General features: G+C 45.4%; 4 protein-coding genes across 5 annotated transcripts; all 4 read right to left on the bottom strand.

Moving 5' to 3' along the window:
- Positions 1–4131: 4131 nt before the first annotated feature.
- RHEBL1 (RHEB like 1) lies at positions 4132–21929 on the bottom strand. Its single transcript, XM_066618128.1, has 8 exons — positions 21869–21929; positions 15817–15888; positions 11969–12036; positions 10817–10899; positions 9973–10029; positions 8677–8724; positions 4640–4724; positions 4132–4221 (listed from the first exon to the last, which is right to left on the bottom strand). The coding sequence occupies exons 1-8, from the start codon at positions 21918–21920 to the stop codon at positions 4132–4134; spliced, it is 555 nt and encodes a 184-aa protein (XP_066474225.1). The 5' UTR covers positions 21921–21929.
- A 13792-nt stretch (positions 21930–35721) lies between these two features.
- Positions 35722–58889, bottom strand: DHH (desert hedgehog signaling molecule). Its single transcript, XM_066612848.1, has 3 exons — positions 58584–58889; positions 37233–37494; positions 35722–36392 (listed from the first exon to the last, which is right to left on the bottom strand). Exons 1-3 carry the CDS (start codon positions 58887–58889, stop codon positions 35722–35724), a joined length of 1239 nt encoding a protein of 412 aa, XP_066468945.1.
- Positions 58890–60173: 1284 nt separating this feature from the next.
- Positions 60174–103704, bottom strand: LMBR1L (limb development membrane protein 1 like). Of its 2 annotated transcripts, XM_066614131.1 has the most exons (17): positions 103373–103704; positions 87690–87774; positions 79678–79714; positions 78675–78814; positions 77900–78003; positions 77678–77804; positions 75156–75224; positions 73461–73525; positions 71742–71817; positions 71460–71543; positions 68984–69060; positions 67862–67939; positions 64962–65035; positions 64497–64587; positions 63816–63882; positions 62745–62906; positions 60174–62384 (listed from the first exon to the last, which is right to left on the bottom strand). In XM_066614131.1, the coding sequence occupies exons 1-17, from the start codon at positions 103442–103444 to the stop codon at positions 62326–62328; spliced, it is 1467 nt and encodes a 488-aa protein (XP_066470228.1). In that variant the 5' UTR covers positions 103445–103704; the 3' UTR covers positions 60174–62325. The 2 variants fall into 2 exon arrangements, with proteins under 2 accessions (XP_066470228.1, XP_066470227.1); XM_066614130.1 differs by lacking the exons at positions 60174–62384; positions 62745–62906; positions 63816–63882 and adding an exon at positions 63913–63979 and having other exon boundaries at positions 103373–103540.
- An 8793-nt stretch (positions 103705–112497) lies between these two features.
- Positions 112498–120204, bottom strand: TUBA1B (tubulin alpha 1b). Its single transcript, XM_066615168.1, has 4 exons — positions 120065–120204; positions 116926–117148; positions 116689–116837; positions 112498–113686 (listed from the first exon to the last, which is right to left on the bottom strand). The coding sequence occupies exons 1-4, from the start codon at positions 120065–120067 to the stop codon at positions 112706–112708; spliced, it is 1356 nt and encodes a 451-aa protein (XP_066471265.1). The 5' UTR covers positions 120068–120204; the 3' UTR covers positions 112498–112705.
- Positions 120205–125553: the final 5349 nt, after the last annotated feature.

Here is a 125553-nt window from a genome sequence, read left to right as displayed (position 1 = left end):
CACATAACAAGGCAGACAACTGCTTATCCCCTACCTTGTCTGTCAGAAGTCCCAGTTGTGCCATGCCTGGCTTTCTCCAGAGATCATAATACTGTAATGTTATAGAATATGGCAATTAATGTAGAAAGGCTCTACCAATAGCAAATTTCTTGTATTTCTAGTCCTCATGGTTGTGGAGGGAAGGTTGAAATCCCTCATACAATTTGCACAACTGACGAAATCCAAATGCCTTTGTAGAGTATATTACAATAGACAGCCCTCAATCATTCCGTTACACACCTTTGAGTTCCTGCCTCTGAACCTCTACTAGTTCACACTCGTGCTCATATATACCAGTATACCAGCCATCACTACAACAGGCATATGGCAGGGAGTTCTAATGTAGATCACTATCAGTGAGGGCTGGGCCACTCAGGGGCAGAATAGTTTTGCCATCGACAGGGGCCTCACATGCAATACTTTCCTTTTACCCAGGGAATGAAAGTCCCTCATTCACCTACAGGTTGGAGAGGAGTGAATCAGTGGGGTGGGAGTCTAAACGATCCCTGCCACCAGCTGTTAAGGATTCGACCAGGCCTTATTTGCAGAGCCTAGCCACAGCTTCTCTTTTGGTCACTCCGGACTATGACAGAAGTCAAAATGGTGTGCAGAGACCTGCAGCCAACATTTTGGCCAATAAAAATCCATGGATACAAACACTACCACCCAACCTCTACTCTCATACACCCCGCTTCATGCCCATCTTAGCTCCATACTTGTCCTTAATGAAGGACAAGTAGTTCTCCCCTTCACAATACCCCTTCAGAGAAAGAAGTGTGTGAGCCAGATACCCCATGACGGTACTCAGGCGTGGAGTTTATTCACATGATTTCTATCACATACACAAGCAGCCAAGAGAGAAATTGAATGAACTGGACTTCTACATGAGGAGGCATTGTTGGGTAGAAGGCACTAGACCACACATCCTTAGAGAGAAAGTTGGAGGGTGGGGATCGGCCCCCACTGAAAGTGAACCAGGGCTCCCACTTCCACCTACTGCTTCCCTCTCTGTGGCACCCACCTCCCACCCTACAAGTGCACCATTAGCAAGTCTTTGTTGCTGTATGCACCATACAATACAAAATTAATCTCAATGCTCCTCTCCCAGGCAAACAGAGAAACAAAAACATTGAATTCTGCATACTTCTTCTAGCCTCCTTGACATGTGACTCATTAAGAGAATTTGCTGATTAACTTCATTTGAACAATTTATTGCAACAAGATTTGAGACACCTCAACACAGAAGCCTAGAGCAGTCTTCCTGCTAGAACCAACAGCAGGCATGCAACCTACTACTTTTCCATTCAGCCTAGTGGATGGTTTGCAGCAGAGGACAATACAGTCATTTGTAGAGATTTTGCTTAGCCACCTCCTTTCAGGGGGTGAAAGCCAGCAGCAGCAGTATCTTTAGAAGAAAGGGATGCAAGAGGTCTCAGCCCCACTTCAGAAGCAGATGGGGGAGAAAGTGATGTGGGTAAAGTTGCCTGTATCTCACACTCCCAGCTAGCAACAGGAGACACACTTGTTTCTCAGTGAAAAGAACTACAGGATAGTGTATCCAGGGTTCCTAGACCAACATCTGGACAAGGAATCAGCAGCATGGAATTGTACAGAGCAATCACGTACTGAAACAAACATCAGGTCCCTGGTAAACCCAGCTACAGCAGTAAGGAATTAAGGTCTCCAACAGTGCAATCCTATACATGCTTACTTGGAAGTAAGTCCCACTAAGTTCAATGGGGTTTACTCCCAGGTAAGTGTGCATAGGATAGCAAAAGTAAGTTTTGTTGCCAGCATTGGGAAATAAGACCAAGACCAACAGGTTAGAGCACCAGGTTAATTCACTGTGAGAAACTCGTTAGCTAAGCAGTAAACGACTACCCAAAGGCTATGTTCAACACATACTTTCATTAGCCAAGCTTTGTCTTATAAGGGGGTTATTCACATCAGTAACATTCCAGGCAATGCTTGGTAACCTTTTGAGCCCCCTTCAATGAAGTCAGGCTCTGCGAAAAGCTGCCAAGAAGGAGCAGAAGTAGTTCTAGTGGCTCTGGACAAGCCAAGGCATCTAAAAAGCACCAGGATGGAAGAATAATTCCCTCTCAAGCTTTCTTCTGACTGATCCCAGAACAAGCAGTCAGCATTCAAAACAATCCTCCACATTTGGACTTGGAAGACAGCCCTGCATGATTTCAGATTTTGTGCTGGTAGCCCAAGATTTAAAGCCCATCAGAACAATCTTGACTGGAGACTTTGGGCAGGAAAGCAGGACTGGGTCAGCTCCCCAAGAGTTTTGGCTCATCTACCACAAACACTGCAATAACTAAGGAGATTGTGCTGGAATCACAGTTGTTCCTTCAGGGGCACACAAACAGCTCTCCCTCTGTCTTCGGGCCACAGCTTGTTAGGCTTCCACCAAAACCACTCCTGAGGTGTGTGGGGTCCTGCATTGTCTGGAGCAATTGCGCCAAGCTGGGTGTGTGGATGCACACAATGGCTCACATTCTGTTGTGCCAAGAGCTCTCCATATAACCCACTGGATCCCAGCCAGTATGACATCAAAAGGCACAGGAGTGCAATTACAGTATATGCCACTTATGCTCAGATAAGAACCACCATCACGGGGAGGACAGCTGCCTTCTTAGAAGTCCTGGAACCTGTTTCAGAGCCTCATTTGAAAAAAAAAAAAGTAATACTAGTATGTGACAATGTGAAGAGTGTCTCTGTCACTCAAAGCAAACAGGAAGCAGGTTCAGGCTGCAGAGAAGCTAGCAGAGGCCATTTACCAAAACACAAAAGTTCTAACCCCACATATTTAGCATTGAAGGAAGGGGCTTCATTTCACACAGTAGGACAAACAAAAGTTTATACTGAATGATCTTGTCTGCATTTCTTCTTCACTTCAGCATGATCCTGCAGTACAACTAGATTTCATGGAAAGGCACGTCTGCATCCAGTAAACCCTCTTCTTTTTCCAACTGGGCATTCTCAGTCAATTCATACTGTAATCCCAAAGCACAAGCCTGTCAATGAAGAGCTTTCCTATCCAGTAGCAAAATCTGAGGTGACCATGAGTATTACTTTTCACAAACAATGCCATATACCTTCTATCAGCATTAACACCAGCTCTGTCCAACAGAGCTTTAGGTCATTCAGTTTCTGTGTTGCTTCCAAGGTCTTCTGAAAGAGCCGGACGTTGTGAGGCGGGCATTGAAAACACTTCAAATTTAGATAGCACCCTGTTTTTAAAAATTATCATTCTGTTTTGCTATGCTAGGTTGGTTCTTTGTTAGATGCAGTACCATCTGAAGAGCGGTCACGATATACTGGTGTTTACCAGATTAAAATTTCTCTTTAGCTGGTTCCCAAACAAGAACTGTGCTTTCAGTTGAATACAAGGACATTTACTAGATTGCTAACTAAAGTGACAGTGCCTACTTTTTGCTGGATTATTTCAACAGGATACAAAGTGGAAAGAAGAGGAAGTGTGTTACAGTGGAAGTCAGACAAATCCACCTTTGAATCTGGTTTGCAGCCTGAAATTTCAACCCCAAAAATAAGGCAATAAGTTCCAAGAGGCACCACTGAAAACCAACATCACATCTAGGATCACGGTCAGCTGCCTCCAAAGGAAATCCACAGATCACAGAACTAGCCTTCAATGGATCCCAGAGAGAAACTTTACATTCAGCTGCCTCTTTGTTACACCAAGTAGTGACCGGACACATGTATAAACTTGTGCGTATCTGGATTATACTTGAATATAAATATACAGAAGAGTCCTTCCTGTCAAAAACATAAATAAATCAAGTTGTGCCCCCACCCTCCTGGTTCTGTAAACATTTGGCAATACATATATATACAGACACAGATTGCTTCCAGCAAACTAATGTGCAAAACATGGCAGCCGCCTTATACAGGGGGCAAACAATGAGGTATGTCATGTGTGGGGGTTACCCGTAAGCTAATTCAGAGCAGCTGCACAGGGTTCTAGGTGACTGCATCAATACCTGGCCTGAGTTGGTCTCCATATCCTGACACCCCACCCCCCTTCCACACCAGCAGAGTGGTTTCAGGTGGAGAAAAGAGATGTCACATCAGGATGCAGCTGCGCTGTTCACCATATGAGTTGTCAACACGGTCTATTTCCTCAATAACCTTCATGAAGATACCTTGAGTCATCTGAGAGACAGAGGAGAAAAGTGTCAAATTACACAGGGAGGAGGGGTGTGCAGGATGGTGGTCACAGCTGCCTTATCTGATAAAGAAGAGACAGGAGAATCCCTCTGCGCTTCTCCACAAGGAAATACTTAGGCTTATGTCTACACCCAACCATCATACTTACTTATAAAAAGCACAGTAAGTAATTTAACAAAAATAGGGACAACCTGTCCTTTCCCAAATGTTGGAACACGAAGTACCTTACAAGTGCTCTATACTCCAAAAGTGATGCCAATGCAATCTACACATTCCCGTTAAATTAAACCTTTGACAAATCCACAGGGAAGAGAATGGATTTCTGTCAACATTAGCACAGAATGACACTTGCTCCACCACTCTCTTTTCCTCTTATTCCAGAAGCGGAAACAGAATGTCAGACCTGGTTTTCTTTTGCAGAGGATTCCAAGAAGACAGCACCCCAAGACTCAGCGAGCTTCTTGCCCTCCTCAGTCTTCACCTGACGCCTAGAGACACACAACAGGAGAAAAAATTGGAAAGTAAAGAAGGAGAAATGGCAAGCCAGTTTTTACTGGGAGTTATTTGTGAGCCACTGTGAGGGTTTGGTACAAGCTGAATGGCAGGACAAAAATAAACACACACAAGTCAGACAGTGCTTAGGATACTCCATGTGCAAAAAAAGCTGCAATTAAAAAAAAGCCCAAGGTTTGTATCCTAGCCTCAACTTACTCAAATGGAAAGCACTTCCACCCAGGGCCAGCCCATCCATGAGGCCAACTGAAGCGGTCGTCTCAGGCATCAGATTGGTCAAGGGCACCCATCTCTGTCTGCCTATTTGCCTGCATTGCTCCTCTTTCCTCTTCCATTCCCAGAATTGAAAGGAAAAGGAAGAAAGCAAGGAAGAAAAAATGTGGAGGGGTGGAGAATGCAAAGTGAAAACACTGGAGAATGGGGGAGGGAGCAGATAATGGCACATTATCAGGTAAAAGGAATGGCATGCCACCTCAGGCATCAGGAGCTCTTGGGCTGGCCCTGCTTACACCTGTGCAGGGTGGGGGAAAATAAATTTTGCAGATTCCCCCCTCCTTCAGTAGTGCCCAGGGGTCTCCAGATCTCCAAAAATAGTTTTCTGGGTTCTACAAGAGGCTACTATGAGACAGAAGGGATATTCTCTCACTTAGGTTAGGATAAAACCACACAAATCCTGCAAATGATAGAAAAAATGTTAGATATTCACAAGTTCATTTCATAAATACTGCTTACTCAGGTTGCAATATTTTGACATGTTGACAAGGATGTAGAGTGACAGAGTCTGGAAGCACAGTGTGGTCACAAAGTTCCTGTTCATGCAATTGCGGAATTGAAGCCATTTAATCCCGCATAGTGGCTTTGTGGCCATTTGTACAGAATGGCTTCCTGTAGAATGCAGAAGTTTCTCCTTATTCCCCTCTCTGACCAAAGCACTTTTTATGTTTCTAATCTTGCAGCTAATATTGTTCATGCTTCCAAAAATGTTCTTTCCTATCATGAGGACTTGAAGACCATAATTACTACTACTACTAACAGGTTTTTTTCAGGGGAAAAAACTCAAGAGTTGATTCAGTATTGATATTATACATTTCAGGAACACACAAACCTGGTCATGGGACAGCAATAAAATGTACTGGCACTTACAACAGTGGCCTATTCAAGACAAAATTCTACTTTGGAATGCTAGGAATTTGGCCAGATCAGAGCCCAACTGGAAGGTAGAGACTGGACACACAATATGCTATTCATGCTTAGTGGAACGACCCAAGCCTTCTGCAAAAGCAAGTCAAATTTATGAAAATGCATGGAAACAACCTTCCCCGTATAGCATCAAGGATCACACACAATTCTTCAATAAAGAGATGCCTCACTTCATTAGACACAACGGAACAGTGTTTGTTCAGACATTGTTCTAAGCTAGTGGTTTTCGACTAGTATGCCGTGAGGCAGCCTCAGGTGTGCCACGGGGTCAGAGGAGGTAGGCAGCAGCCGCAGGCGAAGAAATGGCTGCTTTTACCCTCATGTGGCAGGCGATAAAGGAGCAGCCCAGCAGCAGCTGCTTTGCATCTCCTGCTGCTGAGCAAGAGGAAGGCTGTAACCTTACCTGGAAGTAAACCCAGTTGACTATTATGGGGCTTACTTCTGAGTAGACACACCGAGGATTGGGTATTGTCTGCCCTGCGTGCTGATTGGGCAGTGAGAGAAGCCTGGAGGAGGTCTGGGCAGACTGAGTAAGAAGGAGGGAGCCGGGGCAGGCAAGCAGGTAGGAAGCCAGCAAGTCTGCTGAGGCCACCGGCCTGGCTGAGGGTCCATGAAAGTTCCTTCTCCTTGCCACAGTTGCCTGCAGCTTCCCAAATTGACCCTCCCTACCTTGCCTCTGCCTTTCAGAGGAGGGGCGTTGGGCCACAATCCTATCCACACTTTCCCGGAAGTAAGTCCCATTGACTATAATGGAACTTACTTCTGAGTAGACAGGGCTCGGCTCTCAGGATCCTCTCCTAGCCCCACTTTCCTGGGAGTAAGCCCCATTGACAATAATGGGACTTACTTCTGAGTAGACATGCCTAGGATTGGGCTTTTGGTCACACTTAATTTTTTTCTGAAATACAGGAGCAGGCAATTGGCAGTGGGGGGGAAAGAATGTGAGGCAAGTGATTCTGGACCTTTGGAAGGTGAGGAGGAGCGAGGGGAGGGACAGTAGGAGAGGTGCTAACTGCAATTATGAGATGGGAGGATGGGTGGGGGAGAGGAGGAGAGAGAAGTGTCAATTACCTGCTCCTGTATTTGAGAAAAAAAGAGTGCAACCAAAAGCCCAATCCTAGGCATGTCTACTCAGAAGTAGGTCCCACAGGCACATTCCCCCCATTGACTGCAATCCTAACCACACTTTCCTGAGAGTAAGCCCCATTGAACAAAATAGGACTTACTTCTGAGTAGACCTGGTTAGGATTGTGCCCTTTGTCATGTAATGATTTAATTACGTGATTAATTTAATTAATTAAATTAAAATTAAATTTATGAAAATTAAATGATTAATTAATGTAATTAATTAATGTAATGATTTAATTTGTCATGTAATGATTTAATTTTAATGTCTCAAAAAAGACATAGTGGAAATGGAAAAGGTGCAAAAGAGAGCGACTAAGATGATTATGGGGCTGGGGCACCTTGGCATTTGGGCCTCTTCAGCCTAGAAAAGAGATGCCTGAGGGGGGATATGATTGAGACATACAAAATTATGCAGGGGATGGACAGAGTGGATAGGGAGATGCTCTTTACACTCTCACATAATACCAGAACCAGGGGACATCCACTAAAATTGAGTGTTGGGCAGGTTAGGACAGACAAAAGAAAATATTTCTTTACTCAGCGTGTGGTTAGTCTGTGGAACTCCTTGCCACAGGATGTGGTGATGGCGTCTAGCCTGGACGCCTTTAAAAGGGGATTGGACAAGTTTCTGGAGGAAAAATCCATTACAGGTTACAAACCATGATGTGTATGCGCAACCTCCTGATTTTAGAAATGGGTTAAGTCAGAATGCCAGATGTAGGGGAGGGCACCAGGATGAGGTCTCTTGTTATCTGGTGTGCTCCCTGGGGCATTTGGTGGGCCGCTGTGAGATACAGGAAGCTGGACTAGATGGGCCTATGGCCTGATCCAGTGGGGCTGTTCTTATGTTCTTAATTGTATGAATTATATTAATTAAAAATTAATTGTAATGTAATAATTCAATGTAAGTTAAAAACTGGGAGTGTGCCAGGATAATTTTAGTGGCTTGACAGTGTGCCATGATCTGAAAAAGGTTGAAAATGGTTGTTCTAAGCCAGGGGTGTCCAAAGTTTTTGGCAGGAAGGCCACATTGTCTCTCTGACACTGTGTCAGGGGCCGGGGGGGGGGAAGAATTAATTTACATTTAAAATTTGAATAAATTTACATAAGTTTTCATAAATGAATATATTAAAGATGAACTTATATGAATGAGTGAAGGTCTTGCAATAGCTCAAGGCCTATAAAAGGCCTTGCACAAAGCAAAGCTAGCCTTTCCTTTGCTGCCACTACTGCATCACAGACATGAAACAACAAGCAGTGGAAGGAGCCCTTATCCCACAGCTCACGTGAGAGGTCAAAAGTCGCCCTCATGCTGAGAGCAGTTGCGTCGGGCCAGTGTGGGCTCCAACAAATCTCCGGAGGGCCAGAGGTTCATTGGAGACTGGGGGCTCCCTGAGGGCCACATTGAGAGGCCTCAAGGGCCGCAAGTGGCCCCAGGGCCAGGGTTTGGGCACCCCTGTTCTAAGCAGTCAAACTTTGATGAGAACTACCCCAATACAGCTTGGGTTACATATATTGTTTTAAAGAGAATGAAGCAGTCCAGTCCTGCCCTTACATTCAATCTACAATTTCTCAGGCACCAGACAACAAGGTTCTTACCTTTCCAATGAGAGATCAGCTTTATTGCCAACAAGCACCACAGGCATCCTGCCAAGACAGAAAAGGAAATTGTCAAGCATGGTTTCCTGTGCACTAAGTAAAGGTCTCATCCCATTTCACTCACTATATCACAACAGACAGACTCAATAGGTTGCCATCTCCTGACAGACAGATAACTCCTGTTTATGAACCAGCAAGGCAAGAACTATAGCAAATCTCCTGAAGGATCTGAATGTCTGATGGGAGCTGCTCCGTCCCAGCACACTGTTTCGCAACACAACCCTGTTTGCATCCAAGAGACTCAAGGAGCAAGTCAGTTTTAAAAATGACATCCATCTGGAAGCGGCACCCTCATGCTGCTCTGCCCTGCCAAATGAATGGAGGCTAGTTACGGACACTCCACAGCAGAGCAAATGCACTCTACGTGTGCTCAGAGGTACTTCGTCCTTCACATGTTCTGGAGATGGGCACAACCACTGCAAAGAGGTCTTGGGGCTAAGCCACAGTTTCAGGGTTTAGAAATATTTCTCTTATTACTCCGGTTCAGTCTGTGTGCAAAATCTCTCCAAGCCCCAAGGTTCTTAAAAACCACAAATACAGCTGACATCTAGGTCAAAAGGCTGCAATTCTACTTGCAAATACACCAGCACCCTTTCTAAGAAAAGCAGGGACAGGGGCGGGTCTGCCTCAAAATTTCTCTTTACAACCACAGGTTTAGAAGCAAAGATGTACAAGATGTACCAGAATTTTCCACATAATCCTTGCAGGATCCAGAAGAGGGCAACTTACTAGGGCTAGCTATTGCTGGAGTGGTATAAGTAGAACAGGACCCCAGCATGAAGTTGAAATTTTAATTGTGATCACTGTCATAAAGGTAAGAGAGCAGGGACTAGGTATCTATGCCAGCTGCCAGCAAGCTATTAACTGCTCATTTTGTCAATTAGGTGCTTAAAATAACTGTATCACCACAATCCAGGTGAGAGTTGAAGGATATTTAAACAAAGTTAATTGCCACCAACCATTAACTGCTTGGGAAAGAGTCATCACTTAACATGTTGCCACCTCAATGACCATCCTATAGACAACACTGTCCATTTCAAAATCCATTCTTAGGAGAGTTCCATTCACAATCTGCGATAGGGTGAACTAATGAATGTTTTCAGACTTTTTGCAGGTGCCTCGCCACCCCCAACACACACATCCTTTTTAACACAAGTTTTTATTTTCATTCTTGAATTAACATCTTCCCCTAAAACTATGCTCTTTACTGCCTCACCCCACCAAATTCTTGTTTACCTTGTCTTCCCTCTGCTTTCATGCAGCTTGCTGTGTAAAGACTTCACCACCTGAAAACTGCAAAACACAAGAGGAGGAATGGAAGGGTGATCCCCTCAGTAAAGATGGTTATTAAGGCTCTTCGACTCACTTGAGAAAGGTGTTCATGATGAGCTTCACAGCAGAATATCACTGACTTGGGTGAAGGGGAGAAAGCCCAAGAGGGTTATTCTGCCCCCACCACACTATTAATCTAGTACAGTGAAGCTGTAGCATAAAGGCTATAACAGAAAAGATGGCAAAAATCAGAATGCTCTTGTTTAGAACAGAAAATGAGATATGGAAGATTCTGTGGCATTTGGGAATGGCTTGAAAGAAGAGGGCGGAAAATGATACACAGGGCTGAAGTCGATAGGCAGATCTGGAACCTTGATCTGACTTGAGCAATTATGGGGAAAGCTTCCCAAACGCATTTGTATGGATTTGCACACAAATAGAAAGCTGGTGTAACACAGCAGCTGAGAGACTGTGCTACTAACCAGAAAAGCCCTTGGTGTAAATGTTGCTTCTTGCATAAACCCACTGTGGCTTTGGGCAAGCCACTCCCTTATTGTCAGTGGGTTCCCCCTCCATTTGCAACTCAGGGGACAATAGTACAGGGTCGGGAAGGATAACAAGATAATACACATTAAATGCTGGAAAGCACAATACAAAGGCGAAGCATTATTATTACCATCAGCAATCTCAAGAGGACAGCAATTTCTACCCACAAACATCTCAGAGGGTTCAGAGTAAGGCGTTCACCAGCCAACAAGCCTCACTGCCCTGTGTGGCATCAAAACACACCAGACTGAGGATTCCTTACCTCTTTAGAGAACTGACAGAATACACAAGCACATAGCCATGGATGCCAATGATAAAAGAGTGAGGCAAGATAGTATATTCATCCTGGTGAAAAACAAGAGGGTCACACTAGTTAGATGCATTCTCGTATTACAGGACAACCTGATGCAGGAACTGGTCCCTGCCAATCCGCAAACATGTATGCAGTTCAGGAGAGCCCATGTAGTCTAGTGGCTATTATGGGACCAGGATATGGGAGCTCCAGGTTAATTTCCCCACTCAGCCATGAAGTTCCCTGCATGATCTTAGGCTAGCCGGCACCTCTCAGCCTCATCTATCACACAGGATTTTTGTAAGGGTAAAAGGGCAAACAGTGGGAAACAATGCATGCTAGATTGAGCTCCCTGGAAGGGAGTCTTAGAAATGCACTTGAATGAATGAATGATGGGCAGAGAACGTTTTAAAAAAAGGTTCTTCATTCAGTGGGATGGCAGAAAATGTTCACTCTCGGTGCTTCAGAAAGTGAAACTCAGTTAGAACTGCTGCCCAAACAATGAACCTTTGGCAACATTCAACAGGGCTGATAAGCCTTAGAAAAACTCTCCCACTTTTCTGGCTTTTATGGTCATGCTCCACCCCAAAAGTAACTGCATTTAGATGCAAGCTATTTATCCCACAGACCACAAGAGGGAGAAGCAGAACTCCAATTGCAGTGGTCCCCAAACTGTGTGCTGCAGCATCTGAGCGTACCATGGTAGACTCACAAGGACTCCGTGGCAAGTCCCTGGAGGCATCTTCATACCTGCTGTACCCTGTGCCACCATCTTGAATTGTACAAGATTGCGTGATTCAATATGGCAGCGCCTGGGATAGCTGGGTGCCACTATCTTGAATCGCATGATTCACAATGGCAATGCATGGGCACTACCAACTTGAACTGCACAAGATCATGCAAGGTGGTGGCACCTGGGTGAGATGGGCGCTGCCATCTTGAATTGTGGGAGTTCTCATGAGATCTCACATGGTTCAAGATGGTGCACCCAGGACAGCTGGGCAATGGCACCACAGTAAGAGTGCTCTGTGACTGCAGCGTGCTGTGACTGCAATTAAGTGTGGAAACCACAGACTATTGGAAGATGAAATATTCCAGAAAAACAAAGACATTCTCTCTTACCTGCCCTGCAGTGTCCACCAGCTGCAGGTGGAATTCATCTTTCCCTACCACCACCATTTTGTTGTACGCTGAAGAGGAGAGAAAAAGGTAATGTTTCTTAGATCCTACTGTACCACTCCCCAAACTCACCCACATAATGGGCTATGACCCAACATTCTGTACTTAAGCCACTTTCATCCCTCTCTGGGCCCTGCCCTGCCACCACACAAGGAATCCGGTCCTTCCTTTAGCTTGGCACCAATTCCCCTCCTCCTACAACCAAATCTTGCTCAGCCTCCGAAAGAGAAGTAAGAGCACAGGAATTGTGGCAGCAGCATTCTTAAATCTTTCTAGAGCAGTGTTTCTCAAACTGTGAGTCAGGACCCACTAGGTGGGCTGTGAGCCAATTTCAGGTGGGTCCCCATTCATTTCAATATTTTATTTTTATATATTAGACTTGATGCTACCATAGTACGTAACTGCATTTGGGAAAATGTTACGGACCCATACTTTTAACAAGTTACTATACATATTTTTTCTACAATGATAGTAAATGGGACTTACACCTGGATAAGTGGGTAGGATTGCAGCCTAGGATTGTCAAAAAATTTTCCTGCTTGATGTCATCACTTCTGGTCTTGACATCACTTCTGGTGGGTCTTGATAAATTCTCATTCTAAAAAGTGGGTCCTGGTGCTAAATGTGTGAGAACCACTGTTCTAGAGGGATTTACTACTCAAAAAGATTATTAGAAAAACTCTCATCCAGTAGAGGAATTCAAGAAATTGCATATGAGTATGCCAGGGCGGGGCGAGGGGCACATGTTGTTTGCTTCTTTGTTGTGGCTTTTTAACCACACAGCTCCAGCTGCACATGATCATCAGAATGCTTTTTAAACTAGGGAGGGCAGGAGCACCCAGGACAGAGATTTAGAAAGCAGGCTGGCAGCTGGAGTAGAGGAACAACAGTTTAAATAGGAAGAACCACAAAAAAACCCAGGTGCAAATATAAATGACATAGGGAGGACAGCTATTTTGTTTTTTAAATGTCAGTCCCAGGTAAATTAGTTTTTCCCATAGCAGTTACAAGAGACAGACTGCAAACCAGCTCAGTAGATTCTCATGTGGCTCGGTGGCTGCTTACAAGGCAGGCAATGCAGCAAGCCATAGTAAGTTCTCAATACAAAAACCAACAGGGCAAAATCTAGCATGTGCAACCTCAGTCCCACAATGTAGAACTGCATTCAACATCTGCTGCCATGTTAGCTGCCTTTTGGTAAATGTTCTGGGCAGAGAAATCGTAATCACCACATTGGGCAATCAGGAGCCAACTTATCTGTCCTCACCCAAACAGGCAGCCCAATCTACTGGCAAACCTGCCCGAAGATAACACAAAATGTTTCTCTGCATTAAGTGGATGTGAAAGGCAGCCCCCTGCAAAAACAGGAAGGGACTGTTATGATGAGGGAGGGTCTGCGGCAAGGCAGGAAACGAGTACGGAGGTGCTACCAAACCTTTCTGCTTTCAGTTAAAATAAACCCCACAAGCTTGTAACTGGAGAATCCACATCTCACTCAAGACATGAGCCAGAGATACTTAATTTTAACCTCAGTTGAAGCTTAACAGCAGATTTTAGGATAAGATCTCCGCAGTTTATACTAGAGCTAAGGGCCTATATTGATGGCCAACATCTTCCTTTCCCTTCCTTAACTTCTCTTGAAGAACAGAATCAGAGAGTCAAATCTGACTCAAATTTCAATCTTTAATATGGCTGTTCACATTTAAACAAGACTGAAAGTGCTTAGCTCACAAACATTTTTTCAGCAATCTCACACAAAGACAGAGATTATATGCCCAACTCAGTAGTTGGCACCTGGAAAGCCATGAGCCAAATCCAACCTGCAGACAAAGGATTTTCTGGGGCCAGATGATCAGTATTGCTTTCTCCCACTCAGTTATCAGCCTGCAAACCTACATATGCTTCTTATCACCATTTCTCTTTTTCTTTCCATTTATACTATCACCATACCCATAGTCTTTCCCAGGAAGGATAGAGGACTGAAAGGAATGCATGTTTCTTTATCACTGGTTATGCAACCATCCCATTAACTTTCCCACTGCTCTCAGCTGGCACAATATAGTGAGGAATTGGAGGGAATGAGAGGGGAGAGAGCGCCTTCCTACACCATATGAACCATTCTGGGATTGCCCAGAACATTTTAAAGTGAAAGATTTTCTGGAAGGCTTTCCAATGTCCAACTTAAAAAGAGTATGATCAGATTTAGCATGTTTAGTTCACTACATTTAGTAACTAAATATTTAGCCTCGATTTAGTAACTAAATATAGTCAAATAGCTAAACTAAAGAAGAACTCTGTGTTAATTTTGTTTCCCAATAGCCACAAGTATTGGAACAGAAACATAAAATGGAGGAAAAATGAAACCAAGTGTGATTTAAATGTGGTATTCAAGTCAATTCAATGCTTTTGCAATATTTACAGCTACCAACTCTCTTCCTTCATCAAGAGATTTCACTATAATGATGCCACACAGCAAGTCCCACCCCAACCCCCATTAGGCTTTATGATCACTAGAGTTACCAAAAAACTAATAAATCTTATACAAACACTTTCAATTTATCCAGCTCACTAAAATAATTAAGAACCTGTTAAGTATGGGTTGTGGTTTTCAGTTCATTTGAAGTCTGGGGAAAAAAAATCTAAATTTTAACTTTGGTTTGGATTTGACTTGCAAAGCAATCTGATGATTAGAGATTATATGTATTTGTGGCTTTATTTTAATCCTTATTTACAAACCAATAAAACATGTATTCTTTCGCCACCCACTTCCTCACATGAACAATATTAATTACAACTTTGAAAATGCATACATTTTGGCACTAAAACTCACTGTTAATGCATTTTATGAAACAATGAATCTTCAGAAACAGAAAATTTTCCATGGAAAAATAAAGCACTGAAAAATTTTCCAGCTCACATCCCAGTATAGGTGAAACAGTACACATGAACAGGATGTACTGGGTGAAAGTTGCTATGTTTCCCTCAGCAATCATATTATTGGCCAATCAAGCTGCCAGTCATATAAAGAGAGTAATGAATCTGACCTCTCATACTCTCTCCCACCAACCATCTCACTACAATAGCGTTCAGAATACAAATGCTGCAATCCCTTGCACACTTACTCCCAAGTAAATGAGTGCAGGTGGAACAGGCTGTAAGCTTTCTTCAATAATTTCTGAACTCTTACCAGTATACATAATTATTTCCCTATGCTAGAAAACATTCTAGCATATGACCTTCTGGTTTTCATTATTTTAAGTCATCTTGGGGGGGGGGGGGGGAGACTAAATAAATTCACCATCAGAGGTCCTCCAGAAAGCATGTTCAGACATTAATGGAACAATATTAACATCATAATGAGGGCTCGAACTGTATGAGTGGAGAAACATAGGAAGCTGGCTTATCATCAGTCCATCCAACTCAGTATTATCTATACTGACTGGCAGCAATTCCCCTGGGTTTCCAGTGTTTCCCAATCCGATGTAGAGATGCCAGACTGAACCTGGGACATTCTGCACACAAAACACTGCTCTGTGACTGAGCTACGGTCCCTCCTCTAACAGCATGACGGAGTGTTCATGGAAAGACACCATCATATTCCGATACCTTTTAGCTATACTAGCCAAGTCAGCTTTTTAGGGCACAGAATTTCTGTTATATTGCCCTGTATCCAGGCCAACCAACATGCATTGATGATACAGTTCTGCCAGTGGGGAATACCTCTCTTTCACTTTTTGCCACTAATAAGCCTTGGCCCAGAAACACCCAGGAAAAATTTACACAACACTTACTACTTTCCACTGTAGGGTCGTAACACTCCAGAAATTCCCCATCAATGAACTGGTGAGCAAGAGATGTTTTACCTGAAGAAAAAAAACACAAAAAGAAAGCCCAGTTGGAGGTAATGCAGATCTCTTGGCAGTCAACAAGCAAGGCATTCATTCTCTCTCTCTCACACACACACACACACACCCCACTTAAGCAGGTGCCCTTCATTTTCAATAAAAGCAAAACTTGCACAGACTTCTACTTTTGGGTCTGGTTGGGCCTGGAAGCCATCAGAATCCTAAAACTTGAGTGCTGGGGCAAGAAGCAAAAATTATTGGGTGGGTGAGGCTTCTGTATTTAACTGCCTCCCCTAAACCACAACTCTTGTGATTACTCAAACAGGTGAAGATTTCCAAAATATCAGGAGGAACAACAGGGAGGGCTGAGGATAGCTTTGAAACTGTTCCATATTTGGCAAAATAATCTATTGCAACGCTGAGTTTTTATCATGAGTTTAACACTGAGTTTTGAGTTTTTATCATGTTGACGTATCTCCAACAGGAAGGGAAACATTAAATTAACATTGTCTGCATGGAAATGCACAAACATTCAACGGTCTGAGTTTCTGCTATGAACTGAGTGAAATGCGTGCATCTCTAGGGGGAAACATTTTAGCATTACTGTACTGAGAAGTGTCTCAAACCACACCTATTGCATTTAATGTCCTTTTGGTCCCCCTGCTTACATTTTTATCTCTCTAGATATGTATGTGAGCGCGTGCATGCATATATTTTTCAACAGAGAATAACACTTAATGTATCAGATGAAATGAATTCTAATCCATAAGAGCTCATGCTAACCTAGTTACTCTTTAAGACACTGTTTTTGTTACAAAACTAAATTTAGTCCTCAGTCATTAATTTTGTGTTTTATTTTTAATTTTATCAAATTGGTTACAATAATGAAAATACATCATGAAATATGTCATGCCAAAAATAAATCCATACAACCCAGTTTTAGACTTGTGACGTTGCTGTCTTTTTTCTTTTCAAAAGCTTCAGTCTCTTCAATGTACCTGTACACAATGTGGCAAGCCCTGCAATACCAATCCAATAAAACTGGGGGTACTCTCTTTGTGCAATGGCAGGCAGGCAAGCAAGCAATATTTTAATCACCATTACCAAGTTCAGTACTGTTTGCAAATCATTGTTATCCATTGATGACTGAGAAAGCAAAGGATTGTTACAGTTAGATAAGCAGTTTCCTGAACTATATTTAATATTTAAGAGATTTACAACCTGGCTTCATTCTCACAAGACCCAAAGCAGCTCACAACATTTTTTTTTTAATAAAACAGTAAAAACACCACACACAATTACATAATAAAAACAGTCTAAAGGAGAGAAACCCCTTAAACTAAATATATCCATAACAATCTTGACAAAAAAAGGAAAAATGCTTCAAACAGTACTGAAGGAGAGAAGGGAGGAGGCACAGTAAACATCCCAAGGGAGCAAATTTCATGAGGAGGAGGCTGTCATCAAGAAGGCTTTCTGGCTCCTACATATCTTCTCCAGTTTCATTTCAGACAACTGAAGGAGATACAGGACCCCTCCCCAAGAATCTCAGACACAAGCAGATTCATAGTAACATGGTCCCAAGCTGTTGAGGGCTTTTCAAAGTCATAACCAGGAATGCATCCAGAAACAAACTCTATGGGGCCAGCGCAATGGGGCATAACATGCTTGCACTATCTTTCCCCATCAACAATTCCACATTTTGAATCAGTTGAAGCTTTCATATGGTCTCCAGAAGCATCTCCAAATAGCATACAATAAGGCACAGGTGGCCAAAACCATGTCTAACTAAGTCAACAATGGATACCAGTGGAATACCAGTCAAAGCCAAGCAAAGGCCTCTAGGGCACAACCAACAGCTGGGTATTCATGTACAAAGCTGAGTCCAGAAGCATCCCCAAACTGCAAGCCTGAACTTTTAAGGGGAGTGCAACCCCTTTCAGAGCAGGCAAACATACCAGAAGACTTCTCGACAGGGGTGGCCTCTATCTTGCCTGGATTTAATCTCAGCTTGTTTGCCCACAATCCTCCAGCACTATTTTCTGTGATTGGCTCTCCAGAAAGAACCAGAGTCATCACAATGCAGTGCCCCAACATTCACTGCACAGAAAGAAAACCAATGGAACCAAACACCACTGAAAAGTCCAGAAGAACCAATAGGAACCCAATTCCCTGTACAGTTACTGACCCAGACAACCCACTAGAATGACCAATCATTTCATTCCCCAAACCATGTCAAAAGCCAGATTGAAAAGGGTCTAGAAAGATAATCAAGGAATCGCTAGAGTTGAATCACCACCATGTTCTGGAAGGTGAGAGACTGAAAAGCAATCATCCGATATGGTGACGCCCAGGAAGGACTTTTTTCAGGAGAGCACACTACCACAACCTTAAGGCAAGACAGCCTTGCCATAAGGCAAGATGTCCCCCACCAATAATGAATGTATCACCCTCCCTAACTACCCAGCCAGTCATTCCCCCCCCCCATATTTTATAAGCCAAGATGGGCAAGGATTGAGAATGTAGGTGGTCAACCTTATGATCTTGAGCACTTCCTCAGGGTGAAAAGAATCTATTAGCACTGGACAATGGCAAACTACCAGTGTGAAGTCCAAGTTGTGCCAGAAACAAAAAATGATTTCTGCAAAGCACTACAATTTGGTCACAGTAGGCCTCACCCAGAGAGGATGGTTTAACAATCACCTGGGCTTTCAGGTTCCCCCCTCAAGTTATATCATATCATCTTAGCCACACTTCACTTGTTAGCATCCTTTTATTTTCATCATGAGATAAGCTATATACTATCCAATAAGTCAAGCTATTCCCCCTTTTTATGATTTTCTGATACAGAGTAGCTTTGTTGGGCATTCTCAATTCTTCAGCCATCACGCAAATGAACTTGGGCTTGATTTCATGAAGTGATGAAATCTAACACTTGAAGTTTTTCCAGCCTTACTTACTTTGTATTCTGATATCTTTGGCTAAATTACCTGTGAAATGAGCAAGTAGTAAGCTTTTATTCTTCATCATGACCATCTTTCTGGTAGGCCATTGGTACAAAGAAAAGGTGTAACATATTAAAAGAAACAAAGTCAATGGAAATGAGTCGTCAGCCAATCAGAGAACATTTCCAGAGACATAATAGCTACATGGCTGAACAACCTCCTTAACCTGGTTGCCATAAACATACTAGCACTACAGTACAGAAGCAGCAAAAAAGCACATCACTGTCACCAAGCAGGCATACAATTAAGGATGGCTACATCTATACAGTCTGAACATGGAGCGTTTTGTTTTGCAGTAAGCCACACCAGCAGAAGAGAGCCCTGCTGTGGCCCAGGACACTCTTGGACCTGTTCAAACAAGGCACAGATGGTTGAATGAGGAGAATCAACAGCCACAGTGTACACATCATACTCCTTCTCATCAGGGTCCATAACCTCTAGAGCTGCATTAACTCTTTCAGCCACAGAAAGAATTTTGCAGTCGTCTTAAAAGAGATTCTCATGCAAAGGAACAACAGGATTAATCAGTCACATAATCCTACCCCACCAAAGGGGTGGCTGTAGCCTTGATCTAAGGAAACAAGCCATTTTACCATCCAGCCTCCCACATTGACCTCTGGTCATTTCCTCCCACTGCAAGCAGATTAATAGAAAACAGACCCCAAGTGACTTCTTGAATTGGTGTTGAGCAGGGAATTGTGTATGTGCAAATAGCTCCCCTGGCAAAGGTCAGACAATCGATGCGCACCAGCTACAAGTTTTCCCGACTCATGTGCCACTAAAAGCTGGGTTGGAAGAGCAAGAGATCCATCTCTGGCCCACAAGCAATAGGAACTTAGGACCAAATCCTATCCAACTTTCCAGCCCTGGTGTAGCCATGCCAATGGGGTGTGCAGCAGTGGCGTCGCTAGGGGGGTGCGGACCGCACCGGGTGACACACACAGGGGGGTGAAACGCTAAAATCACGGTAGTTAGGAGTAATACCATCATGTTATATACCGTTGGATGCGGAATTTCCAGAGGAATGCAATGCAAAAAAACCAGAGTGAAATATCTCATTTCTATCAAAACTTATGGCCAAAAAACTGGAGAACAAAAAATGCATGGATCCCTATGGAAAGTGAAAGTGAGCCGTATCGTGTGTTTACTCATGAGTAGGTGAACGTGCCTTAGACCTTTGGGAAGAACAGGCTGAGAGGAACCCAACAACACCAGAATGGTCCTGATCCAAATAATGCAGCCCCCAAAAACACCTGAGAAGGAAGTCCCTCCCTCCAAGCAGATGAATGTATTGAGCCCTATGGAAAGTGAAACTAAGCCTCAGTCAAGTTTACTCACAAGTAAGCAAACGTGCCTTGGCTTGTGTGGAAGATCAGGTGAAGGAGAATGCTACCAGAATGGTCCTGATCCTATGCACCTGCAGCTAAGCAAGTGCTCCAGAAGACAGCCTCCCCCCACCCACTAAAAAGGATCAAAACAGGCTTCAGCTGATAAGGTGAACCTTTCTGATACTTGCAAAGCCAGGTGGATCCTGACAGTGATCTGGTTTAAACAGAAGTTCTTAAATTGAACTGGGTACTGGGCAGGGCTGAAAACCTTACTGGTTTTGGAGGGGGGTGTTACTGCAGGCAGGCCACAGAGGAAATTCACTTGGATGACCAGGCTGGTTTCTGCTTATTTAATTATTTTTTAGTTTTATTGTCATTCTAAAAAGTGGGTCCCAGTGCTAAAAGTTTGGGAACTGCTGCAATAAGGTGTAAGTTGACATCCTGGGTGTGTGTGTGTGTGTGTGTGTGTGTGTGTGTGTGTGTGTGACACCACTAGTGACCAAAATCACTAAAATCATAATATGGAAGAATAATACCATCATGTTATATGTCAGTCAATGCATAATTTCATGCAGAATGTGTTCCATCTTTGTTCCATCAAAAGGTACAGCCAAAAAACCAGTGGGGGCAGAGCGATGGTACATCACCACGCCCACCACCTGGGGCATTGCCCCGCCCACTGCATTGGGGGTGACGCACTGGCATCCCGCACCGGGTGACAGGAACCCTAGAGACGCCACTGGTGTGCAGTGCATCTTGTGGTGGGAGGGTAGTTTTGGAGGCCTCCATAAGGTAAGGGAACATTTGTTCCCTTGCCAAGGGGCTTCATGGCAGCTACACTGGGGCTGGAAAGAGGGATAGGATTGGGTCCTCAATGGGTTGACTTTTGGGACAAGCACATGTGCTACTTGCACACCATCAATGCTGACCCAGGCAAGTTCCCCTCCCCCACATGCACCAAAATAAGGTCTGCTTCTCAGAGCAAGGGGGAAGCCTGCCAAAGCACTCAGAGATTGGTAGCGATCACTCTCGGTGAGGGGGCCGTGGAAGCAGCAAAGTCTCCGCCCGAGGCTGCGCAGGCTTCAAGCCCAGGGCCAGGAAAAGCCCCCATCTCAGAGCAGCAACGCCAGCCATGGGCCACTCGCAGTCAAGGGGCACCAATTCCTTCCCCCAGCAGAAGGAAGGCTATCGGCAGGGCAGCCCCTCCACACGCAGAAGTTTCCTACAGCCCTCGCCACACCAGCGCACCCAGAGAGAGAGAGCAGGCGCGCCTCTCGCCCGAAGCGCCCACCCAGGGAGGCGCCCACCGTAGCCACCTCCCACGCCCGGGCTGCTCAGGACCCCCTTGCAAAGCCACCTCCCTCGTGCACGCCCCGTGCAATGCAACCGCCCCCTCCGCGACCTTGCTTTCCCGCGTGCCCGAGGCCAGCTCGCCGCCTGCACCCGCGCCCCCCTTTGCTGCCAGCGCTGCTCCTCCTCCTCGCCACCCAGCCCCAGCTCCGCACGGAGACGGAGGACAGGCAGAGCCACCCCTCCCCATCTGTCCTCGCCAAGCCCGCTCAGCGCACGCAGCCCGGGCTGCCTCGCGGGTGGCAAGCGCTCCCCCCTCCGCAGCGCCCTTCGCCACGTGCCCCCGCAGCCTGCACCCCTCGCCCCAGCACTCACCTACGGAGCGATAGCCCAGGATCACGACCTTGCGGTAGCGCACCAGCGGCATGGCACGGGTGCAGGGGGGAGCCGCAGGGCGGGCCGAGCGCTAAAGAGCCCGCCGGAGTAAAGCCGCGGGCGCCGCAACTACAAACGTCCCACGTGACCACAACACTGGCCTGCAGCCGCGGCTCCTCATTGGCCCAGCCGGGCGAGGCGCGTGCGCGCTCCGCATTCCCGGCTTCCATTCATGAAAACTGAGAAGGCTGGGAGTGAATGGCGTGCGGGCTTCCTAACACAAGCGCAGCCCGGCGCGCGGCACGCGGCCGTCGTCCCCGCCCTCGGAATGTGCTGCTGCCAGCCCCGCGCGGGGGCTTCCTTCTCGCTTCATCGCGTGTGTCGGTGCAGGCGCAGTGCGCGTTCAGTCCCGCGGGGGGAACGCGAGGGGACTTCCAGCCCGCAGAAGTAAGCCCTACTGTGTGCAGTGGAAGTTGGGCTGCAGTCCTGAGCACACTTACCTGGGAGTAAGCCCCATTGAACACAGTGAGACTTACTTCTGAGTAGACACACCCGAGTGGGCTCTTAGGCTGCAATCTTAGCTTCATTTACCCGGGAGTAAGCCCCATTGTCTATAAATGAGACTTGCTTCTGAGTAGACATGCATAGGCTTGAGCTCTTAGCCCGAAATCTTAGCCGTATGTACCCGGGAGTAAGCCCTATCGACTATAAAGATACTTACTTCTGAGTAGACATGCATAGGATTGGGCTCTTAGGCTAGCCATATTTACCCGGGAGTAAGCCCCATTGATTTACTTCCAAGTAGATATGCCTAGGATTGGGGTTCTCTGGACTAAGTGTACCTGCGACGGCATCTTAGGTTCTGAGAAGAAAAGATCAGATGCTTCCAAGATGAAAACAGGAACAGGGTCATATAACATTCCTATTCTAGTAAATCACATCAGGGGTTACTACTCATGTTACTCGAATTCTCACTTGCGGAGCTTTGCTGCAAATATAGGCCATCTGGAGAAAATGTACACACACAAATAGTGTCAAATTTATTTTGCTATAATGAGAGGTGTTTGTTTCCGGTGATTAAGATCAGATCACTGCAGATGGTGTACACAGAAGCAGTTGCTTGATCCAATTAATTAATTGGGAAATGAATTAGACCAAGTGCTCAAGAGTCAAAATGGTCCCCATTGGTGTCTGTACACAGATGAGATTGTGGACTGAGGGCCCCATCATATCCATTTTTTCAGTGCTGGCGCAGTGGGGTGTGCACTGCATCCTGTGGTGGAGGGGCAGTCACTGGGGCCTTCTTAGGGCCCAATTCTATCCAATTTTCCAGTGCCAGTGCTGCCATGCCAGTGGGGCATGCACTGCATCTTGTGATGGGGCAGCAGTCACAGAAATCCCCTTAAGGTATGGGAACATTTGTTCCCTTATCTTGGGGCTGCATTGCAGCTACACAGATGCTGGAAAATTGGATAGGATTGGGCCCTTAAGGTATGGGAACATGTGTTCCCTTACCATGGGGCTGCAGCATTGTGGCTACTACACCAGAGCTGGAAAGTTGAATAGGATTGGGCCATAAGGCTGCAATCCTATGCTCACTTTCCTGGGAGTGAGCCCTATTGACTACAATGGGACTTACTTCTGAGTAAACATGCATCGGATTGGGCTGTCAGGGATCTGCAAACATGCACCCTGTTTCTCACATCTTTTCAATTGCTTCCTTTGGATATTTGAGTGTTGCAGGTGTTTTACAATGGATTATGTATGAAATGTTCATTAAATGTGTGCACTTTTTTTTAAAATGTCCAGTACAACAAAAAGTCTGAAATATATTGGTTATATTAAGGTGCCTTAGGACCCAATCCTGTCCAACTTTCCAGCACTGAAGCAGCCATGCCAAGCGGGCTTTTGCTGCATCCTTCAATGTGGGGAGGGATCATGGAGGTCTCCACAAGAAAAGGGAACATTTGTTCCCTTACCTTGGAGCAGCTTTGTGGCTACATCAGTGTTGGAAGGTTGGATAGGAGTGGGCCCTTAGGCTGCAATCCTAGCCACACTTACCTGGGAGTAAGCCTCATTGAGTATAATGGAATTTACTTCTGAGTAAACATACCTAGGCTTGGACACTTAACCAATTTATTTCAGTAGAGGCAGGCATGAGTACAATTTAACAAGTGCAGCTTTTCACAGCATGGGCATTCAGTGATGTGGGAAAGCATCACCTGTTGAATTTTTCTCATGTAGCTTTTAAGGTAACAGAGAACTGCCAGGAAAAAAAAATTGCAATACTACTTTAAAATAACATTTTTCAGTCATGCAGTTTTCATATCTGGAACGGTGAAGGAAATATGTGAGTGTGGGCTGTTATTCTCAAGCTTCTCTCCCATACATTTTCACTACTACACATTACACTGAATTTTACTAAGACAAAATAGTTTGTAGTTGTGGATTACCTTTTGGTGTTTTATTGCATTATGCTTGCCACTGTCAGGGTCTGATACCTGATACTTGTACAAACATGAAAGAATAGTTTGAAATCCACTTACTTTTGCCAAAGGACATTAATCTTGTACTGACACTTTGGATCCATTTGATTCATTTAACTGACTACTACTAATTTATATTTTATTTTATTTACAAATTTATATCCTGCTTTATCTCCCAAGTGAGCATTCAATGTGGCTTCCAAGTGGGTATTCAAAGATGCTTTAGATCTTTTGAAAAGGCCAATTCTGGCTGGACAAGGCTTCCACAAAGATTGTAGCTTGATTTTGTGTAGGTAAATTGCAGAGATGGTCTCAGACAGTGTTTCTCATCCAGTGGTACGGGCACCACCAGTGGTACTAGAGGTGGTGTCTGATGGTACTTGTGGGACACCTGGACTCCTGCCATCCGGCAGTATGACCAGGAATCTGACACAAGAAACAGTAGTAGGAGGCTTGGCTTGGCGGGCAGAGCTCCAAAGCATGCTTTTCTGTGCTTGAAAAAGCCCTCCTGTCCACCTTGTGCCTCTTACTGGTGTTTGTCATGTCGCTTCTGTCCTCCCAACCCAGAAGTAACTGGTGATGATGGGCCCAATACTATCCAACTTTCCAGCTCTGGTGCAGCTGCAATGAGGCCCCGAGGTAAGGGAACAAATGTTCCCATACCTTGAAGAGGTCTCTGTGACTGCCTCCCCGCCGCAGGATGCAGCATAGGTCCAATTGGCACAGTTGTACCAGCATTGGAAAACTGGATAGGACTGGGCCCAATGTCACTGAGAGTTACTTCGAACAGATGGACCATGTGAAGTGGTAAGGCGAAGGACAAATGTTGAGAAATGATGGTCTAAGACATCTAAAAAGGAGAAAATTCAAGTGGCTCCCACACTGTGAAAATTGCATTATGAACTATTTCCTGCCCTTTAAAAGTACAGGTCCAGCCTATTTATACACAGATTTTTTATACATGGATTTGACTCAACATGAATGGCCCCTGCAAATGAGAAGGAATGTGGATCCCTGGAGAGGGGAAAAATGTACCCCTTTAAAATCAGTTTTAAAAACTGAACAGTTCTTTACAGTAGCCTCCTTAATGGGGGGGGGGGCAGCTGGCTGACAATCCATCAGTCCTTCTCTCTCCACCCCTCCCTTCTCCCTGAGCATGTGAAAGAAAGATACTTCACATTGCTGAAGGGAGGGAAGTGAAGCCTTTCTAAGCACTTTGAGAGAGACTGATTGTTGGATCTTAATGACTCTTATCTTACATCACAAAGGTCAGTAAGGTTGTTTTTATATCACTGGAGCAAATAAACTGCTTTTTTAAATTGATTTGCTATAGTGCCTCTTTTTGTCATCCACTGAATGCCTGGAATGGAACCCAAGCGAATAATGAGGCTCAACCTGTATGCCCAAATCTGCTGCCTGCCCGCCACCTTCCCCTCCCTAATGGTAGGGCCAGCCCTGATAAATCATGACTCATGCTTTGCTTCTGGATCTTTCCACAGGATCAAACGAAACATGTTTCCAGCCACATTTTATCTTTTGTTAATTACTCCCATAGTTGAGCTCCAGTAGCACAATATCCCCCACAATGGAATAAATGAGGTTTGCTGCAGGGGATAACTGCTGCTGCTGCCCACCCTCCCTGACATGCCTTTTCAATGAGACAGGAAAGGTTCAAGCCCACAACCTCCAGAGAATGAAAACAAACACCAGATTAAATGTGCATGAAAGTGGGGTGGGTGGGGATCACTCTTGTTGCTCTTTCCATTTTTAGGCTCTCAGTGAGTGCTCAGGCCTTGTAGCAGAATTACGTACTTCCTTAAAAGCCTACCATATGACTCAGGTAGGAGGTGGGGGGGAGGAGCTGTGTTGTTTGCCACTAATAATGTTGAAACAACTGCATTTTCTCCCATGTACACAATATTGAGCTTTGGCTGCAGTGGGAATTATGTCCGCTTTATTGACTCAGGGCCCAATCCTATTCAGCTTTCCAGCACTGATACAGCCATGCCAACAGGGCATGCTGGGGGGGGGGGGGAGTCATGAAGATCTTCTCAAGGTAAGGAACCATTTGTTCCCTTACATCTGGGAGGAATTGCAGCTGCATCAACACTGGAACATTGGATAGGATTGGGGCCTCAGTTGATCAGATTTTAAAACTGACCAACAGTAAAGCTATCCAAATTAATTAGGAATATTTTTTTTAAAAAATGATCATTTTTAATAACCTTACAACTGTACAGCAGATGACTAAAAAGACTACTTTTTGCTTCCAAACTACTTTTTTACCTCATAAAATTCTTAACTATTGCACAGCTCCTGCACAATTTGTGCATATTTAATCAATTGTTTATTGGCTAAAATTAAAATAGTTAATTATCATTATTTATTTATCAACTTTTTACTATTAATTTCCCACCTCTTCTCCAAAGAACTTTGGGTGAATGACAGCCTACTGAAATTGTAGTATATTCCCACAAACAAAATGCAATCTCAAGAGGAAGATGGAGAACAAAAGAGAAATAGAACTGCATTTGGTGCACACAAAATAGTTAATCGTGGAAAGGCCCTCTTGCAACTCTGGAATGTCCAAGAATACAAGAGAGATTTTTCATCATGGTTTTTGTATGCCAATCCAAATTCTGTGAAGCCAGATTTTCCTTTTGTTTACTTGGACTTTTGCTGGACTTAATGATGCTATTGTCAATATATTTTAAGTCACAGTTGCAAATGTAATAGGTTATCATTCTTAATTTTTTTTTTGTAAATTTCTTAACAAATTTGTTAATAAGTCATTAAAGTTTAATCACAAGTCACTGCCCAGAAACTATTTCCATGCATTATTTTACTGGGACACCAGAGGGCAGCAGACACCATATAGCAAACAGCAGGTCTTTCCTGCCTTCCACTCTATTCCAAGTCAATTCAGGAACTTTAGCGTCAGTAGCCACAATTCAGAGAGTGCTAACCATCTTTGAATCCTCCTATTAATTTTGGTGGAAGAGAGTTAAATATATGCTTTACTATCCTGTGAATATAAATGGAACCTAATGCCACTTAATTTCAAGTCCTGTGATTGCAGTTTGATTCCCTTTGAACCATAGGGCTTACATGATCTAGTGGTACTGAGACTTTGGAGTGAGTGACATGCACCCTGGCCACTGCAGCCTCTGCCTCTTCTCTCTGAGGTTCTCAGAGTTTATCCTTACCCCCAACATCGCAACGTCAAAACTTAACAAAAATTAAAATCCTTTGTATTGGTAATGTGACAGTAGATACAAACAATACTGTATAGGGTTATCACTGCACAAGATAGAATACACTGTATTTACTTCAGTACCCAAACTCCCATATCATGAAAAATGCACTATCTAATAATATTAATTATTTAAATGCCTCTAAAGTGCATAAAGTCTTTAAACCCAGAGTTGCCTTTGCTGTGTTCCAGTTAGGCTGCATGAATGAGGCTGCAATCCAACCACACTTTCCTGAGAAAGCCCCATTGAACAAAAAAAGGACTTACTTCTGAGTAGACCTGGTTAGGATTGTGCCCTGAGTTACCAGGGAGGGTTTGGAGTTCCTCACTCCCTCCCTAGCCCCTTGTGGACCAGGCGACAAAGTGCTAACTTAGCAAAGTGCATAAAAGGGAACCAACCCTCTGTTTGTGGCCCTGGTCTTGTCATTTCATTTTATTGTTATTCTGGCTTTCTTCTATGAAACTCTAAGCAAAGTATATGAGGTCCCCAGGTCATCTCCTATCCAGGTACTGAGCAGATCAGATCTACTTAGCTTCAGCAAGGTGGTGGCATCATGTGCCTTCAACCTAGGGTTGCCAACCCTTCAGGATTGTCTTGGAGTCTCCAGGAATCAGCATCAATCTCCAGGTGACTCCTGAAGCAATTTTAACAGGGCTTTCTTGGCTTTATGATACCACCACATTTTGGGGGGGGGGAGGGGGAAGCTCCAGGATACAATGGAGGACTGATGGCCTACACTCCATTGTATAGAAGAAGGGATTTTGGCAGGTGTAGCTTTTTAAACCCTTCCATGTTGAGCTACACCTGCCTAAATTCCCTCTTGTAAAGAGTGGTTAAAGTGGTTACACTCTGTCCTTCATTGTATCTGGTCACCCTGTTCAGGAAGAGCTCATTCAGAGGCAACCCTTCTTCTAACCATGCCCTGGGAATGTTTAACTTTGCTGCCTGATCTTATATATGTTTACTCAGCAGTAAGTCCCACTATGTTTAATGGAACTTACTCCCAAGTAAGTGTGCCTAGGATTTTGACCTTGAGCTACTTGACCCCTGGTTGAGTTGAAGACAAAAGTGAGCACTGGCATCCAAACCAAAGACTGAAGTGAAGGTGATTGCATACATTACCAAACCATGTGTGCATCATAGCACAGCATGAACATCATAGCACAGTAGAGGGAATATCAGCATTTTGGGGCCTGAAAGATTAGTACATTAGTACTGTTCATCAGTACAAATACAAGTATCCCTGCCTCCCTCTGCAGATACTCCCCGAAGAGGGAGGCGGGGAGACACACAATCCTATCTTTGAGCCCAATCACTTCACTTAATGCATTCTTTAATCCCAATTATTAGTCAGGCCCATTAAGGGCACAATCCTATCCAATTTTCCAGTAAGCCGCAGGTGCAGGTGCAGCTGCAATGCAGCCCCAAGGTAAAGGAACAAATGTTCCCATACCTTAAGGAGACCTGTGTGACTGCTGTCCCACCATAAGATGCAGTGCATGCCCCATTGGCACAGCTGCACTGGCACTGGAAAATTGGATAGGACTGGGCTCTTAATCATTTCCATGGGCTTAAATTTATCTGTGTTGATTTGTTTTTTGCATAATGACTCAATTTTTTTTTGTTTCTAAATTATGTCTGGGGAGGCTCCAACAATTGTTGGCATGAACTTGCTACATGAAGGAAACTAGTGAAATTAAGATGAGTTGATGCTGGAAAGTGACTTCAATTCAAATGAATTCATATACGGATGAATGGAATTTAATCTCTGCATTTCATGTGCATTGGAGAAAAATCTTGGTTTATTTTCTTCCTCCCCCTCTCCACTTGATTAATCCATAAGTACCCTTTGACTTTTCCTACACTTTCCTCCTGAGCACTCTAGGAGATAGCTATATAGGAGACCAGATAAGGGGCTGGAAGTACCACTCCACTGCAGTGATTATTTTGGAAGAGAAGCAGGCCATATAAGCAGGAGAGTGGTCAGTGATTTAGGCTGCAGGTGAAGTGATGACTAGTCCCCACCCCATACCCAATCTAATCTCATATCCTGTGTACTGGCAACTCCTAAACCCTTCCAGGCAATACAAAGGAAGCCAAGCCAGCTGCATCATAATCACCACCCCCCACGCTATGCTCCAAAGGCTCTAGGCTGGATAAAGCCATTTCCCTCCCACCTCTCTCTTTGCAGACAGTGCTGTGGGTGCAACATTCTCCAAATAAATGACGCCCTTTCAAAGTTATGGCTTATTCAATATTTTGATGTGATAGAGACTCTCTGAAGGCTTGTTGCCCACCCATCTCTATAAGCTGATGGACTTGAACCATCTGCAATATTTTCCTGCTAGTGAATGTGTCCTGATTTGATGAAATATAGCACACATCTGACCTGTGATAATAAGCATAATGATGCTCACCCAGCTGGGAATCCATTTAGCTCTGTGGTGCATCACATTAAAAAATGGTCCCCAGCTGACTCAATGGTAATCCTTCCGTTTATAATGCAGGAGAAAATGTATCCAAATGGTCTCATATTAATCCCAAAACTTTGCTGTCTCTGTGATCATGTTGGGAAATATCCCACCTAGGGCCATCCCTGGCCCATACAGTGATTTTGTTCACATTACAATAGAAAAAAATCATCTCTGTGTGCACTATAAAAGGCACCCCTTTGTACCACCCCACTCTCGCCCCCACTGCCATCCACCTTGCATTGGTGGGTGGAATTCTCCCCAGGACTCAGCGACATGGCTGCCAGTGACTATGTTGGCAGCCTCATCATGCTTGCTGGCTGAAGTGATGTTCCACTGGCTTCTTTCTCCTTCTGGGAGGAACATGCGCAACCTACAGACCCATATGGAGTGGCCCTGATCCCACTCTTGTCATATTTGTTGCCCAGTTCCCAATGATGCTGTTGTGTGTAGTACAATCTGTGTACTCTAGGATCATGCAAATACGAGAGCTATTGTTTTTAATACATTGATCCAGGAGAATGTAGTCTAGACTACCTATCCAAAGTGTGAAGACTTCTCCTTCAAGTCTTAGACCTAGTTCTCACTGACGTTGTTAACTGTGTGTGGGCTGTACCATTTTAGAGAGGAGTAGAGCGCTCTGGGCTCATGTGATGAAATGGCTCTCTACACAACAAATTAGTTCCACATAGATAACTCAGTGTGTCAGGGAAAAGAGCTCTAGATGTCTCCTTGACATGCTTGTTCTTTATGTGTAGTGAATGTTCTTGTACGCTGGACTGGTGTAAGTCCTCCTGGCACCTGAGGCAGTGCCCCAAATCCTGCCCCTCTTACCTCTTATTATGCCAGCCTCTGCTCCTCCTACTTCCTGGATGGTAGCATCACACATGCTTCATCTACAGAGGCCACAGGTTCAATCCCTGGTCCAGGTAGAACTGGGAAAACACTTGAGTCGAAACCCTGAAGAACCATTGCAGTCAGTGCAGGCAAAACAGATCTCAGTGGTTTGGCTCAGTAGAAGGCAGCTTCATACATTCTCAAGCACAAACCACACAAGCAGAAATCCACTGTCTCTGTGGTGATGGGCATTTTTCACAGGCTAATTGCACTTTGGTATGGATCTCAGAAAGTTTGTGGACCACAGGAAAAATAGGACATTTCTCAGTGACTCCTGAAGTCTCCTTTGGCGAACCCACTCCTATGTATGTTTTTTTTGCTAGATATAATCTGAAGCCAAACCATTTCATGCAGGTTGATTTCAAAGTTTTCTGAGTTACCTTCCTGGATCTTGGAGTTGTAACAGAGATATGGTAGGTGACACAACTACCCAGTGGTTCTTTGATCAGTGCTTTGTTTATGTAGACATCTTACAAAAATTAATAATAAACAGAACAATGAAGTGCAGCACTGGAGTTTGTTTTGAAACCACACACATCTTTTCCTGGAAATCCTACCCAGTTTCCAACCTTATAAAGTCCTGCAAGCACCCATATCTCTTCTGGCACCACTCCACAGGCACCTGCTAAAGAAGGCACAAAAATGCCTCTTCCCCCAATTGTGTCACCAACCGCGCATGGATGGTGTGCAAGAGCATGAGGAGATGGAAATGGGGCCAGACAGAGCAAGAGAGGACATAGAGTCAGCCAGACTTCCCACCCACACACCCCAGTGTAAACAGTTGCCTCTCTCAGCTCCCAGCTCTCTCCTGACCTTCATTATACAAATGCCAGAAGCAGGAATGCGAAACAGGATCAGGAGGGTATGAAATGGTGGCACAAAGTCAAACATTCCCGCGGGAGGTGCTGGGGCACCCTCCCAGGCGTGACTGGAAGTGCCAACACGGCAGACTGGCATGCTGCAGAGAGAATCAGGGCCAGGATAAGAGTAGCTACATTCTAATCTAGACCGCAAATACAATGCCCGATCTAGCCCACCATCATCATCATCTACCTTAAAGGGCAGCTTCAGCACTCCAGCATTCTGGGCAGGGGGAGTTCTCGGTTCTTCTACCCAGAATCTTTTTTCCAGCAGAAGATAGCAAGCTTCGAACCTGAAACCCTCTGAATGTGTGCCTGAGCTCCAGCCCCACCCCTAATACTATTTCATTATCAGAGCAAGCATGGAGGGCACAATATAAGGGGCTCAGGCACATCCAGGTGTGACTTGTGAAAGCAAAACAGATCTATCACATGCAAATATGCACAGTACAAAGTCACAATCCTACTTACACTCTTGTGGCCACATGGAGCTCCATGGCTCCTCATGGAGCTTTTGCATATGCAGATAGATTCAAAGTATTCTCAGTGAGAAGAGTGGATTTGTGTATCCCAGAGGGATGTGCATGCAGGTTGGATGGCTTCATTGAAATTAATAGGGCAACTAATTTTGGGTACACTTTAAAGATCTCACATCCATCCATAGGAAATAATTAATTAGCATAGCACAAAATCCCAACATGTCCAGATGTGAACAGTGCATGTCTCTTAGCTTATCCAGATGTGCAACATGGAAGACTCTGGCCCAAAATAATTAGACATGGAAGTCCAAGGCCAAGGCAGATATTGAAGCCACTCAGCTGGTTCATCCCAAAACACGTGTTGCTATCAGTTGTCCGTCTGCCCTTTCCTGAATATCCAATTTAGACCCCTTCCCTTCATGAAACACATCATGCAATTGGAGTCAAACATTTTCTTTAGTTAACACACAAAATACTATTCTAAAAAGAAGTTAAAAACAGCTCTTACAAAAATAATCTACCCTTCCTGTTGCTATCCATGGCAAAACACCAAATTAATTCCACCTCGAGACAAGAGGTGGTAACAGCCCACAATTAAATTACTACTTATAAATAGAAAAATAAAACTCTGAAGCGACAGCTAAGAGTTAATTCTGTTACAGCAGATTTCATAGGAGAGTGGTGTAGATTTTAGGTTTTATCAGGAAGTGCGAAGATGGCCACATCTGATCTTCAATGGAGACAGAGAAATTGTATTTATTCCCTTTACATCCCAACTTTTGTCCATCATGGAACTCAAGGAAGTGCACATGGGAGTCCCAGGCACTCATTCATCCAGGCACTGGCTGTAGACCTAGACCATCTTAGCATCATAAAATGACTGTGTTCTGTGATCTCAGATGGTGCTTAATCAAGGTCAAGGTGGCAGAATAGGACAAGAATGCAGGTGTCCCAAGAAGACCATCCAGACCTTTTGGCCTACACAGCAGTCTCTTCCTTGCTAGAGACTGGACTCTACTCTTGTGCCTCTCCTTCTCTTCCTATTGAATCCAGTGTTATGACTCAGATACATAAAGGATGCCAAGTTAAAGTGACCCTGTGCATACTTTGTTTCAAAGCATACTTGTTTCTGATAGGGCCCTCAGGTTTATTTGCTTAGTCCCTCATGGGAGACCCACCCACTGCCCGCCCACCCACTAAAGCATGGGCAGCCAACTCAAGCCCTCCGTTCTTTTCCATGCAACTTTCTAAATACTAAAATGCTCTTCCAAAGCTTGGGAAAGAACACAGAATGGAAGTGTTTTTTTTCCTTCTCTCCCAGCCACCTTTATTGTTTGAATCAACTCATTCTAATTTCTGCTTCAACCCCTAGCTGTCCCACTGCCGTACCCCTCCCCTATTCATTCTGTTAGGCCAGTGGTTCTCAAACTTTTCCAGCCCGAGGCTCCCCTGATCTTTGTGGCCATTGGCCACGGCTCCCCATTACGTCACCTCACCTCAACTCAGTTACTCCCAAAATGGGGATGAAGGTGTTATAATTATACACTAGAAACAAAAAAAACAGCTGCCAGCACTCTGAGGCTGCAATCCTAACCACACTTACCGGAGAGTAAGCCCCATTAGGGGCTTACTTACTTCTGAGTAGACCTGGTTAGGCTTGTGCCCTGAGTTTGTTAGCAGCACACCTGGAGGGTTTTCGAAAGGGAGGGGGGAAGAAGTGATGAATTTGCAGGAGGGGAAGACTTTGTTTTGTGTGTACCTGCTAATTGCAAACTGATGCAAACTGAGACCCAGAGACTGTTTGGCTGCAATCCTAACCTCACTTTCCTGGGAGTAAGTTCCACTGAACACAACAGGACTTACTTCTGAGTAGACCTAGCTAGGCTTGTGCCTTTTGTTTTACAACAGCAGCCAACATTTAGCAGCCAACAACAGTTAACCCCTGCTAACTGGTAAGAGGCATTTTTTCAAGTGGGTGCTCCTCTTTTATTTAGCAGGGGGAGAGTAACTGGCCCACCTCCCCCCAGCAGTGTCTTTTCTAGTGGCTGTCTGCTGGTGTTGCATCTTTTCAGATTGTGAGCCCTTTTGGGACAGGGAGCCATAAGTTATTTTATTTTTTTCTGTAAACCACTTTGGGAACTTTTTGTTGAAAAGCAGTATATAAATACTGTTAATAATAACAACATGGGAAGTACCCCCCCCCCCAGGAGGCAGGGGGTGGCTGAAAAGGAATGGGTATTTTTATTTTTTAATCAATTTTTGGAGACAAAGCCATCAATAGTGGCCTTTTTCTCTTTTTTGTAGGGGGAGGAAAAAGAGAAAAGTGAGGATCCTTGGTTAAGCTGACACAGACCCCAAGCCTAGGTAGGTCTACTTAGAAGTAAGTCCCATTTGAGTCAATGGGGCTTACTCCCAGGAAAGTGTGGACAGGATTGCAGCCACACCCAGCTAGATTACAGCTCACCCCAAAGTGAGGGGGCTGCTCACACACATACACCCCAACATGGAGATGCCACCCCTATTCCCCCCAGGTAAGATGGAGGAATGCAGGCTGGGGCATTTGGACACTAAGAGCAGGCTGGGCTCCCCAAGCAGAGGACTTACTCTTCCCTCCCAGTTGGAAGCCTGCCAGGAGAGCACCCTGTGCTGATGAGATGCAGCACCTCTGCTGATGCCCAGCCAGCCTTCTCTGCCACCATGTTTCATACACCCTCCCCACCTCACACTGCCCCACTCACCTCCTTCACAGCTGAAGAAAAGCAGCAAGCAGGGAGGTGGCAGGTGCAGCAGAGCAGCTACTCTACTCCTACTAGGTCCTGCAGCTACTGCCACCTCTCTCCTAAAGATGCCTCACGATGCCCCTGGCAGCTAGCCACGCCTCCCTAGGGAGCTGGGACGCACAGATTGAATACCTCAGTGTTAGGCTGATGTAAGGGGAGAACAGCTATACTGAACACCCATGTCAAACAGAGCTCAGAGCAATGATAGGAAATGGGCAAAACACATCCCACCATCTATAAATTGGAGGGTGGATTTCCTGACCTCCTGTTCCTCTTCCACCATAGCACAGAGTATGTCTCCAAGCTCTGTCAACACAGCTATAGAAAGCAGTGTGTGTTCCATAGGCAGCCTATAGCAGGAAATTCTATGTCAGTTGACCAAACCACGCAATTCAACTCCTGCACAAATAGGCCACGCACCCTACTTCCACTGTTCCCCTGAAATGTGCCCTCTTTCAGCTGCACATGCTCATGTTTTAAAGAAGAGCACATTGTTCCCATCAGCAGCCATTATCATTACCATTATCCAGCCAAGGGCAACAAGGTGTGAGACTCAGCTGGTATCTGACACCCCATCTTTATCTTATGGCCTGGTAAGTGACATAAGTTTACCACACACATTTAAACTAGAGTCTCTGTGGGTGAAGGGTGTCCTGTCCCAGCATGCCGGATGCCAGCTGATAAAGAAATTGTGAATACCAGTGCACACCTGTATCTTGGGAGCTGCAGTTTCCAGCCTCAAAAGGGAACAGCGATAGGAGGCCATGGACAAGCCGTAGTGGGGCAAAGGCATGATGGGCCCAGCGGTGGCTCTCAAACACAGCGTAGCAGGAAGCAAGCACTCCGTTGACTAGAAGAGTGCCATGTGAAGTCAATGGGGCATACACCCCAATGCCCTCTTGCTGCCAAACACGGACTACCCGGGCAGGGTGCAACCAGGGCTCACCCACCAGGTGTGCCAGCACAGAGTCCCCCATGCGCACCTGGCTGGCAAACACTGGGGAGAAGTCAGCTGTGCTGTTGGCTGGGTCCCGTGCAGCAAAGATCAGGTGTGAGGGAGTGAGGAGTAGCCGGCAGACTGGGCTGTCTGTCTCGATGGCCACAAAGGTGGTCTGTCGATGCTGGTCTCGGTCGAGGAAGAGCAAAACCTCGCTAGGCGTCACCTGCCCACTCTGATCCACGGTGAGCACATAATCCCCGCGACGAAGCTCTGAAAGTCCTTTCGTTTTGCCACTCTGCAAAGTCACCGTTGCCTCACCTGGGAAACAGCCACCAGCACGAATAGCCACGGAGTTATCTAGGAGAGCAGAACAAGGGTGTCATTAGAAGTGCAGCCTTTGGCCTGCCTGTTTGAATCCATTCTCCATTCTCTGTCTCTAGCGAATAAGAGCAGAAATGTCCCAACTCTCTGTTCTTTGCCATGTTTTGATGACTGAGTCACAAATGGGATACAGGCATCTGTTCCATGCCAGACCTGCCACCGGACAATCCCAAACCACCTCCTACGGTACCACTGTGGTGGAGTCAGACTGTTTCCACCTCAGCAGCAGATGGAAGCAACTTCCCCTTTCCAGTGCCATCTTGGTGGCATGCCTCTGCTCCTTATTATTTGGGTAGGTGACAGACAACGGCCTTCCTTAAGCAGAGGGGAGGCCAATGGGGCCAAGGGCGAGCTGAGGGTGGTAAAGGAAGAAAGAAAAAGACAGGCTCTGTGCTTCAGAGCTCACTGTGGCCTAGGCAGGGGGTGAGGGGGACAGAGAACTTGTTGGGGATTCCACAAAACAGTGGTTTAGTAGAATGAAAGCCCACCTTGTCCCAGGTCCAAAACACAGAAGGACTGCTGCATCATTTGAATGGTTTGCCTCAGGGAGCCAGATGTCAACATTTGAAACTGTTCTTGTTCCATATAGCAGTATTATTGTTATTAAGAATATTTATACACCACTTTTCACAGGAGTAGTTCACAAAGTGGATTACATCATAAAATAAATCAATAAATGGTTGCAATCATGATATGCAGAACCTTCCTCCTCCCACAGGGCCAAAAAGTTCTAACGTCTCATTGACCTTAGCCCATTAGTCTTTTCCGCCTTTTCCATCCCTGAAAACACAAGCGTGACTGCCCCCTCCTGTTTACCTGCTTTCACAGACACATGGATGTGTGCCTTGGACTCATAGTAGACCCAGTCAAAGCCAGCCTCCACTGCCAGGCGGGCCAGCATGCCATATTTCTCCCGGTCACGGTCCGAGGTTGTGATGTCCAGTGCCCGCCCCTCATAGTGCAGAGAGTCAGGCAGGTGGTGCCCGTCCTCATCCCAGCCCTCTGTCACTCGCAGCTGGACACCAGGCCACATGTTCATCACTGCAATGGCCAAGGAGTTCACTCTGTCCCTGCAGCGCTGTAGGGAGCAAAGATCGAGGAGGCATTAAAATACAGGCTGCCTAGTGATGGAGCTTCTGAAAGAGACTAGGAAAAGAGAAGCACACTACACCAGTGCTCCAGCAACCCTACTGGCTTCCTATAGTCTTCCGGATGGGGCTAGTCCAAGTTTATGTCTTCCCTTAGGCAAATTAATATATTGAGAGCCCGAGCCTATGCATGTCTACTCAGAGGTAAGTCAATGGGTCTTACTCCCAGATAAGTATGGATAGGATTGCAGCTGAGCTATATAATACGAATTCTGAGCAATATAATATAAACTGAACAAAAATTCTATGATCAAGTTGATTGGGATATTGTTCTGCCACTTTTAACACCTGTATGCTCCTGGGCAGCTGATAGAAGTAAGAGAATGGTGTGGCTTATGTTCCCCTGGAATGCAGGAAATACTGGATCACCCAGGAAGCTCTGCACACCTTTGCCAAAAGTGCAGGTAGCCTCTCTTCAAGGCAGGCATTTTTGACATCCCAGTTTGCCAAAACTGGGATGCCCAGTTTGGCATCCCAGTTTGGTTGCCTAGTTTGCCATTATGGTTCCAGGAACAATGTAGGGTTTGGTCCAAAGGTCCTTTAACAGCTGTAATTTCTTTCCCCCTGATATCCCATTGCTGGAACGAGTTCAAGCTATTTTGCACTCCAAGCAGCTGAACTGCACAGTTTGAGAGGCATGATGTGAAATCCTCCGTAAATGTTGTGAAGGACTGACTGGGAGCCTTCAAAACTGCCATCCCTTGGTCCAGAGCAGAGCCTGCTTGTTTTGATGGATTCTTGGTATCACAGTAGGAATCAAAGTCTTTTTCTGGCAGGGTGAGGTGTGGGGCTAAATACAGGTCTCCTGATGACAGGATTGGGAACTTCTTGTTGTGGCTGGGATGGCAATCTTTCCTTCCCTGTCTGGCCCTTGCTTTGTAAAAAAGGTTGATAGATACTGTGAGTACCTCCTGGAAGCAGAACTGTGGATGGAAGGAGGCACGGATTGAGTTCCATGATTGTTGCCCATTGACTGGTGCCCCTACGATGCCAACACCCATTTAGGGAAGGCATCCCAGTGCACAATATTATGACTGGTGGGTGGGCACAGAGTTGCCAGGAACATCGGGGGAGTGACAGTGTTCCTATATTATCTTGTTTCCACTGGTATTGTTTTGCTTTCTACTGTGCTGCCGCGAGTGTATGGAATTGAGTATTATGGCGGCATAATACAGGCAAAGAGATAGCTTAGCAGCCACCACATAAGTGGAGCTCAAGGTTAAGATTACAGCATTAGACTCTATCAGAGGTGCCACAGACTTGGACATTCAGGCTTGCTTTTGCTGAGAGAGATTAAGCCCCGTGTGTGCCAATTAAAATAAATGAGATGCAAAAGAATGTTCAAAATACAGTACTCTCGTGTATTTCAATGTATTGTTAGTTGTGGTTGGGCCAGTAGGAAGTTTAAAATAAATAAATACTGTACTGGTAAGCAAACTACTGGTCAGTTCGGCAGCAGCCCTTTTGTTCTCATTTCAAACTCTCGCATTCACATTTATTTTAAATTTAATTATCAGCACCATCATGTTAGTAGCAGCCTGGTAAGGGGGAAATGGAACACCGAGAATGTTAATGTCAAGAAGGAAAAAGGTAGATGCAGAACGTTTTAAACACTCAGAGTTTTTATTGCTCCCTTAAAGTATTCATTTATTTTCTCAGAAATATTTTGCCTTTTTAAGAACAGCTTTATTCTTGTCCTCCACCCACCCATTTGTTGCCTGATCTATTTATAAAAACAACCAAGAAAGCAAAAAAATTTTTTTAAGCAGGGCTGGGGGGAGGGGTTGATCTTGGCCCTTGGAAATTAACTATTAACTCTTTGGGATTTGCCCACCTCCCACATTGGAGCAGCCATGTGTAAAAAGCACAGACTGTTGGTTACCAACTGCCCTGAGAAAAACACATTCAGATTCATTACCTGGCTTTTAATTAACCTGTTCTAGGCTCTGCAGGGCAAGGGTGGGCAGAAAGCAAGATTCTTCAATTAATATCCTGCTCTTTGTTTGTTCCCCCAGTAAGATGCTCCTACCCACTACTTCATGTGGCACCCCCTGCTGGGCTACATTTAAGCAAGAACTCTCTGTTTTTGCCACCATTCCTGATTAGACTCTAATGCCTGTTTCCTTAAGGTCAGGAATCACCCCTGCTTCTGTCCTACTGTCCAATTGGTCCTCTAGTTTAGTGTTTCAACAGCATCAATTGCAGGGAATCTGGGCAGAGCTAGGGGTAATAAGCCAGGGATGTTTGCCTTGTATTTTCATTGCCAGGTTCTGTTCTGAAGATGAAATAATTGTGTTGAGCTCTCTATGCCTTCCTTTATTCATGTGTATATTTAACAATATACACCTGCCAAATTTATGCAGACCAGAGAATTTAATGTTTCATGGTGCTGATTTCATGTGACTTTCTGGCAGGCTAACTTTGTTATATCTCTAGTTGGGAGGACACATACCATTGAATATGTCACAAACAGAAAACATCCCTAGGCTACTTCACACACTGTATGTCAGGTTCTCACTTGCAACATCTTAGTTCTACATTTGAGGGAGAAAAAAACATGAGCTTGCAAACATGCCTATCAGAGTTGCCAGGAAGCTGTGATTGGCTGCAATTTCTGGCTGAGAATTCTTCCAGTGGCACAGTTGGGTTTGCCCTGGGCATCCGTGGTCTTTCACAAGCTTTCATCAGTTTTGTCATTTGTATATCACACAACACAGAGACAAAAACTCCCACAACTTAAACACAGTCATGTCTCTTTGAATAAAGATATTTCTCAAAGCGTGGTGATAAAGCCAGTTTTTGGGAGTGAAGCTGGTTACAGAGAGATCCCTCCCTCGGCATAAAAATTATGCCTGGAGTGACATTATAACAAGCAGAAGCCCAAGAATATATGAGACAGAGTGTTTTTTTTAAACAAAGAACTGAAAACACAATTGTGATTTTCTCATGATACAAAATCAGAGCAGTCTGAAACAAGCGTCAAAGCCTAGATTAAGCTTTCAAGGAAGGATAAGAACTGTGTCAGCCAGAACTTTTACTTTCCTTCAAGGTAACAGACTGTTACATTCAGCTAGCTTATTTCTTCTTTCCCTTTCTATAAGTTATCAGCAGCTGAGACAAGGTCGGTCAATTCTGCTGTATAAAAACATCAGCTTGGCACATTAACTTTATTAGGTTCCTGAAGTCTCTACAGCATTCCATTCTTGAGTAAGATGCTTGAGCATATGATGGAAACACATCTCCAGAGATGCCTGCATAAAATTATCTTGGCCTGTTTCAGTTCAGCTTTTGATCTGGTTTTGGAACTGAAGCAGCTTTGGTCACTCTAATGATTTGTTGATCTCTCAGTGGTATTTGATACCATCAGTCATTGCATCCTTCTGAACTATCTGGCTGGGGTGGGTATCAGTGGTACAGCTTTGTGGTAGCTCTGAGTCCTTCTGGAAGGTGGGTTTCAGGAACTGGTGCTGGAAGTCCCCTGCTCTACATTGTGTCCTTTGATGTGTGGCATCATCTTCCATCTTGCCTCCTATGCTGCTTAACATCTGGATGAAACCACTGGAGGAGTTCATTTGCAGGCATTGGTCTGAGGTGTTATCAATATGCAGAGCTCTCCTGGCCAAGGAACTTATTGATTTGGCAACAGTGGATTTACATGCTCTGGCTGAGATTGCACCCTTCTTGAAAGAGCAGGTTTGCTGCTTGGGTATACTTCCAGACCCAGCATTGCTCCTGAATGTCCATGGCTATGGGTACTTTTATGTACCCATGACTATGATTATGAGTATGACCACACTTTGGTGGGTATGCCAGTTACACTTGTTTCTGTCTCAGGCAGACTTGTTTATGATTAATTCATGTAGTCAGTCACCTCTTGTTTGGATTACTACAACATATTTTGTATGAGGTTGCCCTTGAAGACCCTTCAGAAGCTTCAATTAGTTCAGAGTGCATCTGTGAAAATATTAATGGTGCTAAGATACCATGATCATGTAATGCCTTTGTTGATCAAGCTGCAGCGCTTGCCAGTTTACTTCAAGGTGCAATTCAAGGCTCTGGTTTTGCCCTTTAAAACCCTAAGCAGGTACTGAAGGACCTCTGTCCCCACCACCTCTATCCTTGGCCCAACATCCTCTGGGGAGGCACTCTTGCATGTTCCCGTTACCTCCCAAGCACAACTGATGGGGATGAACAGTAGGGCCTTCTCAGTGGTGGCTTCCTCCCTACTCAACATGGAAGGTTCATTGTGGTCCTTCGAGCCTACATTTTTGGAAGAGAGTCAAAACATGTTTATTCCAACAGGCCTTCTCCAATTACTTTTGATAATAGGGTTTTTACTGCTGCTTTTCCTTGTTCCAGTTTGCTTGATATGTTAATTGTCTGAGTTGCGTGTGTTTTTTAAATTCACACTGTTAACTTCCTTGACTCTTCAGACATAAAGCAGGATAGAAATATTTTAAAAATAAATTAATGAGAAGCTCTCTCTCTCACATGCATATTACCAAAACTTCTGAACAAATGCCATGATCACCAATTAGAGAACCAGGAGGTGGGGTTGGGAAGCCCAGGGTGGGGGTGGGTGGGGAAATGGAATTCAATTTTTAAAAGGGGGGGAACATAGTCTTTATAGTGAAAGAAACATGCTAGAAGCCTGAAGAGGAATGCAAGACACTTCCCATCAGCTCCTGGGCCTGAGGACAATAGCTGTTTTCCAGGCCCAGAATTACTTAACTCGGCGAGAATTCAAACTTCTCGGATAATAACAGCAAAATCATCAACTTTGCTACAAAGAACTCTTTCAGCAGCTCCACGCTCCCTGTACTGGTGTCAATGAAGGGGGGAAAGGCCACTGTAGGACGTGTCATATACAGGACCTTGCTGGGCTGACTGATCCTCCCTCCTACTACTCCCACTGGGGGTTTCAGTACCCAGCTAGCAGAGCTGAGCCAGCTGGATAGCAAGCAGAAGGCAGAGCCAAGTGGCTGATTTCACCTACTGACTGCAAAGTAGAGCAAAGGAGCACAAGGGCTTGCTGGAAGACCATTTAATGATCAATGATTCCTTCAATTGCTCCATGCATTGGCCTCATCAAGGAAAAGGCAGACTGGCAGATGGAAGCATGTAAATATAAATTGGATTGACTCCTCTATGCCAACAGATATTCCACACACTTCCCCCCCCCCCACACACACACACGTCATTTTATATAAACACCCAATAACTTTCTCCCACATTGCTATTTTCTGACTAATGAATGCAAAGGCATTGGGGTAACTACAAGTAAAAAGCACTTCACAGTGTAAAAAAATGTATATACTCTGTGTGTTTGCGGGTTAAAATAAAAGTGTTTAACAATTAAATTGCTTTCAAATGTATTGAGTGACATTAAATATACTTGGGTAGGGTGTGTGTGTGTGCGCGCGCCTGTGTGCACGCGCTGTTTTGTACTGGTTTACTTGTCGGCAACCTTCAGTCTCGAAAGACTATGGTATCGCGCTCTGGATGGTGGTTCTGGCACAGCGTCTAGTGTGGCTGAAAAGGCCGATTCGGGAGCGACAATCCCTTCCACACCGGGAGCAAGTGCAGTCTGTCCCTGGTCTGTCTCCCTGGCTATGGGCCTTCCTTCTTTGCCTCTTTGCCTCAGACTGTTGGCCAAGTGTCTCTTCAAACTGGGAAAGGCCATGCTGCACAGCCTGCCTCCAAGCGGGCCACTCAGAGGCCAGGGTTTCCCACCTCTTGAGGTCCATTCCTAAGGCCTTCAGATCCCTCTTGCAGATGTCCTTGTATCGCAGCTGTGGTCTACCTGTAGGGCGCTTTCCTTGCACGAGTTCTCCATAGAGGAGATCCTTTCGGATCTGGCCATCATCCATTCTCATGACATGACCGAGCCAACGCAGGCGTCTCTGTTTCAGCAGTGCATACATGCTAGGGATTCCAGCACATTCCAGGACTGTGTTGTTTGGAACTTTGTCCTGCCAGGTGATGCCGAGAATGCGTCGGAGGCAGCGCATGTGGAAAGCGTTCAGTTTCCTCTCCTGTTGTAAGCAAAGAGTCCATGACTCGCTGCAGTACAGAAGTGTACTCAGGACGCAAGCTCTGTAGACCTGGATCTTGGTATTTTCCGTCAGCTTCTAGTTGGACCAGACTCTCTTTGTGAGTCTGGAAAACGTGGTAGTTGCTTTACCGATGCGTTTGTTTAGCTCGGTATCGAGAGAAAGAGTGTCGGAGATCGTTGAGCCAAGGTACACAAAGTCATGGACAACCTCCAGTTCATGCGCAAAGATTGTAATGCAGGGAGGTGAGTCCACATCCTGAACCATGACCTGTGTTTTCTTAAGGCTGACTGTCAATCCAAAATCTTGGCAGGCCTTGCTAAAACGATCCATGAGCTGCTGGAGATCTTTGGCAGAGTGGGTAGTGATAGCTGCATCGTCGGCAAAGAGGAAGTCACGCAGACATTTCAGCTGGACTTTGGACTTTGCTCTCAGTCTAGAGAGGTTGAAGAGCTTTCTGTCTGATCTGGTCCAGAGATAGATGCCTTCTGTTGCAGTTCCAAAGGCATGCTTCAGCAGGACAGCGAAGAAAATCCCAAACAAAGTTGGTGCAAGAACACAGCCCTGCTTCACGCTGCTTCGGATGTCAAACGGGTCTGATGTGGAGCCATCAAAGACAATAGTGCCCTTCATGTCCTTGTGGAAGGATCTGATGATGCTGAGGAGCCTGGGTGGACATCCGATCTTCGGGAGGATCTTGAAGAGGCCATCCCTGCTGACCATGTCGAAAGCCTTCGTGAGATCTATGAAGGCTATAAAGAGTGACTGTTGTTCCCTGCATTTCTCCTGCAGTTGTCTAAGGGAGAATACCATATCAGTGGTGGACCTGTTGGCTCGGAATCCGTACTGCGATTCTGGATAAACACTCTCTGCAAGTACCTGGAGCCTCTTTAGTGCAACTCGGGCAAACAACTTTCCTACAACGCTAAGGAGAGAGATGCCATGGTAGTTGTTGCAGTCACCCCTGTCGCCTTTGTTCTTGTACAGCGTGATGATGTTTGCATCCCTCATGTCTTGAGGTACTCCACCTTCTCTCCAGCAGAGACAGAGGATTTCATGCAGCTCAGTGACGATGATCTCTTTGCAGCACTTTAGGACTTCAGCAGGGATGCTGTCTTTTCCAGGTGCCTTGCCAAAGGCAAGGGAGTCCAGGGCCATGTGAAGTTCTTCTAGGGTTGGTTCACTGTCAAGCTCTTCCAGCACAGGCAGGCACTCAATGTTGTTCAGTGCTTCTTCGGTGACTACATTTTCTCTGGAATATAGCTCAGAGTAGTGCTGCACCCAGCGTTCCATCTGCTGCGTCCGATCCTGGATGACCTCGCCTGTGGCAGACTTCAGAGGGGCAATTTTCTTCTGTGTTGGACCTAGGGCCTGCTTGATACCGTCATACATCCCCTTGATGTTGCCCGTGTCAGCTGCTATCTGTATCTGGGAGCAGAGCTGGGGCCAGTAGTCGTTAGCACATCTCCTGGCAATCTGCTGGACTTTGCTGCGAGCACCTCGGAGGACCTGCAGGTTGCGCTCACTGGGACAGGCCTTGTATGCTGCTTAAGCTCTCCTCTTTTCCTCAGTGACTAGTGTCAACTCCTCAGAGTGGGCTTCAAACCAGTCTGCCGTCTTGTTGGTCTTCTTGGCAGGAGTTTTCTGTTGCCTGGTGCAGAGTTGTCGATCCGCTTGTCGGTTTTCACCCTAAACCCCACGCACCCCGTGAGGTTAATGGACCATAGCGAGGCAGCACCTTACTGGCTGGGGACTGCCCAGCTTAAGGCGGGCGGTAGCTGCCCAATGAGAGGCAATTATTTCTCCCACTGTAGGAAGCAGCCCCTGGCGTCACACTCTATGCCAATCGAGCAAAGACTTATAACCAGTAAACTGCTGCTTCCCGTGTTGTGCCGACGCCATATGGCAAAGTTGGAGTGTCCTCTCCAGTGCGCAAGGCCTGGGTCAAGTGGGCATGGAGGATAGGCTGTTACCCATGTAGCAAATCCCCCCTCTCCACATCGCTGAAATGGTCCAATGGAAAGGCAGAAGCCAATAGGGTTGGTTCCAGTGGTGTCACAGGAGTTGCCAGAACGTGACTGTGTTCAGCCATGAACTGCCTCAGGGACTCCGGCTCCGGATTTTGCCTCGAGGTTGACTCCCGAAGCCTTTTCCATAACTGGATGTAGCCAGTTTTTTTTACTGGTTTACACTGCCTCCCAAAAATAACATAATGTTCCCCATTGAAAAATGTCTACCCATATGCTTGCCCAGGCCCATACCAGAATGCATCTACTTTGGAGGTAGATAAGTGTTAAAATGATACACAGTTAAGTCACAGAGGTGGGAATTTCCTTTTTATTTAATATTTAAATAGAAAACTGACCACATGTTTTCCCCTACATCCTTGCACATAAAAGGAAAAGAAGCTTAAACACAATCTGAAGCAGAGAGGGAACTTGAAGTACCCCGGGGGTTTGGGCACATGCAGCATGCCCCCCTCTCCCCAGTCCTTGGGCTTGGGTGTAAGAAATGGTCTGTTGTGATAATTTTTGCTTGGTCTGAATGATCCTCCTTCAGGAAAGACATTTTCTACCTGCCTCTTTGAAATAGCCCTGTCTCCTCCCATTGCAGAGATGATGCTTGATTTATCTGAACAGGCCAAGATGGGCATGGGAAATGGAGCGGAAGAGGAATTTTAAAGATTTCAGTCCTGTCTCACTTTGGTGGAGACAGAGAGCTCCAAATCTTATGGCAGAAGAGGAAGTGTGGTTATTTATTACCTATTTTTTTAACAAACATTTAAGTAGCAGTGTAAGGTTGCCTTAAAATCATCATGTCAGAAGGGCAACATTGATAAAAGTGGCTAGAGAACCTGGATCAGACAGACACAAAAAAAATCAGTTGACTCTTCAGAGACAAGATAGTGATCACAAGGGAAATACTGTCTTTGTTCCAGACCTTCTAGATTTGCATCCTAATACCACCACAAAATTGGTGCTTGTGCTCTTTCTCAAACACTGTTCCTGCTCTTTGTCTCTTTCCCCTTTAATTCCCTGCCCCCTTTTCTCCTTCTGTTTTATTTTTCTTCTCTCTCTCTCTCTTTTCTAGAATTGGTTCACAATTCACTATAGTTTGACGTTTGCGGTAGTTGGGACAATAGAATGTTTGTTCTGGGTGGGATGGGAGTTAAACACTGTTCATATTAAACTAAAATCAAAAACTAATAGAAGTTTGAATTAAAAAATACCATAAACATAGCAATGTAGGCTGAAGCCTATGAAAAGAGAGGAAATGAGAACATAGGATGGACCAGAGACATTTGCAATACCTTCAGCCATTATACTCTACAAGGACTAAGGGGAGATTTTCAGCTAAGATCCCTTTTTCCACCTGAAACTCTACTAGAAAATAAGGCAGCTAGAAGAAGGCAACTATTTTTCCTACTGCAACTGTCCTGCAAATTTGAAAAATAAAAACCCACAACGATTCTTATCAAGTATTCTGGGCCCAAAATTTTGGGAGGGACACATTAAACCCTAAGTGAGAAGAGATCTGTAAGTCTGTTTATGTTTTTTCTTTATGTAACATCCTCCGGGAGTCACAATATAAGCTGACTTGGTGCTGATATAATTACACCTGCAAGACTAAATAAAATGTGTAAAACAAATATTGGTAACTGTTGGAAGTATCAGCATGGCCACGCAGGATGTTTGGTGGAGTCGTCCATTTGCAAATGCTACTAGGAATAAAGGTATTACAAGAATAACTGGACATAGATTACTATGTCTTACTACACTATTGTTGCCATTAAAATTATCCCAAGGGGGGCAGTACCTGCAGCGCTGGATCTGCATGTAGCTACCAGTACTGGAGTAACCCTACATATCTATGTTAAAATTATTTAACTCTTCCTACACTGTTAAACAGGACCAGCCCATTCACGAGGCTGGCCAAGGCAATCATGTCAGGCAGCAGTGCCCTCCTCCATTGGCCCGCCCACTCACTTCCAGGGCTCCTCCTCCTTGAATTGGAAGAAGAGAGGGCTGGAGCAGGAGCAGAAGTGTGGGGCAAGGGGAGAACACCACTCTGCTCCACCCCCCCTTCCTTTTCCAGTCAAGGAGCAGGAGGAGCAGAGGCTACTGCACAGGTAAGGAGAGGCAGCACCTGGCCTGCTGCCTCACCTGTCCTTGCTCACCTGTCAGCTGCTCTTGGACCTGTCCAAAGTTATTGGGGTGAAGCATCTGAGTTGAAAATCTGACAAGGAACATTTGCATGGCAGCAGAAACAGTTTGAATCCTCTGCTAGAAACTTTCTTCTAGCAGTTTGAATCCTAAACAGTTTGAATCCTAAACAGTTTGAATCCTCTGCTAGAAACTTTCTTCTAACAAAGTTACAATAAAACAGCTCCTTAAAGTCCTAGTACTTGCTGAGATGAACTGTGATGGAAAAAAAATCAGTGGGATATCTAATTCTATCAGCTAGAATATATCCAATTTAAGGGGAAAATCAGACACCACAAGGGCCAAATTGGAACTTGCCTTTGAAACTTGTGCTTGAGATTCTGCACAACTTGTTTTCAACCAAATGGAGCTGGGGAAGAGGGCCTGAATTCAACAAGAGGGTTTAACCTTTTCCCCATACCATTTTCCTGATGAAAACTCCCCATCCATTTCTCTTTAATGAAAGTAGTAGCTTCAGGGGGCAGTTTTCATTGGGGAAAATGGCTTGGGGGAAAAAGGTTTAACATCCCCTCCCCAAAAAGACACACCTGTGGCCCTGTATTTATTATTATTATTATTAATTTTATTTTTACCCCCAGAGGGACTCAAGGCGGCTTACCAACAAGGTTAAAACAAATTAAAATCATAATTTAAAAACAGATAAAAACATAACGACATATCATAAAAACAGCAGTCAGATAAAGTAGTCAGGTAAAAAAGCATTGCGCAGCAAATTATAAAAGAATCAGGCCTGTAACCAGATGTTAAAAAAGATATTAAAAGATGTTAAAAAGGCCAGGAACTCAGAAGGCTTGTCTAAGCAGAAGGGTCTTCAGGCCTCGCCAAAAAGTTTCAAGAGAGGGAGCAGTTCTTAAGTCAAGGGGAAAGGAATTCCATAGCCATTACTGAGAAGGCCCTATTTTTTGCCGCCGCCCCACATACCTCCCTAGGTGGTGGCGCTTGTAAGCCTTCTCTGATGACCTAAGAGGACGAGCTGGATTGTAAGAGAGTAGGTAATCTCTAAGATACCCTGGCCCAGAGCAGTACAGGACTTTAAAGGTCAATACCAGCACCTGAATTGGGCCCAGAAACGAATGGGCAGCCAGTGCAGCTGCTGGAGAAGCGGACTGACAGAGTCAAACCACCTACCTCCAGTAACTACACAGGCCGCCGCATTCTGCACTAGTTGCAGTTTCCGAACCATCTTCAAGGGCAGCCCCACATAGAGCGCATTACAATAATCTAGCCTCGATGTCACCGTGGCATGGATCACCGTGTCCAGGTCTGCACAATCCAAAGTACGGCCGCAGCTGACACACCAGCCGAAGCTGAGCGAAGGCCCCCCTAGCCACAGCCGCCACCTGGAAATCCAGGAGCAGCTGCGAGTCCAGGTGGACCCCCAAGCTGCGGGCCTGCTCCTTCAGGGGGAGTGCAACCCCATTCAGTGCAAGCCGATAACTCCAGCACCTGCATTGAGGATTTCCAAACCAGGAGAGAGAACTGAATTTATCAGGATTTAATTTCAGCTTGTTAGCCCCCATCCAGATCCTCACTGCTTCCAGACAGCGCTCCAGGCCCTCAACCGCCACCCTGGAGTCTGGAGGAAAGGAGAGATAGAGCTGGGTTTCATCAGCATAATGATGGCACCCCACTCCAATCCTCGGATGACCTCTCCCAGTGGTTTCATGTAGATGTTAAATAGCATGGGAGACAGAATTGAACCCTATGGCACCCCGCACCTCAAGGGCCAGGGTGTCAAATAGGTATCCCCCAGCACCACCATCTGGGACCAATCCTCCAAGTAGGAGCGGAACCACCGCAAAACAGTGCCTCCAACTCCCAACTCGGCCAGTTGGCCCAGAAGGGTACGATGGTCGATGGTATTGAAAGCCACTGAGAGGTCCAGCAGGACCAACAGAGATGCACTCCCCCTGTCCAGTCCTCAGTGTAGGTCATCCACCAAGGCGACCAAGGCAGTTTCCGTCCCAAAGCCCGGCCTGAAACTAGATTGAAAAGGATCCAGATAATCCGCTTCATTCAAGACCCTCTGGAGTTAAGACGCCACCACCCGCTCAATTACCTTGCCCAGAAACGGGATGTTGGAGACTAGCCGGTAGTTGTCTAACACAGTGGAATCCAGGGAGGGCTTCTTCAGGAGGGGGCAAATCACAGCCTGTTTCAAAGCACATGGCAACGTCCCCTCCATCAAGGAAGAGTTGACCACCCTCCCTGTCCACTCAGCCAGTCCACCCCGGGCAGCTCTTATCAGCCAAGCTGGGCAAGGGTCAAGCAGGCAGGCAGATGGCCTCACACTCCAAAGGAGTCTGTCCACATCCTCAGGCTGTACAAGCTGAAAAGAATCCCACAACACAAGAAAAGCAGTTGCCAAGGGGACATCGTCAGACATTGTCAATGTGGCATCCAAGTTGTGACGAATACGATTGATTTTATCTGCAAAATGTTGTACAAACACGTCACATCAGCTGACCATGTGTTCCTCCTGGTCTGGAGGGGCCTGATGGAGGAGGCCCCGCACCACACGGAACAGCTCTGCCGGACGGTTGTCAGCAGATGCAACGGTAGCAGAGAAGAAAGATCTCTTTGCTGCTACCACCACCATGGAATAGGCTCTGTAATGAGCTCTCCTCCATGTCCAATCGGATTCATCACAAGTTTTCTGCCACCGTCGCTCTAGACACCTGCCCTGCCGCTTCATCATTCGCAGCTCCTCAGTGAACCAAGGGCCACTCCAAGTCTGCGACATGGCAGAGGTCGCTCCAGAGTAATCTCATCCGCTGCCCTGGTCATTTCCCATTCCAGAGGTCAACCAGGGCCTCAGATGAGATGCCAGTCTTGGCAGTGGGGAAATCCCCCCAGAGCCCTCAGGAAACCTTCAGGATCCATTAGCCTCCATGGGCGGACCATAGAATGCGGTCCCCCGCCTCTGCGGAGATAAGCTGCAACAAGCCTAAACCTTACCAGGAAGTGATCTGTCCATGACAACGGAATGAGCTTAACCTCCTCTACATCCAGATCACTGCCCCCATGCCCAGCTGTAAACACCAGGTCCAGCACGTGTTCTGCAGTACGTGTTGGGGCCAAGATCTTCTGGGACAGGCCCATGTACCAAATCTCACTCACACACACACACACACACACACACACACACACCCCTCATGGTTGCCCTTGGCTGGCAAGAGGATGTGGAGAATCTCAAGCATAGGATTCAAAAACATGTTGAAATGTTGCATATAGTTTGATCCTTACTCAGACATTTGTGTTATTATTATTCACATTTTTATACCGCCCTTCCTCCAAGGAGTTCAGGGCTCCTTGTACACAGTTCAGTGTACACAGCCACTCCCCTCTTTTTGTCTTCACAACCACCCTGTGAGGTAGGTGAGGCTGAGAGAAAGTGACTGGCCCAAGGTCACCCAGGAAGCTTCATGGCTGAGGGGGGATTTGAACCTGGATCTTCCAGGTCTATCTCCCAAACCACTACACCACCCTGGCTCTCAAGATGCAACACTGGAAAACATGTGGCTTTGTGACTGCTTTCCTTTCCTGAATTAAAACAGATGGACCCATAACAACCTGTTGCCACTGTGGGCTGGTAAATATGATCAAGAGGATCTCTATTCCCCTCTATACTAAACATCACAAGGATGTTTGATGTTCAACATTGTGCACATCTGCAGAATCCTGCCCTGAGCATGCCTTATATACATGAAACACAAGCACTTTTGATGGCAGCTACAATACACGAGAGATGGGTTTCTCTGAAGATAATTTGAGCAGGTGACTTGTGCAGGCCATAAATGCCAGCACAGCCTATGAAAGTTCCTCCTCCAATATTATACACCGTTCTGAATACGTCCATGCATTTGGCTGGTAATGTTTCTGCAGAGTTCATGTTAATGGCAAAAGGGGTACCAAAACCACTAGTAATCAATGGTATATCTGGTTCTATTCCCTTACCACCAATGGTATACAAACAAGCCTCACCTGCACAGCCATGTTCTGAGGAAGGTTAATGAGTAATTTTTCAGTGGCTCAGTCTTCCAGTGTAGAAGGAGAGATGCAATCCCAGACTTTACCCATCTTAAAGCCCAATCCTATCAAATACCCTCCGCCAGTGCACCCACGCCACTCAAGCATGTGCTGCATTCTGTGGGGTGACAGTCCTGGAGGTCTCCTCCAGATAAAGTAACATTTGTTCCCTTGCCCAAGGGTAAACTTCCACCACCTCACAGGTGGTGGACTACTTGGCCAAGTGCCAGTGATTTAGCTGGCACAAGTTCAAGTGGACCTGGAAAGGCAGATTGAGGCTGGGAAGAGGGATAGGACATCAGTGGCATCACTGCTGCTGCTACCACCCCCTTCCCTTTTGGACTGATGCACCTTCCTCCCCACCCTCTGTCTTCCACCCACCCCCTGCTTCTCCCCCCTCCCCTCCCCCGCACTGTCTTACCAGTGCTAGGGCATGTGGACAGACAGATGGCACGTCGCTACAGCCGACTGCCACTTGCGGTAGCGGCCCAGCAGCACAAAATGGCATGTCACATTTTGCAACAGCCATACTTATGCTTCTGAATCACCAGTTCTGGCAGCAGAAGGCCCTCACAGGATTGGCCTGTTAATCACAGAGACTGAGATTTCCTTAGAGCTTTTTCCATTGTACAAAGCAGTACTTACCTCATTGGCCCAGTGGGAGTATATTAGGGTAAGAGATTATCTTGCCCCAAATAAGCTTCATGAAGTCATGTCAAGAGGGCCTAACTCCAAACTCTAATCCATATGCTCTCTGCTCTGATCACAAGAGGTCTCTGATATGTGTTTTCAACATAAACACCAGAGAGGACTGAAAATGCCCTTGATCGAAACTCATTGGCACAAAGTCAGGACCATTTGCACATCAGTCTACTTCAAATTCAAATTGCAATGTACTATATCCCTAGGTATCTGTACTCAGAAGTAAGTTCCACGGTGTTCAGGACTGCAGCCTTAGAGAGGAGATGCATCACAAAATTAATAGATTCTGATGACTCAAGCAAGTGAGCCGTGATATAGGTAGTGTTAAATAATCCAAACACAGTTTAAAAACAAACAAAAAAACCTAGAGAAGTAGCCTGCGTGGGAGAACTGGAGGCCAGAAGTGAGACCAAAGCAGGAAGATCCATTCTGAAATGTTGTCGGTTCTTGAAAGAGGGAGCCTCTATGATTGTAAAAATCCCCTTGAGGGATTTAGAAACGCCTGTCTTTGTAAACCGCCTTGAATAAAGTCAGAGGAGTAATCCAATGACCAGAAAGGCAGTATATAAATACCTAGTTATTATTATTCTGTAGGAGATTTCACCCAGAGAACTATTCCTTCCTGACCCCAAATATGATTACTAATCAGCTCCTGAGCATGAACAAAATGCACCCACGGAATCACCCAAAGGACTATATGTACTGGGACAAAAGGCCCACATCAGCCAGCTTCCTGTCTGGTATCTATGACAGTCTCTGATGTCCCAGAGGAGCCAGGAAACCTTCCTGCAATTCTTCTCTTTGTTCTCTGTACACCCCCATAGTTATTCAAAACTAAATGCCTCCTACCCTCACCACTCTGCCTTCAGATGGCACATTGTGACTCAGCAGCAGGAAACTGGAATGAAGTCAGCTTTCTGCCCACAAGAGGCAAAATGTCATTGTCCCAAACGAGAAAGTCTCTTCCCTCCCTGTTGCCCTTTTTCTCCAATGCACTGTCATAGAAGGGCAATTGTACACATCAGTAGGAAAGAGGCAGGATCCTATCACCTTTGCAGTGACTTCTCCTGGTGCTGGGAGTTATTCTTCCCAACATGGCAAGCAATTATAGGCACAAATCTATATCAGATATCCACAGGACATAGATATGACCCTTTCACAAGGTCACATCAGTTGATATATTGCAGGGGTGTCCAAAGGTTTTGGCAGGAGGGCCACATCATCTCTCTGACACTGCGTGGGGGGCCGGGGAAAAAAAGAATTAATTTACATTTAAAATTTGAATACATTTACATAAGTTTACATAAATGAATATATTAAAGATTAACGTATATGAATGAATGAAGGTCTTGCAATAGCTCAAGGCCTATAAAAGGCCTTGCACAAAGCAAGGCTGGCCTTTCCTTTGCTGCCGCTACTGCATCACAGACATGAAACAGCAAGCAGTGGAGGAAGCCCTCATCCCACAGCTCACGCAAAGAGGTCAAACAATTGCCTTCATGCTGAGAGCAGTTGTGTTGGGCCAGAGGCTCACTGGAGACTGGAGGCTCCCTGAGGGCCACATTGAGAGGCCATGAGGGCTGCATGTGGCCCCAGGGCGGGGGTTTGGGCACCCCTGATATAATGGTACAAACCCAACCATGGCTGATCACTGCACCCCTTACCCAGGAAAAGGGCTGGAACTTTCAACATGATTTCCCCTGTGTTCCCTATTTTGTAGGCTATACTAGTGTAGGAAATACTCATCACTGCAATATAAAACCTGGTGGCAGTGGCTGGCAGAAAATAGCCTCCCTCAGCCACTGGAGATGCAGGGATTGAATCTGGGACCTTCTGTATGCAAAGCAGGTGCTCCATCACTTTGACACATCCCCTTTTCTAAGGGGGCTTCAGCCATCCTTTTCCATACATGCTTTTTATTTTAAGTGAGGACAATTGTTCTCAACTAGGAATATACAATCTAAGTGAATCCATTTGCAGCCCTCCTTTTACTGCTTCCAAATACTACAAGCCTGTGTGAGACCCACCAAGATAAAACTAACCCACCAGCCTGCCAAGTGCTTGACAACCCCCATTTTTTCCATGATAGGTATGCAATAAAAATGTGTTAGGCTTGTGATGGTAGGCTGTGTTAAGCTTCATGGGCAACATGTTGTGCAGGTCTGTGCTATCCTGATCAGGCAAGGATCATTACATTCTGCACTCTCTCTCACACACACAGGTTTGCTTGCTTGTTTAGGGTAGGGGAACCTAGACCTCTTCTTTTGCTTGCAGTGAAAACATAAGTAGAGAAAAGAAACTAAACTCTTCTAGCTCCTCGTCACCACATCTCTATATTTATATATATATATTTCCAGTTTGGGAGATCCTTTGGAATCAGGATAAAAAGAAACTTTTTGTATACAACTCTGAGCTAGCCAGGGACTCATGGGGGGGGGGGAGACAACAGTGAACAAGCTGTTTGAATCATCATGTTTAAGACACTAGGACAACAATTCCCAAATTGTGGGTTTGTGGTTCACCAGTGGATCACAACCCAATTTTTGGTGGCTCACAAAACTGACTGGTAGATTAAGCTATGTGGATCAAAGGTTAAATAACCTGCTACTTGTGGGGAGCACTGCTGCCCAATCACCATTATAGCCACAGAGGCTTGAGCGGCTGATAAAGGGAAACTTTTTTTAGGTGGGTCCTGATGCTAAAAGACCCATTGCACTAGTATGGCTTCCCTTCATCAACTTTGTTCTGCAGGAACAGCTCGGCTGAACTGAGTCCTGCACCGTTTCTCAACTTAGTAACTAACAGCACAATCCTATGCAGGTCGACTCAGAAGTACAGTAAATTGTACTGAGTCCAAAGGAACTTGCTTCCTCATATGTATAAGATTTCAGCCTAACTAGATTTCTCCAGAAAGCCCACAAGATTGGCACAAAAGTATTAGCTCGCTCTTGCTGTTGCTCTCCCAACAACTAGTATTCAGAGGTATACTTCCACTGCAGCTGGAGGCTCCATTTAGCTAGCATGACAAATAGCCATTGCTAGACCTCTCCTCCTCCACAATTTTCTCTAATCCCGTAGTTCTCACACATTTAGCACCAGGACCCACTTTTTAGAATGAGAATGTCAGGATCCACCGGAAGTGATGCCATGACCTGAAGTGACATCATCAAGCAGGAACATTTTTCACAATCCTAGGCTGCAATCCTACCCACACTTACCCAGGAGTAAGTCCCATTTACTATCATTGTTAAAAGCATGTACATGTTAAAAGTACAGATGTGTGACATTTCCCCAAATGCAGTCACATGCTATGGTAGCATCAAGTCTAATATATTGAAAATAAAAGATTGAAATGAATGGCGACTCACCTGAAATTGGTCTGCAACCCACAGTTTGAGAAACACTGCTCTAAACTCCTTTTAAAGCTATCTTAGCCAGTGGCTGTTACTATGTCCTGAGGCAGTGAATTCTGTCAGTTCATTTTGTTTTCTACATTGGTATTACCTATGAAATTGGGAACTGTGTGACAGAAAGTGAAGGATTTATACTGAAAGTGGTATGGCTGAAAACAACTAGCTGCCAAGGCAACACTGGGACAGACCCAGACAGCCAGTATTCTTGGCGTTTCTGCCTCAATTTTTCTGCAGTAGAAATGTGGAGATAAATTTTAGAATCCTAAGAGCTTAAAGAATTTCTCTGTAGGGATGCCATCCTTGCAAATTTTAGAAGGTAGCATTTATATAGGTGGTAATCTAGGTTGAGTCCTGTGCCACACCTCTCCACTGACCTTCCCTGAGAGAGGCACTCACATGTAGCAAAGTTCTGCCTATGTTGAGAAGTCAAAGGCAGACTTGAAATATTTATGAAGATAATTGGATTTCTTTCCACCTGAGTTCCTTTGAGGCACCAAATAGAAATAGTTATTGAGATGGACGCACACCTAATGAAAATGCTTTGGGGGTGCCTCAAATTTGAGCCTTTGGGTGAATTAATAATAATAATGTCGATCAGCACAGCTGAGGGTAGCTTAGTTACTGGGGTTCATACTCTTGCTTTACTGTAGCACCGTTTTTCCCTCAAATTCCAAGTTCAGCCACCTAAACTTACTCTGCTTTCTGGGCTACTCAACTAGTTGCCATCTGCTGGTAAGTGCGCAGAGATGCTCACAGTGAACTATGTGACACAGCATGCTGCCAAGCTCAAGGACCTGTGGATAATTCAATGGTAGCATTAGAAAATGATTTATCTGACCTATCCTAATATATCGACACATGAGGGATCTTCATTTAACGCAAACCTGAATGGGATGGGGATTTTCAACTCATTAATGTAAGTGATTATGATTTTGTAGAAAAGTCATCTAAAAATATGATAAATAAATATGCAAGACATCACAAAGTCAAAGAGAAAAAGTAGGAAGAAAAGTTTTAAGGTATGGTGGCAGTCAGGACATATTTCATAACTAGGATATGTGGACTACTTCACAAAGAATAGACCAGGATCATCAAAATTGCGTTTGGTTAACATGTCATTTTCCCAAGGCCACGTCTGGCCTCAATTTGGAGATAGGCAAATCAATTGCTTTTCTCAGCCTGCATCAGTAGCTAATGCATCCCAGTACCTATCATGACCCCTCCCAGCAGCCATAAAAGTGCACCAGGGGCTTGTAGCAGTTTCAGTTAACTTCTGCCAGGGCTGGTTGAGATCCTGGAGGCTGAGGGGCACTCATGATTGGCTTTCAGCACACCCACCCAAGGGTAAGCCACTGTTCAGGGCCCACACTTATCAGAGGACACCGCTATCAGTACTGGTAGCAGTGATCAAACTCAATGCACCCTCAAAGTGGGTGGTGTTGCCAAGATGACTTAGTGCAGTAAGAGTAATTATAAAGTCACTTTGGACTAGTATATGGCATTGCTTGCAACAAGTAATGTGCTCCTTAAGAGGACGACTGGCCCGCCAACCCATGTTCTTGTGACCAGATATACACTCATACAGCCCTTATTGTATTTTCAGACATGAAACCATGAAGCACCTTTGAGCCATTCAGGCTTTGTGCCATATATGATTTTCTGCAGGACAGAAAATAGGAGACATTGAAGCAATCAAATGTAGGTAGTGTAGGTTTTATGCCTGTATATACTGGCATATGGAGCTATTATTTTATTACTATTAGCAAAACCATGAGCATGAAACCATTCACTCCTTGAAGATGAAAGATGGGATTAGATCTGTCCTCATACAGTGGGGAAATGGTGGCATTTTAGATTACACCCAGACTATCAACCCCCACAGCTTCTGTCTAGGACAGCACACAGTACATGTACCTAACTCTTCACCGAAAGGACCCTGTGGTACAGGGATCACAGGATCTTGTACCACAGGATCCTAAAAGATCATGCGGTACAGGGGAAATTCTGTAGGTAGAGTTCATGGCTAACTAATGATCTCAGACCCATTTAGCTGGCTTGCTGGTGCCCGTAAGCCAGGCCTACCTCCCTTCTCTTTTTTCAAGGATCCTGCATACAATAAAAGCCTAGACAAACTTCCCTGCATTGCAGCCCTGAACCAAGAAAGTTAGCTGTTGGCAGGGCATAGCTCTCCCCTGCCTCTGTGCCCAACAAAGGGATCTCTCTGGATGATATACTGCAGAACTACAGATCCACAGTGCCGTGCTTGTCCCATACCACAATACATTCCCAAGTGAAAGGCAACATGCAAGGCTAACTGGCCACTAGCTACAGCCACATTGTATTTGAGCACAAGTCCTGAAGGAATTCCTGCAAATGAAAATTGGGAGTGCCCAGTGATTCATATTTGAAGAGGTACTAAGGTCCAGCTTCATAGGATGCCACTTCACTTAGTCTCTCCCAAACCTCAGTGGTACTGGGGCTCTGATTAAATAATAATGAAGTCTTTATTACCCACTTCAGATGACCCAGGGCTTCAAATAAACCATAGGTGAGCACGCAGGGACTCTGGGCTCTCCCCCTGCCCACAAGTGGCACCCACCTCAGTCATCAAGCGGTCTGCACCTGTATCCTCTTCATCCTTAAAGATGATGTCAGGGTTGTAATTGGGCACCAGGTCTTTGAAGTGTCCGGAGAGGCGGCTGATTTTGCCCTCCGCTTTCCCGCTGGCACCCAAGGTCTGCTCTGCAATGTTGGGCACAAACTGTTTGTACTGCAGTGGCGTCAGGTTCTTGCGGGAGTACTGCTTCCGCCCCACAGGTCCCCTGCCCGGGCCGCAGCCTTGAGCAGGGGGCAGGAGGCAGCTGGCCAAGGAAAGTCCAAGCAAGACACACCTCTGCCAGGCCATTGCGGCAAGTGTGTGAGCCTCTGTCAGTCGCCAGGCGTTTGGTCAGCTGGGGTGGGCATCGTCAGGGCAAGGTTGAGCCAGGTTGGGGTGCTTGGGGATGCCTCTGCAGCCCCACACATTCAGCTGGCGGCAGCAGTCCCGTGTGCCCCAGCATGTGGTTCTCTCCCTGCCGCCCTAGAGAACGACTCTGGCTCCTCCCAGTGCCAGCAGGCAGTGCCCCTTGGAACGGAGCATCCCACCTACCAGCACCTTCCGGAGACCAACCCAACTCCTCCGGTGCCCTTTCGTGCCCAGAGCCACCGCAGCGCCCCAGTGCCAACCTGCGCCCCGCACTGCAACTGCAGAGAGCGCCCTCCCTCCTTTCCCCCCGACTGCAGGCACGGGGTGGCTGGCCTGGGGCAGCCCAGCCGGCTTCCTCCCGCTGCCCGACTCCGCCTTCAAGACCGGCCCCCATGAGGAGCGGTGGCAGCCACATCCCTTCGGGGGCCGCCCTCGCACGGAGCGCCCCCGGGCCCCTGCGAACTCCGGAGGGGGTGACAGGCAGCGCCTCCGACCCCGCGCCCTCCGCCGCCGCCTCTGGCCCGCGAATCCCCCACCCCCACTCCGAACGCGCGCGTGCCGCCGCGCTCCTTCCCTTCGCTGCCTGTCCCAGGGGCGCCCTCTGGGGGGCAGGCCCAGTCACTGCAGGCTGGACCGGAATCTTGCCTGCCAGGTCTGGTTTGGAGAGGGCAAGGGCCCAATCCTCTCCAACTTGCCAGCGCTGGTGCAGCTGTGCCACTGGGGCATGCGCTGCATCCTCTGGCAGGAGAGCAAGCACAGAGGCCTCCTCCACCTCAGGGAATGTTTGTTTGCTTGGGGCTGCATTGCTGCGGCACTGGCACTGAAAAGTTGGGCAGGATTGGGCCCTGCCAGCCGTTGGAGTAGTGCTGATGCAGAAGCCACACACACCTGTTTTTATGAGCCTTGACCTCCCCTCACCCAACCACAGAACACACAAACACACACTGCACTCTTGATGGTAGGTATCATGTTGCACGTTGGGGTTTGAGGCATGTCCCAGCTCTTGACAAGTTGAAGAGCACTGGGCTATTCTCATTAAGAGAATAGTGAGACTCAAAAGGCGATTTAAACTTCACATATGAAAATGCTCGGAGTCACCACCACACTTGAAGACATAAGCATAGCTGGAAAGTCTTTTACCCTGTATGGCAGAACATAATCTTTCTCCCAAACTCGCATTTAAAAAAAAAAAAAAAGGACACACAACTTCCATTCAGTGGGAACAAGAAAAAACAAAAACCAGGCAAATTTATTGCTTAAATGGCTAGTAGCCTCATGAACAATACAGTACTGAGATCAGACATTAACTACGTGCAAACAAAAAATGAGACAAGCAGGGGTCAGTGATCTCCAGTTAGGATGAACCCTACTGGGTCGTGACCTACAATGCTGCATGATGTTCCTGCAATCAAGTCATTCATCCACACACAGCTCCCCCCTGGTCAGTGCTCAGTTCTGTTGAGGATACAGGACTTTCCTATTCAGCCCTCTTCAGCACCAGCTGTGAAATGAACAGAGATGGCGAGTGCCACATCATACAGAGGGCTCAGCACATTGCAGTTCTACAGATTATACACAAGGGGCACTCTGGGAGAGCTGTAGGCTTGAAGCAAAGTTTTGCTTGCACTGCAAACATTAGACAGACAGTTGTGGCCTTGCCAACCCTGTCAGTGCCTCCCCCCCACACACACACACACAGTGGGAAAAACATAAAATGGAAGCAACTGCTCCCATAAGGCAGTCAGACCATGGGTACTCAGACACACTCTTGCTTCTGTAAGGAATGACCTCCCCCCAACTGTGCTAGCCAATTTGATACCTGGTCCTACCTCCTCAGCCAAACTTGGATATTTTCCCATGTAAGCGCCTCCATCAGAATTTATACAAGGAATTAAAATTTCCTCCAGTTCACACTTGTTCAGCACTGGGGGCTGAAAATCCAGACAAGGTGGAGAGGACATCTCAGCTGCCAAGGACCAAGAGATGTTCAAGGGAAGCATTCACAATAGGTTCAGAGACATGGGACTTTGATGCAGACAGTGGTAGATGAGTCCATGTTTGAGGGGAGAAGGCAGGAAAGGGTGAAATTATCAAAGGATTGTGAATATTTAAAAGTGGGCTGTTCCTTCCTCACATTCTTCCATATAAAAGCTTTCTTGCATGCTTCATTCATTCAACTTCTCATAAAACTCAATATTAAACCAATTCAATACCAGATCTTCCCTACACAATAAGGGAGTTTCTCCTATGGCTGGGAGTCTCTAGAGCTACACAAACAAGCTGCAAAGTTCTCCACTGTGGAAAATTTGCTCCCAGAAGGCAAGCGTGGGTCAGAGTAAAGCACAAGGATTGTATCAACATTTCAGCCAATCCCTGCTTCAGAGAACCCCACACTCTCACAACAAATGCAAGTATTAAAGGGGGGACAGCAAGTTCTCCATTGCCCACTGGAGAAGGTACTCTCACCGGCTGCTTTTTTTCCAGTAACCATATTCAAAACTTGCCAAGAAGAGACCAAATCGATGTGCCCACTTTACTTCTGATGCCCATAACTTGGGAAAGGAAGGGCACATATATATGACGGAAAGTTTTAAACACCACTAAAAACCAGACACAAAATTTCAAAAAAATCTCACACACACACACACACACACACACACACAGAGCTGCAGAATGGGAAGACAGGGATATATGGCCCAATAGTGCCAGCTTATATTGCACTTTAGTGAGGTATGTAAACATGGAATAGAGTTCAAACTACTACACAGAACTGGCTCAGAATTCAAGGAGACGTTGCCCACCTGGTCTGGCCCAAACAATCTAATGTGACAGGCCACTGGAGAGGGGACATGAGGTTTAAGACAACTTTAAATGTAAACAGAGGGAGCAAAAGCAATTATGCGTGTGGGACACTGGATACTCCCCCCTCCCACCAGCAGTGCCCCAGCTTTGCTTTGCTCCCTTATAATGTCCCAGGGCTACAGCCAAATCTCTCCAGTACAGTCTGGAGCTTTTCTCCACTGTCTATTCCTTCTGCTTTAGTTCTCCAGTCAAAATGTGGATGCCAAGGTGCTCCTTCTGCTGACGGGGAGACACAGAGAAAAACGCAAGATGTTCATAGTGGTTTCAGCCCATCATCTCCTCCTGCTCTCAGGGGCAAGAGGAAGAAGCAGGGAGGACCCAAGTCACCAATGGCTCCAGCTTCCCATTCTTCAGGGCTGTTGAGCTGCTGGTCTAAGGCAGCTCTTTGCCCCTCTGCTACAACAGGATGGCTTAGAGTACCACACAATCATGATGTCAAGGTCAGGATGCCCCAGCAGCAGGTTATAGGCAAGGTTGCCTTTGTCAAGCTTTATCCAGGCACCAAATACTAAGTCTAGCTGAGCTTGCTTGGCTGGTGAGACCGTGTCACTGGTAGAGGCAGCTTGTGAAGGCCTGGGATGGGGGGGGGGGGGAGAAAGCAGAAAAAATATGGATTAAAGACCATTCAAAGGCTTGCAGTTTCTCATTTTGCCATCCAGACAAAAAAGCAGCCCAGTTCAACAAGAGCATGGTCAGAAAGGGAAACTCCACATCCAAGATAACCATTAAAGGCAGAAAGGTTTTCCAGGTTGTGAACTGGCAACTCTAAATGGATAGGACCCAGAAAAGGACCCATCAAACACACACTCTCTCTAAAGAGTTAGCAAATGGCCCTAAATGCCTCAGGGAATGTTCCCTTCACTGCAGGCCAGTCCATAATAGCCCTCTGCCAGGAACAGGAGAACTGGAGGAAAAAGAGACACCAGTACTTACCAAAGGCCCTGATGAGTTCAGCTTGTACAGCCCAGGTGAATTTCTTCACCAGGCAAAGAGTAGTGAGGCCAGCAAAGAGCATGTTGTAGAGAATGACAATGTAGAAGTTTCCCAGCCAGTTAAATCTCCCAAAGTCACCCAGCAAATCAAACCTTGTGAACCCTGATGGAGAGACAGAATAAAGAGGCTCACCATGAGTTGCACTTGTATCTGGGACCCCAACCCACAATTTTGCTAGATCTGTGCATCATCACAATTTCAACAGTTTGCTCTCCTGCCACAGGCTTTGCCAAAAACATGCAGTGTACAGATTCATTATTTGAGAAAATGAATCTGGGAGGTAGGTCATTTCACATGAAGCGGTTTTCCAGACAGCACTTTCCTGCCAGTTAAATTCTATGAAATGCTTGTGTTGGCTCCCACTATCTCTTATCATATGTTGGCATGACTCCATATAAATAGCACTTCCATATCCCAACTACAAGTGATGCCCTGAAAAAGGACAGAGCCTTGTAATGGTACACTGTGTCCCAAAATGTTGAAGGAAAGATGCTACAAAACAGACCTCAAGCCACATGGGCATCACTTGTCTGCCCTATACCAGCTCCTGACAGCTGTGCTGCTGTCTATCCCTTCCATGTTCAACACTTTATTCATCAGAATCAAGCTGCAGACAAGTTGTAACCATTTTTGCTGTCACTTCCTTAAAATGCAAGTTTCTAGTCCTCCTCACTCCAGGGATAATTAATGGCACAGGTCAATGTCTAGAAAAATCTTAGAAGCCAAAAATGGAGGCTGCAAAAGATTTCCAGATGGCAGAGATTCATTGCCGTACCATCCCTTGCCCCTCACATGACCAGTGGAAATGGATTTATGCAAAGCAAGTAAACATTTGCAAATATGCTTCAGCTGTACAATTTACAGAGAATTCAAGTTTTGTTAGTGCAGAACTTTGATTTCTATGAATGAGCACACAATCATGGCTAAAGGTCAGGTTTCCACTGTGCTGCTGAAGCCCTTTCTCTCTACTTATGCAGGTCCCAGAAGGACTTGGTGAAGAAAAAGACTCACCCAAGGTACGAGACAAAACAGGAAGTGCTGAGCTCAACACCAACAGAGAGACGCAGTTCCCGATTATCTGCAGGAAAGTACAACTTGAAAAGGAGCAGCTCACTTGCATGTGTCTGGTTGTCCCCCACACACCTTTATACCACACTGTATACCTGATCCTCCTCCTAAAACCCATCAGAAGGGGAGAAGTGTCCAACATCAAAAATTAGAGGATGATCAACAGGGGCAACATCAACCCTTAAAGGTCACTAGATTCAGTATAATCGCTCCTGGGAGGCAGGAGAATTCAGATTTTTAGAAAGAGTTACTAGCACCATCAACCTTCATTGTGTCATGCGTTTCTTCCCGAATAGGATTTATTTGGCCTCTTGCCCCCCTCTCTTCAGTTCCCAAACCCATATAGATCTACTTCTTCTACAACTCTGCCCACCAACACCACACAGCCCCCTGATCCCTAAATTCTGTACATGGTTTCCACCACCAGCCCCAGCCCAGGTACCTTCCTTCTAGATCCGAAGCTTCTAAATTGTTAACGTCCTGTAACTCATCCTTCCTCTTTCAAGATGACTATGACAAGGTTCTCTCTTTCTAGCTTTCCATGACATTATGGTAACTCAGTCAATAGCTAGGGTCACCATTAGGAGCAGCCAATTCTAAAATGTACATAATACAAATATATACCTTGGTCATGGCTGTGTCATGCTGCTCAGGCAGTAGTTTGGTGAATAGTGGAGAGCTGTAGAACCCCACAACGGAGGAAATCATTAGGTAACTAAGTCAGTAGAACATTAAGGAAGAACAGTAGAGGAGGATTCAGCAGCTGAGCAGTAGAGTCCCTACAAAAATGCAATTCGTGAAGAAAAACTAGTACAAGACCACTTCTTTTGGTCTTCACAGAAGTAAGGCTCAGAATCGAAATGCACCCAGTATAACCAGGTCAGGAGCCTCAGGGCAGACAAGGCCTTCCCACCACAGCTTGGTGAAGCTGAACTAAGAACACCAGAGGAGATTAACACTTAGAAATTTAAACTACTTGGCTTGGGAGCAGTCCAAAGAAAACACATGCAGGATCCGAGGGGGAAGCAGGGGAGACAATATTCCTTCTGCAGTGGTGGAGCTGTCAAAACATGGCAGTGCAAAGGATACAATATGAGAATCACCTGCATGGCTGCCCCAAAGGAGCCAAAGACTGAAAAAGAAACTTTTCCCAGTGGTGCATCCTAAGAAGAGAAAAAGGAAAAAAAAAACCATTATTAGTTTAGTTGGGGAGAGAAGCAAAGGACAGGACATGAAATACATCCCCTAGTCTTTTGAATTTTTCTTGTTTTCAGTTACGCTCTCTGGCCTACAGCAAGCCATGTGTGCGCGCACTATGTCCACAGTTGCAGCTAACAAGCATAAATTTGGTTCTGGATACAAAGTTTAGTGCATTTATGTAAAAAGCATACAAGTTTGTAGAGTAAGGGTTCAATCCTAACCCACTGTGCACAGACCCAAGGGCAATGCAGCTTCAAGGTAAGGGAATAAACATTCCCTTACTTTAAGAATGTAAGAACATAAGACCAGCCCCACTGGATGAGGCCATAGGCCCATCTAGTCCAGCTTCCTGTATCTCACAGCAGCTCACCAAATGCCCCAGGGAGCACACCAGATAGCAAGAGACCTGCATCCTGGTGCCCTCCCTTGCATCTGGCATTCTGACATAGCCCATTTCTAAAATCAGGAGGTTGCACATACACATCATGGCTTGTAACCCGTAATGGATTTTTCCTCCAGAAACTTGTCCAATCCCCTTTTAAAGGCATCCAGGCCAGATGCCGTCACCACATCCTGTGGCAAGGAGTTTCACAGACCAACCACATGCTGAGTAAAGAAATATTTTCTTTTGTCTGTCCTAACCCTCCCAACACTCAATTTTAGTGGATGTCCCCTGGTTCTGGTGTTATGTGAAAGTGTAAAGAGCATCTCTCTATCCACTTTATACTTTGAGGAGGCCTTTGTGAGTGCCACCCAACTGCAGGATGAAGCACAGGTCCCATTGGCACAGCTATGCCAGTGCGGGAAAGTCAGTTAGGATTTGGGCCTAAGTCTACAAAGGAAGACTTTAAAGTGTGTGCTAAATGCATACAGAAATCCCAAGAACAAAAGCAAAGAAGGATTTCTAGAAATCAAGAGCAGGACTTGAGTGTCTGCTTAGCTCTCTTTGCCCTCTCCACAACCAAAAGCAGACGTGCTAATTAAGCAAATTTGCATTATTTTACACGGGCTGAAGAAGTCTGAGGGTATTTTTATGCAGAGACAGAACAGGAAATGTATCAGAGTACCTGAAGGAGTGCCTTTCCCCATATGGATCTACACATACCCCAAAGGGGGGTCTTTTGCCATCCTATGTTTGTCCAAGGCACAGAAGGGCCTTCTCAATGGTAGCCTCCTCTCTATGGAGCTCATTACTTTGAGAGGTTTATTGTGCCCCCTCCCTCTTTTGGTTCATCACTCTCTGAACACTTATCTATTCACTCAGGCTTTTCCAGATTATGTTTAGTTTTTTGTTTTGCTCTCACTCCCCTATCGTATTGCTTTTATTTTGTTTAATGGTTGCTTTTAATACTTTATAGCAGTGGTACTCACACATTTAGCACCAGGACCCACTTTTTAGAACGAGAATCTGTCAGAACTCACCGGAAGTGATGTCATGACCGAAAGTGACATCATTAAGCAGGAAAAATTTTTTAACAATCCTAGGCTACAATCCTACCCACACTTACCCAGCAATAAGTCCCGTTTACTACCATTGTTAAAAGAATATACACAGTAGCTTGTTTAAAGTGGTTGGCTGCTTTAGATGGGACTCGTTAGCGTGGGAAGGCAGCTCAATTGAGAGAAGGAAAATGCTGATCCCAAACCTCCACTGCCTTGTGGCTACATCCAGTTATGGAAAAGGCTTCAGGAGTCAACCTTGAGGCAAAATCCAGAGCTGGAGACCCTGAGGCACTTCATGGCTGAACACAGTCACGTTCTGGCAACTCCTGTGACACCGCTAGAACCAACCGTATTGGCTTCTGCCTTTCCACTGGACCATTTCAGCGACGTGGAGAAGGGAGATTTGCTGCATGGGTAACAGCCTATCCTCCATACCTACTTTACCCAGGCTTCGCGCACTGGAGAGGACACTGTTCCAGAACCACCATTCAGAGCGCTATACCAAAGTCTTCCAAGACTGAAGGATGCCAACAACTTGTTTAAAGTACAGGCCTGTAACATTTCCCCAAATGCAGTCACATACCATGTGTAATATATTATACCAAGTGTAATATATTAAAAATAAAATACTGAAATGAATTGGGACCCACCTGAAATTGGCTTGCAACCCACCTAGTGGGTCCTGACCCACAGTTTGAGAAACACTGCTTTATAGTATATTTTAAAATATATTTGTTGTCTTGAGTCTCTTTGAAGAAGCAGTGGCAGGATATAAACCTTTTAAAATAAAAATACAGGCACACACACACCCGTATCTGTGGGGGATGCATTCCTGACCCCCTCCCCCACAGATACCAGATATGGGGAAACCCTATCTCTGTGACACCCTGAGCCCATTACCTTTGTTTAAAGTCATGCAAAGGATTGTGAATCTTGCTTTAACCAGATGCTATAAAAACCAAAAGGATATAGCAAGTTTCCAAGTCTAGTTGCAGGCTGCCTGCCAGCTTATCATGCAATACTAGCATCTGGTTAAACTAAGATACTTAATCCTTCGCATATCTGTAAACAACATAAGCAAGGTAGTGGGTGCAGAGAACTGCACATACTGGATCCGCTGGTACCAGTGACACCTGTATACACAAGCAAGGGAGAGACCTGCCTATACTATGAATGCTAATGGTTTCTTGACTCTTTGCTTTTATCTAAAACTGGAAAAAGTACCAGAGAGAATAAACTACCCAAGAGGGTCACACAAGAAACCAGAGCAAAGACGACAGCTTGGCTGGCAAAAGCATTAATGGAAATGTGGTTCAAGATATGATAGAAGCTCCCTCTTCTCTAACCTGGATTCCTCGTGGCATTGCAGCATCATCCAACAGCAACTCCAAGACATGGAAACAGACTACAAGAACAGAGATACCCTAAAAAAACCCATGAGAGGAGAAGAAAGAAAGATCAGTACACTGTCCTGGCTTTGATAAACAGCTCACGCCTATGTGAAGGAGCCAAGCTGCTTGTTTCAATTACATCCTGCCGCAGTGGTTCTCAGATTGGTGGATTGCGACCCACCAGTTTGTGCAAAGCTTCCCCCGTCCCTTCAAGGGGCAGGGGAAGGGGGAGGTAGCGACACAATCCCCAGGACTGCATCACTAAGGGGGGCACTTTTACTTACTGTGGGCTTGGACAAGCAGCAGGAGGTGCAGGGAGCCCAGCGTAGCACTCTGCAGGGCACCCCGACTGCAGGGCACCCCAACGCCTGGAATGCTGAGAAACAGTGCGCACAAACCACCTTCTGACAGCAATGCAAAACTGGAAGTGGTTTCTGAATGCCGTTTCTCAACATTCCAAGCCTTGGGGAGCCCTGCAGAGTGCTGCGCTGGGTTCCCTGCAACTCCTGCTGCTTGCCCAAGTCCACAGTGAATAAAAACACCCCGGTCACCCCCCCCCCTTAGTGGCACAATCCTGGAGATCACGTTGCTGCCCTCGCTCCTCCCTTGCAAAGACTGACTTAGGGAGTAGATCTCCCTAAACGTTTGAGAACCACTGCCCTAGGGGTTACTGCATTTCTGGGGAGCCCTGGAAAGCTTATGAGGGGCTCCTAAATGAGAAGCTCAGTAAGTGACAGCTTGCTCACCGCTACTGATCTGCAGTGCGCAGCCACAAGAGAATGCTGGGTACATTCTAAGTTGCATCTACAGTTTATGCAAAATGGCAAAAACATGCCCTAAATTTGGTCAATGCCAAGCATGATTTAGGAGAGTACTCCAAAACCCTATGGAAATGTACAAGTAGGCAGAGAGATTCATATAAGAGAGGGATCCTTTGAACACAAGAATATTAAGCCAACATTCCTTTTCTTGACTTTGGGAAGCTATGATTTAGTCTGAAACTTATGCCGAAGTAGAAGTGCAATGAGAACCCCCACTCTCTTGGAGATCTCCTCCTCTTTCAGCCCCAACATTTACCGTCAGAGAGAGTAGAGACAGCATGGCCAGTGGGTAGCCCAGGTTCCTTTGCCAAGCAGAGGCTTTGCGACGTTTTTCTGTCAAGAAGAACACACATGCATGTCGTAAACAAAGGGGGGTTTGGGGTGCTTAGGGTTCTTGGTTTTCAAACACTAAAGCCCTCAAGGCCCCTCTGCTCAGTAGTACTGCCACCACCAGGCACAAACATATCAGCAATAAAGTAATAAAGCTAGCTGACTCTCTCTATTAATACCTATCTCTCACCTGGGTCAGTTACTCTTGTAGATCTCTTAGCTCCAGGGCTACCTATGAGGCCAGGTGCCCATGATGGACAGTGGAGCTCACACACGTGCAGGATGTTGCACCCAAAACTCTGTTCAAGAAGGATGCCCCACACCCCCTGGGCACTCATTATTATACTTCTTATGCTAATAGTACTGAAGTGACTTCATACTTATTAGCTGTCCAATCAGAACCCTTGAGGAACAGAACCTTCTCGAAGTTGACCTGGTTGCTAACCCCTCATAGTTCTTACCCCTCCCAACTCGAGATCCACAGCTGCACTCAATCACCCTTGATAAGGCACCTCTCTGTCTGCAAAGGGGCTAAACATTCCAATGGGTTGTAATTCTTGTTATCTGTCCTTTCTGGCCAGCAAAGGAGAGACAACAATGAGTTGTCCTTTTGTTTATTTACTCACATTCCTGCAGCTAGGAACTGCTAACAACTTCTCAGTTACACAGTTTGGTTCAGGCTTCTACTGCCAACCTCGGCCTAACATGCACTTATTCATGACAATGCATGAAGACGCAGGAAACAGAGAGTGGGTGTCAATGGACAATTTTCACAATGGAGAGAGGTGTAAAGCAGTGTGCCCCAAGGATCTATCCGGGGACCGGTGTTCTTCAACCTCTTCATAAATGACCTGGAGACAGGGTTGAGCAGTGAGGTGGCTACGTTTGCAGACGACAGCAAACTTTTCTGAGTTGTGAAGACCAGAAGCGATTGTGAGGAGCTCCAGAAGGATCTCCCCAAACTAGCAGAATGGGCAGCAAAATGGCAGATGCGTTTCAACGCAAGTGTAAAGTCATGCACATGGGGGCAAAAAATCAAACCTCACATATAAGGCTAATGGGTTCTGAGCTGTCTGTGACAGATCAGGAGAGAGATCTTGGGGTGGTGGTGGACAGCTTGACAAAAGTGTCAACCCAATGTGCGGGGGCAGTGAAGAAGGCCAATTCTATGTTTGGGATCATTAGAAAAAGTATTGAGAACAAAACAGCTAATATTATAATGCCGTTGTACAGATCTATGGTAAGGCCACACATGGAGTACTGTGTCCAGTTCTGGTCGCCACATCTCAAAAAGGACATAGTGGATATGGAAAGGGTGCAAAAGAGAGCGACTAAAATGATTACTGGACTGCAGCACCTTCCTTATGAGGAAAGGCTACGGCATTAGGCACCTCTTTTCTAGGTTGAAGAGGCCCAGAGGGGGGACACGACTGAGACGTACAAAATTATGCATGGGAAGGATAGAGAGGTGCTCTTTGCACTCTCACATAACACCAGAACCAGGGGACATCCACTAAAATTGAGTGTTGGGAGAGTTAGGACAGGCAAAAGAAAATATTTCTTTACTCAGCTTGTGGTTGGTCTGTGGAAATCCCTGCCACAGGATGTGGTGACGGCATCTGGCCTGGATGCCTTTAAAAGGGGATTGGACAAGTTTCTGGAGGAAAAATCCATTACGGGTTACAAGCCATGATGTGTATGTGCAACCTCCTGATTTTAGAAATGGGCTATGTCAGAATGCCAGGTGACAGGGAGGGCACCAGGATGCAGGTCTCTTGTTATCTGGTGTGCTTCCTGGGGCATTTGGTGGGCCGCTGTGAGATACAGGAAGCTGGACAAGATGGGTCTATGGCCTCATCCAGTGGGGCTGTTCTTATGTTCTTATATTCTTAAAGTAAGGGAATGTTTATTCCCTTACCTTGGAGCTGCATTGCCCTTGGGTCTGTGCAAAGTGGGACTGTTCTTAAGTATTTAATAATACTGCTTTTCAACAAAAAGTTCACAAAGCAGATTACAGACTAAGGGCCCAATCCTATCCAAATTTTCAGCACTGGTACATGTGCAATGCAGCCCTGAGGTAAGGGAACAAATGTTTCCTCCCCTTGAGGAGGCTTCTGTGACTGCCTCCCCAGCAAAGGATGCAGCACACGCCCTATTGGCATAGCTGCACCGACACTGGAAAACTGGATAGGATTGGGCCTTCAATCAAATAACTAAATGGCTCCCTATCCCAAGAAGGCTCACAATCTAAAAAGATGCAGAAGAACATCAGTAAACAGCCACTAGAAAAGACACTGTGCTGGGGTGAGAGGGATAGTTACTCTCCTCCTGCTAAATATAAGAGGAATATACATGGAATACACCAGGAGATAATTGTTCCCAATTCCACTCTTTATTCTTACCCAGTGTTATCCTGTGTGTGTGAATTGCTAGATATTGTTGTCTGAGCACCTCCACATCCAAGTTGAGCCAGCAAGAGGTTTTCCCTGTGAGATGTAGAGGCAAACACATAAGTAAACCCATTTGCTACATGAATGGTTAGAAAATAGCCACTGCGCCCACCTCCAGCAGCCTTTCACTTTCAAGCCACTCCAGAGTGGCCAGCTTAATCCCATAACAAACCCAGGCACAGGAGTTGGTGGCCAAGCTCACCCAGTTCTGTCTAGCTCCAGTGAGGTGCTTACCAGAGCTGATCTTGCGAGAAATGGCAGCTTCCTCAAATCCTGTGCAGTTTAATTGCTCATCTAAATCCTCCAGCAGCTGCAGAGAGAAGAAAACACGGGGCACTCAAGAACTGCCACTTCTCCCCCAAATAAACTACTTGCTTTTTCCCTTTCAAGGAAGTTATTCCAACAGGAACTGTTGGATGAACATGGGGCTTTCTCTACTCTTATAAAAGTCCAAATGAGACTTTATGGTCAGAACTATTAGGGTCCTTATCGGAAGCAACTGAGCAAGAACTTTACTCACAGGGAGGATCAGCATATTCTCCCATTACTTAGGAACCACATGCCACTAAGTTGGCAGAGGACACAGAATTCAGCAACCAGACAATCTTGGCTTTCAAACCAAGGAGACAGCCAATTCCTAGCACTTAAGGCTTTGGAAATAAAGCTGAAAGTGGAGTAGATAATTTCTAGTACAACTTCCAAAGGCCGGATTAAATGCCGCTGCACATTATCCAATGCTAGGTGAATCCTCTGCCTGATGTCTTTGAGTTTTGCTTTATTATTTGTTTACTAGTTTTATAATGGATGAATAGCATTGCTTGTTTCATCTCTACTTTGCTAAACTGCAATTCCCCAAGTTCCATATGGATCATGAAATTGCATTTTTTCCCCCAAAAGGGACACAAAAACCTTTACTCTCCTTATATGCAAAGCAACACCTAAGCCTATGACTCCCTTCAGTTCATTCTTGTAGCAGAAAGCCATGGTTTCCCATTATGTCTGAACCCAACATCTGTGTTCCCCCCCCAAATGATCTGAAAATTTGAATCCATTCACGTAACACAGCTGTTAGTCAAAAGGAAAAGGGATTCTGCATAGTACTGAAATTCTACTCCTTAGTGATGAACTACTGCTCAATTTCCTCCTCTCCCTATTGTAGCTTCAAGTACTCCACCAGATGCAGCTCATGTGTTTTCAAGCTTAGTTCCACAATCACAAGAGCTAGAAGTCTGCCTTTATTATCAAACTCAATATTCTGGAATGATGAATCCGCATGCTAGGTTAAACGTTTTCACATTTGCAAATCCATTTGATTGCAGTCCATTTGATGCAATGCCATTTGGTGGCAACCCATTTGATGAGCAACCCACACATCTATAACCAGGTTTATAACCAGATTTGGTTATAACTCAGAAGTTTATAACCCTTCTGCCCCTGTGGCTGCTAGAGCTTTACTAAATATGGCAGCATTAAGGAGATGCAGGAAACACAATACATCTGCTATAAGTCTCATGCGCTGCATTGGATGTTCAGAGCTGTCCTGGACGGTGTTGCTGCAGTCCTCCTCTATTAACTTTCTACAATACAGCAACTTTGCTGAAGCTAAGCAGGTCTGACCTTGATTGGTGCCTGGATGGGAGATTGCTGGGGAACCCCATGTACACCATCTTGAGTTCCATTATGAAGACTGGGCATAAAATGAAACAAAACAAGCCCCCAGGGTATCCAGGGGACAGTGGTTGGCTGTGCCCCTCCTCAAGTAGCCTCTTGAACTTTTACTGCAGCCTTGGCACATTCACTCTCCCTGCCACTGGTCAACACAGGGTCTGGAGATTTCATGTAGCCGGTCCTCCTGCCTTTCTCCCTTCCCAGATTAAATAAATCCTTGTTAACCAGCTAGCTCTCTCCCTTTTATACTTGGTATGGAAAAACAGATGCCATTTCTGAACTTACCCTGGGTTTCACCAGCAGCGTCCCCGTGACAGTGAACATACGTGACAGGCCAAAAGGTGTGCACACTGTGGAAAGTCAGAAAGGCAGTGAAGGGAAGAGTTAGCATTTAAATCTACAAATAACCCCTGTCTGCCAGGAGGTGGCATTGTTCTCCACATTCAAGGAATATCAGGCTCATGAAGGAAGTGGGTGCCTCTGCTTTTTTGTCAGATGGACAAAGCCACAAGGACATTTTGCTTATGCTGGATCAGAGACAGACCAATTCCTGGCAGTCGTCATGACCGGAAAGCCAACTGGTTCTGGAAACCAATATCTAAAGTGCCCTCATTCTGCAGTGCCTGGATTTTCTTGTTTTGGAGTGCCTCAAACTAGAGGAGATGCCAGCACCACCACTCCCCTCAACATAGCACCTTTTGAACCCCTGAAGAATCAACTTTACGAAGTGCCAAAGCACTCTGTCCTGCCAGAGATACCAGAGATGTATGCAATCTGGCAGGCTGCCATGTTAGGTCACCTGAGGCCCCATTGTAATAATTTTGCTCAAGGCAAATCAATTAATCATTGGGGAGCACACAGACTGCAGGGAAATTGGTCTTAGCACCCAGTAATATCTCATTCCCTTATAGACCAATCCTATGTGTGTGTCTGCAAAGAAGGAATTCCCATTATAGTTAATGGAGCTCACTGCCATGTAAGAGTGTGTAGAATTGCAGCTTTAGGGTCCAATCCTATCCAACTTTCCAGTGCTGATGCAGCTGCAGAACAGCCCCAAGGTAAGGGAAGGAGGCCTCCTTGACTGACCCTTCACTATAGGATGCAGCACAGACCTTGTTGGCATGGCACAGCACTGGCACTGGAAAGTTGGATAGGATTGAGTCCTTAGTCAATGATGTGCACCATTATAAGCCACTGCGCATTTCCCTTAGAAAATACCACCCTCAGCCTAAAAAACTCTTCACTACTGCGCAAAAAAAAAAAAGAGAACTGAGGTTAGCTAAGTTGAGGAAGTTCAAAGAACTTAGAGGTCAAAAAGCAGATGTGGGAGCAGAAGCACCTCAAACAGTCACGCAATGAATGATAAGTGGGGGTGCACAAGACATATCTATATTGAAGCCTAAAAACATCTCAAAATGGCAGTAAAAGGGCTTATTCCACTTACTGAGAAATCTCCATCACATTCCCCATTCCCTGACAAGGGAACCACACCCACCACCACCCATGCTGAAAAGAGCAGTATTGCATGCTAATGTCTGCATTCATTCAGATAATTCACAATTGGATGTCAAAACCAAAACCACCGACAGGCACACTGATGCTATCTAAACAGCTCTTTCAAGTTCTCTTTCCATGCTATTTCCTATATGCAGATGAAATTTCCATGTCAAAATTCCATCACACTGGCAGCAGCTCTTATGTTGTGCAAGAGGCAGAGTTGGCAGGTCTGTTTTTAAACAGAACCCCACATATCAGATGCTCAGTAAGTTAGGAATAGTTTGGAACCCCCCACCCCACCCCATATTAAAAGGAGAGGGCCAAAACCAAACGAGAAGTTGGTTGCCCAAGGGGGTCACATATTGCAGAACTAACCAGACGCTTAGAGCCATCTAGCCTTCCTGTCTGGATCTGTAGTCTGGCATGGAGCTCTCCTCCCACCTCGCAGTCACCCAAAAGGAACCAACCAATCAACAGACTTACACAACAGCAGCAGCACACCAAACAGGGAGATGCATGAGTAGAGGTAGGGGAGGTAGAATTCCCATAGGTCTGTTGGACAAAGACAGGCAGTTAAAGGAAACATGCCACTAGCACAGGCAAAGGAAAAAGAGACATGCCCCCTCCAAAAGAGACAAGGGGTACATTCAATGTATCTCTGAGGAATACAACACTTGCTTTGCCCACCTGTCTTCAGGGTTCTTCAACAGGTAATCAACCTTTCCCTTCACAAAAAGCTGTACAAAAATGGAGCAAGTGTCCCAATTTCCAGTCTCATGTATAACAGTGTGATTAGCAAATTTTCAAGCTCCCAGTAGCATTATTCTTTTCTGCTGACTCCTCAAAAACTTCCTCCAAGGAAGAAGCAGCCTCCAGTCCACTAAACTCAGCATTTGGGCCTGCTCCGTGTTTGTTATTTTGGGGTTTCTCTGGTCTATAGGGGCCCCACAGCTGTCCTCAAACACCAAGCTGAGTTCCCTACAACTCTGGAAGTCAAAAAGGTACAAATAAGATTTTCCACCATCTGATCTGGACCCCTACTCAGTCTGTGGTCCGTTAGTAGTACTGGGTCATCAAGGCATGGCCCCAGAGCAGCATAATTAGTCTGTAGAACTTATTGCCACTAGATGTGGTGAGGTTGTCATGGAGGTGAGCTCTTCCCTCCCCCCCCCCCCAGTCTTTATTATACCATCACAGGGAATGCTGCTTTAAAGTGGGAAGTGCCAGTTCTGGGATATTGGATTGCTTTGAAATGTGTACTCTCTTTCAAGACCCAGTGATCTTCTTTCCGCCTTCTGCCAGCAGCTGAGCTTTCGAAGTGGAGAGGCACAATGGGGAAGAAGGTATGGGAGAAAAGTGTTCAGAGCTCCTCTCACCTCTGGAGGATTACAGGACCTCAACAGCAAGGCTGGAGGCTCGCCAGGGGTTGGAGGCTGTGGGCAGAGCAGAGCTCACCTTGCCGCCAAAGGGTCAACTTGGAAAGCCTACAGGAGCAGGCTGCAGGAAGAGAGACTGCAGGTAAGGAGATCTTTGCTTCCCTCCTTCTTTCATTGCTTGCACCTCTGTCCTTTTATGAATTGTGTTCTGAGAGACTTATTTCTTTTCATTTTAAGTAAGCTGCTGGAAGGGGGAATGGGAGTCCATTTAAACGTGTACTTTATTTCTGTGGTGCGTGTTGGGCTTGGAGAAATCCTAGAAATTGCCTGCTAGTTCTGTGATATTTACTCCTGCACATTCAAATAAGCTGCTGGTGGGGGGGGGGGGTGGAGGTCCATTTAAGTGTATTTCTGAGGTGTGTGCCTCAGGCCTTGGAGAAATCCTGCAACTCTGAGCCCATTCATCTAAGTTCCGCCTCAAATGTATTTATTTAAATTTATTTTTCTGACCCTTGACACCGTGCCAGGCATATAATGAGGCTCTCCAGCCAAAATGTTTGGAGATCCCTAGTCTAGAAGACACTGGCATTTTGATCCACCTCTTATGGCTTTGAAATAAAGGATTACAACTGTACCTACAATCCCACTTCACCCAGAACAAGGAACTATATACTTGGCTCACCATGCCACTGGTCTAGTCACAAGCATACGAGAAGGTACACTTCCTTGTTCATGGAACTTGCTCATGTTAATTTGTAATGAGATTGTCACCAAAATATGTTAATTTGTGGTGTGGTTTCCAGTGCAAGGCTTTCAAGAACATGAATTGCTTTGCGATTTGCTCAGTTAGTGGGGAAGACACAGTTTTGCTGGTGTACTGAAATTTCCAAAACGGTTTAAGTACATAAATGTGTGTAAAAAAAACCCCTAAAAGATGAGGAATGTGCCAGGGAAGAGTCTTAACCCCCCTTAACTCCAATGAGCCTCTGGCCCTCCGGAGACTTGTTGGGGCCCGCATTGGCCTGACGCAACTGCTCTCAGCATGAGGGTGACTGTTTGACCTCTCGTGTGAGCTGTGGGATGAGGAATCCCTCCACTGCTTGCTGTTTCATGTGTGTGATGCAGTAGCAGCAGCAAAGGAAAGGCCAGTCTTGTTTTGTGCAAGGCCTTTTATAGGCCTTGAGCTATTGCAAGACCTTCATTCATTCATATAAGTTCATCTTTAATATATTCATTTATGTAAACTTATGTAAATTTATTCAAATTTGAAATGTAAATTAATTATTTTCTTCCCTGGCCCCCAACACAGTGTCCGAGAGATGATGTGGCCCTCCTGCCAAAAACTTTGGACACCCCTGACCTATAGGGACCAATAATCTGACTCGGTATGAGGTAGCTTCATACACCTGTGACATACCTCTCAAGAAAGAATTACTCCTACAATAACCTATATTCCCTATACTGAGAGAGGGTTTCAGGCTAATTCTATTTAGTCAGAAGCAAATCCAACTGAATTGAGTGGGCTTCACTCACAAATAAGTGCATGTGGACTTGCAGCCTTTAGATGGTTTTAGTACACACAAGTCCTGGCAACCATTACAATGTTACAACTGGGAAGTGTAAACTCACCATAAAGATTCTCCCTGCTGGCTGCATTGTTGTCAACAATGGCAGATGCGACCCAGACCATTCCCAGCACCAACAGTGTCAGCAGCAGGAGAACCACAAATGTCTCATATACACGGGCCATGATCCCCTGAAAAAAGAAAGGGAGAGAGAGAGAGTTTCATGCTGCTTCAAACCCGAGGACCCAGGTTACAGAAGAGTGCATGACAAAAAGGCTACTGGTACCTTCTTTGATCCTGCAAAACCTTCGGCCTCCGTGAAGAAATAGGTGAAAGGCATGAGAAAAACCAAGGAGAGGTTGGAGAAGAGGAAGACAAGGTTCCAGAGCCCTAAAAAGAAAAAACAATTTAAGCAAAAGCAAATCCCCAAGCAGGGAAGTCAAAGTTTTCTGCAGCTGCATTCTGTTTTTCCTATGTGGTCAAGTAATACTAATCCAATTCCCATTCTACAATCAAGGACAGCAACTAATGAGCTCAATGCCCTTTTCCCCCCTCTTTGGAAGTTCAATCTTACCTGCCTTCCTCACCCTGCAAACTATTTCTAGGGAGCCAGTGTTTTCAAGTGGAAAACCCTGCCTGAATTTGTTTTAAATATGGTTAGCCAGCGTGAGACTTTAGAGCCAGAAGGTGGGACATTAGATCCTAAATAAATCACAAAACATTGGGAACAAAGAGGGAGCTCTGAAGAGCCAGTCTTTTACTGTGGATTCCATTTTTACAGCTCTTCGGACAAGCTTCAGGGTCTAAGACATCCTGCAATTCAACTGGGATTCAAAAAACACCCGATGAGTGCACAAGAAGCAAAGCCTTTTATCTTTTGCAATATAATGGAAAGCTTGCAGTCAATCATATCTGAAGCTATTAGTGACAAGCCCAAAATACTTAAGATCTGTCTTTCATATTCACTATAAGCAAAGACATGTCTCTCCCCCCCCCAGCCTGCACAGATAGTATTAACTACGACCCCTACTGCTTGCATTGTGCAAGAGTGTGGAACTCACCATGAATGAGTGAACCATTTAGCCACTGGATGTAGTAGTTCTGTGGAAAGGAAAGCAGCACTTCATTGCTGATGATGGAGAAGGGCAGCAAGAGCACAGCTCCTAGAGACACCGCCAAGGTGAAGGTGCACAGCCACAGCCTGGGGACAAGCCAAGAGAATGGATGGGAAAGGGACCAAGGTTGCAATCCTATGCATATTTCCTTGGATGAAATACCATTGAACACCATGGACTTGCTTCTGCATAGGCATGCACAGAATTGCACTGTAAGCCATGTGACCAATGTTTCCTTCCACCTACCCCCTTCTTCCTAGCTGACATTTCCTTCCTCCAAGAGTGAAAGGCTGCACAGTAGTTATCACCCAACATTTGAGATCCCCCCTCAAAAAAGACATTGCAAAAATTTCCTTCCCTCACCTGCCTTTCCACTACTCCTGCCCAACTATTTGCCCTCCCCATCACAGCTGGCTACAGAACCCAGGGGGTCCTAAATGCTGGCCTCATTCCTGTGATCTGTTGGATTTCAAATCCCTCCCCAATTAAGGAAGCACAACTTCCACCATAGCATCCTCATGTGAGACTATATATCTTCCAGTAATGACATCTCAAAATAGCTAAACCCTCCTAACGGGATTGGTGGATATGCATTTCTAATCCAAGACAGACCAATGATATAATGTTTGTAGAAATACAAGCGATGTTCCTGGTCTGCTTTGGAATGGACTAGCCTTTTCCAGCACAGCATGCAATTATCTCTACCACCATATCTCTACCACTCATACTTCAGAAGAAATGAAGACTTCCCTCCCATTTTCAAGCACTGAGATAGCCTATGTTGATGATACCATGCAAACTCTCTTCTTAACTGCATTATTTTCTGTTCTATTTTATACCGATATCATCTAAAGATGCTTTTTCAAACAACAGAAAAAATGGCATTGGAAATAAAACAAGAGAAGGGATGTTACGGAAAGTGGAGGAGGAGGAAGACAGAAAAACTTACGCAATTCTGTTGACAGCAGCATCCTCTTCATCATCAACTAAAACAGGGGGGAAAATCCTGTTAGATCAGGTGCCACTAATAAATGGATCTGCAATAAATACAGGCTAGAAGGCAGCATTTTGGTTTTACAGCTTAGTAACTGGTCTTGGAAGGTCCAAGTACAAGCATTTTAGTCTGATCTCTGCCACAGGGTATTTGATGAAGATTTCCTGCACAGTGGTCCAGAAAAGTCTTTAACCCATTTGTGGCACTTCTGGAGAAGGGCTGTCTTTTGCCCTCTGCAAATCCAACACTTTAGATTGGCACTTTAGGACGAGTGGCTCCTTCTCTCTGCTGGTACCTGCTAAAGCCTCATATTCCCTGGCTTTTTCTGGAGGCTCACTGAGCTGGTGGTCAGCTGCCAGGAGGGAGGAGGGAAGGAGCTCATTAGCAACACCTGTGGACCCTTGGGACTGCAGAGTGGCTCCTTCTCTCTGCAAGTACCTGCTAAAGCCTCTGGCTTTAGCCTTTGGTGCGAGCCTAAGGGCTCTTGGCCCATGGCTCTTGGCCCAGGGATCGTGCCCAGAAGAAAAAGGTTCCCTTCCTGGCTGGCGGACTGAAAACAGTGGTCAGAATATTCCTCCCCTTCTGTTAAGGCAGGGGAGAGAGGAGCAACATAAACTCTTAGGGCAGCACAGTCGTTTTCCAGTAGAGGATTGGCATGTGAGACACCCAGTGTTAGGCTTGCCTTGTTTTTATCTTTTTCATAAGCAGTCCTGCTGGGTATTTCTCTTTGTACATGCCAGTCCCAGAAGGTGAGCCTCGCCACACGTGTTTCTTTTCAGGAGGGAGCTCAAGGGAAGGGAGGGGTGCCACTATCAAGAGAGTGACGGGCCAGGGGAGATATGGCGATGGGGGTTGGACAGGCCATTACAGGAGAAGGAGAGTTCATCATAGACAGATCATCTCTCCTTCTGGTCCTTCCCCCAATTCTCAGATGCCTGGTGGTCTTGGCAGTGAGTCCCTGGATCTGAAGCTGCTGCTTTTGAATGCCAGGTCAGTGAATAACAAGATCTGCATCATCCGGGATTTAATCCTGGATGAGAAAGCCGACCTGGTATGTATTATAGAGACCTGGTTGGACATGGCGGGAGGAGTTAGTCTCTCCGAGCTTTGTCCACCAGGTTTCCAGGTGTTGCAGCAGCCAAGATTGCAGGGACGGGGAGGGGGAGTTGCAATGGTCTATCGTGAGTCCATCTCCCTTGCCAGGTGCCCTGTCCAGCAGTTTGCTGGGTTCGAGTGCCTGCATGTTGTGTTGAGAGGACCGGACAGGATTGGGATTCTGTTGGTGTACCGCCCACCCTGCTGCCCAACAGTCTCCCTGCCTGAGCTGATCTCGGGGGTGACATTGGAGGCCCCCCACCTACTAGTGCTGGGGGACTTCAATGTTTGTGCCAAGGCCCCTGCAGTAGGTGCAGCTCAGGATTTCATGGCCACCATGACAACCATAGGCCTGTCCCAGAAGATCTTGGCCCCAACACATACTGCAGGACATGTGTTGGACTTGGTGTTTACAGCTGGGCACGGGGGCAGTGATCTGGATGTAGATCAAGATCACTCTGCTGTCATGGACAGATCACTTCCTGGTAAGGTTTAGGCTTGTTGCGACTTCTTATCTCCGCAGAGGCGGAGGACCGCATTCTATGGTCCGCCCTCGGAGGCTAATGGATCCTGAAGGTTTCCTGAGGGCTCTGAGGGGATTTCCCCACTGCCAAGACTGGCGTCTCATCTGAGGGTCTGGTTGACCTCTGGAATGGGGAAATGACCAGGGCAGTGGATGAGATTGCTCTGGAGCGACCTCTGCCACGTCGCAGACTTGGAGCGGCTCCTTGGTTCATTGAGGAGCTGTGAATGATGAAGCGGCAGGGCAGGCGTCTAGAGTGACAGTGGCAGAAAACTTGCGATGAATCTGATCGGACATGGAGTAGAGCTCATTACAGAGGCTATTCCATGGCGGTGGTAGCAGCGAAGAGATCTTTCTTCTCTGCTACCATTGGGTTTGCTGACAACCGTCCAGCAGAGCTGTTCCGTGTGGTGTGGGGCCTCCTCCATCAGGCCCCTCCAATAGACCAGGAGGAGCACACGGTCAGCCACTGTGATGTGTTTGCACAACATTTTGCAGATAAAATCGATCATATTCGTCACAACTTGGATGCCACATTGACAATGTCTGACGATGTCCCCTTGGCAACTGCTTGTCCAGTGTTGTGGGATTCTTTTCAGCTTGTACAGCCTGAGGATGTGGACAGACTCCTTTGGAGTGTGAGGCCATCTGCCTGCCTGCTTGACCCTTGCCCAGCTTGGCTGATAAGAGCTGCCCGGGGTGGACTGGCTGAGTGGACAGGGAGGGTGGTCAACTCTTCCTTGATGGAGGGGACGTTACGATGCGCTTTGAAACAGGCTGTGGTTCGCCCCCTCCTGAAGAAGCCCTCCCTGGATTCCACTGTGTTAGACAACTACCGGCCAGTCTCCAGCATCCTGTTTCTGGGCAAGGTAATTGAGCGGGTGGCGGTGTCTCAACTCCAGAGGGTCTTGAATGAAGCAGATTATCTGGATCCTTTTCAATCTAGTTTCAGGCCGGGCTTTGGGATGGAAACTGCCTTGGTCGCCTTGGTGGATGACCTACACTGGGGACTGGACAGGGAGAGTGCATCTCTGTTGGTCCTGTTGGACCTCTCAGCGGCTTTTGATACCATCGACCATGGTATCCTTCTGGGCCGATTGGCCGAGTTGGGAGTTGGAGGCACTGTTTTGCGGTGGTTCCACTCCTACTTGGAGGATCGGTCCCAGATGGTGGTGCTGGGGGATGCCTGTTCGACACCCTGGCCTTTGAGGTGCGGGGTGCCACAGGGTTCAATTCTGTCTCCCATGCTATTTAACATCTACATGAAACCGCTCGGAGAGGTCATCCGGGGGTTTAGAGTGGGGTGCCATCAATATGCCGATGACACCCAGCTCTATCTCTCCTTTCCTCCAGACTCCAGGGTGGCGGTTGAGGGCCTGGAGCGCTGTCTGGAGGCAGTGAGAATCTGGATGGGGGCTAACAAGCTGAAATTAAATCCGGATAAGACAGAGGCTCTCCTGGTTTGGAAATCCTCAATGCAGGTGCTGGAGTTATCGGCTTGCACTGAATGGGGTTGCACTCCCCCTGAAGGAGCAGGTCCGCAGCTTGGGGGTCCACCTGGACTCGTAGCTGCTCCTGGATTTCCAGGTGGCGGCTGTGGCTAGGGGGGCCTTTGCTTAGCTTCGGCTGGTGCGCCAGCTGCGGCCATACTTAGATCATGCAGACCTGGCCATGGTGATCCATGCCATGGTTACATCGAGGCTAGATTATTGTAACGCGCTCTATGTGGGGCTGCCCTTGAAGACGGTTTGGAAACTGCAACTAGTGCAGAATGTGGCGGCCCGTGTGATTACTGGAGGTAGGCAGTTTGACTCTGTCAGCCCGCTTCTCCAGCGGCTACATTGGCTGCCCATTCGTTTCCAGGCCCAATTCAAGGTATTGGTTTTGACCTTTAAAGCCCTATACTGCTCTGGGCCAGGGTATCTTAGAGATTGCCTACTTCCGTACAATCCGGCTTGTCCTCTTAGGTCATCAGAGAAGGCCTTTTTACAAGTGCCGCCGCCTAGGGAGGTACGTGGGGCAGCGGCTAGAAATAGGACCTTCTCAGTAGTGGCACCAACGCTATGGAATTCCCTTCCCCTTGACTTAAGAATGGCTCCCTCTCTTGAGACTTTTTGGTGAGGCCTGAAGACCCTTCTGTTTAAACAAGCCTTCTGAGTTCTCGGCCTTTTTAACATCTTTTCAGCATCTTTTAATTTTTTACAGGCCTGATTCTTTTATGACTTGCTGTTCTATGCTCTTTTTATCTTTTTACCACTTTTTATCTGACTACTGTTTTTATGATGTGTTAATATGCTTTTATCTGTTTTTAAATTATGTTTTTAATCTGTTTTAACCTGTTGTAAGCCGCCTTGAGTCCCTTCGGAGAGAAAGGCGGGGCAAAAATAAAGTATTTATTATTTATACAGTGGGGTTTCAATGATATCAGGTTTAATGTTCTACTTTCAAGGAAGACTATTAGCAAAAGCTTTTGCTCCACAGTCCAGTGGAACCAAGTGAAAGAAACAGGGTTGAGAAGATGGGCAGCCTAAGTGTTCTATGCAAGCTTGACTGGCAGAGCTACCGTTGCCAATGGAACCATTAAAAAACACAAATGTTTCCAGAACTTTTGCTACTTTAGCTAAATCGCTCTTTAAAATGAGAAGGGGATGAACAGGTCACCCTGTGTCTGCAGCAATGCTAAGTCTTCCTGGTCTCCTTGGTATCCAGATTACAAAGTACACAGTACTGGACGTTGATTTCCACATAGCACAGAGGAACAAAACGACTCCATTCTCTTTGAGCCCAGCAACCTACTGAGTTTTGCTGAATTGCCAAATCCATTCTAGCAGCTGATAAAATGCCCAGCCAGCAAAGGAGGCTAGCCTGTGGGAAACTGTATGGAAAGATAAAAGGGGGAGGGGTTCTGAAAGCAGGACTCCTTCCTGAATAAGTCAGTTCTCTCCAACACCATGAGCTGCTCACATTGCCCACTGGTACATGCACCTCGTTTCTCCTCTTTGTAGCATGAGACATAGCAGGAATGAGTAAAACAGTGCTCCACCTAGAGCAGCAATTCTGTGCAGAAGCATAGACGTTCCATAGCAAGAAGAAATGGTGCTGAACTCAGGCTAAGCAATAGGGTCACCATACGGAGACCCAAATGCCAGTTCAGGTAGGTTGGGCAGGCAACCAATTGGAGCATGGCAGCCAATTCTTTAAGTACTGTATATTCTAAGAACACTAAGCACAACTCTGCAGCAAATGGAAAATGTGATGCTAAGGTCTGATGTATAGGCTGCCAAGGTGGCATGGCAATCACCTAAAAATGTACTCAGTTCCCACACCATCTCAGTAACCATGTGGGGTCATCCTGTACATATGTTCCTTTCCAAACCAGAGGCAGCAGGTATTTGGGGGGGGGGGGAGAAGGTGCACAGCCCCAGGGAAGGAAGGAATGGCAAACAGATTCCATTTGGTAGTAACTTACAAACACTCCATGGGAGTTGATCACAGTGAGGAGGTTTCTCACAGCAACAGTTCTCTTGGCAACTTACAAACCATGTCTTAATACTGCCAGCTTGACTCAGAAAAATTCAAGTCAACACAATATTGTCAAGCACCAAGAGCCAACAACTGCTGTCAGGCTGGCTGGGTCCTTGGGACTCCCAGCTTTCATGCTTGCTTCAGCTTGCTTTGGCTGTTTTAGAGCTTGATTTGGACCTGCCATGTTCAAATTCCAGCCTGGCTACAGAATACTGAGTGGTCTTTGGAAAGGTATACTCTGTTTTGGTTTCCTCATCTTGAAACAGCAACCAACCGTGAAGTAACAATTATTATAAACTTAATGAAATGCTTTTCATCGTGACAGACAGTGAGGTGAGAGGAGGGAAAATGTCTCTGACACACTCACAGTTGAGTACAGGCTGGGCAGACTCTGCCACAGGCCAGATTTACTTAGTGGCGTCTTCATACTTGCTAAATGTGGTGGAAAGGAGCTTTCTGCAATAGGTTGGAAAGCCATTCCAGCAAGAACTATCCTATGATTTTAAAAAAATTCTTCCATGCCACTTCAGGGAGTTTGTACAAATTTATATTTACAGCTGGATACAGAGTTCTTGTGAACTTGCTGCAACCACACAAGTAGTCTACACTAGTGTCTAGGTATAGGCTAGGCAAGTTTTATCTTGACCCTACTTCCCACTGGAGACTGGTTCTTGAAAATTTGCTTCACAACAAGCTATAGGGAAGCAAGCAGCTCCCCACCTACTTGCCTTGTCCCATAGTGAGTTTACAAGAGGCCACCACGTGGTAAATGATGGTCTGTATGAAGCTGGTGTCTGAGATGTACACATGAGACAAAATATATTGCAGAACCTTATGTACTTATCCTGCCTCTGCTGAGTTTTCCCAGCACTCGTACAACCCTGGATCCCCCCCCCCATGTTGGAGAGAACCATACAGAGCAGAAGAGGAACAGAATGATAGCTGCTTGACACAGGGATTAAAATTACTCCAGTCTCTCTCTCTGCTTCAGGGAGACAGCATTCCTCCTGGTCTCAGTTATTCCTATCCTTAATCCCAAGGACAGAAGGCCATTCTAGGAAAGAATGTTTAGAGAGCTGATAAATTTGGCATGATACATGGCACAGTAGCTTTTCCACAACCAATTGCTTTGCTATCCAAGCCTGCGGGGGGGGGGGAGGGGAAGATAAAATTCCTGGGACAGGGGCTCCAGTCCATGTCAAAACTACACAGTGAAAAACAAAACCTAGGAAGGGGGGCAAATCAGGCATTGTGCCCTGGGTCCAATGCCAGCTCTCAGCTGCAGGCAATATGTTTTTCTCATATCCTTATTTTATGCCCAGGAAGTTCCCTCCTCCGTATCAAACTGAAGAACACTGCCTTTATTTGGAAAACTGGAAAAGGCCCCCAAGAGAAACTTGCTCCCCTATCCTCATGGTGCCTAGGCTAGCTACTGCCAAGGCAACCAGGTTAACAGTGTAAACAAACAGAGTGAAAGGGAAAAGGTCTCTTCCACAGGGGCTGGGTACAAATATATATACTATATATGTAGCCAAGCTGGTGTGGAGATACAGAACCCTGGAGAACATGGCTTCCCTCAAGGAAACTCAGCTGGAAAAAAGGGACGTGTTGACTCTGGTGACTTCACTTTTATATGTGGCTGAATTCAGCACACAAATCAACAGTGCCAGAAGCCTGATGGAGTTTAGTAATCAGTTGAATTGTCTCTCCCTATACCCCATCCCAGAGAACTCTTTTCCTTTGTATGCAGAACAGCCATTTGCCACTGAAATGATGGCTACAGATTGGGTTTTGCTGCAGCTTGTTAGCAAGCCCCAACATCAGTATAGGTGGTTATTCTGGGGGGGCATGGAATGGGGCAGAAAGAAAGAGATAACAGATATTTTGTTCTCAATTCATGCTGGAAAAGAGACACTAATGAACAGGTTGCCCAATGCTGGGAGAGGGATTCTATTGAGCAACAGCAGGAGAACTTTGACTCCTGCTATAGATCCAAGCTTTAAGGCAGCCATTTTCAACTGGTGTGCCATGAGTGGTCCACAGGTGTTCCAGTGGAATTTGGGGGGAGGTTATTTATTAGTAGGGCCAATGTGAATGTGAGCCCTCCACTGGCAGCGTGGTGTGCCTTATCAATTGTCAAAAACCTGATGGTGTGCCTTGACCATTTTAGTGGCCTTGTCAGTGTGCCATGAGATGAAAAAGGTTGAAAATCACTGCTTTAAGGGGTAGAAAATTCAGGAGTGAGGAGCCTCCTGGAAAGCATTCATTTTTTGCCTTTGTGAGCAAGCACTGCAAAACAGGAAGAGAAGAATCAAGCAGCATGAGCTCACAGGATGTTTTTAAGATGGTCACAGAGGAAAAGCTCTACAGACACAAAAACTTACAAAAAAAAATTGTCACAGCAGTGTTCATCTCCACCCACCCACAGATGCACTCTGTCAACACACAGGATGGGATACACATCTTAGAGCACAATCCAAAACTGCTGGGTTCTGCACCATCTCTTTAGGTTCTATCCAGCGTAAGGGGAATTATTTCCCCTTGCCTTGGGTTGAGCCACAGCCAGCTCCAAACTTGTGCTGTATACAGTGCAGGCCAGCCGGCCAGCCTGTTCCAGCGCAAGTTAGGATTGCACTGTTACTGTATCACATCAGTTGGGCCAGCACCGTTTCTTGGCCCTGCCAAGGCAAACAGGTAAAGTTCAGAGGATAATTGTTACCATTCTTAGGTATCTTTTCCTGTCTGTCGAGAGAAACAAACCATGCAACTCTGAAAAGCCATGCAACTAAAGGGTTAGAATCTGCTCAATCACACTCCCACTTACCTGTGGTGAAGTCGGTGTGCCTTTTGAAGTGAGTTAGGATGAAGTAGCACAGTATATAGAGGCTGGCAAAAAGAAGGATGCAGATCTGTAGGAAAAGAAGATGAAAAAGATTGGATACTAATTGGGAGTTGGACCTCCTCCTTGCTCTGCCAGCAACTAAGGCCCAAATCCTAACCAACTTTTCTGCACTGACACACCTCTGTACCAATGGGGCATGTGCTGCATCCTGCAGTTATGTGGCAGTCACAGAAGCCTCCTCAAGGCAAGGGAATGTTTGTTCCCTTACCACAGAGTTGCATTTTCCTCACCTCGTGCTGGAAAGTTGGTTAGGATTGCACCCTAAGATGCATAGTCTTTCCCTTTCCAAGCAACAGTACCTATGCATTTCAAGAGATGGTAAACACTTCTTCCCTCCCAGCTCTGAACAGCAATTCAATCAATTTCTTATCAATAATATACATTACCTTTAATGCTGAACTTGTTCCTCTGTCAATGCTTCAAAAAAAATGTGCTAAGAAATTTGTCTGAACTTCAAGTAGCTCATATCATTATCACTGGGACTACCTCAACATTATCAAAGATAGGTTGGGGGGGGACTGATTCAGGAGCTGCATGTAGGAAAGCAAGATGAACTAGTTTGTCAATTGTTGACTTCCACTGTTGACCTCCAAAGACCAGCCGCATGCTGGGACAACAACAATGAAGGAGAGTGGTGGTGGCAACAACAGTCAGAGTTGTAGGGCTCCATAGGAAGGATACACTAGGAACTGAGGGCCAAGGTATCTAGAGCAGCCAAAGAGGCAGCACTAATTATTGAGAGAATGGGGGATTCAAGAGAAAAAGTTACACTAACCAGGGCTATTGGAGGAAGAACACACTATAGTGATACAACTCCGTGCCATGTGAAGATTTATGTTTAATTCAAGCTTAGAAGCTTATTACTTAGCTGGAAGGAACAAATGAGTATAATCTCCATTTGCTTCCCAGAACAGAAGTTAAGCTTTTCATCCTTAATCCCAAAACCAGCTAAAGCCCACCCTCCTACTTCTCTGAACCTAGAAATTCAGAGACACAAGGGAAAGGGGCAAACCTTTTCTAATATAGGAGATTAGAGGCTGGTTAAATCCTCCCTCTTCCACCTTAACATTTGCTTCAACTGAAATCACAGTTGTTCCAGAGGAGCTCAGTGCCTTCTGCATCAAGCAAAGATGTAACCACAGCTAGAACACCCATTCCATCTGGTACACTGATAGAACTTGCAAGAGAGGAGTTAGGTGGGGAGGTAATTCCAAAAGCTCCTCCAAAACTCTCTCCAATGCTAAGACCGGTTACTTGAAAGCAGTGCACACACTATAGGCCACTAGCATGAAACCTCAAATATACATCAGGAAGCTAAGGACTCCCAGTATAGTTAAGCCCCCCAATTGGGCCTTTGTTGCTATCAATACAGTACCTGTACATTCAAAGGACAACCACTACCTCAGATTTTCATTAGTTGCCAATAACTGACCACACTCGAGGCACCTCACTTTAGACATCATGTTACAATATCTTTTGCACCCATCCTACCCCTCTTCAAAATGGATGGATTTCAAGACCTAGAACTGTGCTCAGAACAGGTTTATCAAGTTTCTTCCTCATGTTTCACTGCTCAAAGATCTGGTTCTGATCACAATCTAAACAAACCATGAGCATGAATGAAATGCGACAAGCCTTGGGTTCTCCCTCCCTACCACTCCACAGCCTGCTCTGTTTAAACCATACTGTATCCCTGCATTCAGAGGTGGTGGTAAACTGCAGTTTAAATCTTGAAAGCAGAATCTTCCTGGGCCCTGGAGCTCACCACAGCCTGATCATGAGAACATAAGTTATCCTTAGGTTATTGCCCGAACCAGTTCATTGCATTGAAAAAGCACACAAATACCAGATGGGCAAGTTAAATCCAAAGGCTTCATTTTGTTCAGGAGGTCCACCAGAGCAGCCATGTTCCTTAACTTGCTTCATAACCCAATTATTTACCACACCATTACTTGAGTCATTTAGGTTGGGTGCAATTATATTATGCAATTATGGGTGCTCTGATATTAAATACAGGAGCTCCCCAAGGCTGTGTGCTGAGCCCCTTCCTCTATTCCCTGTATACACATGATTGTACCCCATCACATAACACCAATGAAATTATAAAATTTGCAGATGATACTACAGTGGTGGGGCTTGTTAGCGGGAATGATGAGTCTGCTTATAGGAAGGAGGTACAGGAGTTATTGTGGTGCAAAGAAAATAATCTCTCACTTAACATCAAAAAAACTAAAGAACTTATAATTGACTTCCTGAAAAAAGAGGGGTGTACACACACCATTATACATAAATAACGAGGAGGTTGCTAGTTCCAAATTCCTAGGTATTTACATCACAGAGGACCTCTCATAGACTATTAACACCAGCATGTTGATAAAAAAGGCACAAAAGCAGTTATATTTTCTGAGGAAGCTTGGGAGGTTAAATTTTTCACAGCAGCTGCTTGTGTCTTACCATCGTTGCACCACTGAGAGTGCCCTAACCTATGATATCTTGGTGTGGTACGGAAATTGCTCTGCAGGGGACAAAAACGCTCTGCAGAGAATTATTAAGATCGCGCAGGACATCATTAACCTTCATCTACCAGCTTTGGAGGATATCTATACATCTCGCTGTCTGGAGAAGTCACATAGTATTCTGAGAGACCCCTTCCATCCGGCTCATAACTTCTTTGAACTGTTGCCTTCGGGTAGACAATACAGAACTATTAGAGCACGCACCACATGATTCCTGAACAGTTTTTAGCCCACAGCCATAATTACATTGAATAAGGCGATATAGTTGTTACCATGCTCCTGGGCATTATGGTCTGCTATACTGTTTTTATATTATAGAATATAATATACTGAATAGAATATTATAGAATAGAATATACTGAATATATTATAATAATACGTATATAATAATATACTGAATAGAATAATAATAATAATAATAGAATAGAATAATAATAATAGAATAGAATAATAATAACAGACTATACTGAATAGAATATTATAGAATAGAATATACTGAATATTTTATAGAATAGAATATACTGTTTTTGTATAGAATATGTGGGTGAGTGTGTAGAGTGTGATTGTTGGAATTGTAGTATATATTTATGCTTGTATCTCAAAGGTGCATAAGTTTCGTTGTGCTGTAACACAATGACAATAGTTACTACTACTACTACTACTACTACTACTACTACTACTACTACTACTACAATTACAAACAATTTCACTAAATGTTGAACCTTCACCAGTCCCACATTCCGATGTGGTCATATGAACAGGGCTAAGCCTGAGAGTTTGTTTATCTGGCATGAGAGTCCGCCTCCTCGAGCCAAACTTCAAAATGAGCATTACACTGCCAGCACAGTGTGGTGCTATCAGGTCTAGCAGGAACAGCTCACATATAAACACATAAATGTGTCATATGTCACATGGTGTTTGCTGGGCAGGATGACATTGTGGTTGCAATGATGAAACATACTGGTTTAAAGTCTTCTCTCTTACGCATGCATCAGAAACCCGTTTGGGTAACACACTCCACTGTCTAGCAGGAAAGGATCCAGCCCAAAATGAAGTGGCGCATTTAAAATAAAAGTACTTGAAGCATGAATGAAGGTATATGAAGTATTACTCACAAAGAGGACAATGGCTGGGATCCAAATAAACACACAAACAATCAAAGGGTACCCCATGGGTGCACCTAGAAAGGAGGCAGGAATTGATTTCACCTTCTGGCAGCAATTTCTTATTTCTTATATTTCAAATCCAATCAGCAATCAGCAATTTCTTATAAGATGCTGCTCCATTCAGACCTCCAGTGATTGGGAAGGGGGCTTTTTAGGAGGTGTAGGGAGTTATTACCAGAAGTAGGGGCTGATAAGACCTTGTTCACATGTGGAATTCCATGCTCAGTGTTTCCAATCCCAGTTTATCTTCCTACAGTTTGATTTACCAGAGCTTTCTTTAAAACTAGTGTATATTCCTAGTCCTAGACCATTTGTTCTTGTCAATGTTACCAGAGATGCTGTCATCTGCTACAGATAAATGTACTTCTGTCTTTTGAGAAAAGCACCCAGGAAAATCTCTGAGATGTCATGACTTCATAGACACAGTCCGTCTTGTGGGGCAAAAGATGTGAACAATATTCTCATACATAAAGAGTGTGAGCATTGCAAAAACAGAACATACCTTCCAGAGATAGCCAACAATTAATGAGACTATAGAAATATGCTGCTGGGAGTTTTATATTTAAATAACTCTACTTCTGGAATTTTTTGCCAACAAGAAACAAACATTTTAAATCAAGGTGGATATTTTCAGAATCTGAACAAAAGGCCTTGGGCGGTACATTGGCTTGCTCAACTTTCTATATTGGATGCTGGTTAAGTACTGTAAAACACCACACACAAAGCTCACTCTGAATTTGCATCAGACCCCAAGGGGACCACACGCACAGAGGGAAACAGTTTCACAGAGCTCAACTCTCAACATGGTAGGAGGTAACCAGGTTAGAGGTTGACAGAGTCTTTGTGCTGAGTACAGGGGAAGTGGATAGAGATCCACCAATGAAATCAATGGGCAAGACAGTTAGGACAGGCCAGAGAAAGTATTTCTTCATACATTACATAATTAGTAATGATTGTAACATTAACAAACCACTTAGTGAAATATTATGTTGAAAGATAGTATAGGAATATTCTTAATACATAATAATTTGCTGCCATATACCGTGGCAATGACCACACACGGTTCTAAAAGGGAATTAAACAAGTTGATCCATGGCAACTGGCCATTACAGCTATATGCTACCACCTCTAGGTTCAGAGGCAGAGGACCACTGAATCCCAATTGCTGGGGAGCCACAGCACAAGAGGGCAATTGCCTACACATCCTGTGAGTGGACTTCCTAGAGACACCCAGGTGGCAACTGTGGAAAGCAGAATGCTGGATCTGATGGATCCTTGATTGAAGAAAAGCCCTACCGGATGTGTATATAGTCTATACTTCTGTGGAATGGCCATGCAAGTGCAGTATCTCAGCTCACATTGTGCAAGAATTTTTGTTGTTGCTAAAACCAACCTTCTAGTCCTCAAGGCTGCAGCAGTTTGGAAGCATGAAGGCACAGGGGGAAGAAAAATACTTGAGAAGTGCGTTCAGAAGCAAGGAAGCATGGTTTCAGTCCTTTGCACTGGTCTTTAAACTCTCCCTGACAAGGGGCCTAGCATTCACTTCAGGACCCATTTCAAAGTGCTGGTGCAGACTTTTAGAGCCCTAATTAGCCTGGGGGTTCACCATCTTCAAGATATACTTACGTGTTTGTTAAGCTCCTCCTCAAAGGTTCTGCTCCCATTTCCTCTGTGTCCTGAGGTATGACAGGGGAATTTTTGGGAAGGAACTGATGTCAAAGTTCTGAATTCCCTTCCAGGGGGCCAGGGGCGGGGAAGCGAGAAAGAGGAATTAGCTCAGCCTTTCCACTGTGGGCCTCCTGGGGAAGAAGAAGGCTGTTGTTCTGAAGGCATTTAGAGCTTCCCCCTGGACTGTGGAAGAGATTTCTCCCCTTTGGTCATTTCACTCCCTTCTCTTTCTAGACTGGTTTCCATTTTGCTGCTTGATTATTTTAATTCTGCTGTTCATATATGTGTTATTTTCGTATTCTTAACTGTCTTGAATGGCCTTTGGTATAAGAGGTGGGATTTAACTATTTTAATAAATACTCTTTCCGCCTAGAAAGAGCATTTCTTCCATAAATGGGAGAAGGAAGTGAAGTGCAGAACTGCATTAGCATCCTGATACTGCAAAGGTTGGGCGTTCCTACCTAGGAGGTGGAGTGGCAGAAAGCTATGCAGCAGGGCAAGTTGGAGTAGCTCTACTTAGGATTTTCCAAAAGATGCCCTGAAGGTAACATTCCAAACTGGAAATAATGGGGCCACACTCATTCCCAAGCAAAAGGATCTGGGTTGCCCTTTCATCAGCTTCCTTCAAAAAAAAAAAACGAAAGGCAAGAAGTCTCAATAAAATAGTTCTCTTACATGGTAGGACTATAGAACTGAATGCCCCTCAAGGTTTTTCCTCAGCATGTAATTTAATATCATCCCAGCTGGCAGCAGATACAGAACAGGTATTATAAACTTGGTTACCATCAGATGTGGGGGGGGGGGGGACACAGAATCAACTGCTAAGAAAAGATCTTTAGCTTGGTCATCTGGAAGCCTTATAGTCACACCTCTTAGCCTCAGTCCGCCTATTTTTGAAAAGCAGAAGAATATTTCACAGAATATTTGCCAGGATAAAACAAATACTTGAAGGGATGCATGCATACTCTGAGCATGGAGTTTGCATCTTGAGAATCACAAACAAAAGCAAATTGCTAGCCCATATGACTGTTGGCAGGTTTATGATTAAATGTGTGATGCCTAGATAAGCTGCAGAAGTTGGCAGCATGATGTTGGGCAAAGTTTATAGCTTGCCTCCTTATGACTAACAGGGGCAAAATAAACTATTATTTTGAAAAGCTATATGCACATTCCATTAGGAAAGTCTGCATAGCCTATATGTAGTCACAAAACTAAAATGTTCCATAGGATGAAATTTGGCTTTCTTAGACATTATGCTACACTTATTTTGAGGTGCAATTGATATGACCAAGTGGTAAAGAGGAAAGAACATCCTCTCTAACTGGGGGGGGGGGGGCTTGAGGTGTAGATGGAATATGCAGCATGGAAAGCTGTAATGGCTTTGCAGGAGGCAATGAAGTCAGGTCAGATCCATGGGAGCACCCCACATACATTTTCAGCACTGGGATGGAAAACAAAGGACAAAATGAGGGCACAGTCCCTGCTCCTGTCTCATTCTCTACATCTTATCTTCTTCTCAGAAAAGATTCTCCAATATACGGATAACAAATGGGGCTTGGGCCAAAATAAACTTGCTGCAGAACAACATGGCTTAACAACCCCTGTGAAATCTAGGCAAAAAACCTTTTCTAGAGAGAATGGTATTGCTGGGGTGCAGGGCCTCTGAGAGGAATTTTATCTGGGGGTACAAAGTTTCTTCTGGGACCCTTTGCAAAGGGTGAAACAGAGTAGGGGAGAGTGGTGATGGGTGAGCAGAATGGGGGCTGGGAGGGGCTAAACAGGATGGGGGAGGGTGGAGGCAGCTGGAAAAGTCTTTGGAGTCCAGGTCTACCCACTTACATGGCATCAGCAGCTAGATACAGTAATACGGAAAACCAAACACACTCCTACGTCTCTCTAAAATCTTTCAAATATAGAAAATCATTGCAAAAAATTAGCATCATCATATTTAGACTCACACTCAAATGGAAAGTGTCCTGTGTGTACCAAAACTTGCTTCTGCAGCAGCTGTAGCGTTGCAGCTGTGTCCCTGAGCTCCTCTACACTCCTTCTTGGTAAGCAGATCCACAAGCCAGAGCTACTGCAGCAGGTCCGTTTCCTCCCAGATTTGACCCCATGTTGAAGAGTGTCATTTATGCATTCCTTGGCCCAGCTTATATGGCTTGCCAGTAGCTGCAGACACATGCTCATGGTAGTGTCCCCAGCATCGTGCAGACAACAAGTCTGAGTAGGTAGGAAAGTGCAAGATCCCAGAAAATTTCTGGGCCCCTTCCTTTGGCTCCTGGGCCCGCTTTTTGACCCTGGTCCCAGGTACAAATTGCCCCCTTTACTCCCCTCTCCTATAGGGGTGGCTTATAGCCAAGAACAGCACCATTTCTCCTTCACCCACCCCTCACACCATTCTCCTGCATGTCATACAAACACTGTCATCAAAATAAACAACCCCTCCAGCTGTAGCACAATACCAAATCAGTACCTCTCTAACTTAAAGCACAGATAAAAAGTGAAAGTTTAATGGAACACATTATATATCTAAGCTGGAAGACAGAGGAAATCTGATACCAGAGTGCTTCAAATGGCCCAATCCTATGAGGGAATTGGGTTGCCAGACTAGTTTTCCAGCAGCATAAGCTTCTTTACCGCTGTCGCAAAAATGACAAGCCATTTTGCGCAGCCTGGCTGTTGGCACAAATGGTGAGCGGCTGCCATGACATGCCAGCGGTTCATTGGACCAGATGCAAGGGAGTGGCAACAGGATAAAGGTGTATTGTGTGCTCCCTGAGGCATCAGGTGGGCCACTGTGAGATACAGGAAGCCGGACTAGAAGGGCCTTTGGCCTGAGCCAAAGGGGCTCTTCTTATGTTCTTGTCCACACACAGCCCAACCCAGTGCTGGTAGATCAGTACAGGGTGTGAGAGGGAGGTAGAACAGGGAAGAGATTGGGGCAGAGAGAAGGGTGGATCGATGCAGCAAAGAAGTCAGCATCAGAAGCAGTAGCACTGCCAATACACTTTCCCCTTTTCTGAGTAGGCCCTTTCAGGTGGCAGAGGCTTAACACCGGACAAGGGAACAAATGTTTCTTTACCTTCCCCCCCAGGATGCGGGGGGGGTGTGATGCAGCTGCATTGGCAGGAGGGGGTATTTTATATGATTGGGTTGCGAGTGTGTCACTTAATACCATGTACTAAGCTTCATGGGACAGATAAGTTATTCTACTTGCTGCAGCCCTGCCAAAACTGAAATGTAAATCAAAATGTAAATCAATTTCACTCAAAAGAAAAAGAAAAAGCTTCTTAAGAGTTGTACTTTTAAAAGTTTGAATGCAACATCAAGACAAAAGTTGGTTTTGTGATCCTGCTTTAGCCTATTAGCAAATAAGTGGAAAATTCAAGGCACAATCCTATCCAACTTTCCAGTGCCGATATAGGCACAATACAGTCCTGAGGTAAGAGAAGAAATATTCCCTTACCTTGAGGAGGCCTCCATGGCTGCTCCCCAACCACAGGATGCAGCGCATGCCCTAATGGTGCATTGGTACTGGAAAGCTGGATAGGGTTTGGCCCTAAGTCATTGTAACTTCTGGATCTTTGAGAGGGAACCAAGAAGCACAGAACACTAGAAAGACATGAAAGCCTACAACTCAGTAGGGCGCCATAAGCAGCTAGACACACCAGCATTACGTGCTTCTTTCCAATCAAAAGCCAGCCAGGATCCTTCCGTTTAACCACCTCTAATCCATCAAAAAAGCACATGTGTCCCTGTTGCTACTAACCTTTGGCATGAGATGTCTCAACCTTTCAAAACATTTGGAGGTAGGATTGTGGCTTTTATGGCTCTGGGTTGTTTTATGCAATAAGAGAGGCCTCGATAGGAGAGCATGCAAAATAATCAGAAGCTGAAAGTTCAAGCCTGGAGTTCCACGCTGTCTCTGCTGAGACAAGGAGTTTTCTTCAGATGATAGGGAGGGGTTACAGGGAGAAAAAAAAAGTAAGAGGTGGTAGAGAAGATAGAACAGGTCAGAGTCTGACTAGGGAAGGGAAACTCCATTCTAGCAGCCTCAAATGAAGATTGTGGCATCTACTGGTATCCACCCTCACAGGAGTGAATGTGGGTTTTTTTTTTAAAATCAGAGGTGCATGGGAAAGAAAAGTGAATGTATTTTCCTTACTGATCTAGGAATCAGAAATATTTAAGAAAGCCCATCCTGAACTTGATTTACAATCTGCACTGATTTTTCGGGAAACAAAGTATGAGAAACATAACGCATTACTTGCATGTCCTCTGAAAAATGACAAATTTGAATGCAGCTTCCTTCATGAGTATACAATTGCTAAGCTGTGCACCAAAGAAACCTGAATTCTGCAGCAGAAATGTATGCAGAGTTGAAAGGTCCGGTGAGGAGGAGATCTTTTTGGCCGCAAGTAGCATCACTTGGAGCATCTCTACAGCCTACTGTCAAAATGGCCTGCCCTAGCCTTGTTCAGGAGTGGGTAGAAATCTTTTCCATTAGCGATACTTATCCCATTTCCTCCAAGTTCCAAGAGAGAGAAGGCATTACTAGGATAATGGGATGCTCACTTTGGTGAGCAGTGATGATCAGGCATTTTCCACATCACAGGAATTAAAAGCATGCTTTTAAAATACATATTTTATATTAGACCGGAGACAGTTCAAGATGCTGAATTCTGCAAACAATAATGAATGTCTATACCAACACGGTGTTGGCATGAGATTGTTAATATTATGCAGCCAGTTTGGGGCTCTGGCAGTCAAGAAATAAGTGACGGACTCTGACAAAGAAAGCAGCAAGGCAGAACAGCAGAGCACAGCTGATTGATTGTAACAGTGTTTTGTGGGGGGAGGGGAATGCGGGTGAATGAAATGCATCATAAAGAGAATTCTGGTCAAGAAAGAGACATCCCAGGTCCAAGCAGAACAGAGCTGTTACAACTCTAGCTTCTGAAGCTCTGGATTTATACTACATTTAACCACAAATGGTATTCCTGCATCTCTTCTGCTCCCCTACTTAGACTGCCAAGAGAAAGAGTCAGGGCCCATAATGCACAGCCTCACTATCATCACTCTTTAGCTGGCTGCTACATCCAATTCTGTTCTGGCAAGAGAACTCAGTGTAGAGCATTCACTCAGGAACAGGAGTGGCCAGAGCATTTGCTGCTTCAGCTCTTCCCAGAACCAAGAATTGTCTATATCAGAAGGGCCCATGCCATCTATTCTGGATACAGCTTCTGCTGCTGTAGCATATGAAAGAAAAGGAGGTGAAGCAATTGAATTCCTTCACTTTTGAATCAAGCCTAAAATGGCACACTTGGATATAGAACTAATGTATCTGGTGATGCCCTGCAGACAATTGTACAAGTACAACATGGATACTTGTTAAATACTGCAAAAAGTCTGGAAGCAAGTCCAGGATGGGCCTACTTTGGTATACTATGATGAAAAAGCACCTGTGAATCAGGACAGAGTTCATGGCATCATTGGGCAGATCATTAAAGGAGAATGTAGTAGGAGGGAAGACAGGATGCTGCAATTGTGTTGAAAATAATGACAGTGTAAGATAAGGGTTGGGGAGGGAGTAGCAATATTAAAATCCTGGAAAACACTTCTGAGCCAAGGAGACATTCAAATTTATATTCATGCTTTAAAATGCAGGACGCCTGTTCTTCAATTTCTAAAACTAATTTTACTTTTAAAAATTATAGTCAATCTTCATTCACATAGATATTCCAGGGATGATACTCAAGGACACGAGTTGGCAGAAATGTAGTGTCATAATCATGGATCCTCCTGAAAAATTCACATCTTGTAACATTTTCATATTCACAACCATCCATAGAATTAATTTCTGAAAACACTCAAGGAAGCAACATAGCACAGCAACTGTCCCTAGCTTAACTCACAGTTACCCATGTCTAGATCACAATAATCAAAGAAAAGAACGCATAACTAACAGCCTAATCCTAACTAACTTTCCGTGCTGTGATGGAGCAGCACCAGAACAGCCTCAGCTGTATCTAGCACAGGAAAAAAGGCTGCTGGATATCTCCCTGAGGTAAGAAGATATTTGTCTCTTTGCCATGTGAAAAGCTCCCAGTAGCTACTATGCGGTCACTTGGGCCTGCACCAGCAAAATCACTTGAGGCAAGTGTGAGCAAGTTTGTCAAGATTTCCAGCCTTTGATTTCCAGGATACAGTGGTAGCCACTGTTGCTGTTCCAGCCCCCTCCCTGATCCACCCACCTTCCTGCCCCCTTATACCCATCACAACACAGGGAAATAAGCAGTATGGTTCCTCTCAGATCTGGTACTATTTAACTTTGTTTACAAATGATCCCAAGTCAGGGGCAACATGTGGGATAGCCAAATTCACTGATGATTTTAAATTATTCAGAATGGTGAAAAAGCAGACAGGTTCCAAAACCTCACCTGAGTGAATTCAAAAAATAGCAAATGAGATTAAATATATGCAAAGTTAAATATTGGCAAAAAATTTTTTTCTTCACATATATTTTGGGGTTCTGAAATGGCAGCAAGCATTGGAGAAAGATCTTGGGAGTCATGGTGGACAGCCCAATGGAAAACTAATTCAAAGTGCATTGAAAGAAGCAAATTATGCATTATGAATCATCAGGAAAGTGATTGAAAATAAAACAACCAGTACTGTCATTCCTTTATATAAATCTGTGTTGTGGACACATGTGGAACATTGTGTACTGTTCTTATTACCTCCTCAAAGCAGATATCATAAAGTTACATAAAGGGGAAGAAGAGGGCAACCAACGTGATTGGAGGGTTACAGCACCATCCTCACAAGAAGAGACTAAAAAGTCTTTGGTTTTTTAACATTTAGAATACAAACTACTAAAGAGAGATGGGTGCAAGGAGAGGACATGACAGAGGTTTTTTATGTGATACAACGCATGAATAAAGGGACATTTTTCCCCTTCCCATTAACCCTGGAGTTCATGGTTACCCAACAAAACTGCTTGGTAATAGATTATGGACAGTCAAAATACACATATATATTAAATGCACCATCACAAGACGTGGTGATGGCCATTAGCTTAGATTACTTTCAAAGACTAGACAAGTTTATGGAAGATGGATCTGTTAATGGCTGTTAGCCACGATGACTAAACAGAACCTTCAGGCACACAGGAGCAGTAGCATCCTGAATATTGCTTGCATGATATTGCCTTCTGACCCTGTTGTGAAAAGCTCACAAACCTGCATACCCACTGCTGGAGACATAATGCTGTACCTGAGGGATCTTTAGTCTAACAGGCAGAGCTCATCTGAAGTTCTTATTCAGGATGGTCAGCAAGTTTCAGTGGCTCAACACCAGCCCCTCCCAGAGAAAAAACTCTGAAATCCACAACCATTGCCAACTTGGCACTATGGGGCTCTGCCTTCATCTTGCATAACTCCAAGCATTCTCCCTGATAAGCAGATAAACTGTGACTATTATGGAACTCCAAATCCCTGATAATGTGCTGGAGTCCACAGACGGGACTCTGGACTAACCTTTGGCACACAAAGCCACGCAAGAAAGGATGAACATCCCGGCTCTCTCCAGAGAGGGTGACAAGAATCTTTCATCTTGCCAGCCTTCTCATATCATGCACAGGCAGTTGTCTCTGGGCAGAAACTCACTGGTAAATAAAAATGTAACATCATGTCGCCATCTAACAGCTGTCTCCAGCATTCTGAAATTGAACTGCTTGAGCATCAGATGACAAAATAGAGCTCTTAGCAAGCATTTGGGAAGCCTCAGCACACAAGCTCTTGCAACACAGCAGAATCCTTTTTTTAAACAGGGGACCAGGTCAGGATAATATCCCAGTGAGGTCACACATAGAGGCTACTTACAGCACAATAGTGAAGGAGACAGTATAATATTAGAGATCAGGCAAGCCAACCAACCTTTCAAAATAGTTGCAACTTAGTTACCTCCTCGAAAGTTGAATGTGTAAGATTTATCATAACTTTGGCCTTTTATGGATTTAATATTGTAATGCCAGATGGTGTAGGATTTCTAGTGTTGGACTTAGAACTGGAAGATCTAGGTTCAAATCCCTCCTCAGCCATGAACCTTCATGGGTGACCTTGGGCCAATCTCTCTCTCTCTCAGCTTAACCTACCTCACAGGGTTGTGAAAGAAAGAAGGACCCATGTTATACCACCCTGAGCTGCATCGAGGAATGGCGGTATAGATATGTGAAAAATAAATCGATACACTTGTTCACGTCCCACCCAGAGAATTCAGAGGCCCAAGGACACAGGCTATGACAAAGCCAGTGAGGAAAAACAGGACTTGGTTTTGTCAAATTAACCTCTACCTAGAATGTTTTTCTTGACTGAACAAAGCTCCCATGGCATTTGACAGGCTAACTGGTTTGCCATGGCACAAACTTTACTAGGCCAACAACCTACTTTATCAGATTAGATATGTGCCTACCAATAAGGCACATGGGGCACAGCAGATAATTAAGGCAATGCAATTTTATAATTAGTAATGTAATAATAAATGTATTATACCTGTATTTTGCCCTTGTGAGGAGGGAGGTCAGAACAGAGTACATGGGGTTCCCAAGAGGTATCTTGCCCCCTTTATTTTTCAAAAACAGAAAAACACCACTTGCTTCCAAGGTCATCACCAAAAAATCACATTTAAACCCAAAACTCAAAGAAAGGATTTAAGTCAAGAATGGAATCCAAAATGGATGACTTTGGTCTCCAAAGCTGTTGAATGGATGCTGTCAGTTAGTACCGGTACAGTTTAGAACTGTGATGCACACTCCCAAGACACATTCAGCTGACCAACTTTTTGCCACAGTCTGCCAAATGTATGCCTTATTAGCAAAATAAGAACATGTTGATCAGTTTTTAGCTACTATGAATAAAACATTTCCATTCATTTTTAAAAACTGTACAGTGTGATGAAGCAGCCTTACGCTAGTCCGTATGCCAGTTGACAATCCAGAGATTCAGCAGCAAGTTTGGCAATATAGGGAGAATTAGGATATGAACCAGCCATGTCTTCTGTTTTATATCAACTCTCCACTCTCACTATCAGCAAGATGCAGAACTACTAATGAGCCACATAACAGTAGCAGAAGGGGACAAATAAAAAAAGCTGCAGCCGCCTCATCTCCCAATTCAGTTGTGAATGTGAAAGCATGGAGAGAATCTCTGGGCTGGCAGTTCTATCATTAAAAGCCATTTCTGCCCAACAGGGCAGAATATACACAACAGGGATCAAATGTATAGACCTGTTGGCTGGACAAAATTGGGTTAAGGTTCAAAGTATTGAGCAACCAGTGGACCATATTCAAAATGCTTGCCATTGTTCACTTTGCAATAAAACAAACTCTCTGTTTCCAAGAAGTATATACAGGTTGCACTGAACAGCCTCAAGCTCAGTAGTAGTAAAGCAGAGTAAAGTGGAGAACATACAGCAGATGCTGGCCTAGATCGACTTGAACCTTGAAATATCTAGATCGACCTGCAGTATTGGCCCTTAATTCCAACATCACTAAAAGCAGAACAAAAAAAAAATCTGTCAAGTCACAATTTTTGAGCCTATTTCACCTGGCTGGGTTAGCTGCTTATTTAGAGTGTTTATACTCTCTCTTCAACCACAGTGCTCCAGGTGATTGATAATCCTACAACAATCACTCCCAAGATAAACAGGCACACAACTAAAGTTGAAGCAGCATCAACACCAACTGACCCATCTCTTTAATTGCCACCAAAGGAAGTTGTTGTGGAGTCACAGAAATTCCACTCTGATCTCCTTGGAGAAAGGGCAAGAGACAGCAAAACAAAAACAACCCATTGCACCTAGGGTGACAGCCTGCTCCAGGTTTCCACCTGGCTCTCCCTTGCCTTCTCAAGACTTCTCCTTCTTACTGCGTTATGAAAGCACCTCCTTGGGGAAGGTCCAGCTTCATAAGCCATTTCTGCCCAAGGTTGTGTATACGCAACACAGGGGATCAAATGGGTACACCTGTGGGCTGGGCAGAAAATGGGTTAAGGAGATTTCACCTTACAAGGCCCCACGGACTTGTTGCTGCTCCCCACATTTACCTGGGAGTAAGCCCCATTGGCTCCCATAGGACTGACTCCTGAGTAGACATGGAGAGGCTCGGGCTCCTACTCAAGCCCTCTCCTCCACAGGGGCACTCTTCCCCCGTGCGTCACACCACAGCCAGCCGTGCTCCCCTCCGCGTACTCACGATGCACTCCCGGACCCTCTCGTGGAAAAGCTGCTCCCGCACCGACAGCACGTCGTGTTCCCCGGAGTCCATCCTCTGGTCAGCATGGCTGAAGGTTAGAAGGGCTGGCGCGGGAGCCGGGGGGAGCAGGGAACGGGGAGCCCACAGCTCCAGCGCGGGAGCCACAGTCCCACCAGGGAGCTGCTGCTGCTGCTGCTGCTGCTGCTGCTTCCCTTGGAGCGCGAGAGGCAGTCGCCGCTTCTCGGCTTTCAGCACTCGCTGCGCGCCGCGGTGCAGCCACCTTCGCAGGCCATTCTCAAAGGGGACCCCTCCGCGCCAGCCCAGCGACCTACTTCTGCAGCTGGAGGGGGGCAAAGGGAGAGGGGCGGGCTCCCGCCTTCAAACCCTTTCCACGCCAGGGCTCTGAGCTGAACGGGTCGCTTGTCATTGGCTGCCACCAGAAACCCAGCCTCGCCCTGGTAGGCTGAGCGCAGGCTTGTGGATGACGTCTCCCCCAGGCACAGCCATTGTTGACGGGTCAATGGCGGCGTCCTCCCTCCCCGCCCGCTCAGGTCCACTTTCTTTGCTGCTGACTGCACTGCAGAGACTTGGCTCGTGCGAAACGGGGAGGCGGGTTCAGCAGGGAACTCAGACCCTGCAGCTGCTTTTTGTCAGGGACGGAGTCAGGCTGCAATCCTGGCCACACTTTCCTGGGAGTAAGCCCCATTGACTCTAATGGGACTTACTTCTGAGTAGACATAAATAGGCTTGGGCTCTGGGGCTGCAGTCCTAGCCACACTTTCCTGGGAGTAAGCCCCATTGATTCTAATGAGACTTTCTTCCGAGTAGACCGGCATAGGCTGGGGCTCTGAGGCAGCAGTCTGTCCACACTTTCCTGGGAGTAAGCCCCATTGACTCTAATGAGACTTGCTTCTCAGTAGACAGGCATAGGATTGGGCTGTCTGTCCTCTATAGCAGGGGTCTCTAAACTTTTCAGCAGAAGGGCTGCATCAAATATCTGGCACAGTGTTAAGGGCCAGAAAAAAAATTATAAAATTTAAATAAATACGTTAGAGATGGAACTTAGATGAATGAATAAATGAATGCACTCAAATGCCCAGGACTTCTCCAAGCATTAACACAGCCCAAGAAATAAAGCACACACTTAAATGGACCCCCATTCCCTCACCCCATAAGCACAACTCTGTGTTTGGTCAACTGGGCCAGTGGTGCTCAGGGGATCAGAGGCTGGCCAGGGGCCGCATCTGGCCCCTGGGCAGGGGTTTGGAAACCCCTGCTCTACAGATTTGGGTCAGACTTGGCACAAGTAAGCTTATTGGTACTATCACTACTGAATGCATGAGGCCTGCCTGACTGAACCCTCAAAGCTTGCATAATTCACTTACCAGTGCAGCTCTGGCTTACTGGCACTGGAATTCTTGATAATTGTTGGCCAAATATGGAAAAGGCTCATGGCCCCAAGGTTGCAAGCGTTATTAGACAGCAGATCTGCTTTATCCCCAGAAAAAAAAAAAAAAAAGTTATTTAAGCTTATTTACTTGATCACTTAAATACTCTTTAATTAATTTCCTCATTGAAGAAAAAAAGAATGCTGTAGGCATTGTGGAGGGGCTTGGCTAATGGTTCCCAAACTTCTTTGACTGATAGCTTCCTTAACCTACTGGGCCCATTGGCTGTAGCTCCCCATTAGGGCTACAATCCTATACATTGTATAAGGCTGCAGGTTTTTTGTGAGGATTCTGCAACTTCCCTGACTGGTTTCCGCAGCTCCCCAGGGAGCCATGGCTCACAGTTTGGGAACCACTGGGCTTGGCAAATCCATGGGGTTAGATGCCATGCTCTGCTGGGCTATGAGCACACACAGTGTAGGTACTCTGATCAAGCTTGGTGAACTCTCCTTTTGTTTGTTACAACTTATGTCAGTGAGGTGTATGGTTAGTGTGCCTGTCTATGGCCAGGGAAACCCAACTTCAAATGCCCACTCAGCCAAGAAACACACCAGGTGACCTTGGATGAGTTGTGTAACCTCACCTATCTCACAGGTTTATCATGAAAATGGAGACAGAGGGAAGAATTGTGTACACTGAGCTCCCTAGAAAAAGAATGAGATGAAAATAAAGAATTGTTTGTTTTTGAAATGTTTGAATTATCTAGATGCCCCTGGATGTTTATCTAAGTTGACATAACATTAAAATATAACATCATCATTTAATATTTTAATATTAACAAAATTTAATATTTAACAAAATTTAATTCTAAAATACATGTGGAGAAATATTAGCATAATCAGTAACCAGTAGCACCACAAATAACAAAGCCCAACATGAAAAAGACAGGATGTAAACATTTAGCATTAAAACAGGACAACTAAGCTGGATACCAGTAAGATCAATGTTAAAATAATAAGACATTTAAAAAACTGTAAAAAACACTAACAATAAACAATTTAAACAGTTAACAAACAAAAAATCCAATGCTGCACTAAGCACCTTGAAACAAAAGGGTCTTCCCGAGCCAGCAGAATTCCCCTAAAGAAGGATTCTATCCAGCAAGGCTTCCCTTGGCAAAGAATTCTGTAGAGTGAGTGCTATGATGGAGAAGGTCTCAACTCTTTACCCTAGCAGTTTTCATACAGGCTGCTTATGGAATATGCGTTTAACTGTGTTCAAATTCATTGTCACTTTGATTGTGACACATAATTGTTCTTTGCAATTTTTTTCCCCTTTCTCTCTGGGTCATGCACATGTGAGCTCATGTGTAACGTGAAGCTTTGCACAACCTTTTTCAGAATGAGGAAATGAATTGCTTGTACTTTCATGCATTTAGGACATGAGAGTAAAGTGATTCTTGTTTTAATCTACCCCATTGGTTCCACAATTTCTCTTCTCTGAGCGTGCTTTGTGCCTCTGTTTCAATACATTTATTTTTGTTGAAGATCTGCCTCAACTGAGCAACTGATATTGTGATTATGTAATTACATGGGTAATTAGCAGCCCTAGGCATCAATCTGAAGTCACTCATTGTATAGCTAACTAGGATTTGTTCATCTGAATTATCAAATTTGTTATAACTCTGGCCTGGAGATGTATAGAGAAGGAAAAGTTCTTCCCTCCCACCCTTCAGGAACTTTCAAGTATTTCAGGAGGCTGGTGGTGTGGTCTGGAAGTTGAATTGTCACCTTGCCTGAAAAAGCTTAACAGGTTAGGTGTCTTAGATGAAAGTCCTATGGAATAGCGAAGCCACAGGTGGATCTCTGCAGAGGAGTGTGAAGGAATGTGGAAGATCCTGCTGGCAAGAAATGGGCAACATCTTTAGAATAGGTCTGAGACTTGATGTGCAGCTGCCTGTGACAGCTTGGAAGCACAAGAGCCAGCAAGCCAGGGTGATGACTGCAGTATGAAGGGAAATGCCTGGTGAAATTGAGAGTTCTATGAGCCTCTCTCATGAAATGATACTTGTAAAGACCCAATTGAAAATGGGATTTATGGTCAGCTTGCCTATGTAAACCATCTTAAATCTATGAGGAAGGTGAAATATAAATACTGTAATAATTTATTACTAATAAATATTCAGATAACATTTGGAGCCAATTGAAAAAAGAACAAAGAGTGAACAAGTTTGCTAAACAAACCCTTTAAGTCTTAAGTAGAATAAACTCCCAATGCTGTTGGTGGGGACAAAGCAGGGTAAGATCATGTGAAACAGATCAACCAAAGGCATAGCCTTGAAAACTGTCTACACTGTGCCCTTCTCACAGACTGACAAACAGAAATAAAAGTATAGCCATGTGAGATTATATACAGTACCTGTGCAGGAAAAAGGTACCACAACAGTGAAAAAGCAAATCGATCAGCTTCTAGAGCTAATTTTGTAGTTCTGGTATTTTCTAGAAATATTTTATGATTTTATTTAAGCAATTTCTGCCCAACGTTGCATATACACAACAGGGACCAAATGTGTACACCTGTGGGCTGGGCAAAAATGGGTTAATCCAATGGCCCAAGTTGGTTTAAAGTGCCTTAAGAAATGTCAGCCTCTGCTTAAAAAAAAAGAACACTAATACTAAGAAGAAAATAAAACTTCAGGATCAAATAGGGATATTTGACTCTGTAGGATAGCAACATCTCCACAATAAGCAACTTCTTACCTGCCCTGGAAGCATGAGTGAGCACTACTATATAAGTACCACAGGGTGTGTGTTTTATTATGCAGCACTGCAAATGGATAACTACAGCAGCATCCTGCTTCTGATGACAGATGCTCATGGAGACATATTTTTCTATTCCTCTTTACTACCTCCTTTTCATAAATTCAAAGGCCATGTGTCCCTCCCTGAAATAACTGTATGCATATACTGCCATCTAGAGGCCTTGCAAGAATTAGAAAACAAATAGAAAGTTCCTGTTTGAGAAGGCACCCTATAACAAAGGTTAGATGCAAAAGACATCTAGTTTCCAGTACTTTAATTAAGGTTTCTATTTAATTGACAACTCTACTATAGCATCTGTTTTGAATGCCAGCACTCGGCTTTTATACTTGGAAAACAGGAGAGCGTCTGAGCATGTGCAGAGTGCATTTCATTCCTCACAGAGTAATCACAGATAGCTGCCACAAATCTGAGATTGGCAGGGTCAAGATTGCAGATAAGCCTACCTTTCCAATGCACTTGATTCCTAGCACTTCTTCTTAAAAAAAAGTTGATTCCCTTACCCTGGGGCTGCATTGGTACTGAAAAGTTGGATAGGATTGGGATCTAAATGAAATAATGTGCTTGCTACAGATACATCTTTGGCAGATATATCTCTTTGGCAGCAAAAAGTCCAGGGTCCCCATTCATTTCAATATTTTATTTTTAATAGATTTGATGCTACCATGGTATGTGACTACATTTGGGGAAATGTTGCACATCTGTACTTTTAACAGGTTACTATGTATATGCTTTTAACAATGATAGTAAATGGGACTTACTCCTAGGTAAATGTGGGTAGGATTGCAGACTAGGATTGTTGAAAATTTTCCTGTTTGATGATGTCACTTCCAGTCATGACATCACTTCCAGTGGGCCCTGACAGATTTTAATTCTAAAACAGCCATTTTCAACCACTGTGCAGTGGCACACTGGTGTGCCATGAATGGGCCCCAGGTGTGCCATAGGGGTTTGGTGAAGGGTCATTTATTAATAGGACTATTGAGGATATGAGCCCCCCACCAACAGCAAGGTGTGCCTTGTCAATTGTCCAAAAACTGATGGTGTGCCTTGACGATATTAGTACCTTGTCAGTGTGCCATGAGATGAAAAAGATTGAAAGTCACTGTTCTAAAAAGTGGGTCGCGGTGCTAAAAGTTTGAGAACCACTGCTCTAGAAATTCTGCCATTCTGAACAATGAAGGAAAGCCAATACTGAAGTGCTGTCTCCATGTTTAATACACAAGGAAGCAATAGCTGATACTGAAGGTGACCCAGTTGGTTTTACCATATAATTTTGGCAGCTGCTAGGGCATAAGTAAAGAAAAATGAACCGCAAATCAGGACTTCCTTGATTGTGGGCCCAATCCTATCCAACCAGCACCAATGCAGATGCAATGCAGCCCCAAGGTAAGGGGGAAAATGTTCCCTTACCTTGAGGTGACTTCATGACTGCCCCCACCACTACAGAACACAGTGTGAGCACAGCTGCATCAGTGCTGGAAAGTTGGATAGGTTTGGACCCTCAATCTCAACTCTGCCTTCAACTTATCATGTAAATTTAGATAAGCCACTCCCCCTCAGCTACAACTGACCTACTAGGATTGTGTTTACCTACCTTACAAGTTGTTGTATTATCTTGATGTTGTCCTTACATATCAAATGCTCTGTACTCCCAAAACATTATACAAATTCTATTAATAAATGCCTGCTAACCGTAGGGAAATATGCTTCAAAGCTATAGTCTCATTTTTCCTTGAACAGGCTATGAAGATGGGAACTATGGTTTTGGAGAACACATTGCAGAGCAGCTGTGGACCACCCCAACTCCTCAGTGGGCTAATAGAAGCCTAGATCATGGGCTGATTTTTGGCCATGGCATACCCACTTTTTTCGCTATGCAGAAAGAGCCATGCCTACCTCACAACACTGAAGCACATGTCCAAAGTGTATAATCTCCAATAATTTGTGCATAATGGAGGTAGCACTAGAATATGCTAAAATTTTAGTGGTACAATTTTCTATGCAATTTTTTGCAGACAGCTCTGTGCATACAGGAGACAGCAACCTTAGGGAAATGGAATGAAGAAGGCAGTGAAGAAGGCCAAGTCTATGCTTAGAATCATTAGGAAAGGTATTGAGAACAAAACAGCTAATATTATAATGCTGTTGTACAAATCGGTGGTAAGGAGTATTGCGTCCTGGAGTATTGCGTCCAGTTCTGGTCACCACATTCCAAAAAGGACATAGTGAATATGGAAAAGGTGCAAAAGAGAGCAACTAAGATGATAACTGGGATGGGGCACCTTCCTTACAAGGAAAGGCTGCAGTGTCTGGGACTCTTCAGCCTAGAAAAAAGGCGCCTGGGGGAAGACATGACTGAGACATACAAAATTATGCACAGGAAGGATAGAGTGGATAGAGAGATGCTCTTTACACTCTCACATAACACCAGAACCGGGGGACATCCACTAAAATTGAGTGTTGGGAGAGTTAGGATAGACAAAAAAAAATATTTCTTTACTCAGCGTGTGGTTGGTCTGTGGACCTCCTTGCCACAGGATGTGGTGATGCCTTTAAAAGGGGATTGGACAAATTTCTGGAGGAAAAATCCATTACGGGTTACAAGCCATGGTTATGTATGTGCAACCTCCTGATTTTAGAAATGAGCTATGTCAGAATGCCAGATGCAACGGAGGGCACCAGGATGCAGGTCTCTTGTTATCTGGTTGTGCTCCCTGACCCTGAGGCATTTGGTGGGCCGCTGTGAGATACAGGAAGCTGAACTAGATGGGCCTATGGCCTGATCCAGCGGGGCTGTTCTTATGGAGAAAGCAACAGTGCTTAGGTTGGTAAGGGAACCGGAAAATCCATTTCATCATAATCTAAATGTAAGGCAGCATTTAAGGTTGGGTTTTTCAAATGTTATCGCAGGCTTCTCTTAGGGGGAAAATATCCTACTGAAAATTGACCTTGGTACTATAAGGTATTAATACATATTACAGCTGGGCACTCATTGGAATGGTAGTCAAAATTGCTCCATGATCACAGGGTCAGGCTAGAGGCTGTCACATTAGAGGATGAGGCTGTCACATCAACTGCAGTGTTGCCAGGCCAATCTTCTGTGCAAAACAGTTCCCAAACATAGGCAAGCCCTCACTCATTTCTGAAGTGTAACTTCTGGTATGTTGTACCAACTGCTCTAGTTACCAACAGATATTATACAAAAAACTACCAACAGATCAGTATTAGGGAAAAAGGATTATGCAGGCCTAATATGCTTTAGTGCTGCCCCCACTAGAGTCAGGAACTTAAAAGGGTGACCCACTTTAGTAGAAAGGGACACAAGAGCTCCCTGAAAGGTTAGGACAGAACATTTATCAACCCCACTGTTTGGTCTGGGATACTAGCTTCACATACTGTCAGGGACATTTCCCCACCCTAGCAATTTATAGAAAACCATATTAACATAAAGCCATACCTAAGACATGCCCTTAATCAAGGTGCTTGTATGTCTAGATTGCACTTCAGCAAAATAAATGGGCTAGGAGTTTGTGCTATACATTTCTTGCATCAAGGTTGAAGAACCACTTAATGCCCCACTACAATAATGGACTCTTCCCTTTTTATTATACCATCACAGGAAGAGACAGGAATGATAATGTGAAGATACTGCTTTGATATGGAGTGTCTGCTCCTGGGATTTGTGGGTGCTTTGAACTGATGGCAGGAACTTTGAAATGCAGAAGTCTTTCCTGTACAAAAGCTGAAATAGTGTGAAAATATTTAAAGCCAGTGAGGGATCTGCCTGGTTGGGGAATAAAACTGCCAATGCAGATGGAAAATTACTGCCTGGAAGTTTGACAGGATGTCAAAGCTGCTATCTGTGATACCTAATGGACACAAGATCTTCAAGAACACTCCACATTATGACAATTACTTGGAGCACATGCCTTGGCACCTAAGTTGTAAGTTATGACTCAGCAGATTTTAGGGACCATTTGATTGGGCTTTACCTACTGAGGATAGTGATCACTAATTGTATGCTTCCTATGCACGGGTTACTACAGAGCACTCTGACCATCCCTCCTGAACCAGGGACAATATTCTAGTACATCATCTAGTTTTTTGCTACCTATGAATTTGTAATTACTCACTACCACAAGGATTCCCCCTTTACAGCTCCACAAAGGGGTCAGGACTCTCCTGTTTAAACTTTTAATACATTCAGGTAAAATGACTGCAGTGCATGTGATCAATTGACCAGGGAATCTACCTCAAAGAACCTTGGAAAAGTATGAGTAATTGTTTAGGCATGGTACTCTTCTCTCCCCCCCCCCCTTCTGCAGTGGAGCTTGGGAATGAGTGGGATGAAAAGTGCCTTGGAGGCAGACTATGCTGAAGAAGCAGTGTGTGGACTATTGGAGTTCATGTGATTTAGTTGCCCTGTGGCTCAGGACCCCCAGGAGCCTCTGACCTGACAGCAACCAACAAAATATTCACCTCAAGTTGATATTTCAAGCCCCTGAATGTTTACCTGTGGGAGATGCCTAGCCACCTGACAAGCTGCAGCAACATTAGATTACAGCTCAGACACCATAAGCTAGGATTTTTATCATACAAACTAGTGTCATAGTACAGGGCAAACAGGTCACACAGTGCTAAAGATTCAAGGGCTTCCTGCAGTGTGACCATGTTTTTAAGAATTATTAGTGCAATAAAAATATTTGTAGTACTGCTAAACAGAATTTTAGACTCTGTTAATGTTACTAACTGCTCCTTGAATCAGTTTGTCTCATACCAAATTCTGAAGACAAGCAGAGTTGCACCAAATAGCTTACCTGGCAACTACCTATTGAAGGGTACCTCATTCCAGCATGCTGCAATGCTAAGTAACCCTGTGTGTTATAAGTCTTAAGTTGCATACACACACTAAACTATTTTAAAGCCTTTATTTCACAGACATGATGATAGCTTAACAAGGACATTAAAAATGGACATGATCACATAGCGGAATGGCAAGACATTCTAGTGAAGACTGCTGCACCCCTTCGTAGCATCACTGCCCCAGTTAACAAGTAAGCTAAGTGTGTGAAGCTGAAAAAACCATGGAGATAAGCCATGCAGCAGAGAGATGTGAGGAAGGTTTAGTATTCCTCTCCTTCCTCTTCACCCTCTCCTTCAACAGAATCCACACCCACTTCTTCATAATCCTTCTCTAGGGCAGCCATGTCTTCCCGGGCCTCTGAGAATTCTCCTTCCTCCATGCCCTCCCCAACATACCAGTGGACAAAGGCACGCTTGGCGTACATCAAGTCAAACTTGTGGTCCAGGCGAGCCCAGGCCTCAGCAATGGCTGTGGTGTTGCTCAGCATGCAGACAGCACGCTGCACTTTGGCCAGGTCACCCCCAGGGACCACGGTAGGAGGCTGGTAGTTGATACCAACCTTGAAACCAGTGGGGCACCAGTCCACAAACTGGATGCTACGCTTGGTCTTGATGGTGGCAATAGCAGCATTGACATCTTTGGGAACAACGTCACCTCGGTACAACAGGCAGCAGGCCATGTATTTACCGTGGCGAGGGTCACATTTCACCATCTGGTTGGCTGGCTCAAAGCAAGCATTGGTGATCTCAGCTACAGAAAGCTGTTCATGGTAAGCTTTCTCAGCTGAGATAACAGGGGCATAGGTGGCCAGAGGGAAGTGGATACGGGGGTAGGGCACCAAGTTGGTCTGGAATTCTGTCAGATCTACATTCAGGGCCCCATCAAATCGGAGGGAGGCCGTGATGGAGGACACAATCTGGCTGATAAGGCGGTTGAGGTTGGTGTAGGTGGGGCGCTCAATGTCAAGGTTCCTGCGGCAGATGTCATAGATGGCCTCATTGTCTACCATGAAGGCACAGTCGGAGTGCTCCAGGGTGGTGTGGGTGGTCAGGATGGAATTGTAGGGCTCGACAACCGCTGTGGAGACTTGAGGAGCTGGGTAGATGGAGAACTCCAGCTTGGACTTCTTGCCATAGTCAACTGACAGACGTTCCATCAGCAATGAAGTAAAGCCTGAGCCAGTGCCACCTCCAAAGCTGTGGAAGACCAGGAAGCCCTGGAGACCTGTGCATTGGTCAGCCTGTGGAAAGAGACCAACATTCAGCATGTATATGCACATACAAAGGCAAATGCTTCATCTCATTTTTGACTTTTGCACCTTTGCCAACAAGCTATCATTTTAAATCAGCCCTTTTTTTACCTTTTCATCTCACAGCACACTGACAAGGTGCTAAAACTGTCAAGGCATACCATGCTGTCGGTTGGAGGCTTATATCCCACAATGACCCGCTTAATAAATGACCCTTCCCCCAAACTCCCAAGGCACATATGCAGATCATTCACAGAAAACTGGTTGAAAATTGCTGTCCCAAGTTAACAAAGAATAATTTTTGAAAATAAACAGCTTTTCAGTAGGACCAGCAGTTATCTAAGCAAAACAATCCTTTTTTATTTGAATGCTCAGATCTGACCATTTTATCTAGTTTGATTTTCTCACTGTATTACACCAATGCAGAGGTAGCACCAGTTCTGGCAGGGTACAAATTTAGGCACTATTCCTATAAATACTAGCTTCAAAAGATCCTTTACCAGTAAAACAGTCTTTGATGTAAGACGGAGTTACCTAAATTCCCTACTATACTTGCATGCAGATTGGCTGCTCCGCCACACCTGTCCACCCAGGGAGTTCCAAAACTATCACACAATCTGTTTGCAATCTTATATGTTTTATTCTTTTTCACTCTTGTTGTATTAGGGCAGCGTTTTTCAATCAGTGGTACTCGAGATGGTGTCTGGTAGTACATATGGGACCCGAGACATCCACTGCCTGGCAGTGAGACTAGCAACACAAAGTGACAATCAGTGATAGGTTCCATGGGCATGCCCTTTTCTTGCACTAAAAAAAGCTCTCCCGTTCACCCTGAGCCCTCCTGTCCACCCACCAGTGTTTGCTGCATTGTGCCTGACCTCCCAATCCAGAAGTAACTGCTGATAAAATCATTGCCAGTTACTTCCAGTGCTACTCCCAATAGGTGGACAATGGGAACTGGTACAGTGGAGGATAATCATTGAGAAATACTGTATTAAGGGTTTGAAAATGCCTTCCCTGACCTGGGAAGTGGGAGGGAGTACTAGCCTACCAGTAGTGAACCTATGAGAAGAGGCTAGGGTTTATGGTTTGGAACAGTGTTTCTCAAACTGTGGGTCATGAGCTAATTTCAGGGGAGTCCCCATTCATTTCAAAATTTTATTTTTAATATATCAGACTTGATGCTACCATGGTTTGTGGCTGCATTTGAGGAAATGTTACAGACCTGTACTTTTAACAAGCTACTATGTATATTCTTTTAACAATGAAAGTCAATGGGATTTACTCCTGGGTATATGTAAGTAGGATTGCAGACTAGGATTGTTAAAAATTTTCCTGCTTGATGTCACTTCTGGTCATGACATCACTTTCCGATGGGTCCTGACAGATTCTCGTTCTAAAAAAGTGGGTCCTGGTGCTAAATGTGTGAGAACCACTGGTTTGGGAGATCCTCCTTCCCCCCACAAAAGGGATGGGGAGAGATAAGCTAATAAGAACCTTTTTTTTTTTACTTTTCTATACACTGTTATCAGTTTATAGTATGGTATGAGTACACAAATTTAGCCTTTTTTGAATGGCATGGAAGACCTGGAAGATCCAGGTTCAAATCCTCACCAAACCATGAAGCTTCCTGTGTAACCTTAGGCCATTCACTCTCAGTCTCACCAGGTTGTTGTGAGGGCAAAAGGAGGGAAGGAATTATGTTCACACTCTGAGCTCCTTGGAGGAAGAGTGGTATAAAGTTGTGTAAAAATAAAAAATCTAGTTTCCCTTCCATAAGGCTAAACTCCCACGTTCAGTGCTTCATAAGCTGGTTCCCACCTGCATGGTCCCACCATTGCTCTCATTTCACACAAGCTAGCTTAGGATACTCTTACAACCAACAGCCTACCTGCTTGATAGCTGTAACATGGTGCTTAGACTCAAGGCATTTCAGCTTAGGTCAAACCTATATACTGGCAACATGGCTCTGTAATAACTGGAAGTAGCACCAGCATGTTCTACCAAGAAGGATCTTGAGACAGATTCAGTTACAAGGTGGAAATGACAATTGTAGCCTGCACAATCATTGATTTGATTAGGCAGAGTAATACCCATGCCTGAATACTCTGAGAAATAGTAGAAATTTTTAGAACTGGGTAATATTTAAGTGCATTATACATGCTTTCCCTCCAATGCTTTGACCCTCCACACACTTTGATGGCAGCACACAAAAACAGCAAGCCTTTTGAGGAAGGAGGCTTTGTAATTAATGGTTGTATGCAGGGCCTTCAAGTAGGGTGGGCTGTGCTGGAGCTCAATGGCCAAGTTAGTTCCAGATTATCCTCATACTATTAAGTCTGAGGCTTAGAGTATCTTGGTCAGGTATCACATAAGCAGCAGGATACCAAACAGTTTCCTAAAAAAGAAATACGTATTTCATCTGATTCTATTAATACTTCTAGATTTTATGCACTATATTCTTCCACTGTTCTCCCAGATTCTGACTGTACTTCAACACCAGTTATCTAGTCCATTTCATGCCCAGTTAGCACTTGAAATAGCCCTTGCCTGGTGACCAGGATAGTGTAGTATTTTGTAGACATGCTCCATGCCAATCTATTTCCAAAGGCCACCTGGTGAGGAACACCCCTAATATTACAGAAAATATACATGTAGTGACAGCAAGAATGAAATACCACATGAAGGTTGTTTTAAACAATTGCTGCATTTTAAATGATGTTCAGAGAAAGCATCATGGATTTGAGTTTCCCAGTATCAAGCAAGTCACACAGATGAAGTTTTGTGTACCGTCAATCTACTACCTTTCAGCCCTTTCTGAAGATTTAGTTCCCTTGTCTATCCTAAAATGCAGAGATTGATCAGTTTCCTGAATCCTAGAGAAGTCCTCTAGCTTTCTCAGGTTTCATTTCAACATCTGTCATACAAGCATAGTGCTCCCCCTGCAAAGTCACTCAAAATGCTCATTTATAACCCCAATGTGAATTATTTACCAGCTTCCTGATTCTATCCAGCACCAAGTCAATTATCTCTTTGCCAATAGTGTAGTGGCCCCTAGCATAGTTATTGGCAGCATCCTCCTTGCCAGTGATTAGCTGCTCAGGGTGGAAGAGCTGGCGGTAGGTTCCAGTGCGCACTTCATCTGTGGAGAGAAGAATTCCAGGTATCAATGCATCTGTATCCTATCAGCACAGAACCTAAAGAGTCACTAGAAATTCTCATTTACTTACCAATTACTGTTGGCTCCAAGTCCACAAAGACAGCCCTGGGGACATGCTTGCCAGCTCCTGTCTCACTGAAGAATGTGTTGAAAGAGTCATCTCCTCCCCCAATGGTCTTGTCACTGGGCATCTGCCCATCAGGCTGGATACCATGTTCCAGGCAGTACAGCTCCCAACAAGCATTGCCAATCTGGACACCGGCTTGGCCAACATGAATGGAGATGCACTCACGCTGCAGCAAGAAAAGAGAAACAGTTGAGAAATAAACGTAATTTGGCCCTATAGACAGACCTATGACTTGTATTGAAAGTCATATGTATGATTGTATTGAAAAAGAACAGCAGATTTAGCAGCACATCACAGCTGAGAGTGGCTTCAGTTAGGAAAAGATAGGGGAGAAGTAGCTTATCACTCAAAACTATACCTGCCCAAGTGGCTTTCCTATCTACAGAAAGTCCCCATCCCTCTGTTCTTCCATTGAGAAGGAACATTTTAAAGCTATCCTTTCACTGAAGTAGATGCAAAATTGTGAATCAATACCTTCCCTGCCTTACATATCAAAAGAGTAATAGTTTCCACTTCTTATTGGCAAGATCTGGGATCTCTGTTAGATGATTATGTGAGCTAAGGGAAGTTACTTGGGCTTTATCCTTGAACAAAGCACTGTAACTGTCCCATTTGGGCAACACAGTGGAATATCAGTTACTGGGGGAAAACAAGTCAATTACTGCTGTCTATTATCTCTGTATTGAACTCTCTACTAATCATTTGAGAGTAGAAAGTTAGCATGTACATTCCTTATCACGCAGTAAGCACTAAGCTGAAAATACTGGATCCACAGTGGGGCAGAAAGCAGAGCAGGTATTTACAGTTCAACATGTTTTGCTCAAATTTAGATTGTCAGCGAGTTGCTATTTGGATTCAGTTTGCAGCCCTTGGGTGGATGAAAAAACTTTTTTTACTGTAGCTTCCATTTGCCAGCATAATGAAGTTCCAACTGCACAGGAAGATTTACTCAGAGGGGAATTCTTTGCTCTATAAAAACATTGTGAATAAGCTATTCAGTACAAAGCAGTGACTGTGCTCTCTGCAGCCAGTACCCAGAACTGCCTACCAGCAGTCAAACCACTTGCAGACCTGAGTCAGCTGACTCATAAGGCAAAGCGGATGCAGTCAGCCTCAAAGTCCGCAAAGCAGGGAAAAGCAGCTAAGCAAATGGTTGCCCTGCCACTAAGTCTCTGTGGAACATCTGCTTGCAGCCTGTTGCTAGGATTATCTCAGGCCTAGATTCCTATCAGATGCCTTCTGTCCTGCAATCCTCACACCACCCCACCCATGAAATGAAGCAGTGTCACCTGCTTCAAAGGCATTCCCTTCAGGCTCTGGTAGCAACTCTCCCCCTTAACAGATGGCGCTAAGATGTCCCAGGCTATTGAGCCTTCTGAACATTAGCAGATCTAAGCCAAGCGAAATAAAGAGTTGCAAAGCAAGTAGCAAGAATCCCAACTTGTAACAGTCTCCAGGTTCTTTCTACAGAGCAACAAGCTTACAAGATACCCCTTGTTTGAGCCATCCACAATTCCAAGGACTTCAACTGCCTTTCTAAACAAGTTGCCATCCTCAGTAGCAGTTCCTAGGCAGAGACATGTATCTTTCACTGCACCAGGGGACAATTGTGAGGGGGAAAAGTGCATGTCGCCCAGTTGTTCAGGCTCTTCGAGTATGTATGTTGCAAATTATAGACCATGATCTCAGAAGCTAAGCAGGGTCAGGCCTGGTTAGTACTTGGATGGGAGACCGCCTGGGAGCCCACTTCACCTCAGCAGTGTCTTTTCTAGTGACTGTCTGCTGGTGTTCTTTTGCATCTTTTTAGATTGAGAGCCCTTTTGGGACAGGGAGCCACTAGTTTGATTTTTCTCTGTAAATCGCTTTGTGAACTTTTAGTTGAAAAGCGGTATATAAATACTGTTAATAATAATAATAATACCGGGTGCTGTAGGCTTATACCAGTCTTTCGAGACTGACAGTTGCCGACCATATTGCAAAAAACGAAGCAGGGCAGGGGGAATGCTGCATGGGGGTTGGTGCTCTCAACTCCCAGATCATGCCAGCAGAAGAATGTAAGCTAACAAGGGGTGCTCTCTGTGCCAGAGCTACCAGCAGCTCCAATGGATGGTAAGACTGCAGAACGCTGCCACTTTTCTGAGGCCCCAAACATTAAGCCCACCGTTGTATAGACGCAACAGGGATCACATGTGCGCACAGAAAATGGGTCAGCTTCACCCATTCCTGCCCGGCCCACAGGTGCACACGTGACCCCTGTTGCGCCTGTGCAACGTTGGGCAGGAAGGGCTTGGAATTAGCCCTGTGGCTGCGGTGCTGCGAGCACACAGCGGGAACTGGGGAGAGGGAGGGGAAGAGATGATGCCCCAAGCGCAGCCTCCGCCTCTTCCAAGGGAGCAGCTGCACGCGCGAAGCCTCGCTCTGGAAGCATCCAACGCGCGCGCGCCCAAAAGCACGCGCAACCTCCTTTCCCAAGGCGCGAGGAAGCAGACCGCCCGCAGTCTCTCTCGCGCGCGGGAAAATGTAACGGGCGCCGGCGCGCGGGAGGAGCTTACGTCACCGCACGCGCTTGCTTCTTTCTCCCGCCATTGGTTGGTTGGTTGGTTGGGGGGGGTGGGAAGAGAAGGAGAGGACGAGGCCGCGCTACACTCCCGGACCGAGCGCCACATGCCTGGAGACCTCCTTAGGATAGGACCCCAGCCCTACTACAGCAGTCCACCCCCCATATCATGTAGTGACTCTCCCACCCAAGAATGAAGTCCCCGCTTCAAGGCAGCCCCCCACCCCTCAGCCCCCCCACGCTGGCTTCCTCAAGCTGAGGCCCTCCCCCTCCCCCTCCCCGCGCACTTCCTCCCTGCGTTCTAGAACGTTGAGTCCCCCTTCCTTCCCAGCCTCGCGGAGGCCACCGCTGCACAGGGGCTTCTGGGCTCCCCCTGCAAGCCAAGCGCAGCACCCTCTCCTACGGGGGCCCCCGTTCATGCCGCCACCCTCCTCCAGTTGCGCTACGCAGAGGCTGCTTCTAGCCGCGCCAGCACCTCTTTGCCCTCCAGCTGCTGCTGCACTGCTGCTTGCCTGCCCGACTCACCATGATGCTGAAGGGGAGCGGCTACGAGGGACAGGAGCAGGCAGGAGAACCCCGACGCCGCAGATGTTACTTCTCCCGACAAGCTAAGAGTCGATGGAAGTAACAGAATGGGCAGGGAAGGGGCCGCCCCACCGCTTTTATAGCACATCTCCTCTCGGGGCTGGGTAAGGGGGGGCAAAGCTGGCCCAGGCTGCGCGCCTCCAGCATAATGAGCCGGCTGCGCGGCTGCCATTGGGCGGGCTCGGCGTCCGTCTGTGCGCTCACAATCGGTGATTGGCTGAGCCCCGAAGCCCCTCCCGTTGGAGGGGCTGGTGGTTGAGCGAGACACAATGCTGCAAGGGAAGAGCTGGATGGATCCTGCTCCTCCCCGGGTGGGGAGGCCCTTGTTGGAGAGCCCCCGCCGATGAATGCCTTGCAGAGAGTGCCTAGAAGGGGCAGGCCTCCTGGCCATGGGTAAAGTGTAGACCGAGCAGGCAGGCAGCGTCTGCCTTTCCGCCTGGGGGGCAGGCGAGATGCTCTTCCTTCCCCCACTGTGGCCATTCCGATCTCTGCGCAAGGAAAGGTGTAAGCTGAATGTACTGGAGGGGTTGAGAGCCCAATCCTAGGCAGGTCTACTCAGAAGTAAGTTCCATTGAGTTCAGTGGGACTTACTCCCAGGAAAGTGCGGATAGGATTGCAGCCTGAGGCGCATTCACAACCCAGTCCTATGCACGTCTATTCAGAAGTCCCATTGTGTCCAATGGGCCTTACTCCCAGGAAAGTATGTACGGGTTGCAGCCTTAAATGATCGACTCCTACAGGAGGAAATGTAATGCAACGAGGTGGAAATGTGGCACGTACCGTTCTTAGGATGCCACCGTCTCCCTTCTTCGCAGCATGTTGCGCCCCCCTCCCAGGTAGTCAGTAGTGCATTTGCATAATCTGTTTTTCTAGTTGGGCTCAAACGCAAAAGCTGATCTCCTACATAATGTCGCTGGCGACAGAGTGTAGGCACATGCCTTCGACCCAACACCATCCGCTGCCAAACTGCTCTAGAGCCTGCAATCCTCTGTAGGTCTACTTAGAAGTAAGTGCCACTATAATCAATGGGGCTTACTCCCAGGTAGGTGTGGGTAGGATTGCAGCTTTATAGCACAATTCCAATCACTTCTACTCAAGAGTTAGTCCCATTGCATTCAGTAGGGCTTGCTCCCATGAAAGTGTGTACACTGTATTAATAGGATCACTGCATTAATCTTGCAATCCTGCGCACACATCTAGGAGTATAACTTATTAAACACAATGGGACTTTCTTCTGACTAAATACGCATAGGATTGGGCTGTTAATATGGGCCCAAAGGAAAGGGGACTGTGTTTTGCCCAGAATCTAGCAGATCTAATCTTAGTCCTAGTTCTGGCTAGTTGCTTTTCTGTGTAGAGTTTATATATTTTACTATAACAATTAGTTCATGAATGCATTTTAAAATAGCATCCAGTCACAGGATGTAAAATAGGTCACTGCTTTTTTTTCTTCTTCAATGAAGAGATTCGAGAATGCTCTGTCTCTGCGTCCTCGGGAAACTGGGTGTGTGGGTGGGAAAGACAAATGGCTGGCAGCTGCAGGGGACGTTTCTGCACAGGATTTTCAAATAACTCACATGCTTTCTAAGTGAGCTCTAACTTAGGCGGAAGGATCTGAATCCGACGAGGAATGAATAAGTCAGGCATGCCATTAGGGGAAGAGTAGGACTATACTCATGCAGAGCCCTAACGTTTGGCACGAGTTATTTTGTATTTTGCAAAATCTGGTGCAGAAGCACCAGCCAATAAACGTCATCAAACGGAATACGATCAAAGGCACAGCCCCAGCCTTGGTGCTATTTTGCTACAAGATAAAAACTGCACGGTCATGAGAGAAAATATGGGTAAAGGGCTCGAAAATAGGAGGACATGGAGCCAGCTCCAAAGCAGGCGTGACGAATGTCCCAGATGCGGTAAATACTAGAGCTGCAGAGCGGGGGCGAAGTGAGGCCAGTCGGTATGACTGCAGTTCCATCCTGCAGAGGAAAACTGCGGCAATCTTACAGCACTAGCCTATGCATGTCTACTCAGAAGTCAGGACCATTGTGTTCAAAGGGGCTTACTCCCAGGGAAGTGTGGATGGGATTGCAGCCTTAATACCTCTGCAGCTGCAGCGTGCGAACTACTGAGGATCGCGCTCATATCACTCTGAATTTCTTTGAAACGGTCAGAACAAGAAAGGGCAGGAAATGCACAGCGAGGGCTGCATAAGGTGACTTGGCTACGAGGTTACAATTCCGCTGCCTTCAACAGTATTAAGTGGGATTTGCATTCCAGGCGGGGGGGAGGGCGGAAGACTGAGGAGGGGAAGAAGGCAAAGCTTCCCTGAGTCGCCATCTTTCGCCTTGCACGTGCTCTTTGCACAGACGCCACTTTTGGTCTGCATGCAGAGCAGAACCAGACCGGCTTTTCTAGCACCCACGTGGCGCGTCCTTCCCTATTGACTCTGTCCTCTCTCTCCATCGCTGCACAAACCGGGCGCCCTCGTTTCCCGCAGTGATACACTGTAACTCTTCGGGCACACTCCTTAATGAAGATCCCCTTTAATCCTCTTTTCTCTCCCTGCTCCGCAGCCTGTCCGCGTCTTCGACCTTCTGTGCAGTCTGGGATTGAATTCTCAGCTCCCAAGTGTAGCTTTTGACCGATCTCTCCCTTTGTCGCGGCCGCAGGGGCGCGGCTGGGGAACTCACCACTGTCCTCAAACCGAGTCGGACGTCTGCTAAAGCTCCACTAAAAATGGCTGTACTGTACTGGAAAGCAGCAGCCCGATTTCTATCTTATGCAAAGGACAGGCAAAAGCAGGGGGAATGCGGACACAGGGAGCTTGGTTCTCTGAAACCAGTGCTGCCACTTCCTGTCCACAGGCAGCTTAATTTTAGACTCAAACTGCATGTTTGGTGCACACTGCATGCACTGAAATTCATTTTAAAATATAATGGGGAGGGAATCCTAAGAATTCTGAGCGTGGTCTCCTTGATATGTGACACCAGATCTACTGCTGAAGGTGGACAGGAACACTTCTATGTTGAAGATACTGTTCTCTTATCCAGCCTATCCTAGACTAATATGAATTTAAGGAAGCATTGTCATATTGTTGATAATCAGCCCTGCTAATCAGACAGAGAGGCACCTTTTCAGGTGGTGTCCTTTTATATTTACAGGGGGAAAGCAACTGTCCCTCTTCACCCCAGCATAGCATCTTTTTCAGTGGCTGTTGCTGGTGTCTCTTCTGTATTCGCTTTATTAATATCAATATCAAAATAGAATAAAAGCCAGACATCCCAGGCCCTTGGGAAGGACTTATCTGAATAAAACAAACTGGTCAATAACATCTACCTGACTGTGCAAAAATATCAGCATCATCGTCATTATCATATACACAAATGTAAGTCTCTTGGATCCTTGTTGGGATCTAGAGAAGTTCAGTTAAGGCTGTAAGATTAGGGTTAGGGTTCTGTGTTCACTTTTTAGTACCCAATAGTAAGAGATACTGCCAGAAGCAGTATTCCCTTTAAACTGCATGGCTGCAGAGGACCAGAGGTTCATTGGATCCTAGGGGCTCTCCAGGGCTGGATTGGGAGTCTTTGAGGGCCACACATATACATATTGAGGGTTTGAGCACCCCTGATCTAGAGGAAATGTGCCATCTTTTGGTCAGTAATCCCTAAGAAGCTCACACCAGTGTGGAACTCAGCTTCCCAGGGGTTTGAGCTGCACTGTTATTCAGCCATCCAGTACTGTCTCAACTAACTGGTGGTACTCAGACTCTTAACTTGAACAATCTCAGCCTCATCTAGAGATGGGACTGAACCTCGGACCTTCTGCATACAAAGCTGATGCTGTACACCTGAGTTAACAGTTTCAAGTGTGACTCTTTACATGTATCTGTATATGAATGTAACAATGTCCCGTATTCTGTGCACTGGTTTATAAAGAGTACTTTTAAAAAGAAGATGAAAAAGAATATTAGCCTATTATACAGAACTAGACTAACAGCCTAATCCCCTGCTGGTGAAGCATGCCAAAAAAGGCACACACTGTATCAAATGCGCGGGGGGGGGGGGGTTTGAAGGGGAAAGGGGATATAAATACCCTTTCCCCTCCTTAAGCCTGTTGCCCAGCAGTGGGTCTCTTCAACCTGCACCAGCAATTTCATGGTGCAAGTCTGAGGAAAGAAAGGTTGTGAGGAGGCTGCTACTGGAGGGGATAGGATTTGTTGTGTTTCATCATTGTGGGATGCACCCCCTTCTGCAGCCTCCCTGCCCCCCTCCTCCCCTTGTCCATTGTCACCTCCTCCCTGCCCCTGTTTTGCCCCCCAACCTGCCCCACTAACTTACTTGCTTTGACAGCCAGCCAGCAATCCAATGATGCACCTGAAAAGGCTCCTTCCTTCCAGTGCTCTGGCAGCATGCTACTTGGCACATTGCCAGAGTGCGCTTTATGGCTGCTTTTCAGCAGCCATTGCTGGTGGAACAACCATTCCGCCAGCACAAAGAGCCTATAGTTTGAACTAAGGCTGCAGTCCCAGACACACTTTCCTCAGAGTAAGCTCCACTGAACACAATGAGATTTACTTCTGAGTAAATACACATAGGATTGTACTGTATGTTTTCCAAAAGACTCCCAGTTTTTCGTCTTTTCCACAAAATAGGTGCAAATAGTTCCAGGTGTGGTCTGGGAGCTCAATATCTGGAAAATGTGTTGCTAATGTTGGAGTTGAGCTCTATATTTGAACATTGCCTCTGGTTTTGAAGGGGGAAAAAAAGACATTTAACTCTGCCCCCATATTGCTACTCCTGTGAACAGAAAGATCTGGTCAGATGTGGTATGGGTAAAGGTTTATTTGTAATGTATTTATTACATTTGTATTCCTCCAGAAAGTCAGATAAACTTTTCACTCTTAATAACAACTCTCTGAGGTAGGTTAGTCCAAGAGATAACTTACTTAAGACCACCCAGCAAGTTGCATGGCTGAGTGGGAATTTGAGTTTCCAAACCCCACCCTCTAATCACACCCAACACACTACATTGGTGCTCCACCCAGACTATTATGCTACATTTGTACTTGTTCAAATGTTAAATTATAAAATTAGGGAGTGTCCCATAAAACTGTCTTGGGCATCTGCATGTTCTGCAAGTACAGTACTGCCAGTACTATCTATGGCCAGGTGGTTTTGCAACAGCAGTAGTAGCATGAGGTATGTGCTGTAGTAAGGCACCTGACTCCCAAATATGCCTTGGATTTGTTGGGGCTCCACTGGGTGGTGGGATGACTGCATTAGCAAAATAGGCCCTCTTGTTAATTATAGGGCACAATCCTAGAAGCTACTTGGGCTGACACAAGTCCCTTACACCACCCCAGGAGTGTCACAAAAGTGCCATAAAGCATATTTGTGCCACTCTTTTGGCCTCCTCAAGGTATGAGAACC

This window comes from Tiliqua scincoides, chromosome 2, assembly GCF_035046505.1.
Source record: "Tiliqua scincoides isolate rTilSci1 chromosome 2, rTilSci1.hap2, whole genome shotgun sequence".
Lineage (NCBI taxonomy): Eukaryota > Metazoa > Chordata > Lepidosauria > Squamata > Scincidae > Tiliqua > Tiliqua scincoides.
The sequence above is the reverse complement of the archived record's forward strand: the minus strand, read 5'-3'. Positions and strand labels throughout refer to the sequence as shown.

Excerpts from the sequence above, each read along its gene's own strand:
- RHEBL1 (XM_066618128.1), bottom strand. The coding sequence starts at position 21,920 with ATGCCGCTGGTGCGCTACCGCAAGGTCGTGATCCTGGGCTATCGCTCC. Across the intron at positions 15,889-21,868 it reads CCTGGGCTATCGCTCCGTAG|GTAAAACATCTCTTGCTCAC; the intron begins GTGAGTGCTGGG and ends TTTTTTCTTCAG. Across the intron at positions 4,725-8,676 it reads GCTGATCTCTCATTGGAAAG|GCGTCAGGTGAAGACTGAGG; the intron begins GTAAGAACCTTG and ends GTGTGTCTCTAG.
- DHH (XM_066612848.1), bottom strand. The coding sequence starts at position 58,889 with ATGGCCTGGCAGAGGTGTGTCTTGCTTGGACTTTCCTTGGCCAGCTGC. Across the intron at positions 37,495-58,583 it reads CAGACCGCTTGATGACTGAG|CGCTGCAGGGACAGAGTGAA; the intron begins GTGGGTGCCACT and ends TGCTCCCTACAG. Across the intron at positions 36,393-37,232 it reads CCATGTGTCTGTGAAAGCAG|ATAACTCCGTGGCTATTCGT; the intron begins GTAAACAGGAGG and ends CTGCTCTCCTAG.
- LMBR1L (XM_066614131.1), bottom strand. The coding sequence starts at position 103,444 with ATGGACTCCGGGGAACACGACGTGCTGTCGGTGCGGGAGCAGCTTTTC. Across the intron at positions 79,715-87,689 it reads GCACACCGACTTCACCACAG|TTGATGATGAAGAGGATGCT; the intron begins GTAAGTGGGAGT and ends CCCCTGTTTTAG. Across the intron at positions 65,036-67,861 it reads CAATGCCACGAGGAATCCAG|GATGCACCACTGGGAAAAGT; the intron begins GTTAGAGAAGAG and ends TTCTCTTCTTAG.
- TUBA1B (XM_066615168.1), bottom strand. Across the intron at positions 116,838-116,925 it reads CTTGGAGCCAACAGTAATTG|ATGAAGTGCGCACTGGAACC; the intron begins GTAAGTAAATGA and ends TTCTCTCCACAG. Across the intron at positions 113,687-116,688 it reads TGGATAGAATCAGGAAGCTG|GCTGACCAATGCACAGGTCT; the intron begins GTAAATAATTCA and ends CTCTTTCCACAG.